General features: G+C 47.0%; 1 protein-coding gene across 3 annotated transcripts; it reads right to left on the bottom strand.

The window, feature by feature from the left end:
- Positions 1–34,048: 34,048 nt before the first annotated feature.
- Positions 34,049–138,742, bottom strand: LOC115468951 (ras-related and estrogen-regulated growth inhibitor-like). Of its 3 annotated transcripts, none has more exons than XM_030201135.1 (5): positions 138,412–138,742; positions 97,786–97,842; positions 42,304–42,377; positions 35,116–35,620; positions 34,049–34,967 (listed from the first exon to the last, which is right to left on the bottom strand). In XM_030201135.1, the coding sequence occupies exons 1-4, from the start codon at positions 138,518–138,520 to the stop codon at positions 35,138–35,140; spliced, it is 723 nt and encodes a 240-aa protein (XP_030056995.1). In that variant the 5' UTR covers positions 138,521–138,742; the 3' UTR covers positions 34,049–34,967; positions 35,116–35,137. The 3 variants fall into 3 exon arrangements, with proteins under 3 accessions (XP_030056995.1, XP_030056996.1, XP_030056994.1); XM_030201136.1 differs by adding an exon at positions 125,092–125,294 and having other exon boundaries at positions 34,050–35,620; positions 138,412–138,497; XM_030201134.1 differs by having other exon boundaries at positions 34,050–35,620.
- Positions 138,743–141,119: the final 2,377 nt, after the last annotated feature.

Raw genomic sequence — 141,119 nt, 5'->3', positions numbered from 1 at the left:
CTGGCAGGCACAGCTGAAACAGAAGCGAAAGCGAAGGTGGTCTGAAGCGCCGTGCCATGCCTGCTCCACTTCACTGTTGCCGGCAGACCAGGAGGTAAAAAGTTTTAAATAACAGCTGGCACTTAGCACTTACGAAGGGGAAGGGCTGCCGCACACGTTCTGCTTGCACTCGGAGGCCACAGAGAGAGAGGGAGGGAGGTGCGGGGTGGTGGAACTCAGAGGAGAGGGGTGTGTGGAACTCGGACGGCAGTTGAAGGAGGGAGGGAGGTAGGGGGCATGGAACTCGGGGCGGTGGAACTCGCAGGAGAGGGGGGCCGTAGAACTCGGATGGGAGTGGAAGGAGGGAGGGAGGGAGGTAGAGGGTCATGGAACTTGGGGGCCCAATTCTGTACTCACCTCCGGTGGCTGGTGCTGGCTTCCCTCCCCTCTCACTTCCCATTGGTCCGCCCTGTGACATCATCCCCAGGGCGGACCAATGGGAACTGTCTTACGAACCCAGGCATCCAGATGGAGGTGCAAATTATTATATAGGATTGTTATGTATTTCTGGGTTGTTTCAGTTTTATGTTGTGAACCACATTGAACTAGTCTTGGCACACGTGGAATAGAAGAATATTATTATTATTATTACTATTATATGTTACAGAATAGGGTTCAGGGCAGGTCCGTGGGTAACTCCTAATTACAGCTAATTAAGTGCTTGTTAATGCCAATAATTTCATAGCATACAACTCCAAAACGGGTGTGGGCATGGGCGGGTCAGGTGCCATGTTATATAATACACGCATTTGCACACTTAACTGCCATTAGTTGCCGGTTATGGTCACATCCAAAGTTAGGTTCAAAATGCATGCTAAGCTAGTATTGTATAAGAGACTCTCCATGCAGAGCACCCTTTAGAGAAAACTAGCTTAGCACGGATCATCCCAGTGCCTAACTTTGGGCGCCATTATTGAATCTAGCCCTAAGGGGCCCTTTTACTAAGTGGCAGTAAGCCCACTGCAGGCTTACTGCTTGCCAATCTGGAGCTACTTCCGGCCCAACATGGGCGCCAGCAGTAGTTCCACCCCCAGCGCACAGCATTTGTCACTAGCGAAAATATTCAAAAATATTTCCACAGGGGATTACCCAGTAGCGTAGCTAGGTGGGGCGCAGGGGGAGCCCAAACAGATTATTTTACAAAATGGCGCCTATGGATTTTTGAACCGGCGGGGCCGACGGATTTAAAAAAAATTGTGCTTTCTCCCACTCCATCGTACCCCTCCCCCCGACACCTCAAGAAGACTGAAGCCTACTTCGTTTTTAATATCTCCTGCAGCAACAGCCAAGTTACTATTTGATTGAGCCCCGGACGTCAGATCCTTCCTTCTGCTTGTGTCACTCACGAGTCCCACCCTCGCGCAGACAGGAAGTGACAGTCTGAGTTACAGCAAGACGCGTAGGGAAGGATCTGACGCCGGCTCTGGCAACGTGCTATCGCTGCAGTGCAGCAGCTGTTAAACAAAGCCGGTTTGACGGTCCAGAGGGGACACAGAAAGGAGCGCTGGACTTCGGAGGGGTGAGGGACGAGAGAGAGAAGGACTCTGTAGGGAGAAGTAAGTGGTAAAGGACTGAGGAGAGAGAGAGAGGAAGAAACAAAGTACTGCTGGATTTAGGTGGGGGTGGAGATAAAGAGGGGGGAAATGGAAAGTGGTGCTGGACTCGTGGAGGGGGGGTTGAAGGCAAGAAGGTTAGATAAAGCAGGAGACAGGGGAGGCTATGTAGACCTTTGACCCAAAACAGCCAAAGATCATTAAAAATGAGGGACTGCCTATGCTGGTCCACCTGTAAAAAGTCTAAAGCTGTTCTAGTTGGATAGGCAGTGCCTTAAAAGGTGGAGGATAAAATATTTTATTTTTTTATAGCTTTTTCAATTTATTTGAAAGCTTCTCATATGTAGATATAAATATAATGAAATAACAATTGAATATCACTAAAACAGCTTAAAATTATTGTAGCTAGTAGAAACAATACTAATAAACATTGTATTTTGTGTTCATTTTTCTACACTGTTCTATATAATACAGATGTACAAATTTCAGTGAGGATATCCTGTTTCTTGATGGGTTCATGTTAACTGTTGCAATCTGCCTTGGGAAGCCTGGTGTTATAAATATGGAAAGCAGGAAGAGAGGAGGAAGATGGCGGGCTATAGGAGGAGGAGGGAAAGTGAGTACAAGAATGGGAGACATGCTGGACCCACAGATGCAGCTACTCAAACCCTGATGGCTTGCTCCTTCCCAGATTGTATACACAGTAAACCACACTTAGCAGGCTTTCACTTCTGGTGTGCAGTTTGCTGCCTATACCAACTGAAAGGCTCACGGCATTAGGAATTTGTGTAGCCATGTCTCCTGGCACAATAAGGAGTAAAGGGGGAGCGAGGCGGCAGGGAATTATTATTTATTATTATTTATTGCATTTGTATCCCACATTTTCCCACCTTTTTGCGGGCTCAGTGTGGCTTATTGCTGAACCATAGGGGTAGAGGGGATAGGGAAATGCTGGACCATAGGAGAGAGAGGGGTTGGGGGAACATTGAGATGCTGGGCTACAAGGATATAAGGGAGAGGGAGGGGAGATATTTTTTGCATGTTGGAACAATGTGGGGAAAGACAATGGCAGTTCTCAAGGAGAGATGAGTGAAAGGAGGATGGTAAGTACAGAATTGTATAATGGGGAGTGGGTGAAAGAGAAGGGAATATGAGGCCAGGGAAGGAGTTAGATGGGAGAGGTAGGGGTGAGAGGAGAAGATGGAAAGTTGATAGGTACTGGTAAGTGAAATATAGGTGGAGGACTGGAGTGAGAAGACAAAATCTGAGGGTGAGAGAAAATAAAGAAAGAGGAAATGTCAGAGACTGATATAGTGAGGGAAGAGAAGAGGAAAGTGGAGAAAGGACCCAAGGAAAGAGAGCAGAAGACAGGAAAACAAAAGAAGAAACTGGGACCAACATGCTTGAAAAAACAAAATACCCAGACAACAAAAGGTAGAAAAAAGTGATTTATTTTGAATTTATTTGTTGGAATATGTTATCTTTGGAAAATGTGCAACACTGATGTCTTTGTAATTTTTTTTTCAGTACAAGAACATTTGTGTTTTCATTTCTCCTATGTTGTGGAACATGCCTAGTTTGAATTCTTGGGGTTCCCAATTCAATTTTTATCTTTATATTTCTAAATTTGTGATCTCTTGTTCTGTATTTGGTGTGTGACCAAGGTGTGGTACTCTGTGGGCAAGTAGTTTCTGCATACAACTCTGTAGCAGTCCCACTTATTCTGTTTTACCAGTAGTAGATGTATTGGTGTTCTAGGGCCACGTAAAATATTTGTGGTGCTGCAAGTTAAGTAGGATTCTTGTTTAAATCAGTGCAACTGTTCTATAGCAGATTTGCTACATGTATGTCGAGTTAGGATTTTTTTAGGTTTTGTGTTATTTCACAATGTGCCTGATAGTGGAGAGATTTATTTCACTATTATTGAGATGATGTGAGAATCATATATATTTTTTTATTATTTTTTATGGTAACTTCCATGGAAAAATGTGCTAGTCATGATCTGCACCTGTTGTGGGGGAGATAAGGTTTTTGTGGACGCAAAGCATGTTTACATTTAATATATAAGAACTGATGTACTGTATCAGACCAAGGTCCATGAGGATTGTGTGTGCAGTGTGTAATGGATGCAAGCATAATCCATCATGTGTGTTCTGACTGAAAAAAAAGTTGAGAACCACTGGCCTAGGCACAACATGCGATCCAGCATTTCTCCCTCTTTCCCTGTCCTGCATAGTCCTATATCTGTCTTGGCCTTTCCTCCTTGGCGGACCTCCAGTGTTTCTGTGCCTGCCAGCAACATCGGCAAGTAAAGCAAACTGCCTCAGGCTAGCCACGCAAGCGTTCCCTCTGCTGTGTCCCACCTATGCTGACACAGGAAGTTGTGTCAGAGGAGGTGAGACACAGCAGAAGAAACACTTGCGGGTCCAGCCAGAGGCAATTTGCTTTACTTGCTGATGCTGCTGTTAGCCATAGAAACACTGGAGGACTAGTGAGAAGGAGGAAGAAGAAAGGATGATAAATACCAGACCCGGGAGAAAAGAAAAGTAAAAGATGCCAGACTAAGAGTAAGGGAAGGGAGGTTGAGAAATACCAGAATGCAGGGAAAGGAGGGACAGAGGCACAGAGGGGAGATGCTTTATAGGAAAGATAGGGACATAGAGGGAATGATGGTGGACATGGAGTGAGAGAAAATGTCAACTGGAGAGGAGATCTAGAAACAGCAGAAGTTGAATGGCACTCGGTGGGGGGAGGAGGTACAGAGTAGCAGATGGATGGCACTTGGGGAGGGGGAGAAGGGGAACAGAGCTGAAGATGAGGCGGGGGGGACAGAACAGAGAAGATGATGAATGGAACTAGGGGGTGGGAAGAAAGGGAACAGAGCAGAAGATGACTGGGACTTCTCAGTCGCATGAGGGTTGAGGAACAGAGCAGGGAATTATAGACAGAAAAGATGAAGTGAGAATTTTGAGGGGATAGTGAGTACTTGGCAATTGGTAGTTATGAATAGGTATATGTTAATGGGTTGGGAGAATAAGTGAGATTGTGAAATGAGAGATAAGAGAAGAGGGGCAAGAAAAAGGGATGATGTTTTGGAAAAGGTTGAGACAAAATATGAATGACCTGAAAGGCTAGAGAGGATGAAAGGCAATGAAAAGGGATGGGGATACTGGGGAGGGGTATGAGTCTCTGACATGGTTGAGTGAGGGTGGAAATGGGGATAAAAGATGGTGAAAGAGAGGCAATAGGACATGGGGAATAGGGTAAGAGATAGAAGAATAGTCTGGAGGCAAGGGAAGGAAGACAGAAGAATGGTCTGGAGGAAAGGGAAGGAAAGAGAGATAGTGGTGCTGGTCAGAGGATCGGAGGGAGTGGAGGGTAGATGAGGATTCATAGGGTGCGTACAGAGGATGGGGGTGGGCAATGGGAATGTTGGAAAGAGAATGAGAAGAAGATAGGAAAATCCAATAGGTAGATGAGAAGTGAAAAGGAGACTAGAGGGTGAGACGGAGTCCAATTAGAAAAATAAAATTCCCAGACAACAAAGGTAGAAGATACATTTAATATAATACTTTAAGGACTGAGATGTGCCTGCTTTGTAAAATGTACATTTTTTTCTATTTTTATTTTGCAAACTACAGGGGTCAATACATTTCTGTTTCTCTTTTACCAATATTGTCCTGCTTATAGTCTAGATTCCTTGAGGGGGGGGGGGGGGGGGTCTCCATTTCAGTTTTTTTTCTGCATGTTTCTTGTGGTCCCCTATTTTGTATCATGTGAGGGTCTGTCCATATTCTACATGTGCAGCTGAGTAGGGTTACCATATTGCTCCAGAAAAAGGAGGACACATTGATCCAGTCCTGGTTTTGCTTCCATTGAAAGCAATGGAAGTAAAACCCAGACTGGCTCAATATGTCCTCCTTTTTCTGGAGCAATATGGTAACTCTAAGCTGAGGTGAAGGATTCTGCTAGTGTGTGGTGTCTGTGTAAGAATCTGTAACAGTCCAGCGTGTTCCAGTTTCCTCAGTAGCAGGTGCTCTAGGGCCCAGTGTAATATTTATAGTACTAGCTTTTCATAGGTGGATTAGGACTACTATGGTGTATAGGTTTTAGTGTCTTTTTGCAGGGTTTTTATGTTATTAACTGTCTGGCCCTATTTCAAAGTAGGCTCTGGGGCAAGGGCTGCCTTTGGTGGCCCTTGTCACCAAAAATAAAAATGCTCAGGCCTAATGGGCTCCACATCCTGTAGAGTCACCACACAAACAAAAGTCCATCTGATTTAAGCAAAGTTTCTACCGGTGAAAGGAGTTTTCCTGAGGTGATGGTCACAATTTTATTAATTTTACTTGCAGTTAAGACAGGCTGCCTGCTCTGGTCGGTCCTGGGACCTTTGCTACCTCCCGCCTCCTGATGTAACTTCCAGTTTCCTTGTAGGTGGGATGCAGCAGATGCAGCGTGTATTAATCATTGCCGGCCACAGTCACTGCACCTGAGCAACAAGCATTGCCGCCTGTCAGACACTGACCAGCGCCTAATTTACAAAAGTCTGCTCCCCCTGACAGCAAAACCTGGCTACGCCTCTGGGATTATCTGGTGTTAATTGGGCAGTGCCGCACACTACCCGGTTACTTCCGGGTTAGCGGGGGAGCACTTACTGCCACCTCAATGGGTGGTGGTAAGTGCTCCTACCCCCCCCCCCCCCCCACACACACACATGGCCACACAGTAAGAGCATTCATACTGCATGGTCATGTCTTTTTTCAGCCTTTTTACCCGCTGCGGTAAAAAGGGCCCCTAAGTGACTTGCCCAAGATCACAAAAAGCAGCAGTGGGGTTTGAACCAGACTTTGCTGGTTGTCAGCCTGGTGCTCTAACTGCTAGGCTAGTCCTCCACTACACGTTTTTACAACAATAAAAATGGGAATTGGAAGCATTACACTTATTTTTATTTTATTTATTTTTGTTACATTTGTACCCTGCGCTTTCCCACTCATGGCAGGCTCAATGCGGTAGGCAATGGAGGGTTAAGTGACTTGCCCAGAGTCACAAGGAGCTGCCTGTGCCGGGAATTGAACTCAGTTCCTCAGGACCAAAGTCCACCACCCTAACCACTAGGCCACTCCTCCACACTTACTATACTAGAGGCTTGTATCCTGTCTGATCCCCTTAAGAAAGATGTAAGGCACCTAACAAAAAAAGACCCAAGCAAAACAATTGAACAAATAAAAAAAAGAACATAACATATATGTGTACAAAATCAGTCACCTAATTTCACCATGTAAGAGCAACAAATAGTATTTATATCACAAACGTTTATAGTCTGCCAACCCAAGAAACAATTTCTTCTCTCCGTAATTTACAATACCAATGTAACCAAAGTTTTTCCTTTGGGATTTGAGACAGATAAGGATTTAATATTTCTTTCTTTAATTTAAATACGTCTTTTACCAAAAATGGTAGCAGACTAAATAGTGGTAAAGGCTTAGTCTCTGCTCTTACAGAGAAATGAAAAGTTACACTCAGGAGGGAGCCAGCCCAGTGGCTTATCTGGAATGCTCTGTGTTGCCATGCACTTAATTCCCAAGCCAGCTTCTGCTTCTTATGTCGGGCTGGGGATGTTTCATGACACCCTCATCTCCTTGCACCGTGTGCAGTCACATAGCTCACATCGCCCTTGCTATGGTCCTGTAGGTAATTTGTAGTGGCTTAACATGTGAAAAATAAAATGAGGCATTGAAGAAATTCCTGCAAGCATGGAACATTCTGTTATTGCACTGAGGTTGTATCATCTGAATTGTACTCTGACTTGTACAGTTGTGTGGTGTTTATTGTTGTAATTTAATGTTTGGTATAAGTTAATTATGCATCTGTGGTTGTTACTTGCTCAGTACTGTGGATGGTGCAAGCTATACATTTTCAATAATAATAATAATAATAATTCTATAACCAAGAGGTTAGTGATATGACTGTAACCTGAAGACAACTGAGCACTTTTCTACTACCTGTTTTAGTGGAAGGGGATAGTCCTGAAATGTCAAAGTGATCTGCTGGACAGGACCAAAAACTTCCCTAGAGGTTATTGGTCACATTTCAGAGATAAGCACATTGGAAGGTACAGAAATGTACAATTTTAGATATAGCGGCAAATGGAAGTAAGAAATATGAATAACTGTAACTCCTTACAAAAGGACTATCCAGCAGCAATGTGCACAAGCCAAAGATTTTGGGTTTATTTTGTATTTTCCCTGAAGTTTGAGGCTTTTCTTTTTTGGTTTATTTCACACATTTGTTTTAATATGTTCTTTTAACACACTTTAGAACTTTTTAATACATGCAAATTAATTGTATAAGTGTTGAGCCCTTAACATGGGGTTAATGCACAGAAAGAGGCAACTACATGACTATGTTTCTATGTGTTAACTACTACTACTACTACTATTTAACATTTCTAGAGCGCTACAAAGTGTACGCAGCGCTGTACAAACACAGAAGAAAGACAGTCCCTGCTCAAAGAGCTTACAATCTAATAGACAAAAAGTAAAGCATTTAAATTTAAAATATTTAAGCAGTCAAGCACAAGAGAACAGTCACAGAAGGACTGAAGATGTTGAAGGTTGGTCAGTGTGATTAGGTGTAACTCTGGTTGGAGTAGTGGGAGAAGGTGATAGAAGAATAGAAATGGGTGAGGTAAAAGTAATGAGTGGGTTGATAGGGAGGTTATATAAGACATGTCACTCTAGGGGTGGGTGGGTAGAGTGGTAGCGGTTTAGTAAATCTAGCCCTAATTTTGAACAGTGGTGAGTGGATCACTTGCCCAAGACCAGTCAGGGGAAAAACAAGCATTTGAACACTGCCTTCTCTGGTTCTCAGCTCCCAATGGGATCAGCACTGCCAATAAAGTTCCCTCCACCTATCTGAATTGCATTTCAGTCCTTTTCCCTACTGTGGAAGAGGGCTGAATTGTTTCCTACTGTGAACCTGCTGCAAGAATGGATTTTACTGATTTTTGTTGTTGTTCTTATTTGGGATAACAACAAAAATCAGTGTTAAACTGCACATTACTAAATTTTTCAAAAAATTTCAGTCAGGGGGTGTGGCATGGGCAGAGAGCGGGTGTGGAATCATTAGTCAGCTGGTGTGTTACACTTACCACATGCTAACTGACTAACACACTATTAACACAGGAGCTCTTATTCCTGGATTCTATATGTGGTGCCTAGATTTGGGAGCCAAAATGTCGGCGTGCTCCCGAGATGCATGTGTAAATTAATCAGCTAACAACCACGGTATGCAGTTTGAGCTTATGGCTTGAGGAAGATGAAATTATTTACACACAGCATTTCAATTGTCAAGCTTTCACTGCATTTGCCTAGCTTTTGTTAACTTCACCTGTTGATGGTGATCGTTTCTAACACTGGACATTTTTTGGTATCAATTCAAATTGGCTTACTGATCTACCCTTAAGTAATTAGACTCCTGAGGCAGGCACCCACAGTGACGAAATGCAAGACTATGTTGAGTCTTTAGGGTGGTTTTTGTATTAGCATTTTATCAATAAATATCCCTCTGTCAGAACATCGGTGGTCATTCCCCTTTTTGTTTTGTTTTTTTACTTTGCTTTTGCAAGGGCTTCCTTCTGCTTTTTGCTTGTTTGAATAATTGGGTGCTAACAACCAATTATTGAAGTTAATTGGCACCCATTAAAATCTGCATGCACATTTGGCTGCTCGCTATTTTATAAGGCATGGCACCTAACTTCCATAGGACCAGAGTCTATATATCACACCTACAAAATCTGCGCCGAAACAAAATAAACCTAAATTTCCACAAGTCTAAAGAATACGCCAAGCGCCCATTCACATGACTAAATTTAGTCATGGACAGTTATGCCAAGTAAAATTTGGTTTAAATGCCAGTGCCTATATTAGGCACAGACCAGCTGTATTCTATAATGCGCATAGATTTTAGAAATGCCCGTGACCCGCCCATTCCATGCCCATGGCCATGCCTCCTTTTCAACTTTGTGACAGAGTTTACGTGCATCATGTTAAAGAATACGCCTAGACAGTTGTGTATAAATTCTAATTAATACCAATACTATTCTATAAGCCATTCTTAAAGTTAGGCATAGTTTATAAAATAGCTCTTACACCTGGGAATCATACCTAACTTTAGGCATGGCCATTTGTACCAACTGAAACATGGTGCAAATGTATGCACCTAAATTAGGCACGCATCGCTGTTATTCTATAACAATGCATGCTAATTTGAGGAATGCCCCCATTATGTCCTGCAACTAAATTTAAGCACTTAAATGCTAATTAAATGCTAATTAAATGCTAATTAAGTCTAATTAGTGTCACTAATTGCTAGTTAAAAGCCACTTATTGGTGCTAATTAGGTCATCATTCAATTAAATTGGGTGCACAAGTTGGGCATATGCTCAAATTTGCGCACACAATATTTTGGTGACTTTTATAGAATTAGGGGTTAAGCTGTTTACCCCTGGATTCTACATAGCATGCCTAGCATTTCACACTGAAATCTAAACATATTCCATAATAATGTGCACAACTGAACTGGCTTAACAAGCTAATCAGCATTGATAACAGCAATAACAAGCACTACTTGGTAATAATTAGAATTTATGCACACAACTCGCTAAGCATATTCAGTAACATACTGTGCCTAAATTCTAATGTGTGCAGTTCAAAACAGGCGTGGCTATGGGCAGAGAAGTGGGCATTCCAAAATTTAAGCACGGAAAATATGGCCTGCTGCACCTAAATCTACACGCAGGGAATTGTGCCACATTTTTGTTGGTGTAAATGGATGCGCCTACTTTCAGGAACTGTGATATCAACTAAATCTATTCTATAAACTGTGCCTAAATCTAGATGCTGGTTATAGAATACGCTTAGGCAGAAATGTTTACCGTGCGGATTTTTTAGGCACTTTATATAAAACTAGTAAAAAAGGCCCGTTTCTGACACAAATGAAACGGGCGCTAGCAAGGTTTTCCTCGGAGTGTGTATGTTTGAGAGAGAGTGTGTGTGACTGTGTGTGAGGGAGAGAGAGAATGTGTGAGCGTGTGTGTGTGACAGAGAGAGTGAGTGTGGGTGCGAGTGTGTGAGAGAGTGTGTGTGGGTGCTAGTGTGTGAGTGTGTGTGTGAGACAGAGTGTGAGAGTAAGCGAATGCTACATACCTGTAGAAGGTATTCTCCGAGGACAGCAGGCTGATTGTTCTCACTGATGGGTGACGTCCACGGCAGCCCCTCCAATCGGAAACTTCACTAGCAAAGTCCTTTGCTAGCCCTCGCGCGCCCGCGCGCACCGCGCATGCGCGGCCGTCTTCCCGCCCGAAACCGGCTCGAGCCGGCCAGTCGAGTATGTAGCAAGACAATACACTTCAAGGGAAGACACAACTCCAAAGGGGAGGCGGGCGGGTTTGTGAGAACAATCAGCCTGCTGTCCTCGGAGAATACCTTCTACAGGTATGTAGCATTCGCTTTCTCCGAGGACAAGCAGGCTGCTTGTTCTCACTGATGGGGTATCCCTAGCCCCCAGGCTCACTCAAAACAACAACATTGGTCAATTGGGCCTCGCAACGGCGAGGACATAACTGAGATTGACCTAAAAAATTTACCAACTAACTGAGAGTGTAGCCTGGAACAGAACAAACAGGGCCCTCGGGGGGTGGAGTTGGATCCTAAAGCCCAAACAGGTTCTGAAGAACTGACTGCCCGAACCGACTGTCACGTCGGGTATCCTGCTGCAGGCAGTAATGAGATGTGAATGTGTGGACAGATGACCACGTCGCAGCTTTGCAAATTTCCTCCATGGTGGCTGACTTCAAGTGGGCTACCGACGCTGCCATGGCTCTAACATTATGAGCCGTGACATGACCCTCAAGAGCCAGCCCAGCCTGGGCGTAAGTGAAGGAAATGCAATCTGCTAGCCAATTGGATATGGTGCGTTTCCCTACAGCCACTCCCCTCTTGTTGGGATCAAAAGAAACAAACAATTGGGCGGACTGTCTGTGGGGCTGTGTCCGCTCCAGATAGAAGGCCAATGCTCTCTTGCAGTCCAATGTGTGCAGCTGACGTTCAGCAGGGCAGGAATGAGGACGGGGAAAGAATGTTGGCAAGACAATTGACTGGTTCAGATGGAACTCCGACACAACCTTTGGCAGAAACTTAGGGTGAGTGCGGAGGACTACTCTGTTGTGATGAAATTTGGTGTAAGGGGCCTGGGCTACCAGGGCCTGAAGCTCACTGACTCTACGAGCCGAGGTAACTGCCACCAAGAAAATGACCTTCCAGGTCAAGTACTTCGGATGGCAGGAATTCAGTGGCTCGAAAGGAGGTTTCATCAGCTGGGTGAGAACGACATTGAGATCCCATGACACTGTAGGAGGCTTGACAGGGGGCTTTGACAAAAGCAAACCTCTCATGAAGCGAACAACTAAAGGCTGTCCTGAGATCGGCTTACCTTCCACTTGGTAATGGTATGCACTGATTGCACTAAGGTGAACCCTTACGGAGTTGGTCTTCAGACCAGACTCAGACAAGTGGAGAAGGTATTCAAGCAGGGTCTGTGTAGGACAAGAGCGAGGATCTAGGGCCTTGCTGTCACACCAGACGGCAAACCTCCTCCAATGAAAGAAGTAACTTCTCTTAGTGGAGTCTTTCCTGGAAGCAAGCAAGATGCGGGAGACACCCTCTGGCAGACCCAAAGAGGCAAAGTCTACGCCCTCAACATCCAGGCCGTGAGAGCCAGGGACTGGAGGTTGGGATGCAGAAGAGCCCCTTCGTCCTGCGAGATGAGGGTCGGAAAACACTCCAATCTCCACGGTTCTTCGGAGGATAACTCCAGAAGAAGAGGGAACCAGATCTGACGCGGCCAAAAGGGAGCAATCAGAATCATGGTGCCTCGGTCTTGCTTGAGTTTCAACAAAGTCTTCCCCACCAGAGGAATGGGAGGATAAGCATACAGCAGACCTTCCCCCCAATCCAGGAGGAAGGCATCCGACGCCAGTCTGCCGTGGGCCTGAAGCCTGGAACAGAACTGAGGGACCTTGTGGTTCACTTGAGATGCGAAGAGATCCACCAGGGGGGTGCCCCACGCCTGGAAGATCTGTCGCACCACACGGGAATTGAGCGACCACTCGTGAGGTTGCATAATCCTGCTCAACCTGTCGGCCAGACTGTTGTTTACGCCTGCCAGATATGTGGCTTGGAGCACCATGCCTTGACGGCGAGCCCAGAGCCACATGCTGACGGCTTCCTGACACAGGGGGCGAGATCCGGTGCCCCCCTGCTTGTTTACATAGTACATGGCAACCTGATTGTCTGTCTGAATTTGGATAATTTGGTGGGACAGCCGATCTCTGAAAGCCTTCAGAGCGTTCCAGATCGCTCGCAACTCCAGAAGATTGATCTGTAGATCGCTTTCTTGGAGGGACCACCTTCCTTGGGTGTGAAGCCCATCGACATGAGCTCCCCATCCCAGGAGAGACGCATCCGTGGTCAGCACTTTTTGAGGCTGAGGAATTTGGAAGGGACGTCCCAGAGTCAAATTGGAGCAAATCGTCCACCAATACAGGGATTCGAGAAAACTCGTGGACAGGTGGATCACGTCCTCTAGACCCCCGGCGGCCTGATACCACTGGGAGGCTAGGGTCCATTGAGCAGATCTCATGTGAAGGCGGGCCATGGGAGTCACATGAACTGTGGAAGCCATGTGGCCCAGCAATCTCAACATCTGCCGAGCTGTGATCTGCTGGGACGCTCGCACCCGCGAGACGAGGGACAACAAGTTGTTGGCCCTCGCCTCTGGGAGATAGGCGCGAGCCGTCCGAGAATCCAGCAGGGCTCCGATGAATTCGAGTTTCTGCACTGGGAGAAGATGGGACTTTGGGTAATTTATCACAAACCCCAGTAGCTCCAGGAGGCGAATAGTCATCTGCATGGACTGCAGGGCTCCTGCCTCGGATGTGTTCTTCACCAGCCAATCGTCGAGATATGGGAACACGTGCACCCCCAGCCTGCGAAGCGCCGCTGCTACCACAGCTAGGCACTTTGTGAACACCCTGGGCGCAGAGGCGAGCCCAAAGGGTAGCACACAGTACTGGAAGTGGCGTGCGCCCAGCTGAAATCGCAGATACTGTCTGTGAGCTGGCAGTATCGGGATGTGTGTGTAGGCATCCTTCAAGTCCAGAGAGCATAGCCAATCGTTTTGCTGAATCATGGGGAGAAGGGTGCCCAGGGAAAGCATCCTGAACTTTTCTTTTACGAGATATTTGTTCAGGGCCCTTAGGTCTAGGATGGGACGCATCCCCCCTGTTTTCTTTTCCACAAGGAAGTACCTGGAATAGAACCCCAGCCCTTCTTGCCCGGATGGCACGGGCTCGACCGCATTGGCGCTGAGAAGGGCGGAGAGTTCCTCTACAAGTACCTGCTTGTGCTGGAAGCTGTAGGACTGAGCTCCCGGTGGACAATTTGGAGGTTGTGAGGCCAAATTGAGGGTGTATCCTTGCCGGACTATTTGGAGAACCCACTGATCGGAGGTTATGAGAGGCCACCTTTGGTGAAAAGCTTTCAACCTCCCTCCGACAGGCAGGTCGCCCGGCACTGACACTTGGATGTCGGCTATGCTCTGCTGGAGCCAGTCAAAAGCTCGCCCCTTGCTTTTGCTGGGGAGCCGCGGGGCCTTGCTGATTCGCACGCTGCTGACGAGAGCGAGCGCGCTGGGGCTTAGCCTGGGCCGCAGGCTGTCGGGAAGGAGGATTGTACCTACGCTTGCCAGAAGTATAGGGAACAGTCTTCCTTCCCCCGAAAAATCGTCTACCTGTAGAGGTAGAAGCTGAAGGCTGCCGGCGGGCGAACTTGTCGAATGCGGTGTCCCGCTGGTGGAGAGACTCTACCACCTGCTCGACTTTTTCGCCAAAAATGTTATCCGCACGGCAAGGCGAGTCCGCAATCCGCTGCTGGATTCTATTCTCCAGGTCGGCGGCACGCAGCCATGAGAGCCTGCGCATCACCACACCTTGAGCAGCGGCCCTGGACGCAACATCAAAAGTGTCATAAACTCCTCTGGCCAGGAATTTTCTGCACGCCTTCAGCTGCCTGACCACCTCCTGAAAAGGCTTGGCTTGCTCAGGGGGAAGAGCATCAACCAAGCCCGCCAACTGCCGCACATTATTCCGCATGTGTATGCTCGTGTAGAGCTGGTAAGACTGGATCTTGGACACGAGCATAGAGGAATGGTAGGCCTTCCTCCCAAAGGAGTCTAAGGTTCTAGCGTCCTTGCCCGGGGGCGCCGAAGCATGTTCCCTAGAACTCTTAGCCTTCTTTAGGGCCAAATCCACAACTCCAGAGTCATGAGGCAACTGAGTGCGCATCAGCTCTGGGTCCCCATGGATCCGGTACTGGGACTCGATCTTCTTGGGAATGTGGGGATTAGTTAATGGCTTGGTCCAGTTCGCAAGCAATGTCTTCTTCAGGACATGGTGCAAGGGAACAGTGGACGCTTCCTTAGGTGGAGAAGGATAGTCCAGGAGCTCAAACATTTCAGCCCTGGGCTCGTCCTCCACAACCACCGGGAAGGGGATGGCCGTAGACATCTCCCGGACAAAGGAGGCAAAAGACAGACTCTCGGGAGGAGAAAGCTGTCTCTCAGGAGAGGGAGTGGGATCAGACGGAAGACCCTCAGACTCCTCGTCAGAGAAATATCTGGGATCTTCCTCTTCCTCCCACGAGGCCTCACCCTCGGTGTCAGACACAAGTTCACGGACCTGTGTCTGCAACCTCGCCCTGCTCGACTCCGTGGAACCCCGTCCACGATGGGGGCGTCGAGAGGTACACTCCCTCGCCCGCATCGGCGAAGCTCCCTCCGCCGACGTAGTCGGGGAGCCTTCCTGGGAGGTGGCCGCGGTCGGTACCGCACGCGGTACCGACGTCGGGGACCTCAACCTGGGCGATGGGCCAGCCGGCGCCACGCTCGACGGTACCGGTGGCGCAAGCACCGCCGGTACCGGAGGGGTAGGGCGCAACAGCTCTCCCAGAATCTCTGGGAGAACGGCCCGGAGGCTCTCGTTTAGAGCGGCTGCAGAGAAAGGCTGAGAGGTCGATGCAGGCGTCGACGTCAGTACCTGTTCCGGGCGTGGAGGCTGTTCCGGGCTGTCCAGAGCGGAGCGCATCGACACCTCCTGAACAGAGGGTGAGCGGTCCTCTCGGTGCCGATGCCTGCTGGGTGCCGAATCCCTCGGCGACCCAGAGCTCTCGGTGCCGACACGGGGAGGAGACCGGTGTCGATGCTTCTTCGATTTCTTCCGAAGCATGTCACCAGAGCTCCCCGGCACCGACGAGGAGGACGTCGAATCCATCCGTCGCTTCCTCGGGGCCGAGACTGAAGAAGGTCGATCTCGGGGGGGCTGTACCGCAGGAGCCCTCAGGGTAGGAGGAGACCCACCCGAGGGCTCACCGCCACCAGCGGGGGAATGGACAGCCCTCACCTGCACTCCACCCGATGCACCACCGTCCGACGACATCAGCAGACGAGGTCCTGGTACCACCGACGTCGATGCAGCTATCCGATGTCTCGGCGCCGATGCAGAGGCCCGATGCCTCAATGCACTCGATGCAGGGGCGGCCGAGGAAGATGGTCTGGACGCTGACGACGTCGATGCACTCGAAGATCCCGGTGCCGATGCCGACGAAGAGCCCGAGAACAACACGTTCCACTGGGCTAGTCTCGCTACCTGAGTCCGCCTTTGAAGCAGGGAACACAGACTGCAGTTCTGAGGGCGGTGCTCGGCCCCCAGACACTGAAGACACGACGAGTGTCGATCAGTGAGCGAGATAACCCGGGCGCACTGGGTGCACTTCTTGAAGCCGCTGGAAGGCTTCGATGTCATGGGCGGAAAAATCACGCCGGCGAAATCAAAAGCCGAAATGGCGAAATTTGAAGCACCAAATTTAGAGGGAGAAAAAATCTCGACCGAGGCCGAAAAGAGGCCTACCCCGACGACGAAAGAAAACTTACCGGGGCAAAAAAGCTGGAAGTACGGGGAGGATTTACACGAAACCCGGCGGGGGGTTTCCGGAGCACTTCCCGACTAGGACAAAGCTTTCCCGAAGGAAAAAAACACGTTCAAACAAATTGGACGCGCGAGGTCGACTTTCCGGGGCTCGACACGGCGAAAACACGACCGTACCGAGTGCGGACAAAAGAAGACTGGCCGGCTCGAGCCGGTTTCGGGCGGGAAGACGGCCGCGCATGCGCGGTGCGCGCGGGCGCGCGAGGGCTAGCAAAGGACTTTGCTAGTGAAGTTTCCGATTGGAGGGGCTGCCGTGGACGTCACCCATCAGTGAGAACAAGCAGCCTGCTTGTCCTCGGAGAATGTGTGCGATACACAGACTCTCTGTGAGACCGAGAGAGTGTATGAGATCGAGAGAGTGCTTGAGAGTGACTGTGTGACACATAGAGAGTGAATGTGATACAGTGTGAGACATAGAGTGTGTGAGAGACAGTGTGTGAGAGTGAGAAAGACACTGACTGTGAGAGTGTGTGTGACAGAGATACCTCCCACCTCCCTCTCTGGGCTCAGGACCCCCTCCCCCCTCCGTCTCCCCCTCCTCCTGCTCCCCTCTCAGGTCTCAGGCCCCCCTCCACTCTGGTCTCAGGACCACCCCTCTCCTCTGGTCTCAGGACCCCCTCCCAATGTCTCTCCTCTTTCTTTCTGCATCCTTCCATCCTGTGTCTCCTTTTTATTTCCGTACCCTTCCATCCAGCATCTTCCCACTTTCTCTCCCCATCCTTCCACCCATCTACCCTCTCTCCTGATCCTTCCATCTAATGTCTCTCTCCCCCTCCTTCTATCCAGTGTCTCTCTATCTCTCTACCCTTTTCTGTTCAGTGTCCCTTCTCTCTCCACATCCTTCCAGTCTCTCCCCTTTCTCTCTGCATCCATTCATCCATCTCCCCCTTTCTCTCCCCATCCTTCCATCTGTTTTCCCTCTTTCTCTCCCCATCCTTCCATCCGTCTACCCCTCTCTCCCACCCCATGTCTCTCTCTCTCTATCCCCTTCTTTCCCTCTAGGCCCGCCCACCACAGACCTGCCAAGTCTCCCGCGAAACACGCAGCGCCAGCTCCCATTTCCGGCCACTGCTGCTTCTCCTGTTGAGCAGCAGCGGCCACCACAAAAACAGCTGTTTTTAAAAAGCAAGCGCGGCACCGCAGGCAACCATCAGGCATTGGCTGTCGGCTCTGCAGCCGCTCCTCTCGCCTCTCATGTCACTGCCCCTGGAGGATGACCCTGGAGGAGCGCAGCGATGTGAGAGGCGAGAGGAGTGGCTGCAGAGCCGACAGCCAATACCTGATGGCTGCCTGTGGTGCCGCGCTTGCTTTTTAAAAACAGCTATTTTTGTTTTTGTAGCGGCCGCTGCTGCTCAACAAAAGAAGCAGCAGTGGCTGGAAATGGGAGCTGGCACCGCGTGTTTCGTGGGAGACTTGGCAGGTCTGTTTGGGTGGGCAGGCCTGGAGGGAAAGTGGCTGGGCCTGGGCGGTGACCTTGGGGTGGGGGTGGAGGGGGAGCAGTGGCTGCGGAGACCTAGTGGGGGGTGGAGGCGGGAGCGGTGGCGACCTCAGGGGGGTGGAGGGGTGGAGGGGTGAGTGGCGGCGGCGGCAATGACCTTGGGGGAGGGGTGTGGTGGCAGGGGTGGGGCCTCGTGCTGCTGTCGTGCGGTTGGTCAGTGCTGCGTGTAACGTCAGCCTGGCTTCAGAGCCTAGCAGACCAACTCAGCCACGAACACAGGCAGCAAAACAGAACATTAGAGGTGAGAATTATTATATAGGATCGGGCCTTAGCTGCAAGTTTTTCAGCACTGAATTTTGAGCACCATTTAGAGATTTCCCCTTAGTGCATCCGACATAGGAGGCAGTAAATACTTCTGCATGAATTTGGTGCAGGAGCATGTGTTAACTCAAATGTTAACTGCACACTGGCTCCCATGTCCTCATCATCATTTATAAAAAATTTTAGTTCTGGCATACAAGATACAATCAAAGGAACAGCTCTTTCATGGTTAATGATCCCATATACCTCTCAGAGATGTCTTCGTTCGTCATCCCAAAATATTGGGCTTGAACACACCCAAAAAGCTATTTTTTCACGTACAGGGACCGGAACACGGGAACAAACTAACACAATCGTTTTGCCATCAAACCTCCCTACAATAGTTCAAAACTGGCCTGAAGACCTTCTCATTCTCGGATGCATTCTCTTAACCTCCCTTTCAGAGGAATGACCGTCTGACTGCTCAACATTTCAGCACTCCCTGCCCTTTTCCTTCCCCCCTCTTGCTTTCCTTTCTGATTTTGTAGTTCCACACCCTTTTCCCTTTTTTATGTTTTGTAGTATTACTTGTCTATTTAGTAGTAAAGATGTACTTTTTAGAATGTAATTTTTAGAATGTAAACTGCCTAGACTCTTTTTATGATAGGCGGTATAGTAAATCTACTATAATAAAACTCACCCTCAACGTTCTGAAGACAACGTTCTGAAGTCACTCCCTGAAGGGTTCATGGATTCATGGTGGTGAAGCCATAACACTGACCATGTCTCTCTGCCCCGCCCTCGCATGACGGACCAATCAGAAAAAACACCCTCAACATTCTGAAACACAAAGGACCATCACAACACCGTTCCCAGGCAACACTAGGCAACGTAAGACGGACCAATCAGAGGAAACTACGTGACAATAAGGGAGGAGCATTCCCCAGCAGAATGGCTCATTATCTGTGCAGCACGGAGAGCACAGAACCACCGCTGGAACGAGAGAAGAATATTCCTGCTGTGGGTATGTGCAAAAATAGACCGGGGGGGGGGGGGGGGGGGGGGAGAAATTTTTAAATGCCTAATGCCAGTACTGAAGAGTGCCAGAGGGCCTCTAGCAAAGACTATATTTGGGATCGCTTGACATGGAGTCAGAGGAGCCGGAAAACAACTTGCCCGTCACCATCTAGGACGTGGGCGAACAGGACAAGCTGCGGCCCAGCTGGAAGGATTACCCGCGACCCAGCCAGCAGCAAACAGCGACCAAGGCCAGCACAGCACATCCCCCAACCCCCAAGCAAAAAACAAAACAAAAAAAGACATACATCAACAACCTGCACACACACCGCACCCTCACACACTCACACACAAAATAACTCTGACATATACACACACACACACAAAAAGCCACATGCTAGCGCCCGTTTCATTGGTTTCGGAAACGGGCCTTTTTTACTAGTATTTAATAAAACGTGAAACTTAATACATGGCCTGCAATAAAGAAATTGTGTGAATGTCTCTCCTTAATGCAATGTTAGTTTGGGACTTGCTGCACATTAAAAAATTAGTGTTAACAGTGCATTAAGCCCAAAGCTTCATGCATTTTAGTAAAAAAAAAAACCCAACTAAAATTCGTAAGGTGCACTAAAACTTTTAAGGTGCATAAGGCTGGTGGTTGGGAGGCGGGGATAGTGCTGGGCAGACTTATACGGTCTGTGCCAGAGCTGGTGGTGGATGGCGGGACTGGTGGTTGGGAGGCAGGGATAGTGCTGGGCAGACTTACACGTTCTGTGCCAGAGCCGGTGGTGGGAGGCGGGGCAGGTGGTTGGGGGGCGGGGATAGTGCTGGGCAGACTTATATGGTCTGTGCCCTGAAAAAGACAGGTACAAATCAAGGTAAGGTATACACAAAAAATGGCACATGTGAGTTTATCTTGTTGGGCAGACTGGATGGACCGTGCAGGTTTTTTTCTGCCTTCATCTACTATGTTACTATGTAATTCCAAGTTTCTTAACAGTGAGATAATGACTTCTAGAGTAAAAAAGAATGTAAGATGTCAGGAAGTCACAATGTGCAGTTCTCACAGCCCCATTATTCAAGGCAGCCTCCAGGAGGTTTAGACTGCAGCTTACAAAGGCACTGTCTATGAGCCTGACATCTTAAACATTTTTTCCCATTCTTTGTCAACAGCAAAAGTCTGGAAAATGCATGGCTGCATGACTTCAACCTTGTATGTTACATATTGGCATGCATATGTGTCAGCTACATACAAATGTGGTGTACAGATTTTCTTCAGGAAACACAATGGCCCATTTAATATTGTTTTGCTAAACACAGTCTGGACATATTTTTTTAAATGAAAAAATAGAGCTCTGAGAAAGAGCTACCTAAAACTCATGGGGTGTCGAAATTCAAAGTGATTTAACTGGCCAGAAAGGGCTCCTGGCTGGTTAAATCGCTTAGCAGGTCATTTTCAGTTGCACCTAACCGGTTAGTGCTGCTGACATTACTAAACACTGACATGCTAAACACTGGTGACTCCCATAGAAATATATGGGCTATTCTAACATTTAATGTGTGTGCCATTGTAAAAGGACCCCTTAACCAGTCAAAGTCACTGCATAAAATTATGTCAGTTCTATCTTTATGTGGTGTCCATAGCTGGGTAAGTGCTGTTAGGACATGCTAATCATTAGTGTGTGCTAAACGCTAGCAAAGCCCGTAGAAATATATGGGCAACTCTAATGTTTAGTTCTTGCTTATTTTTTTGCAAGCCCTAAAACCACTAGTGCACCTTTGTAAAAGGACCCCTTCACTGTCTAAGGTGTAGCTGGCTCCATAAGCCCAGAAATTCAATGCCCAGCCATCATTTAATTTCCAGTCATAACACCAGTGGAAGTCAGGAAAAGGCTGAGTGCTGTCAGCTGAATATCAACCCCTAGTAGGTTTAGCTTGGTGGAATGTTAGCTGTGGGGTAATGATAACATAGGCAGCCGAGACCCCTCGGGTATGCTGGTTTGAGATTACAACAATAACACAATAATAACATGACACATGGTATTTTCTTAAGATGGCACAGCTTTATTTAGAATACAAACATCATACCCTGGGTATACCCAAGCCAATCATATTTCCGTCTTAGTAGCCAACCCAGTCCGCCATCTTTAGCGAGACTGACCAATCGTTAACAGAGCTCCCCGCCGTCCAGCAAGGGCGCTCAACCGTAAGCGCAGCTATCCCAGCTGCCTATGCTTACGCCGACAATCGTAAACCGAGCTCCCCGCCGTACAGCAAGGGCGCTCAACCATAAGCGCAGCTATCCCAGCTTACACCATCAGGCTTGGGTACCCCGCCAAAGCTGCGAAAGAATATATACATGAACATATCCACATTAAATCGGGCGGGTGGGGCTGGGTGCATGCTGATGCCCAGACGCCAGAAGAGGACGTCCGGGCTCCGCTCTGGGGGTTTTAAGCCCCATGGTAGACCCTCCTTTTTCGGTGGGGTGCTACTGAGGGGCGGGAATGTGCCCTCCGTGCCTCGCCCGCAACCCGTTGGCATCGGCGCGCAGGCCCATTGGGGCACGGCGCCATGTTATTGTCGGCTCCGTGCACCCGATGGGGCACTGCGCCTTGTCTTTGCAGCATGAAAGATCTTTATTTACATCTTTATTGATTGTTAGTTTTGGTTATTATTTGTTCTCTGAATTCTCTTGATTTGGGCATGTTTACCTTCAGGTGATAATTGATTGATTTATTTCCCCCCCTTTTTTTAAATTCCATTATTTTAAATATCCTGTAAGCTTTTTTTTTTTTCAAACTTAAAAAGATTTCTAAAACAAACAAACCTCACAACACCAGTAGCACGACAATTTTTAAATTAGAATTTTATTTTAAATTGAAAATGCAAAAATAAAAAGCCAATTTCAAGTTCCATGGGGCTTCTTCACATTCATCACAGACTAATTGGTAGCACTGCTTTTTAAACGGAACCCATGAGACCTCATTTATAATCTTCTTTTTTCATACTTTCATTTAATTTCCAGCAAGATTTCACCAGGGGCAGCCCAAGGCAAAATGCTACCTGAGACAGGGTTGAGATGCTGCCCCCCCCCCCCCCCAGGCCAAGTTCTAGCATCTCCCCCCTTCCTTCCTTCCTTCCTTCCTCCACCCCATTCCTGAGTTTACCTTCTTTCTTCATATTTCAATAGCCGGCGGCGGTAGCGATTCCCGTATGCTGCCCTGCCACTGGCCTCTTCTGTACTGTGGCTGCCTCTGAGGAAATAGGACATTACATCAGCGATGTGGCTGCAGTAAAGAGAAAAGGCGGGTGCTGTTGGCAGGGCAGTGTATGGGAATTGCTCCTGCCACCCCCCCCCCCCCCCCCACACTTTTGGAACATAAATAAAGAAGACAAACTCAGGGAATGGAGTGGAGGAAGGAAGGGGGAGATGCTGCTCCTGGAAGACTGCCACCTGAGGCCCTGCCTCAAGTGGCCTAATGGTCAGACCACCCCTGGATCTCACTATTTTAATTTTCTTAAAGCTCCCATATACTACCTACTAGGTTGAATGAGTAATTTGGGGTATCAGTGTATCTCAGAACCTTATCTGAGCTTCCCATTCATACAGGTCAAGCATAGACCACCAAACTGTAGACTAGGGAAGTCATTTTGAAGGCTTGGTGGCCTATGATATGTATAAATAGCAGCATTTGCACATGTAAATGTCTAACACATGGAAACAGCTATTTGAGGCCCTTTTATTAAGCTGCAGTAAATGTGAATGTGCACTTAACGCAAGACAAATAGCCTAATGAAAGAGCCACTAAAGCATTTTGCATTGGTTTTGCCATCTGCACATGCTAAGTGCCCAGTATTTATTTAAAAAAAATGGGGGGGGGGGGGGGGGGAATGTGTCAGAGGTGGTGAATGGTTGTGGAAGCACAATTCAGCTAGCATGTAGACACCATCAATGCACTGGAGAAAAATGATTTGGACTGTTCTATGGCAATGTTTCATTTATTTTGTGACCACAATGTGCTTCTCTAAAGAGGGAGGTCCCAAGATTCAGACTATGGGAGTTATCCCAGCTAACGCCTGTGGTCAGCACTGCGCCCAGATATTCAATACCGGGCTGCTTCTGGTGACTGGTATTGAATATCCAGTTTATTTTGGGCTGGTTCAAACTTAACCAGCCAAGCCAAGATTAAGCTAGCCAAAGATAGGCCTGGTATCCACACGGCCATCTACGGCCACCAAACGTGCACTGAAAATTGGCAGATATTCGATTATATTGCACAATATAACTGGCTACCCACAGCTTTTTAGTGGGTCATGGCTAGTCATGTCCCACTGAAAATTAGTGGATAGCTGGTTATGGTGTGTTAGGCACAGATTGGGTGTATTCTATTGGTTAAGTACCAATTCTATTGGTTATGTATGAATTATCAGCGCTGACTGGCTTGTTAATTAAGTTGTGCGCAGCATACAACTTAAGGTGCCGTATACAGAATTTGGGGGTTACTCTGCAGTGTAGATGCGTAAACTAGTTAGCACAGGAATACCCACTCTCCATATCTGATATGTCCCCTCAAAAAATAATTACAAATAACCTCATGCTTAGCGTGCCCACATCCCAAAATTAACATGGAACGCTTTAGTATATCGCGCGTTAGGCTATTTTTGCTGCATTAACCCCTGGATTCTATATAGTGCGACTTGAGCTGCGCACATAAATCTGGTCGTATTCTGGATTTGTGTATACAATTTAATCAGCTAAACAAGTCAATCAGCGCTGATAATTGAACTTAAGCAATTATTGACACTGATTGGCATTAATTAGAATTTACACACAGAAATGTTTATGCATATTCTATAAAGTGATACGCGTAAATTCTAAGACATGGATCTGAAAAAGAGTATGTGACCATGGGTGGGTCGTGGGCATTCCTAGAATATACGCACACTGTTATGGAATATGCCCGTTCTACATGTAATTTAGGTGTCGGCATTTACACGAGGTTTTTCTTTCATAAATGGCTGCGGCTAAATACAATTGCAGTAAACAGATGTTCAGTGTATTCTATAAACTATGCCTAGATTTGGTATATTCTATAAACCAATCCAAATTTAGGCGTACTTTACAGAATACGCCTAGGCATATTATTTTTCAGTGCCGATTTTTTAGGCGTTATATCTAGAATCTAGCCCTGAGCGTGCATTAGCGCTTAATGCAGCTTAGTAAAAAGACCCCATAAATATCAACATTTCTCTCCTTTTTGTCTGAATGTCTGCATATGTCAAGATAAAATATGGTTTTGGATGCCAGAAATAAAATTAAACTAAGACATTTTGGCAAGTAAGTTTAAGATAAAAAGCATCATGACTAGAATTGATTGTCAATAAAGGATAAATTACCCAAGCAGGCATATCAAGATCACACATGACTAAAAATCAAAGAAAGACCAAATAAATCTGCAGCTTTAGTCTGAAGCTACTCAACGCTACCTGCGAGCACAGCTCAGTGACATGGATTGGAGAATGAGTTTAGGCAAGTCAAGTGGAAACAGGATCTGAGCCTGAGAACCTGTAGGATCTGCTCTATTAGATTGCAGCACATGCTGTAAGGTGCGTGGGCCAATTGGCACATACTGGGAGTGCCACGTCTAGACAAAAAATAGACGTCTTTGACATCTATGTAGCTAAAATGAAGGAATATAGTGGTAGACAGGGAGGGTTCTGTTTTCAGAAGTGGCATACTTCATCTCACCAATTCCATGTTCCCTGCCCAACAACAGACTCATTGAAAGCCTATGAGCCAGTATGGTAAAATTATGTATAATCATACCTGATAATTTTCTTTCCATTAATCATAGCTGATCAATCCATAGACTGGTGGGTTGTGTCCATCTACCAGCAGGTGGAGATAGAGAGCAAACTTTTGCCTCCCTATATGTGGTCATGTGCTGCCGGAAACTCCTCAGTATGTCGATATCAAAGCTCCATCCGCAGGACTCAGCACTTAGAGAATTACACCCACGAAGGGACACTCTGCCCAGCTCACCACCGCCGAAACGGGGGAGGGGAATTAACCCAGCTCATCCCCACACAAGTGGGGGAGGGGAATCCGTCCAGCTCATCCCCGCGGAGCGGGGGAGGGACACCACACCCGCCGATGCGGGGGGATCTGGCTTATCCTGCAACCGCAACCGCGGGAGGAGCTGACTGACCCTAACACCGCCGAAGCGGGAGGGGTACAAAGCTGCCCTACAGCCGCACGAAGCGGGAGGGAGTGCCGGCAGAATTTATGTCTCAATCCAGCCCCGTAAAACGGAGGGGAGAGGAATGCAGCAGCTCACTGTAACACAAACTCGTCTCAACTCTTGAAGAATCCAAGTGAAAGAAGAACTTGAACACGAAGTCCTCCTGAAGTAACTGAAGGCTAAACTTGAACCTAAAATTCAACCAGAATATAAACAGTACAGATATCTGGGAGGGGCTATGGATTGATCAGCTATGATTAATGGAAAGAAAATTATCAGGTATGATTATACATAATTTTACCTTCCATATCATCAAGCTGATCAATCCATAGACTGGTGGGATGTACCGAAGCAGTACTCACCCAGGGCGGGACATAGAAATCCCTGACCTCAACACTGAAGCTCCAAACCGGGCCTCCGCCCGTGCAGCCACAGTCAAACGGTAATGCTTGGAGAATGTATGAGCCGAAGCCCACGTTGCCGCCTTGCATATCTCTACCAAGGAGACGGATCCGGCCTCTGCCATCGAGGCCGTCTGAGCTCTCGTGGAGTGAGCCTTCAGCTGGATAGGCGGCACCTTCCCCGCGGCCACATAAGCCGCTGCAATGGCTTCCTTGACCCATCTTGCCACTGTAGGCTTAGCAGCCTGCAGACCCTTACGAGGACCTGCAAACAGGACAAACAGATGATCCGATTTCCGGAAATCATTGGTCACTTCCAAGTATCTGATGATGACTCGTCTCACATCCAGATATTCAAGAGCGGAGTACTCCTCTGGGTAGTCCTCCCTACGAAAGGAAGGGAGACAGAGCTGCTGATTCACATGAAAGCGAGAACAAATCTTGGGCAGGAAGGCAGGCACTGTGCGAATAGTCACTCCTGCCTCAGTGAACTGCAAAAAAGGCTCTCGACATGAGAGCGCCTGGAGCTCGGAAACTCTTCTGGCTGAAGTGATAGCCACCAAAAAGACTGCTTTCAACGTCAGGTCTTTCAGAGATGCCCTCGACAAGGGTTCCAAAGGCGGCTTCTGCAATGCTCTTAGCACCAGGTTGAGATTCCACGCAGGCACCACTGAGTGCAGAGGAGGGCGCAGGTGATTAACTCCCTTGAGAAAGCGCACCACATCTGGCTGCGAAGCCAGGGAAGCACCCTTCAGGCGGCCCCTGAAGCAAGCCAGAGCCGCTACCTGGACTTTAAGGGAACTGAGCGACAGGCCTTTCTCCAGACCTTCTTGCAGGAACGCCAACACTGAAGAAATTGGAGCAGTGAAGGGAGAAAGTGAGCCTGCTTCACACCATGCTGCAAAGATACGCCAAACCCTGGCGTAAGCAGTAGAAGTAGAGCGCTTCCTCGCTCTCAGCATAGTGGCGATGACCTTGTCTGAGAAGCCCTTCTTCCTCAGACGCTGCCGCTCAATAGCCAGGCCGCAAGACCAAAGGGAGAGGGATACTCCATCACCACGGGACCCTGATGTAACAGGCCCTGCTCCACTGACAGCCGCAGAGGATCGTCGACTGAGAGCCTGAACAAGTCCGCATACCAGGGACGTCTGGGCCAATCCGGACCCACCAGGATTACCCTGCCGGGATGCTTTGCCACCCGGTCTAGCACCCTGCCCAACATGGGCCAGGGCAGGAACACATAGAGGAGCTCTTGTGTCGGCCACTGTTGGAGAAGAGCATCTACTCCCAGGGATCGAGGGTCCCGTCCTCTGCTGAAAAAGCGCGGCACTTGGCCATTGGCCGATGACGCCATCAGATCTAGGCTCGGCTGGCCCCAGCGCTTCGTGATGTCCAAGAACGCCTGAGCAGATAGTTGCCACTCTCCGGGCTCCAAGGTATGGCGACTGGGAAAGTCCGCCTTGACATTCATGACTCCGGCAATGTGGGCCGCTGAAAGCTGCTCCAGGTTCGCTTCCGCCCACTGGCAAAGACTCATAGCCTCCTGGCTAGAGGGGCGCTCTTGGTACCTCCCTGGCGGTTGATATAGGCCACAGCCGTGGCATTGTCCGACAGGACCCGTACAGGCTTCAACACCAGTACCGGGATGAACTCCAATAACACCAACCGAATGGCTCTGAGTTCCAGGAGGTTGATAGACCACTTGCCTCTGCAGGAGACTAGAGCCCCTGCGCTGTCCTTCCCAAGCAGTGGGCTCCCCAGCCCATCAAAGAGGCGTCTGTCGTGACGACAATCCACTCCGGGGTCACCAGAGGCAATCCTGCAGACAACTTGACTGTCTGCGTCCACCAGCTCAGCGCCTTGCGCACTGCTGGGTCCACGGGAAGGCGCACAGCATAATCCTCCGACATCGGAGTCCAGCGCAGCAGCAGAGATAGCTGTAGTGGTCTCATATGAGCCCTGGCCCAGGGCACTACTTCCATCGTGGCCGTCATAGAGCCCAACAGCTGCACGTAGTCCCAAGCCCGAATAGGAGAGGCTACTAGGAACTAGTCCACCTGAGCCTGAAGCTTGACAATCCGATTGTCTGGCAGGAACACTCTGCCCACTTGGGTGTCGAATCGAACTCCCAGATACACCAGGGACTGAGTCGGGCGCAGCTGGCTCTTCTTCCAGTTGATGATCCATCCCAGGGAGCTCAAAAGAGCAACTACCCGGTCCATAGCTTTGCCGCACTCTGCAGAAGAGGGGGCTCGGATCAACCAGTCGTCCAGATAAGGATGGACTTGTACTCCTTCCTTTAGCAGGAAGGCCGCTATGACCCCCATTACTTTGGAAAAGGTCCGCGGAGCAGTAGCCAACCCGAAAGGGAGGGCTCTGAACTGGAAGTGTCGTCTCAGGACTGTAAAACGCAGAAAGCGTTGGAGAGGAGGCCAGATGGGAATATGCAGGTACGCTTCCTTGATGTCCAAGGAAGCCAAGAACTCTCCTGCCTTCACTGCCGCTATAACAGAGCGGAGAGTCTCCATGCGAAAGTGCCTCACTTTCCAGGCCCGATTGACCCCTTTGAGGTCGAGGATAGGCCGGACAGAATCTCCTTTCTTTGGAACCACAAAGTAAATGGAGTAACGTCCCTTGCCAATCTGATTTTTTGGCACCGGAACGACCGCACCCAGGCGGATCAGGTTGTCCAAGGTCTGCTGCACTGCCACAGCTTGACCGGAGACTTGCAGGGAGAGAGTACAAACCCGTCTCTTAAGGGTTGGCAGAACTCTAGCTTGTAGCCGTCTCTGATGACTTCCAGCACCCACGCGTCTGAAGTTATAGTGGTCCACTCGCCCAGAAACGAGGACAGCCATCCGCCAATCTGCACTGGGGCGTGGACCAAGGCCCCGTCATTGGGTACGAGACCCTGGGGGAGGACCGGAGGGAGCACCTCCGGGACGGCGGTCTCTGCGAAAGGAATGCTGCTTGGGGGAGAAATTCCTCTTGAAGGAAGAGGGGGCAGAGGAACCCGACTTGCCCGGGCGGGTACCGATGGGCTTCCTGCAACCGTCCTCTGGAGGTATCGGGACGAGTACTAACCCGAGCCCTGACCTCTGGTAATTTCTTGCCCTTAGACGTGCCGAGATCGGTCACGATTTTGTCCAGCTCGACCCCAAAGAGCAGCTTGCCTTTAAAAGGCAATCTAGCCAGGCGGGATTTAGAGGCGTGGTCAGCAGACCAATGTTTCAGCCAAAGCCACCGCCGCGCAGAGACTGTCTGAGCCATGCCTTTAGCTGAGGTTCTCCAGACATCATACAGCAAGTCTGCCAAATAGGCTAAGCCCGATTCCAGGGCCGGCCAATCAGCCCTCAAGGAATGATCCGAGGGGGAAGCCCGCTGCACCATAGTCCGGCACGCCCTGGCCACATAGGAGCCGCAAACTGAGGCCTGCAAACTTAAAGCAGCTGCCTCAAAGGACGACCTTAAGGTCGCCTCCAATCTTCTGTCTTGGGCGTCCTTTAGGGCCGTGCCACCTTCCACCGGCAACGCCGTTTTCTTAGTCACCGCAGTGATTAAAGAATCCACGGTAGGCCACAGATAGGCCTCACGTTCACTCACAGCCAAAGGATAGAGGCGGGACATAGCCCTAGCCACTTTAAGGCTCGTTTCCGGGACATCCCATTGAGCCGCAATTAAGGTGTGCATGGCATCATGCACGTGGAAGTTTCTAGGCGGGCGCTTCGTCCCCAGCATAATGGCAGAGCCAACAGGGGCTGAGGGAGAGACGTCCTCCGGAGAGGAAATCTTCAAAGTGTCCATGGCCTGTAACAACAGGTTGGGCAAATCCTCTGGGCTAAAAAGCCGCGCTGCAGAGGGGTCATCCGCTCCATCCGAGCGGGGATCTATCTCCTCCAAGGAATCCGCAAAGGATCGTTGGGAGACCTCAGACACGCTGCCCTCATCTACATCGGAGGAGACAAAAGTCCTCCAAGGCCTGGAAATCAACCCGAGGGCGTTTACCTCTGGGAACCTCAACCTCTTTATCCGAAGAGGGAGCAGGGGCAGCGTTTTGCATGAGGAAAGCCTGATGCAGCAGCAAAACAAACTCGGGGGAGAAACCCCCCAGACTGTGCACTTCCGCAGTCTGGGCAACAGCCCTAGACGCACTCTCAACCGGCGCTCGCAATAGCGGGGGAGAGACATGCTGCGCATCCAAATGGCGTCCGGCGCGAAACTCCGTGAAGGAGCCGCGCGGGAAGAACGGCGCTTAACTTTAGCCGCTTTTGTGCCGTCGCCCAAATTAAGGGCGTTCATGGCATTAATGTCTCCAACCTCAAGGGCGGCCCCGAAGAAGCCGTCCGAGCCGCGTGGCCGGCCAAGATGGCGGAGGCGAGGAGCGGGGGATGGGCGTTTATGGCGGGAAAAAACCGCCACGCCGGAGGAACGACCGGGACATTCATCGGTCACTAAACTATCACCCATCAAGGGCGAATCAGGTTGTAAAACCCCCGCATCCCCTCTAGAAGCGCTCCAGCGATCCGGGGAGCGACCCTTTGCGCCCTCGCCCTCCGACGCCATTGCCACGAGGAGAAGAATCGGGGAACCCCCTGCCCGCTATAAAAAGGTAAAATTACCTGCTTGCCGCTCCGAGCTGTAACGAACTGGTGTCCCAGTGAGTAGCTGCAATGAACGTTTAAAGAAACGTCGAATTAAACGCCTTTAAAGACGTTTAAAAAAATTTTTTTTTTTTTTTTTTTAAACGGAGCCAGCGGGAGAAAAGGAGGGACCTGGCACCACCAGGTTTGCACTTGCTCAAAAGAGCCCTCAACCCCAGGCCTCAACAAAACCTAAGGATTAGGCTTGGAGGCCTAGCCAGAGCTGCTGCTGTGTGTGACCACCACCTGCTGAGATAGAGAACATACTGGGGAGTTTCCGGCAGCACATGACCACATATAGGGAGGCAAAAGTTTGCTCTCTATCTCCACCTGCTGGTAGATGGACACAACCCACCAGTCTATGGATTGATCAGCTTGATGATATGGAAATACCCATTGCTATGTAAACGTATTGTCTAAAATCACCTATTATTAAATACTGCAAATCCATAGCAAATTAAATTCTATAGAAACTTCAATGTGGAATCTTTATACACAAGAAATTGATTCTTTCAACCATCTCACTTTTTAGAAGAATTTTTTTAAAAGATGATTTCCTTTCATAGGGCGTTTTTTAAAAAGTGTGCTGTATTTTTGCACTTAGAGCATTAACAGAAAAAAATTAAAACGGATTCTATATAAGGCGTGGTGAGTAGCGAACATTAAATTGTACACATGGCCAATTTACGCATGCTACTCAATTAAAGAACCATTTAGTGATAACTGGCTGATAACAACCAATCATCACTAATTGGCAATAATTGGAATTTTATGCTCACTTCTTTTTAGGCGTATTCTAAAAAGAGGCGTGTAAAATCCAAAGGGCGTAGCTGAAAAGGGGCACGGCATACATTTAGGTGTAGGCATTTACACCAGGTTTACAGTGGTGTAAAGGGTCATGTCTAGTGTACCCATGCTCTCCCAGCCTATGTGCTGTTCCAGGCTTGTCCAACCTTTGGCCCACAGACCAGAATCTGGTAATTCTTGTGGTGCTCACAGCAGGATTTCTGCTTCCTCAACATTATCTGGCTATTTGGCTCTCTGTAAGTTTGAGCCATGTGGTATGAGAAGTTTGGATCGTTCTTACAGTTTCAAGTCTCATGAAACTTCAAACCATGAGACCAACCCGAATCACGCAGTTCAAACTTGCAGAGAGCCGTGTTGCGGTGGGGAAGCAAGAATCCCGCAGCTTCTTCTGCAGCTGAAGCCAGGTGAGGGGAAAGCAACTGGGTGAAATCTTGGGGGAGGGGAGTACATGAGTGAGAGACTGGATGAAGTCTGGGGGGAGGGGGAACGCACCCTTTGTATTTTACCACTGTTTCACGAAACATGCGGCAAAATATGCTTTGGTTCTCTGAATATTCCACCTAGGCTTTGTCTGTTCCCGCCCTCTAACACAGCAAATTAGTGCATACTATCCACCATACCACAAGGTGGTGCACTTGTGCAGAAGCAGTTAACACACACTACTTTGAGCATTAAGGGCTAGATTCTATATATGGTGCCAGAAAAAATTCATGTGGAAAAAAATACGCCTAGGTGTATTCTCTAAAGTATGCCTAAATTTAGACATACTCTATAGAACAGGCCTAAATTTCCAAGTAGTTTATAGAATATGCTGCACACCCATCTGTGTGACTAAATTTAGTTATGGGCAGTTATATCAAGTAAAACTTGGTGTAAATCCCAATGCCTAAATTAGGTGTGGACCGGATGTATTCTATAACAAAATGCATAGATTTGAGACACGCCCACAGCCTGCCCATTCCACACCCCTGTTTCAACAATGCAACTTAGAATTTACGAGCATCGAATTACAGAATACATTAGACAGTTTGTGTAAATTCTAATTAATGCCAATTAGTGTCAATTTTTTAAGTGGCAATTACCAGTGCTGATTGGCTTGTTAACTAATTAAGTTGCATGCACAAATCCAGAATATGACCGGATTTGTGTGCACAATGCAAGTTGCGTTATATAGATTCCAGGGATAACTGAGGAAGTCTAGAAATGGCTCCTAAAGTTAGGCACTAATTCTGCATCCAAAGTTTGGCATGGAAACACAAACGGATGCAAGGTGCTGAAATGGGGCTTAAATGGCAGATCAGTGCAGAAATACTCTTACATGCCCAGTTATAGGATAGGGCCTAAGTGTATCCATGTGCAACTGCAAAGGGGACATTCTCATGGGAGGGACATGGGTGGATCAGGGGCATTGCAGAATTATAGAATACCATGGATGCGCGTCAGGATTTCAGCTGGTGCAAGTCCTTGCACCCAAAGTTGGGCACGGGAATTCCTGCTAGGCACTATTCAATAAAGGGCACCAGCCTGGAGTGCTTTTAGACAATACAGCTGAGCACTGATTTTCCCTGCACCAATTCTCAGCACCATTTACTGAGGGGCCTTATTGCTAAAAGGTTGCTGCGTGGCAACCCAGAACTACTAAGAAAGCACATGGGCAGACGGTCTGCAAACTCCAATATGGAAAACAAATAAAGCAGATCGTTGGAAAGACCAAAATATATTTTATTAATGAAAACCAATTAGAATACGTGAACAATAGCCCGACACAGGCCGTGTTTCGCCCAGCAGGGCTGCTTCAGGGGCTATAAAATAAAATAATATTTTAATATGATGTTATGTTATTTTTAACAATTATTTTTAATGTAATTTTATATATTATTTATTTTATAGCCCCTGAAGCAGCCCTGCTGGGTGAAACACGACCTGTGTCGGGCTATTGTTCACGTATTCTAATTGGTTTTCATTAATAAAATATATTTTGGTCTTTCTAACGATCTGCTTTGTTTGTTTTCCAACCCAGAACTACTGCCAGCCCAATGTGGCTGAAGGCGGTAGTTCCACCTCTAGCACATACCATTTCTGGCACTGCTGGATTTTTTAAAAATATACCGCAGGGAGTTACCGCCAGGGTAGTGCAGGAGCCCTTACCACCCCCTCAGTGGTTGGCAGTAAGTGCTCCCCCCCACATGGCCACGCAAGTAAGTGCAAGTTTACCACATGGCCATGTGTTTTTTCAGGCTTTTTACCTGCTGCGGTAAAAAGAGCCCTGGTGCAAGGCAGAAACAGCTGCCGCAGCTTAGTAAAAGGACCCCTGAATGTCTTGTATCAACTTTTTCCTTTCCTGAGGCCTTCTGTTCCCAAACTACTCCCACACACAGCACCTCTATCCTCACTTGTTTTTTTAGGAGGGGGGATGGGATTTGATGGACCGTCTTTATATACAGATACTTGTTTTGTACCTTTACTATTTATTTATTTATTACATTTGTACCTCGCGCTTTCCCACACATAGCAGGTTCAATGCAGCTTATATAGTAAATAGAATTGCAAAGTTCTTGTAAGGAGAAATATTACAGACTATGACAAGAGGTCCCATGGAGTTTATAACCCTGAGAATGAAACTTCACACTGTATACTCCTAAATTCTTCAAAGCTGGAAGACTAATGTCACAGCACATTGTATACAGGCAGAGAATGCCAGAAATTAGGTACCAAGATTATAACAATGCTGATACAATATGAATATGGAGGATTATCAATGCAGGGATCTTTCTTTACTGTACTCTGACCAAGACAGGACCTGCCAGGTATTTGTGAGCTGGATTGGCCAGTGTTGGAAACAAGATACTGGGCTTGATGGACTTTTGGCCTGATCCGATATAGTAATTCTTTTTAAACTTATGATTCTGATGGGTAGAGAAAAAAAGATGAAGGATGCAAATTCATATTTTATTTTCAAAATATAGAAGAATTTTAATGGGTAGAAAAAAGTTACTTTTCAATAAACTTTCATTCTCTTAGTACTAGCAAAACAAACAGCTTTAGACCCTAAAACCTACAGGAAAACAGGTTGGATCCATAGATTTCATTTCATTGTGAACTTTCATGTCATCATTTGGAGCTGTTGTGAAAATACAGCAATTATACCTATTATCATTCTACTAGCTAAAGATTTGCTTCGATTCCTGTACTCTGTCATACACAGTGATAAAGTGCTATACCACACTGTGTTTTATATTCAAATGTAAACCTGTGCCCAGTGTACCTCAACGAAAAAAGATACAATTCCGCTTTACGAATACAGAATGTGTATCGTGACCCATCACCTAACAAAGATCCAAATATAAGTATGTCAATAAATGGCTGAATAGGGCTTTCTAACTATTACCACAGTATATTTTCTGATTGATAGAGGCACTGTTGCTATGTTCATGACACAGATGACAGTCTCATTCTGGTATCACGACCCATCACCTAACAAAGATCAAAATATAAGTACATCAATCAATGGCTGAATAGGGCTTTCTAACTATTACCACAGTATATTTTCTGATTGATAGAGGCACTGTTGCTATGTTCATGATACAGATGACATTCTCATTCTGGTAAGTAGTCTTTGTACGAGTTAAAACTTAAACTTCTGCCACCCAAATTCAGTGCCGAGCTGGCATTAATCTTTGGAATCTTGTCTATGAGTTTGGAAACTGCTTTCCTTTTGAAGGTGCCTGGGCTAAAGTTTCCCTGCTTCACAAGCTCATTATAAAGTGCGTTGAAAACCATCACAGTCTCTTCATAGCTGTCTCTGGTGGAGACCTCATAACAAGGATACTTTAAGGCTTTAGACAGGTTCATTGCATCATCAGTAGACACCATTCTGTCAAACTCAAGGTCCTTCTTGTTGCCCACTATCACCACCGGTGGTTGGTCACTGGCACCTCGTTTTGTGTTAGAATGAGTATGATTGATAAGGAAACATAGCCTCATCACCTCATCGAAGCTGCATCTATCGGTCACGGAATACACCACTGCAAAACCATCACCCCATTTGATTTTTTCCTCAATTTGCAAAGAGTCTTCTTCCTGAAAACCAACCATGCTGAAATTAACAATGAGAAAGGGTAGGTTGAGATCCATTATAGTAGACAAGTTCAGAACTGGAGTTTTAGTATTGATGCTTTTTATTTATATCTATAATGAATACAGAAAAGACATTTGTGTATAGTGATGTAAAACAGGTCTCGTATATATGCTTTGATTATCCTGAAACCATAACCAATATTCCACACGCAGGCATTGTGATTAGAGCAAAGTAATGAAGACTGAATTTTACAAAACACTTAAGATTCTATAAATGGCACTCAAAAATGGTGCTGAAAAAAAATAGTTGCTAAGCGTGATTCAATAAAGGGTGCACACTGTTTAAAGAATCACATATATCACCAATTCCTACAGCCTAACTTTGGAAATCAGACTTACGTGCTCTGAAACCTGAATGCTCAAGTTGGGCACACTGACCCTTTATTCAGTAACAATGCAAGCAACTTTTCAGAATGCTCAAAACACGCCCATGCTCTTTTCATGGCCACACCTTTTGAGCTGTGTGCTATGGAATTTGGGTGCCTGGGGTTACAGAATAGCAACATAGTCAGATGCACAGACAAATCCCAACTGGTGCCAATTAACATGAACTGGTTGCTATCGTCCAATTATTGCTTATTAGCCGACTAAGAAGTGCACATATCTCAGCAGTGCACTCAAATCTGGTGTTAAGAGGCAATTCTATAAATGCCATCCAAATTATTCTACAAAATGTGCTTAAAGTTAGGCACAGTTTGTAGAACAGCGCTTATGTCCGGGAATTGAGCCTAACTTTAGACATGGCCATTTGCACCAACCTCTCTCAAATACCTACTATAAATCACTTCTATAGCGCTACCAGTCGTGCGCAGCGCTTTACAATTGAACATGAAGAAGACAGTCCCTGCTCAAAAGAGTACAATCTAAATACCCTTCCCTTTCAAGTAAAGTATGTGTCTGCCCTCCCCCTAACACTTATGTAACCTTCTCTTAGGTTTTACTTTTTTTTGTATGAATGGATATTTGTGTACTTTCTGTCAACAATCATAGTTCCTTTCCTACATTTCTGAAATTTGTTATTATTGTACACCACCTAGATCTACCCAATAGTTTAAGGCGGTATATCAAGTTTTCCTTAGTAAATAAATAAAACACGGTACAAATACCCCTGTATAAATTTATTCTCTAACTACACATGTAACTTAAGTATACACCCCTATATCCGCCCATGACACTCATTTCCACAAACCCCTTTTTTGAATCACGCCTAAATTTATGTGCATACATTTCAATTAAATTTAATTAGTGCTAATTGCTTATTAAAAGGCAATTATTGGTGCTAATTAGCTTATTCAATTAAATTGCATGCACAATTTGGGAACACAGCTAAATTTGCAAATGAAATTTTTAGCAACTTTTATCGAATTAGGGAGTATGTGGGTTGTACGCCAAGTTTGCAGAATACTGCTTAGTGCCCAACTGGTACTTACAAATGTGAATAACATTCAAAGACCCATTTGCTAGTAATTCTGTAATCTTAGCACACAAATGGTGCTTACATATAGGCTCTATGGGGCCTTTTACTAAGTGGTGGTAAGCCCAACGCGGGTTTACCACTCACCATTCTGGAACTACTGCTGGCTCAACGCGGGCAACGGCGGTAGTTCCACCCCCAGTGTGTGGCATTTCTGGTGCTAGTGAAAGTACTTGAAAAATATTTCCACCGGATTAGCGCAGGAGCCCTTACCACCATTTTCATGGGTGGCGGTAAGTGCTCCCCCCAGATGGCTATGCAATAAGAACAGTCTTTTTTTGGCCTTTTTACCTGCTGCAGTAAAAAGGGCCTCAGTACACAGCAAAAAACAGCCCTCGCCACTAGCACAGGGCCCTTTTTACCACAGCTTAGTAAAAGGGCCTCTTTGGTTACAGAATGATGGGGTTAGGGGTGAACACTATATAGTATATGCATAAGCGATTAGAATAATGGGATATAGGGACATATGTCTGCACATACATCCCTAAATGCCCAAAATCCTCCCAAGTGCTCTTCACATGCATATCTTACCGGAAAGCATATACATCAGTGGAATCTGGGTGAAGCATGGAAAAGATTCACACTTATAGTATTCTATATGTTACATGTATAAATTAGAATAGATTTATATTTTTATGTCTGAAATTTCTATTTATTGCTATGGTGCTACTATCTTGCTAATATAGGTGAACATTTAAGCAATATAAAGAGGGGAAATGTAGAAGCACCATTGGTACAACATTGGAAGGACATGAATCATACACTCAATGATCTTAAATTTTCTATTTTAATTAAGAACGATATGGGGGGAAGAGATGGTAAAATGAGTCAGAAATTGCTGATTACAGAGCAGCGAATTATTTTCTCCTGGAGAACTTTTTATCCATATGGGTTGAATAAAGATGCCGAGAGGGCAGAAGTAATTTGACAATGTCTGACAATGAGTGACATCAGGTTAACCAAACTAATGACAGGTGATTTATATTGTATTACTGAATAACTTGATAAGAGGTTCGCCTCTTATAGAACCATTTAAAAGCTTGGTAGGCTCCTGTTGCGCATGTGTGAATGTCTCTCATTGATCAGACGTAGACAAGGATGACTCTACCAGAAGGGTTTCCTGTCTAAGGGATTGTTTCAGTGAGAATAAAGATGAATATAGTATAATTGTAAGTAAATTTGAAGATGAGAAGCTAATAGATAAGCTCATGTATGTGAAAAGGTACAAATGGGATTATGATTGTGTTGTATTTACAGCTACCATTATTGAGAATACAAATAGTGGATGAAACGTGTTGGTATGTCGCTGAATCACAGCGATTTATAAACAGCTCCTGAGGACGCCAACAGTGAAACACAGCACTGTGTAGAGCTGCAAGAACAGTTTTGTATACAGATTGTTTAGAAAAAGATTGAGGATATTATTTACAGTTTGACCAAAAATCTCCATCGAATTTGGTTAATGAAGGATATACATGGATTGAAAGAACACTGTATAACAGGACTTGTAACTTCTTTTTACCACATGAACTCTTGAATTTGAGACAACTCTTGAATTTGAAGAGGATATGGACTATGTAGGCTATAAAGGACAAAAAACTTACTATTATCATTTATAATACTTAGTCGCCTACCATTAACCATTGTATTGTGGAAAATAATTTGTATATAAGGATATGTTTGGTAACATCTATATGAGCAAGATAGTAGCACCATAGCAATAAACAGAAATTTCAGATATAAAAATATAAATCTATTCTTATTTTTTGCTATTTAATTTTTGAAGAATAGTACTAAATAATTGTCCCTCCTTTTAGTTAATTTCTACATGTATAAATTAACAGATCTCCAACATTTAGAACTGAACACTTACAGCAGCTCTTAAATCTAGGCAAGTTAACACTCCATGTACTGGAGGTCTGGTTTTCATAACACAGCATCCATAATGAATATTCATGAACTTGATTTGCGTGCAGTGACATAATGCTATGGTCCTTCATAATGAAGGACCCAAAAAGCAGGTAGGCTAATGATCCACAAGATCCAGCCTGGAAAATAACACAGCAGATCGCAGAAAAAGAATTCCAGAAGTCCAATTTATTCACCACATAAAACAATAAATAAATAAATGTTGGGCTTTTAACTATTTATTGTTTTATGTAGTAAACAAGCCGTAAAGTCCGTTAAAACGGGCGACATATTTGTTGTGAAATATGCAATGAAATATGTGTCTGCATCTGTGTGTGAGAGAGAGAGAGAGAGAGAGAGAGAGAGAGAGAGAGAGAGAGAGAGTGTATATGTGTGTGTCCTCACAGCACTGCAGCCTACAGCTGGCACAAAAAAAAACCCCAAGGGGGGCCCTTTTAAAGTTGTGCTCTATCTGTGAAACACAGGGGCTGGAGGTCCATGGGACCACCAGGCCCTGACTACCCCTGCCCCAAGCAACGGGGGCTGGAGGTCTGGCGGACCTCCGGTCCCCCCCCCCCCCCCAGGTTCAGGGAGGGCTGGAGATCCGGTGGGTCTCCAGCCCCCCCAACCCCCCAGCAAATGATCCCTCATGGTCCAGTGGGCGCCGACCAAGCCCCCCCTACCTTGGTTGGAGGAAGGATGCAGCCTGCCTCCCTCCTCTTCCTTCGACGCCGCAAATGGCGGCGCCCAGCCCTGCCCAGTGCATCCTGGGATGCGCTGGGTGTGGCTACACACCATATAAGGGAGTTTCTCCCTTATATGGTGTGTAGCCCCGCCCATCCCAGGATGCACTGGGCAGGGCTACACACCATATAAGGGAGAAACTCCCTTATATGGTGTGTAGCCCCACCCAGCGCATCCGATGCACTGGGCAGGGCTGGGCGCCACCATTTGCAGCATCGAAGGAAGAGGAGGGAGGCAGGCTGCGTCCCTCCTCCAACCAAGGTAGGGGGGTGGGCGGCGGATGGCGTGACACCATCACACAGGGACCCTTGCCAATGCTGGGGGTTGAGTTGGGGGGACCGGCGGTCCAGCGGACCACCAGCCACCAGCCCCCTGTCGCGGGGGGGGGGGGGGGGGCTTGGTCGGCGTCCACTGGACCACCAGGAACCATTTGCTTGTGGGGGGGGGGGGGGGGGGGGTTGGAGATCCACCGGATCCCCAGCCCTCCCTGAACCTGGGGGGGGTCGGTTGGGATCGTCGGGGGGAGGGGGGACCGGAGGTCATCCGGACCTCCAGTCCCGTCGCTGGGGGGGGGGGGGGGGCGGCGGTTTGCGTCGTTGGGGGGAATGGGGGGGGCCTGCCAGCATGCAAATGCAGTTGAGGACATCCAAAATTTGGATGGTTCTGTGACGGGGCAGTTAAGGACGTCCAAAATTGGATGTTTCTATGAGAAACACGTCTTTCTCATAGAAACATCTACTTTTGGATGTCCTTAACTGCCCATTGCAGAAACGTCCAAAATTTGTGGAGGCAGCACCATTTTCTTCCTCTGATTCTTCCTGGCTTTCTGCAACGGGTGCGGCGGGTGGCTTCAATGCAGGGGCGGCTTTGAGTGCTGTATCTGATGTTTCTACCAGAGTTCCTCCCTATTGGTTGAGTTCAAGTGCTCCTGCAACTGGCCTGCCTCCCTCCCTCCCTCCTTAGAGCCTCCCTTTTGACTGCGACGCCGTTGTTCATGACAGCTGATTCCCACGCCCCCTCCTTCAATCGTTCCTCCCGCCCCCTCTGATTTCCGCACCCCCTCCTCCCTCCCTCCCCCTCCGATTCCCACGCCCCGTCCTTCCCTCCACCCTCCCTCCCCTTCCGAGTTCCATGTGTGTGAGAGACAGAATGTTTGCATTAGGTTCGGGCTGTTTTCTGTACTCTCCACCCCTCGCCCCGCCTCTGACTCCTCCTCCTTTCTGGTTCTGGTGGAGGCAGGGCTTGGACTTTTGCTCTCTCAACATTCGGGCTCTACTGTGCATTTGCGGGTGAGTCATTCCAAGCTCATTTATATAGATTGATAAGTTGGAATTCTGTAATTCTTTTCTGAGATCTTCTATGTTATTTTCCGCCCTCTGTGGTCACTTCATGTCTTTTGGATAGCCTGAAAACTAGAAATGATTGCAGTCTGAGTACTAGAGTTTTGAGACTCCCTGGAACTGCTTCCAGTTCTGATCTCTTGCAGGCCATTAGGTGAATACAGAAGAACATTATTTGGTACCATATCCTTGAACAATGGAGATTGCTATAAGGTAGTAAATATTAAGACACTGAGCTTGCCCAATATGTCTAAGTGTTTTGATCCATAATTTCACTTTCTAGTGTTAATGGTCCAGTTCTAAATTTCTTCTGTGTCATGCAAGGACTAAGCTGGACCTTGCAATGTTAAGCAAAAATGTTCTATGAGGGTAAGATGCAGGCTGTGAAAGTCAAGAGAAAGGTTATGAAGTTTACCAAATGGCAGTGTCAGAATTTGAACTATGAATCTTCTGGCTCCATGCATTTTAATCACTGAACAAAACTCTATATCCATATTTTAATATATTTTATTTTGTGCTAATTACTCCCCTTTTTAAAAAATTTATTTTGCATTACTCACTCATATACCTGACTGAGATAAGAAGGGAAAAGGCTCAAATTACAGCAATGATTCTTATCCTTTCCTGGGGCACATCTATCCAGTCGGGTTTTCAGGAATACCATAACATGAGCTAACTTTCCATACATTGGAGACCAAGTGCATGCAAATCTCTCTCATGCATATTCATTATGGTATTCCTGAAAACCCAACTGACAAGGAACACCTCTAAGATTTGTTCAAGAAGCACTACATTAGATCACACACCAAAACTTTACTTAGTCTCCAATATATGCAAATTTATGGTGTGTGATTTACTGCAGTGCTTCTCAATCATGTCCTAGAGACACAGCTAGCCAGTCAGGTTTTCAGGAATACCATGATGAATATGCTTTAGTTGACCTCCAGTAGATCTCATGCATATTCATCATGGTATTTCTGAAAACTCAACTGGCTAGCCATAACTCCAGGAGACGGTTGAGAAGCACTGTATTAGATCACACTCCATAATTTAAACTATTTCAAAATAAATTGCAGGAGCTCCTCCCCACCTGCAAGTTGCTACACATGCTGAATTTTGTACATGAATACCCAGAAACACATAAGACTCTAAACACATACCTGTCCAGCTGTATCTAGAATTTCAAAGTGGACAACCTCCCCGTCTATGACAGCACTATGCCTGTAAATCATTTCTGTAAGGAACAATGATTATTGTTACACTGTGGCCTTGGAACAAAGCAAGTATGGATCCTATTGAGCATTCCATACAATGCACACAGAAAGAAACAACAGATCTCCTTCCATGCTGTACATCAGAAAAGTTAAGCTCTGGAACTCGCTGCCAGAGGATGTGGTAACAGTGGTTAGAATATCTGGGTTTAAAAAACTTTTGGACAAGTTCTTGGAGGAAACATCCAAAGTCTGTTATTGAGATGGACATGGGAGAAGCTGCTGCTTGCCCTGGAATTGGTAACATGGAATGTTGCTACTAATTGGGTTTCTGCTGGGTACTTGTGACCTGGATTGGCCATTGTTGGAAGCAGGATACTGGACTAGATGGACCATTGGTCTGACCCAGTATGGTTATTCTTATGTTCTTATCTTTTATTTGCCAGTTTGATCCCTAATGATAGTACTATGAGACTACTGATAATGGTCAGAGGTTCCATTTTGAACCCATGGAATAGAGGGGGAAGTAAAGACTTGTACTGCAGAAAACAGCAACACCAAGAAAGAGTAACAGCATCAGAAGACAGTATTAAACAAAAACAATAAATAATAGAGCAGAATAAGCTAAGGTTAGAAAAAGTCATGATTTTTAAACACAAGTGAAGCTTGCTTTAAGAAAAATTAGTTGTCATTCAACATAATGAACAGCCAGAAACTGTTTATGTTTATTAAAAACTTTTTATACTGCCTGTACTGGCAATGCATAGCTAGGTGGTATACAGTCTAAAACCAACATTTAAAAAGTAAAAGAACTCCATATATTAAATAGGAAATTAGACTACATTAAAAAAAGAACATTCACGCTTATAAAACTCCATTCCCACTCCTCCAGTCAGAATAAGCTCATCCCAAAAGTAAAGTAGTCAGGGTAAAGAAAAGGGATCATTAATGAGGATAGATATTGTGGTTCAACTGAGTAGTAAACTTTGGGGCTCATTGTCAAGAGAGAAAAATGTCCAAAAAGTGGCATAAATCTGCATTTGGAAGTTTTTCCTCACAAAAACATCCAAATTGGTATTTTCGAAACCAATTTGTAGATGTGTTTTCTATGACATCCATCAGAAGTGCATTCATATCACAAGGAGGCATGTCCGGGACGTGGTAAGGGTGTGATCTGGGTATTCCTAACACTTGGAAATTTTTCTGCCATAATGGAACAAAACAAAAACATCCAGGGCTATAAGTTGGGACATTTTGGTCTAGATCTGTTTTATTAATGAATAAGCCACAAAAAAGTGCCCTAAATGACCAGATGACCACTGGAGGGAATCAAGGATGACCTCCCCTTACTCCCCCCCATTGGTCACTAACCCCCTCCCAACCCCACAAAAATATGATTTAAAACATTACTTACTAGCCTCTATGCCAGCCTCAGATGTCATACTCAGGTCTATTAGAGCAGCATGCAGGTCCCTGGAGTAGTTTAGTGGTGAGTGCAGTGCAGTGCACTGCAAACAGGTGGACTCAGGCCCATTCCTCCCCCTACCTATTACATTTATGGTGGAAACTGTGAGTCCTCCAAAACTTACCAGAAACCCATTGTATCTACATAAAGGCTATTGTAGTGGTGTACAGTTAAGGGTACTGCTTTTTTTTTTTTTTTTTGGGGGGGGGGGGGGGCTCAGCAGACGGATAAGGGAGCAATGATGTGTACCTGGGAGCATTTATTTGAACATAGTAAGTGACGGCAGACAAAGACCTGTATGGTCCATCCAGTCTGCCCAACAAGATAAACTCATTTTACATGACATGCGATACTTTATATGTATACCTGAGTTTGATTTGTCCTTGCCATTCTCAGGGCACAGACCATATAAGTCTGCCCAGAACTCTTCATGTACTAAAAGTTCTGAAGCTAACGTCAAAGCCCCTTAAAATTTACACTCAAGCCCATCCCTATCTATTCAGTCACGATCAGGGCGTAGACTGTAGAAGTCTGCTCAGTACCAGTTTTGCTTCCCAATTACCAGCGTCGCCACCCAATCTCCACTAAGATTCCGTAGATCCATTCCTTCTAAACTGAAGTCCACTGCAGTGCCCACTAGGGTGCTCCACTCACTGCTTTCCTGGGAGGTCTGTATGGACTTTTTTTTTTTTTTGAAAATGGACCAAAAGGATAAACGCACAGATAAACATCTAGTAAATAGTCATTTTTGGAAAAAAAGATGGACATTTTTCTATTTTGAAAATGGCTATATTCCCCACTTGAATTTTGGAAATTTTAACAAAACGTCCAAAGTTGGACTTAGACGTCATATCGAAAATGCCCCTTTTTGTGGGCTAAAATAAGAATCTTGAACCAAATATAAAAAGGGACAAATAAACTAGTGAAGGTGAATCAGTAATAGTGTTATATGATCAAATCTTTTGCTCTACAAAGTAGTCTGGCTACGGTGTTATGTAGTATTTGTATTTACTCAGTGACAAAAAAAGGAGAGAAAGATAACCATGGCTCTAAAAGGTCAAGTTAGATAAAATGTTGAAGAGTCCAGTATTGATGGAAGATATATATTACTATTCTTGGTAACACGAGGGAAAGACCTCAATACACCCGAATGCTGACTTCAGTTCTAGTGTCTTTCACTGGGGTTGTGGTGATCATCATTGGTCTTTAAACCTCGTAGTGTATTTTTTCAATTTTTTTACAAACTATTTATTATATTTTAATCCTTGATTTGAAACATATACTTGTTTCTTATATATTTGTTTCAGTTTTTTTTACTGCAAATAGCTTTCGTTTATTATTTATTTCAAAATCACTTCATATTAATCTTATTTCTAAAAGAAAAAAAGTCGATCACTTAGCTAACACCTGACGGTGTTAGCACAACATACAGGATGTAATGTGATCATTGAAATGAATTACAACATCCTTGGAAATCATTAAATATCAAAGCAGAGTCCCTGAGGAAGCCAAAGAAGTGAAACGGCTCTGGCCACCATCGGGTGTTAGCTAAGTGCTCGACTTTTTTTCTTTTAGAAATAAGATTAATATGAAGTGATTTTGAAATAAATAATAAATGAAAGCTATTTGCAGTAAAAAACGGAAACAAATATATAAGAAACAAGTATATGTTTCAAATCAAGGATTAAAATTTAATAAATAAAAACGGTTTGTAAAACATTGAAAAAATACACTACAAGGTTTAAAGACCACTGATGATCACCCCAACCCCAGTGAAAGACGCTAGAACTGAAGTCGGCGTTCGGGGGTATTGAGGTCTTTCCCTCGTGTTAGCAAGAATAGTAATATATATTTTGTATCAATACTGGACTCCTCAACATTTTATGTAGTACTAGTAAAAAAAGGCCCGTTTTCGCAAACAAATGAAACGGGCGCTAGCAAGGTTTTCCTCGGAGTGTGTATATTTGAGAGAGTGTGTGTGAGAGTGACTCTGTGAGAGAGAAAGTGAGTGTGCGAGTGTGTGTGTGTGTGGCAAAGAGAGAGTGAGACTGGGTGCGCATGTGTCTGTGAGAGAGTGTGTGTGTGAGAATGAGAGTGTGTGCCAGGGCCCCTCCCTCCCAGTTCCAGGGTCGCCCCCCCTCCCTCCCTCCGAGTTCCAGGGTCCCCTCCCTTGGCTAATAGAGAGAGTGTGTGTGTGTCACAGAGAGAGAGAGAGATTGTGTGTGATAGAGACAGAGAGAGAGTGTGTGTGTGTGAAAGAGAGAGGTTTGCGGGTGTCCTCTGTATGGGGCTGAGTGATGCTCAGACGTCTCTGCTTTGCTGCTAATATGCTGTGTGGAGGGGGGAGTTTGGCTGAGAGACAGAGAGAATGTGTGTGTGTGTGAGAGAGAGAGACAGAGAGTGTGTGTGTGAGAGACAGAGTGTGTGTGTGTGAGAGAGACAGCGTGTGTGTGTGAGAGAGAGACAGAGAGAGAGTGTGTGTGTGTGTAAGAGAAGTTTGCGATGCTTTGCTGCTAATATGCTGTTGGGGGGGGGGGGGTTGGTTGAGAGAGAGAGTGTGTGTGTGTCACAGAGAGAGAGAGAGAGAGAGAGAGTGTGTGTGTGTGTGTGAAAGAGAGAGGTTTGTGGGTGTGCTCTGTATGGTGCTGAGCGATGCTCCAACGCATCTGCTTTGCTGCTTATATGCTTTGGTGGGGGGGGGGGGGGGGGGGGGGGGTTGGCTGAGAGAGAGATTGTGTGTGTGTGTGTGAAAGAGAGTGGTTTGCGGGTGTCCTCTGTATGGGGCTGAGCAATGTTCTGTCGCCTCTGCTTTGCTGCTAATATGCTGGCTGTGTGTGTGTGTGTGTGTGTGTGTGTTTGGTTGAGAGAGAGAGAGTGTGTATGTGTGTGTGAATGAGAGAGGTTTGTGGGTTTCCTCTGTATGGGGCTGAGCGATGCTCCGATGTCTCAGCTTTGCTGCTAATATGCTGTGTGTGTGTGTGTGTGTGTGGGGGGGGGGGGGGGGGGGTTGGCTGAGAGAGAGTGTGTGTGTTTGTCACAGAGAGAGTGAGTTTGTGTGAGAGAGAGACAGAGTACATAAGTAATGCCATACTGGGAAAAGACCAAGGGTCCATCGAGCCCAGCATCCTGTCCACGACAGCGGCCAATCCAGGCCAAGGGCACCTGGCAAGCTTGGAGTGGAGGAGTGGCCTAGTGGTTAGGGTGGTGGACTTTGGTCCTGGGGAACTGAGTTCGATTCCCAGCACAGGCAGCTCCTTGTGACTATGGGCAAGTCACTTAACCCTCCATTGCCCGCCGCATTGAGCCTGCCGTGAGTGGGAAAGCGCGGGGTACAAATGTAACTAAAAAAAAACATACAAACATTCTATACATGTTATTCCTGGAATTGTGGATTTTTCCCAAGTCCATTTAGTAGCGGTTTATGGACGTCCTTTAGGAAACCGTCCAACCCCTTTTTAAACTCTGCTAAGCTAACCGCCTTCACCACTTTCTCCGGCAACGAATTCCAGAGTTTAATTATACGTTGTGTTAATATGGATTCTAGCTTGAGGCCTATCCACCGGAATGGTAATGGGCCGAGTTACATGGCTTTAACCAGCTGAGAAGCCCTGACTAGGCCTGAAAGCCCACCAATGGCCTCATAGATGAGAACCTGCAAAAGCAGGCCTGCATGATGAGTCTTAACAAAGTCTGGTACAACTGTCAAATTGAACATAGCACCTAAGATGTAGAAATAATGGACAAAAATGGATGAAGTTTGGTTTTTAAAATGAAGTTTGTGTTTCTATAAGATGGCACTCAGATCATAAGATGATATGAAAGATGATATGAAACTGATAGGTTAATATTAAGATATTTTTGTATCAAGAGAGAGAAACACAAGTTGTTGACAAAAACGGAAATGTCACAATCAAGTGCAATAGCTAAAACAGATATTTTTGTAACAAGAAAAACAAGTTGTTCACAATAACGGAAATTGCAAAATCTCTTGCAATAGCTAAAACGGAAAGGAGAGGTGGGTACAAATGGGCACCTGCCGGAAAGGAAAGTATGATTCAGAGGTTGTGCAATATTAAGAAAAAAAAGGGTCTTGCCATTGACTTGTATAGAGACCTGCGCCTATAAAAGAGATGAGATTTTGGCAGATCGTTGGATCATTCCCCAACTCTTCTCCAAGGGCAAAAACCTCCGTGCAGTTGAACCTAGAATATGTCTGATGATTGTACCAAATTGAAGACTTGATTTTGGTAAGAATAAACACTTTATTTCTGGAAACTATTTCTGTCTTTATTTCTAATTCATTCTTTACCTGTCATATGTTCTACAAGGTAATCCACACACAAGTTATAGTCAGTCCCTGAACTAATTTGGGTTGGCCTTTAATAGAATATATGTGGGAACACAAATGGCCAAAGATCCACTTAGATCCTAATAGACAGAAAGCTGTGGTCATGGGAATTAGATTTGAACTGAGCCTTCTGATGCCTCCCCAGCGGCGCTATCCATGGGAAGGGGTGTCACTGGAATTCAGGGAGGCGGTCTACAAGATCATAGAAGAACAGACCCTCTGTACACCTCCGTGTGGAAAGATCCCACGGGGGTCTAGAGAGGGACAATAAAACAGTTGGGTGAAGAAAAGTTTTCTCTGATTTTTTAAAAATTTACTACACTGTAGTTTAATTGCATGCCCCCTAGTCCTAGTATTTTTGGAAAGCGTGAACAGACGCTTCACATCCACCTGTTCCACTCATTATTTTACATACCTCTAGCATGTCTCCCCTCAGCCGTCTCTTCTCCAAGTTGAATAGCCCTAGCCTCCTTAATCTTTCTTCATAGGGAAGTCGTCCCATCCCCGCTATCATTTTAGTCGCCCTTCTCTGCACCTTTTCCAATTCTACTATATCTTTCTTGAGATGCGGCGACCAGAATTGAACACAATACTCAAGGTGCGGTCGCACCATGGAGCGATACAATGGCATTATAACATCCTCGCACCTGTTTTCCATACCTTTCCTAATAATACCCAACATTCTATTCGCTTTCCTAGCCGCAGCAGCACACTGAGCAGAAGGTTTCAGTGTATTATCGACGACGACACCCAGATCTCTTTCTTAGTCCGTAACTCCTAACGTGGAACCTTGCATGACGTAGCTATAATTCGGGTTCTTTTTTCCCACATGCATCACCTTGCACTTGCTCACATTAAACGTCATCTGCCATTTAGCCGCCCAGTCTCCCAGTCTCGTAAGGTCCTCTTGTAATTTTTCACAATCCTGTCGTGATTTAACAACTTTGAATAACTTTGTGTCATCAGCAAATTTAATTACCTCGCTAGTTACTCCCATCTCTAAATCATTTATAAATATATTAAAAAGCAGCAGTCCTAGCACAGACCCCTGAGGAACCCCACTAACTACCCTTCTCCATTGTGAATACTGCCCATTTAACCCCACTCTCTGTTTCCTATCCTTCAACCAGTTTTTAATCCACAATAGGACATTTCCTCCTATCCCATGACCCTCCAATTTCCTCTGTAGCCTTTCATGAGGTACCTTGTCAAACGCCTTTTGGAAATTCAGATACACAATATCAACCTGTTCCCCTTTGTCCACATGTTTGTTTACTCCTTCAAAGAACTGAAGTAAATTGGTCAGGCAAGATTTCCCCACACAAAAGCCGTGCTGACTCGGTCTCAGTAATCCATGTCCTCGGATGTGCTCTATAATTTTGTTTTTAATAATAGCCTCTACCATTTTCCCCGGCACTGACGTCAGACTCACCTGTCTATAATTTCCCGGATCTCCCGGAGAGTGTGTGTGTGTGTGTAAGAGAGAGGTTTGCGCTTCAACTTCGCAGCGCCCTCCCTGCATCTCCCAGCTCAACTCTGCGTACGTCATGCTAACGGGAGTCCACGCTCTTTCCCTATTCACCAATGCGACGTACGCAAGTCTGCCTGCCAGCCAGCTCGTGCGCTCCCCAGCGCTGTCGACCCCACGTGCTGATGGGTGGCTGGCGCTGCTCAGGACTGACTGACGAATCATGTTTGTTTGCTCAGCTCTGTATGTGGAGCGTCTGCGACTGAGAGGGGGGGTTGGGGTGGCTGCAACTGAGAGGGGGGGTTGCGGTGGCTGCGACCTCGTGGGAAGGTGGTCTCGTTTGGAGAGAGAGAGGGTTTGTTACAGGTCCCGCCCTCTGACATCATGACATTTTTACGCGAGGGCAGGGCCTGTTACGAACCCAGGCAGCCACAGAACTTTGGAGGAGTGGCTCCTCGAGAGCAACGTCTCTGCCCTCTCGTCGTTGCGCGCTTCCCGCCTCCCTGCTAGGAGTACATAAGTACATAAGTACATAAGTAGTGCCATACTGGGAAAGACCAAAGATCCATCTAGCCCAGCATCCTGTCACCGACAGTGGCCAATCCAGGTCAAGGGCACCTGGCACGCTCCCCAAACGTAAAAACATTCCAGACAAGTTATACCTAAAAATGCGGAATTTTTCCAAGTCCATTTAATAGCGGTCTATGGACTTGTTCTTTAGGAATCTATCTAACCCCTTTTTAAACTCCGTCAAGCTAACCGCCCGTACCACGTTCTCCGGCAACGAATTCCAGAGTCTAATTACACGTTGGGTGAAGAAAAATTTTCTCCGATTCGTTTTAAATTTACCACACTGTAGCTTCAACTCATGCCCTCTAGTCCTAGTATTTTTGGATAGCGTGAACAGTCGCTTCACATCCACCCGATCCATTCCACTCATTATTTTATACACTTCTATCATATCTCCCCTCAGCCGTCTCTTCTCCAAGCTGAAAAGCCCTAGCCTTCTCAGCCTCTCTTCATAGGAAAGTCGTCCCATCCCCACTATCATTTTCGTCGCCCTTCGCTGTACCTTTTCCAATTCTACTATATCTTTTTTGAGATACGGAGACCAGTACTGAACACAATACTCCAGGTGCGGTCGCACCATGGAGCGATACAACGGCATTATAACATCCTCACACCTGTTTTCCATACCCTTCCTAATAACACCCAACATTCTATTCGCTTTCCTAGCCGCAGCAGCACACTGAGCAGAAGGTTTCAGCGTATCATCGACGACGACACCCAGATCCCTTTCTTGATCCGTAACTCCTAACGCGGAACCTTGCAAGACGTAGCTATAATTCGGGTTCCTCTTACCCACATGCATCACTTTGCACTTGTCAACATTGAACTTCATCTGCCACTTGCACGCCCATTCTCCCAGTCTCGCAAGGTCCTCCTGTAATCGTTCACATTCCTCCTGCGACTTGACGACCCTGAATAATTTTGTGTCATCGGCGAATTTAATTACCTCACTAGTTATTCCCATCTCTAGGTCATTTATAAATAGTAGTAACATCTCCTGACGTCAGGCAAGCAGGGTTCTAGTGCGGGCCAGTGACGTTAGGAGAGGTTAGGATCCCAGTGAGACACATTCGAACATTCAATGAACAAATTATTATATTAGATTGGTAGCCATTTTAGTTGAGATTCGGGAAGTCCAGCATAGACTGAGTTACAATAATCAAGACAGGAAATCAAAAAAGAGTGACATGCAGTGTGAAGAGACGAAAAATCTAAGAAGCTATGTAAATTGGGAATAGGAAACATTACTACTTGATGTATCAGCCTTTATTAAACATTAAACCTGAGGTTTAGATATTGCATTGGTACATAGTTCAGTCAAATTCTGTACCTCTTCAAGGATTACTAGTTTTATCCTGCTCATCTAGTTGAATCAAACTTGACCTCTACAGGGTTACAGTGCCATGAACCTTCACTCAAATCTACTTAGGGCTTTTGTCCCACTGTTTTTAACAACCACTCACCCCTAACTAAACCTTTGGAGCAGCAGTCCTTGGCCAGTGGTCAAGTGACACAACTTTCTATGGGATCTGGTATGTGTGTACCCTACATTTGGTTACTGGGTATGGCCAAGACACTTCTCTTCCCAGTGATTATTAATACTAGCTCCAACCAGCCTGATAAATAAATCTCTACAGGACAGTATTGCCAGTAAGCCATCAGAGTGGAGGAGTGGCCTAGTGGTTAGAGCACCCATCTTGACATCCGGAGGTGGCTGGTTTAAATCTCATTGTTGCTCCTTGTGATCTTGGGCAAGTCACTTAACCCTCCATTGCCTCAGGTACAAGCTTAGATTGTAAGCTCTCCAAGGACAGAAAAATACCCAGTATAAAATACCCAGTGCAGCTGAAAGTAACTCACCTTGAGATACTACTAAAAAAGGTGTGAGCAAAATATTAAAAAAGATTATTTTATTATATTGTGCCTGGCATTTTCAGCATTCTTCTTTGGACCTCAAGCCCACTGTGAATCTGTCCCAACTGGGGTTGCACTAATTTAAAAAAACAACCTTCCCCCCTCTCCTTTACATGTACTCTATCCTTTCCAGCTTTTCAGCTGAGAGGTTGGGATCATTTATCCCTTCAGAGTCCAGTACAAACACAGATATCACCACTTGAGCCATAACTGGGACTCTCCTCTTGACTGGGACAGTCACTGTGGCTTCCGCAGCTTCCCCAGTCTGAAGATAAAGCATTGAAACAAACATAGAAAACGATGGCAGATAAAGACCATCCTTCTAATTCTATATATAGTGCTAAAAACTGTGCACATAAAATTGGGCACGCGCACAATTTGCATGCACAATTTAATTGCTTAAGCCAATTATTACTGATAATTGGGCACTAACAATTATCCTATATAATAATTTACACCTCCAATGTTCTACGTCTGGATGCCTGGGTTCGTAACATCCATAAGCACTCATTGCCCCACCCTTGCGTCAAAACGTAATGACATCAGAGGGCGGAACAGTGAGAGGGAAGAGAAGCCAGCCAGCCAGAGAACGTTCAGGTACAAATTGAGGGGAGGAGAGAATCGCGAAGGGAGGGAGGGAGGAAGGGGAGGGGAGGGCAGGGGAGACTGGATGGGATGGGAGGACAGTAGAGGAGAGAATCGCGGGACATGGATGGCAGGGCAGGGAAGAGGAGAATCGCTGGACATGGAGGAGAGGGAAGAATTGCTGGACATGGAGGCATAGGCACTGACTCCGTGGGTGCTGTGGGTGCTCCAGTACCGCCAATATTTGACCCGCCCAAAGTCCCAGAAGTTCCCAGCCAGCCCGACCTGTGCTGTCCGCCCTCTTCTCCCAGTCCTTTGCCTGCTCCTCTCCTTCCTGCGTGCTGCCAAGAATTGAAAAGTTCTTACTTTGGGGTCCGGCGGCAGCACTGAAAGGCGAACAGGCTCAGCGCTTCAGCCTGCCTTCCCTTCTCTCTCAGCTCTGCCTCTGGTCCCGCCCTCATTTCCTGTTTCCGCAAGGGCGGGACCAGAGGCAGAGCTGAGAGAGAAGGAAAGGCAGGCTGAAGTGCCGAGCCTACTCGCCTTTCACTGCTGCCGCCGGACCCCGAGGTAAGAACATTGCCCCATGTAAGCCGCATTGAGCCTGCCATGAGTGGGAAAGTGCGGGGTACAAATGTAACAAAAATAAAAATAAAATTTTTAAATTCTGGCCAGCACGCAGGAAGGCGAGGGGCAGGCGGAGGACGGGGAGAAGAGGGCTGCCACTCGGAGGAGAGGGAGAGAGAGGGAGAGAGGCGGGGGCCTGAAACTTGGAGGAGAGGGGGGGCCTGGAACTCGGAGAGGGAGGGAAGGGGCATGGAACTCGGAGCCCGTACGCCATACGCGTTAATGAGCGCCATGTCAAACTCAGAATGGCCGCAAGGCAGAAACTCGCACCACAACTGGCCGTTGACGTCCAGACTCCTGCGCTGCTCAAACTCCAACGTAACCAGCAGGGTGGCGGGAAGCGGGCAAGCGCGGAACTCGCACCACAACTCGCCTCCTAACGGTTCCCTTAAATACATAATTGCCATTACATGATAACCTTGCTAGCGCCCGTTTCATTTGTGTAAGAAACGGGCCTTTTTTACTAGTTAGTAATAATTGGCAATAATTGAAATTTACGTTTGCATCTTTATAGTAGCTATTCTATAAAGATGTGCATGTACATTTTTATGCATGGATCTGAAAATGGGGTGTGGCCATGGGAAGGTCAGGGGCATTCCTGTTGTGAATAAAAAGACCTCCTCTGTGTTGAATGCTCTGTTTTCCTTGGGTTTGTTGGTAATATCAACAGCTTGGGTTTTCTACCTTGGGGAAAGTGACAGGATTACTCCTTGAGGTATTAATTTGCCCCCGAAGCAGCCCCGCTGGGTGAAACACAGCCGTGTTGGGTGGGATTTTAACTTCATCTTCTATCATGTCTGCTTCTTCATTTTCCATTCATTTACGTGCAGTGTTACAGAATAAGACCGATCTGCACCTAATTTAGGCGCAAGGATTTATGCCAGGTTTCAGTTGGTGTAAATCCTCATGCCCAAAATTCAGCATGGATACTGGCGTCAACGCTATTCTATAAACTGTGCCCAACTTGGAGCACTATTTATGTTTAAATCTGTTTACTGGTAGCAACACAACTTGTACATTTCTCCAACATGGGAACAAGTCATAACCATGTCATAACATCAATGCAACTTGCGTCACCAAACATTTTTACTTTTCTCCCCATTTCTACCCTACTCCCAAGAACCTCCTTATCTGTCCCATGTCCCCCCCCCTTTTCCCTCCCCCCTTTCCAGAAGAACAGTCAAACATTTAGAAGTCTGCTTCTGACTCCAGGCGTCATTGTATTCCAAAAGGGGCTCCAACAGGCTTGGAATTCTTCACCTCTTTCTGAGTTCCAGTCCCGGATATCCAGTCTCTCGATCCACATCAGCACTATCAACTTTGCGCGCCATTGCTGGATACCCGGGCGCTGCTTGGTCGTCCACCCAGCCAACAGTGTTTGTAGCACTGTTAAAGTCACTTTATTTGCAAATGATTTATAACCTCTTGGTGCTGGTAACATTAAGCGAGGCCTACCAAACAATAATAATACATCATAATACCACACCGACCCCCACCAGGTGGAAACCTGTGACAGCACCTCCCTCCACAGCTTCCGAACCTGGTTACATCCCCAGAACATGTGTCCCAGTAGAACACCCTCTGTGCCACACTTTGGGCACTCCCACCAGGGGGAGACTCCCATGTGGAATGCTCTGCGGGGTGAAATGTACATGCGGAGTGCAAATTTTTACCACAGCTCCTAGTGTTCGGCAAACCTGGACCTCTTACGGATGCCCAGAATGAATGACTTGACGTGTTCCGCTTCAATAGGGGTTCCAAGATCTTTGGTCCAAGATTCTGCCAATTTTTTGTAATCCAACTCCGATGCGGAGTCCTTGATATGTCTATGGTGAAAAGTCAGTGGCACCTGTTGTTGTGCTTCAAAAGAGAACGCCGCCGATAATTTCTCTCTTACATCTTCAGTCAGGGCCGTCCAAGGAAGGCTCCGGATATAATGTGCTAGTTGACAATAGTGCCAGTAGTCTGTGCTGGGGATGCTGTACTCAGCTTGGAGGTCCTTGAAGGGTTTAACTTTCCCATCATCAGTCACTGCTTGTAATAAGTATTTGAAACCTTGTCTCCCCCAGCGATCAAATGTTGGGTACAGGTTGCCCGCCGGGAACCTTAGGTTGCCTACACAAGGGCAGGTATGGGGTCACTCTTGGTGAAAAGTTATGCAGCCGGCACACCCAGCGCCATGTGGCCCTTGCCGTAAGCACTATATTTGACTGTTGTAACTCCACAGGGGTCTCTCCACCCGGCAGGTGTAGCAGGCATTCCAGGTCCGTGGCTGGGGACATCTGTAATTCTAGGGCTGTGTTTGAAAAGTCCAAGGTTTGTCTGTGCCAGTCACTAATATGTCGCATTCCACAAGCAATGGTCACATGTCGCAAGCTGATTAGACCCACTCCCCCATATTCCACCGGGGTGCACATCATCGACAACGATAGGCGTGGTTTCTTCCCTTTCCATAGGAATGCATTTAAAAGTCTGTTCTGTTGTCTTTCATGGGCTTTAGAGAGGTACAGGGGCACTGTTTGGAAGATGTATAGCCATTTTGGGATGATAAACATGTTGTATAGTGCCACCCGCCATAGGAGGGATATCGGTAGTGCCTCCCATGCCTCTAGTTTTAGCTTGGTATCTGACATCAAAGCAGTCACATTCAGTTCATATAATTTCTTCAGGTCTGTCGGTATTTGTATCCCCAGGTATTTGAGGGAGCCCTCCGCCCACCGGAGGGGGAAGGGTCCATGCCAGAAGGTTTTCACCGATGACACCAGTGGCAGTGCCCAGGACTTGTCATAATTCAGTTTGAATCCAGAATAATGCCCATAAGTCTCCAAGCAAGTCAGCATGCTCTGGAGGGATCGCACCGGTTCTTGTACTACCAGGAGCAGGTCATCAGCATAAGCCAAAAGCTTGACCTGTTCGTGTCCCAGGATCACCCCTTTCACTTCCTCAATTAACATTATAGTACGAAGCAAGAGCTCTAGGGCTAAGGTGAAAAGGAGGGGCGATAGGAGGCAGCCCGCCCTCGTCCCTTTCATTATTGGGAACCGTGGGCCCTGCACTCCATTCACTAACAATGCTGCCTATGTGTCCTTATAGAGAGCCTGTACCACCTCTAAGCACCATCCGCTATAGCCCATGTATTCTAGTGTCTGAAAAAGATATGGCCAGGCGACCCTGTCAAAGGCCTTCTCTGTGTCGAGGCTCACCACCAGGGCAGGGTCTCCTCCCGCCTGGCAGCGAGCCATCGCCAGCAGTAGTCGCCTGACATTAAAGGAGGACTGTCTCCCTCTCACAAAACCCACTTGTTCAGAAGTTACTGTCCTAGTAAGGGACATGGCCATCCTCTCTGCCAGTATCTCAGCTAGTAGTTTTACCTCTACGTTTATGAGAGAGATAGGCCAGTATGATGTCACCTGCTCTCTGGGCTTCCCGGGTTTCGGGATCAGGGTTATTAGTGCTGTGTTCTCATGCAGGGGGAATGAACCAGTCTCAACCACTTCCTCAAAGTAAGCTAGTAGTGCGCCCATCACCTCTGCTGGTAGGTTTTTGTAGTACTCCCCGGAGTACCCGTCAGGCCCCGGGGCTCAGTGTGCTTTTAGAGATTTGATCGCCATTTGCAGTTCGGTAAGTTGTAAGGGTGCGTTCAAGGCCTCCAGTTCTGACTCTGTCAGTTTAGGAAGCTTCGCCTGGTCTAGGTAGTGCTGTATCTCAGTCGGTGTGCCCTGTCTCCCCGCGTCAGCTCTATATAGGGAGGCAAAATAGTCTGTGAAAAGGCCAACTATCACTTTGTGGTCATTAACTATCTGTCCATTAGAGTCTTTGAGCGCGTCTATGATTCTAGAGCCTCCCCACCCTTTAATCAGCTCAGAGGCGTAGCCAAGGATGGGCCTGGGTGGGCCCAGGCCCACCCACTTTGGGCTCAGGCCAATCACAGAGACATGGCTCAACAGTTCCCACGAATGGGATGAAAGCATACCAGGCTATAATCTATTTAGGAAGGATAGAGAGGGTCGTAAAGGTGGAGGAGTAGCTCTGTATGTGAGGAATGATATCATGGCGACTGAAATGACAGGGACCTGGGGAAAAGAAGAAGCGATATGGATCACCTTAAAAAGAGAGGATAGAACTTCTGTCCACGTGGGTGTTGTCTACAGACCCCCCACACAATTAGAGGAACTAGATAAAGATCTGATTGCAGATATTCAAAAATTAGGAAAGAAAAAAGAGGTTCTGTTGATGGGAGATTTCAATCTGCCGGATGTAGATTGGAAGGTTCCGTCTGCCAAATCGGAAAGAAGTAGAGAGATCGTAGATGCTTTCCAAAGTGCTCTGCTCAGACAGATGGTGACGGAACCCACGAGGGAGGGAACGCTGGATCTGGTGCTCACAAATGGGGATAGTGTGTCAAATGTGCGAGTGTGTGCACATCTGGGAAACAGTGACCATCAAACGGTTTGGTTTGATATAACAGCTGAAGTGGAGGGCGGCCGGCCACTCTAAACTCAAAGTCCTGGATTTCAAGCATGCTGACTTTAGTAAAATGGGGGAATACCTGAGGAAGGAGATGATGGGCTGGGAGGACGAACAGGAAGTGGAAGGGCAGTGGTCCAGGCTGAAAGAAGCAATAAATAGGGCCACAGACCTTTATGTAAGGAGAGTAAATAAAAGCAAGAGGAAAAGGAAACCAATATGGTTCTCCAAGCAAGTGGCTGAGAAAATAAAGGCTAAAGAGTTGGCGTTCCAGAAATATGGAAAATCTCAAGAAGAGGAACACGGGGAGGAATATCGGATGAAACTGAAAGAAGCCAAGAGAGAGGTACGTCTGGCAAAGGCGCAAGCGGAAGAACAAATGGCTAGAACTGTAAGGAGGGGCGACAAAAATTTCTTCAGGTATATTAGTGAAAGAAGAAGGACTAAAAAGGGAATTGTGAGACTAAAAGATACAGCGAACCGCTATGTAGATAATGATGAAGAAAAAGCCAATTTACTAAATAGATACTTTTGTTCGGTTTTCACTGAAGAAAATCCTGGAGAAGGACCGCGAGGGACTGGCAAAAGTACACCTGAGAATGGAATGGATATAGCACCGTTCACGGAAGACAGTGTGTATCAACAACTTGGAAAGCTAAAGGTGGACAAAGCCATGGGACCGGACGGGATCCACCCCAGAATATTGAGGGAGCTCAGAGAGGTCCTGGCGGGTCCTCTTAAAGATTTGTTTAATAAATCCTTGGAGACTGGAGAGGTTCCGAGGGACTGGAGAACGGCAGAGGTGGTACCTCTTCACAAAAGTGGTGATAGGGAAGAAGCTGGAAACTACAGGCCGGTAAGCCTCACTTCGGTTATTGGAAAAGTAATGGAAGCGATGCAAGATCCGAGACAACATGGTTTTACCAGAGGGAAATCGTGCCAAACGAATCTCATTGAATTCTTTGATTGGGTAACTGGAGAATTGAATCATCGAAGTGCTATAGACGTAATCTACTTAGATTTTAGCAAAGCTTTTGACACGGTTCCTCACAGGAGGCTCTTAAATAACTAGATGGGCTGAAGATAGGTCCCGAAGTGGTGAACTGGATTAGGAACTGGTTGACGGACAGACGACAGAGGGTGGTGGTAAATGGAGTTCGCTCGGAGGAGGGAAAGGTGAGTAGCGGAGTGCCTCAGGGATCGGTGCTGGGGCTGATTCTGTTCAATATATTTGTGAGTGACATTGCCGAAGGGTTAGAAGGTAAAGTTTGCCTATTTGCGGATGATACTAAGATTTGCAACAGAGTGGACGCCCGGGAGGGAGTGGAAAGCATGAAAAGGGATCTGAGGAAGCTAGAAGAATGGTGTGAGGTTTGGCAATTAAAATTCAATGCGAAGAAATGCAAAGTGATGCATTTAGGAAGTAGAAACCCACGAGAGACGTATGGGTTAGGCGGGGAGAGTCTGATAGGTACTGAGGGGGAGAGGGATCTTGGGGTGATAGTATCCGAGGATCTGAAGGCGACGAAACAGTGTGACAAGGCGGTGGCTGTAGCGAGAAGGTTGCTAGGCTGTATAGAGAGAGGTGTGATCAGCAGAAGAAAGGAAGTGTTGATGCTCCTGTACAAGTCGTTGGTGAGGCCCCACCTGGAGTATTGTGTTCAGTTTTGGAGGCCGTACCTTGCGAAGGATGTTAAAAAAATGGAAGCGGTGCAAAGAAAAGCTACGAGAATGGTATGGGATTTGCGTTCCAAGACGTATGACCAAAGACTTGCTGACCTGAACATGTATACCCTGGAGGAAAGGAGGAACAGGGGTGATATGATACAGACGTTCAAATACTTGAAAGGTATTAATCCGCAAAAAAATCTTTTCCGGAGATGGGAAGGCGGTAGAACGAGAGGACATGAAATGAGATTGAAGGGGGGCAGACTCAAAAAAGATGTCAGGAAGTATTTTTTCACGGAGAGGGTGGTGGATGCTTGGAGAACTCTTTTATTAAAAGAAACGCAAAACAATACTTCAACAAAAGTATGTACAAGCAATAAAAACCCCCACATATCTCCTAGACCCTACACACCTATACAAAGCCAACTAAACCCCCCCCTTAAAAACCCCCATTTAGCCACCTCCTGAACTCCCCTAATTATGTCCCAACTAACCTGTTCAGCCGACCTGTAGTCCTGGTGCAGGGACACCCCACACCGAGCCATCCAAAGGTAAAACCTGAGTATTACCGAAATGATAAACTCCGTCACCGGATCCAAACCCCCACTTCGCTGCTGCCGCCCATAGACCCAATCAGCATATGAGTACGACTGGAAGCTAGAAATGTGCAAAAGCGATGCCACTCTATCCCCCACGGTCCTTGAAAAGGGGCAATCCCGCAAAAAATGGTCCATTGTTTCTTCCGTACCCACACATTCCCCCCTTGGACAATCCCGATCCTGCATAGTCCTATAGTTGAGATTTCCTCTCACATACAATTTCCCATGAAAGGACAGCCAAGCAATGTCCCTGTACTTAGGCGGAATCCGCCTCGATGTAACCAATAGCAAGCCCTGCCGCAGCACCGACCCAGGTACATCTCGGAGTGTCAGGGGTGCTGAAAAGGCCTGGGCCCGCACCCTTTCCACCCATACCTCCCTGCTCCCTGCCTTAATTTCCTCCACTGTGATCCCCCAGACTCTTACCAACCGAACCAACATCCAATAGTACCCTACCTGCATGGGTGCCCCCTTCTTTAAAGCCGCCACCCTTCCCCCCATCCGCCATGGCATCCAAAATCTTTCCCACCATAACAAGACACTTTGTGCCCACCCTGGCGGGTCCCTACCCACTGCCCGTCCCAAATTAAACTGGAGGAACAGGGAACTGAAAAATAACACTGGGTTCACCATTCCCACCCCGCCATCCTTCCGGGGTAAGTATGTAATGTTCCGTTTAACCGGGTTCAGCCGATTCCCCCACAGTAGTTGGAAAAACACACTATACAGGGTCGTATAACAGTGTGCTGGCACCAAACAAATATAACTGAGAAACAGGAACATGGGCACCAGGTGCCTCTTAATCAGCTGAACCCGGTCAGACATTGTCATCCTCCAGCCTTTCCATCTGTCAACCTTGACTGTAGCTGCCTGGATGCACCGCTGCCAGTTAAAAGATGCATAATCTCCTTGATCAAAATAAACCCCTAACACTCTCATTCTGGCAATTGCGGCCGGAAACCCCCCTCCCAAAGCAAATGCCAGCCCTGGTGGACCCACCCATAAACTCTGACTTTTCTGGAAATTAATCAGTGACCCCGAGGCCCGTGAGTAACTGGAAATCAACTCCTGCAACTTCTCCCCCTCCCTTGGATCCGCCACCCACACTGTGATGTCATCTGCGTAAGCTACCACCCTCAAATGACACCCTGTACTCACCTCCACCCCCCGAAATCCCTCCCTCCCTGCTCTAAACGCCTAACAAAGGGATCTATTGCGAAGGTGTATAACAGAGGACTTAGGGGACACCCTTGCCGAACCCCTGCTGTGACCCCAAAACTTTTCCCTTTCCAACCATTTACCAGAGGAAAACAACTGGCCCCGGTGTAAAGTAACTGTAACTGTGCCACCCAATCCCTTGGAAACCCATAATGCTCTAACAACCTCCAAAGAAAAAACCACTGTACCCTATCAAAAGCTTTATCTTGGTCTAAAGCCACCACCAACCTCCCATTCCCCTCCCCCCGGCTGTGCTCTAGACCCTCCCTAACCCATGCAGCCGCCTCCAAGACCCCCCTCCCCTTAACCCCACACTGCTGTGAGACTGCCACCACTTCCTGGACCACTGACTTCATCCTTTTTAAGAGCATATGTGCAAAAATTTTCCTGTCCCCATTCAACAAGGCGATAGGACGCCAGTTCAACAGGGACCCAGGATCTTTCCCTTTACTAAGCAAAACTAATGCTGCCTCTGTCAGAGATTGGGGCAGAATCCCCTGCTGTCGTGCGGCTTCCCAGACCTGCAACAGAATTGGAGCCAGATGGACCTTAAAAGTTTCGTAATATTCAGCCGTCAGGCCATCTGGCCCTGGAGCCGTTCTTTTCCGTAAGGCCCCGATGGCCTCCTCCACTTCCCCCAGTGTCCAGGGACGCGACAGGGCCTGGAGATGGGGCCCTCCCTTTCCCACCCCTGGTGTCCCGTCGATATAGTGTCCCATCACCTCCTTATCCAAGTGTCCTCCCGAAAAAAAACGTGCAAAATGTTCTCCTACTACCTTCAAAATCCCCTCCTTCGAAACCTGCACTACCCCCCTTGCGTCCCTTAAACCTCCCACTACCCTACGCTCCCTCCGCTCCTTACAGCAGACAAACGGATCAGGACTAATCAATTTCCCGAAATCACGTTCATAAAGCAAGGAGGCATATCTATCGTATTGGACCTTCTCTAACTGCGCTTGCAGTTCCAGGATATCCTCCCGCCTACCCCCTGTGGAGAGTAAATAATCCCTGCGTTTCTTAAGTGCCGTTCCTAACCTCGTCCTTTCCCGTCCTTCCCTTCTTGCCTGTTGGGTAAAAAATCTCCTCGTGCGCTTTTTGACTACCTCCCACCATTCTCCAATAGAGGGAAAAATACCCTGGATGGAGAGCTGATCCTCCAAGAAGGCCAGATACTCCTCCTGCATTCTCGTATCTGCTACCCATTTAAGGTTGAGCCGCCATAAACCCCTTCCTGGCCTATGCCCTGCCCAACCTCCTACCTCAATTAACACCAGCTTATGGTCCGAGAAGTCTACGTCCACTAATCTGGGGCCCTGCCCGCATGCCCCTTCCCGAACCAAAAATCTATCTATCCTACTCTTACACTGACCCCGTGAAAATGTGAAACCCTGTACCTCAAGGGAATGCTCTATGTGCACATCAACCAGCCCTGCCCCTTTCATTATCCCTGCCAAACGTACCCCATCATACCTCACCTGCGCTGTCCTCCCCCCACTATCCTGCCTCCTTAAAATAGTATTAAAATCCCCCCCCCCCAAACCACCTGACGTGCTGTATAGAGATAAGGTTTAACTTTCCCAAACAACGAGGAACGTTCCTTCTTACTTTGAGGCCCGTAAATATTAATAATCCGCAACGCCACCCCGTGCCACAACACATCTAACACCAAACACCTCCCAATACCTAACTCTATCACTTTTTGAATATCTACATTATGTGTTTTAAATAGGATCCCTACCCCCCCATACCTTTCTCCTGCCAAACCCCAAACCGAAGGTCCCCATCTCCAGGCCCGTTGTGCCCGCCTAATCGCTTCTAGCGTTTGTAGCCATGTTTCCTGAAGCAGAATACAGTCTGCCTGTATCTTAGAGAGGCCATCAAAGGCCAAACATTGCGCCCTCTGGGAAGCCACACTCGCCACATTCAATGTGGCAAACAAAAAAACAATTCCTGCCATTACCATCATTGAGTAGAAGGTATCCTCTGCTGACCTCCTTCCTGCATATCTGCCCTCTGCAGCACCCCATTACCAACGCCCTGCACCCCTTCTGCAGAATCCCTTCCTTCCTCCGCCCAATCCCGAACACCAAGTTTAAAACCCTTATCCTTCCCTTCCCCCTCCCCCCCTCCTTTCTTCCTCCCCTTCTTCTTCTTAGAGTCATCCAGACCACCATCTCCCCTCTCACAAAAGAAGGCCCCCACCCCCCCTCCCCTACTTGCTCCCTAACTCTGAGCTGCTCCCCTGCCCCCCCACCCCCCTTACCTCATTCCCATCACCCCTTTTACCCTGTTCCTGTCTAGATCTGATCCTATCAGACCGCCTCTTAATCCCTTCTCCTTCTCCTGTCCCCTTCTTCTCCACTCCCTCTACTTCCAACCCCCCCCTCCTCCTTCGTTCCCAACCCCTACCATCCGGACCTTCCCCCCCTTCTTCTTACACCTACCACCCTCTCCCTGTTCCACCTCAAATTTCCTCTTCCCTTCATCCCCCCCCCAGGACTCCCTCTCCCTCCCCTCCCTTCCTCGGATCTCCTCCTCCCTACCTTCCTCTTCCAGAATCTGAAAACGGTTCTCCACCCTACACTCCTGTGATCCAAATCCCGAGCCACCCAACTCCTCCCTACCCTTCCCCTCAGCCCCCCTTTGTTTCTTACGAACTTGAACCCAACCCCCTTCTCCCTCCCCCCGTTCCCTCACCTGTTCCTCCCCCCGTACCCCTGAAACCTCTTCCTCCCTCCTCCCCTTCTGCAGCTTCCCTACTCCCTGTACCTCCGGGCCCTGACCCTGAAACCGCCCTCCCCCCACCCCCCCCCTCCTGGACCAAACTCCCCCATCCCCCACCCTCTTCCCCCTCATTATGAAAAGCCCTCGGGCAATTCCGAAAGGCATGCCCCAGATCCCCACAAAGATTGCACCGGATAGAGGAACATTCTTCCGAAAGGTGATCCTTAGACCCACACTTTGCACACTGCTGTACCGGGCAGGACATGCTAAAGTGGCGGAAAGACCCACATCTAAAACATTGTCTTGGCTGTCCTTTATAGAAGCACAGGATCCTATCTCTCCCGATAAAAGCTGCCGAGGGAATATGCTGGACCACCTGACCCACCTGTTTAAGCCTAACTAAAGCCCCCCACCCCCCTGCCCATACTCTACTTGGATCCGGGAGCTTGGTTAGTGGAGTTCTCAATTCAGCATACCGCTGAACCCAGAAGGCCAGGTCCGCCGCTGAGATGGATTCATTCCGGACTAAAAGGGTCACCTGCACCAGATCAGGTCTGCTTATCGGAATCACCCTATAATTTCTCCATTCCCCCCTCCCTCGAACTTCTTTGTACTTTTCCCAAAACACCTCCATCCCCCTTTGAGTCAAAAAACTAACATCATATTCCGGAATGTTAGCCGGGTGGATGCAAGCATATAAATCTTCTGGAATAAACCCTAGCCCTAGTACCAACTGCAAAACCTTATCCCGGGATGGCATACCCCCCTCCCCCACCCATTTGAGCTGAACGACATTTCGGCGTTTGGGGATCTGCCCCTGCCCCCTCCCTCCTCCTCCAAACCCGTCTCCCCCCCTACCCGCAAAACCTAACCTCCCCTGCTCTCCTTCCCCCCTCACCACAGCCGCAAAAGATACCGACATCTTCCCCTCCCCACCCCCGCTCTTCCCTGACCTGGAACCGTCCCGACCATCCAAACCCATGCCCTTCTTCAACTGCCCCTTCTGAGCTGTCCCCATGCCCCCACCCCCTCTACCTTCTGCAGCCTGCCCTGGCACCACCCCCCTCCCTTCCTCCCCCCTCCTCTGATCACAGACTGCCACCTCCATAGCTTCAAAAGAACACCCATTCTGTCCCTCTTCTCTTACCAATCCCCCACCCTGCTCATCCACCCCATCCAAAGCAGCCTTCCCCCCCAAGTCCAAACTGAAACCATTTACTAGACTGTCACTGTTCTCCAGATTTTGTCCACAGGGGAGATCCCTGCTTATCTGTTCAGAAGAAACCTTGCACTGCTGCTCCCTCTGAATATCCTGCTGCTCAGGCTCCTCTGCTCCCAGCTGGCTGTCTGTTGCATTCTGCTCAGAAGGGTCCCGCGGGAGACCAGTCACTGTGTTATGAGAGGAATTTCCCCTTGCTTCCTCCTGATTGGCAGAAACCTCCTGTCTTTCCAGCTCTGGAAGGCAGGATTCGCCAGAGACTGCTTGCCCAGCTGCAGCTACTCCTTGTAATTTAGCAACAGTTCCTGCACTCAGGGAGCCTGTAGAGTGCACCTGTGTTTGCAAGCAGAGCTCTTCTGCTGGCAACAGTTCTTCCACAAATGCACCTTCAACCAGAGTAAAACTGTCCTTTTTACCTTCTCCTGTCCTGCCTTCTTCAGGAAACCTTCTTTCTGCAAGACTAGGAACACTTGTCTGGAGCTCTTGTATGAAAAAGTCTCTATCTCTGGTTTCCATAGCCTGCAAATGTGTAGGAGCCTTTTGAAGCTCTTTCTCTGTCCTTGTAGGCTCCAGAGATACTATGGACTCCCTGCTGCCTCCTCCCCTCTCATTACCAGAAGCAGCCATCACAGTAAGTGCACCAGAATCTGTTTGACTTGCTAAGCCCTTCATAAATTGCAGTGTATGTCCAGTGTTTGTAGCTGGCAAGTCCTCACTCACACACTGTTGTTGTTGAAAAAGTTCTGCTGTATATACTGGGGAAACCTGACTCTGAGATTTTGCTGTGCCTTGTGCCATTCTCTCCTGGTTTATGTAAAGTTCCCTTAAGGGATTATCAGTATTCTTCTTTAATGAAACCAAAGTCTTTTCTTTGTGTTGAAGCCGCTTTAACAAACGAGCTTCTTCTTTCTTGTAAATGTCCTGTTTATCTCCCGGGGCCAGCCTAGTCATGGCTTTTGCCATCTTTAGCCGTTTCCCCTGCTCCTCTATGTCTTTCTCCAGGGCTTTAATCATTCGCACCCTTTGTACCACTTCTTCAGCCAAGTGCCCCGGTCCTTCACTCACCGACCGTACACCATCCTCCCTGTCTTCATCCTCCTCCTCCTCCGACCAATCACTATCATAGTCCTGTACGCCCGGACCCGGCTGAAGCTCCTGGTGTACCACCATCGGCTCCTCTCCTTCCACCGTCTGGAGGCCCGAGGCCCTCCCTATCCACTTCCCCCCTCCATGTTCTTCAGGCTCCCTTTCCGGAAACCGCTGGGTCATGGAGGAGGTACCTGTTACCTCTTCATCTCGGAGACGCTGAGCCCTGCGGTCCACAGGGCTCCTTTCTCTGCTCCCCGAGGCTGGACTGAGCTGCACACAACCCTTCCGGGCCTTCTGGTCCGTAGGGCCCAGAGGCCCCATGTCCTGGGCCTTTCCTGGGAAACTCTTCCCCGGGCCTCTCTGCCCACCTGGGGAAGGAGCCAGCCCAGCACCCTTCCTGCTCTCTAGAGACCGAGCCTTCAAGCACACGTCCTTCTCTCACCAAGTCTAGGCTGGAATGCCCTCCTGCGGGAGGTGGTGGAGATGAAAACGGTAACGGAATTCAAACATGCGTGGGATATGCATAAAGGAATCCTGTGCAGCAGGAATGGATCCTCAGAAGCTTAGCTGAAATTGGGTGGCGGAGCAGGTGGGGGGAAGAGGGGTTGGTGGTTGGGAGGCTAGGATAGGGGAGGGCAGACTTATACGGTCTGTACCAGAGCCGGTGATGGGAGACGGGACTGGTGGTTGGGAGGCGGGAAATACTGCTGGGCAGACTTATACGGTCTGTGCCCTGAAAAAGACAGGTACAAATTCAAGATATGAGTTTATCTTGGGCAGACTAAATGGACCATGCAGGTCTTTTTCTGCCGTCATCTACTATGTTACTATGTTATGTTACCCAGTAGCAGCACACCTATGGTGTGGCTGGCAGGGATTCCCAAGCCCTACCAGCTGAAAACTCCCAACAACTGTCCCTCCTGCATACCTTGTAAATAGCAGATGGCATGCAGGTGAGACAAGGAGAGATCAAATCACCTATGGGACAGGGAGGGGTTCTTCTGCCCACCCATCTTGGGTCCAGGCCCACTCAAAGTTGGGTGTCTGGCTATGCCCCTGAATCAGCCTCGCCATTAGTTTCCCTGACCTATTCCCAAACCTCTTTAGTCTGTACTTTTGGTAATTCATAGAATGTGTGGTTTTCTCATGTATGAGGGTGTTAAGGGCCACTTGGGTCACCTTCAGGACCTCCAGTATTTGTGCATTGGGATCTTGAGTGTGTTTCACTTTAGCTGTTTGTACCTGCCCTTCCAACTGTAATATACTTTTCGCTAAATGTTTTTTCCTCCTGCATACATAAGCGATAATCTCACCCCTCAGCACTGCTTTCGAAGTTGCCCAGAATAATTTAGGTTGGTCCTCGTGCTGTATGTTTTGTTCTTTGTACTCAGCCCACTTAGTGTGTATATATTGGCAAAAGTGTGGGTCCCCAGTTAAGTATGTCGGGTAACGCCAGCCCGGACCGCCCCCCTCCATTCCCGGGGCCAGGTCCATGTCTACCCACATCGGGGCGTGGTCGGAAATTTCCTCAGGGCCTATGTGGACTGTATTTATCCGGGAGAACAGGGCCTGGTCCATCAGTATGTAATCTAGGCGAGCTTGGGTGCCATGCGCCCTTGATTGATGAGTATAGTCCCTTTCCCCGGGGTGAAGGGCCCTCTAGTATCCACCAGGCCTAGTGTGGTGGCAAACATCTGCCACGTGTTGGATCTGTACCCTCAATAGTACGGTGACATGGACGTGGCGCAATCTAGGGTGGGGTCTGAGATCAAATTGAAGTCTCCCACTACCATTTCACCTCCCTGGAGGGCCATACATCTGGTCATCAGCTGCTGATAAAATTTCTTATCTGGTATGTTAGGACCGTATAAGGCTAGTAAATGAAACTCCGTCCCTTGTGACCACACTTTGAGCAGAATGTAATTCCCTTGTTCCCCTCTTACTATTGGTGTCAATTTGCAGGGCACCCCTCTCCTCACGAGAACTGCCACGCCTCCCCTCCGCCCCTGGGCCGCTACCGCGTGTACCTCCTCCACCCATTGTTTTTTCAATTTTTTGTGTTCTTGGTCTGACAGTCTCGTTTCTTGCAGGCAGGCGATAACTATTTTATGCCTTTTGAGGGCAGCTAGTATTTTTGTTCTTTTTATGGGGGACGTTATACCTCCCACATTCCATGTAGCTAGTCTGATTGGCATGGTTGAGTTGTATGAGGTTGTTTTGTGCGGGTCCTAGTCCTATGTGGTGTGTCTATCCCCCTTAGGGTCCACCTGCCCCTTGGCCGCTGTTGGTATCCTCCTCCCCATGTTAGTCGTCGTCTCTGTCTAGAAGCTTCTCCGCCGTATAGTACTAATAGCCCATTCTTCCAGCCCCTCCCTCCCTCCCCCGCCCTCTGTTGAGACCCCTTGGGACCTTCCAGCGCTAGCTGAGATATCACCTGTGACGCTAAGGGACCCCCACTCCCACCTGCCCCCCCACCCCCCCCCAAGTGTACCACCTCCCCTCACCTTGTTAGTTGTTTATTCCGTCTGACAGAACTTCAATAGTTACTTGGGTGCTTTTTCAGTCTCCCGCCAGAAGTCCTTGGGCATTCAAAAATGTTCTTGCAGATTGAACTTTATCAAAGTGCTGCCACTTATCTTGATAGAAAATCCGTAGGTGGGCTGGATATGTTAACATAAATTTGATTTTTGTTTTAATCAGGGCTGTGCACAGGGGGTGAAATTGCCTCCTCTTTTCTTGTATGGACTGGGAAACGTCCTGGAAAATTAGGACACGTTTAGAATCATATGTCAGGATGTCTCTCTTTAGTTTAAATCCCTGTAGGATCTCCTGCTTATGCTTATAGTTCAGAACTTTTGCAATTACCACTCGGGGCCAGTTATTGTCTTCTGTTTTCCGGCCTACCCGATGGGCTCTTTCCACCACCAGCAGGCCCCTCGAGTCTGTCAGGGCCAATTCCTGGCCCAGCCACCGCTCTAGCCATTCTGCCATGTTAGTCTCCGGTATACTCTCGGGCAGGCCGACCAATCTGATATTATTTTGCCGCGAGCGGTTCTCAAGATCTTCAAGTTTGTCAGTCATTTCTTTCAGCTGTCTCTCTAGACTGGTAATCTCCGGCCCATGTGTTCGCACATCGTCTTCCAGCACCATTACTCGGGTTTCCACGTCTCCCATGCGCGTTTGTAATCCTATCGAGGCCGGCGGCATAGCTATCTAGCTTTTCGGAAAGCGTGTCCCACCGCGGGGCCAGCGCTTTCGTAATCGCTGCTGTAATTTGTGCTAGTTGTGTTTCGGTGAACTCCGCTACTGGCTCACACTCGCTGTCCGCCATCTTGGCTTCGTTCCCGATTTTATTTTTCTCTTTTCTCACCGTTTTGTGTGCCATCGGACCGGGAGAGCGGCGCAGGTATCTGTCCATATACTTCTCAAGTACTTGTGTTCGAAGGAGGGGAGCGTTTCAATTATTTTTACTCCGGTTTTGGGGCATTTAGGAGCTGGGGTCCCAGAGCTGCAGCGCTAAGCGTCCTTCCAGCTCACAGCATCGCGAGATCTCGGAGAACTATTTATAAAATAACAGTTAGCACTCATTTTTTTTTAGCGCTGATCCAGCCCCATATGGCTTGTCCAATGTGCCCATCCATACCAACTACTAATCTCTACAATCTTTTCACTCCCTTTGAGATCCTCTGTGTGCTATTCCCTTGCTTTTCTGAATTCAGATACAGTCCTCATCTCCACCACCTTTGCTGGGAGGCCATTCCACATATGAATAGCACTTTCCATACAGGAATACTTCTTTATATTAGTCCTCTAGCCTACCTTCATCCTATGTACATAAGTACATAAGTATTGCCATACTGGGAAAGACCAAAGGTCCATCGAGCTCAGCTGTTACGCTCTGCTACACTTCTCCAGGATGGGTCAGTTTCTGTTTCCTAACCCGGCAGCCGTCATCCAGCTTGGAGCAAGAGCGGCAGCCATCTTGGCTAGCTCAGGAGGGGGCAGCCATCTTGTCTAAACGAGAACAGGAAGGAACTCCATATCTGGTCGTGGCAGGATCTCCTATGGGGGCTGCCATGTTGGATGCACCTGAGTTTGGTTTGCTCTGATTGCTTCTCTATTTAAAGCACTGCCTCTAAGGCCTTCTTTGCTTCGGCCTCAATTGTTCTGAGGAGTTGCTATCGGAGTGCTGTTTGCCGGCTATCTCCTGTTCCTGATTTCCTGTGTACCGGACCTTTGTTAGTTCTTGGATTTCACTTGTTTGCTGCATGCCTTGACCCTGGACTGATTTTTGACTATTCTTGCCTATTCGGAGTTCTGGTGCTGGACTGTGTCTGTATTCCTGCCATCCTGGTCAGCGGCTGTGCAACCCCGCCGGTTCCAGAAGTCCTGGTGGCCACCTGCAGCTGAGAGCTCAACTTTCGGTGAATGGTGGTCGCTTCCCAGGTGAAGCTAGGGGTTGTCTGGCTGCCTGACCGAGTACGGCATCTCTCCATCTTCGCCGTGCTCAGTCGGGGCACAAGGGCTCACACATCTCCAGTCATAACACCAGCATCCTGTTTCCAACAGTGGCCAATCCAGGTCACAAATACCTAGCAAGATCCCAAAAATGTACAAAACATTTTATACTGCTTATCCCAGAAACAGTGGATTTTCCCCAAGTCCATTTAATAACAGTCTATGGACTTTTCCTTTAGGAAGCCGTCCAAACCTTTTTAAAATTCCGCTAAGCTAGCTGCCACTTTCTGCCAGTAAACATACTGTACATATGGGAAATGGGTTGGTTTATATAATTACCACTGTAGCAGGCAATTTTCAACAAGCTGTTCAGTGGCAAAACAACCAGCTTCTCAGTCTCATTGCTTTAGGCAATGGATTTTTTTTTCACTGGAAATCAAAGCACAGATTGCAAAAGTCTCACCGCTATTCCAGAGAGCCTTGTGCAATAACCCAAATATGCATTTCTCAGGCCTTTGGCACAAAGCAATTAAGATCATGCTTTCTTGGCAGCAGACCAGTAACCAGTTCAACAAACACAGGCAACTCCACTGTTTTCATCTGCTATGATCCACCGTTTGTGTGATGAGGTTTGGAATAGCAAAATCCTGTTCCATTTGGTTCACTGAGGAATCGTCATTTATATCTTGCTTCCGCTTTTACTTTTTACTGCAAGCATCAGTTGTAACTGAGTAAAAGTAGTAAAAATTGGTGAAATTATTACTTCGGTAAAAGTAACACATTTTTCCTATACTTCTTTACAAGTAAAAGTAACCAAGCTTTTACTTAAGTACAGTAATTAGGAGTCCATATACAGCCAGAAATAGGACAAGAGTGTACATCATAGTGCTGTTATCTCCTTAGTGGAAGCACACCTCAGATATGCAAATGATAAATAACACTGCCTCTATCATTATGGGCTTTGATATGCCCTTCTAAGTTCAGCCCTGCCTAGGGAGAAACCCCCCACAGATGATACAATATACTAGCCAATCAGAAATGGGGTACTCCATCTTTGCAGTCTCAGGCCTACAAATCTCAAGGTAACCCACTCTTTTCAGGAATTTGTTCAGTGTCCTTAGGTTCAAGATGGGAACAGAATTCTCAGGGACAAGGCAATAGCTGGTGTAAAATTCCTGCCCCATCTTCTGTGGTGAGACACATTTGACCACTTTAGCCTGCAGAAGGGAGGAATTGTGTAACCTGAGCAGGTTGTGGTGCTCAGTGACCTTTTAAGATGGATGAACTAGCGGCATTTGTAATTGATTCTGTAGCCTCTCTTTATGAGTCAGAGGACTCAGATATGTGAGTCTATGATTGGCTAACACTTTACAAAACTTAATCCTCCTTACAGTGGGGACTTTACAGGAATAGAGACTAGGGGGTTTATATTAAACCCACAGCATATAGCATTTTATGTTCAATCATTTTTATTGACAACATTGCTCAACGAATACAGTACATAATATATATTCAACACAATTTGAGAAATAGCAATGCTGCTTTAAACAACAAATACATCTGTCTGAACTGCACCCCTCCAGCCTTACACTCCCTCCCCGAGCCCACCCTACCTCCTACATTTGAAACACCCTCCTCCCCCCTCACATGAGATGCTCAAATATTTAAAATGTAACTTCTCCCTCTCGAGGGCAAAGTCAGCCATAAAGGCTCCCATTGTGCACGAAATTTCTCTCCTAGGGTAGTGTCCATGACACGGATGCCGCATCTGTTTAGTTTCATTTGCTGAAGCAGTTGTGCTCTCCATAGTGTCAGAGAGGGGCTCAGTTCCGACAGGCAACCACGCAGAATGGTTGAGATTCCAAATAATATGGCCAACTGTACAAACCGTTTAAACCCCCCAGTTGGAGTCCCCGTGCAGCTGTATTTAAAAAAAGAGCAGTAAAGGCTCTAACACCAAAGAGTACCCCCAAAGTTTGTCTATGTAGTGGATGATATCTCTCCAGAACTGCAAGACCAAAGGACACAACCAGAACATGTGCCCCAGACAGGCAGACCCACTCCCACCTTTTGGGCATGTACCACTGCAAGACTCGATAATTCGAGCCGCCCTTTTCGGTGGCACATGCGTTCTTAAAAGGAATCTATATAACTTCTTACACTGTGGAACTGACAAACCCATCTTATACAAGTTCCCTATAAATGTTTTGCATGTGTCAGGTGAAATCGTACACCCCAGATCTTTTGACCAGCTGTGGACCAAGCGCACATAATTCAACTCAACAGTGGTGTCCTTCAGTTGTTGATGGTGGAACTTCAAGGGGACAGACTGTTGAACCCCCAGGGAATACATCTCCGTCAGCACATCCACTACATCTTCTGTCAGGTCTGTCCATGTTAAAGTCGATACATAGTGCTTTAGTTGGAGATATGTGAACTGTTGACCCTCCGAAATTCCGAATTCCTCACAAAGCTTTTTAAATGGTTTTAGTTGCCCTTCCTCACTGATCACCTGCGCTAGGTACACTACTCCCCGAATAGCCCAGCAGCCAAAGACACTGCTCCCCTGTCCCGGAAAGAAAGTCTGGATTATTACTAATAGAGAGCAGGGGGGTAGTTTTCAGTGTGAAATGGTGTCTCGTGTCTCCTGCATATCCACCTCCAGGTGGCTCTGAGCGATTGTAAAAGGGGATGTTTCCCAAATGCACTGGTGGGTAGTCTATTGCCTGCGTGGAGGAGGTAGCTAAAATGCATCTCTCGAAAGAGGGACACCTCCGCCGATGTAATGGAGAATTCTGAAGTACCTCGGTACCAATCATTGATATGCCTCATTGCGCAGGCAATTGAAAAATACCTCATACTCAACATTCGCATCCCACCATATTCTTTCGGGTAACAACTGTTTCCAAGGGCAACCTGGGCCGTTTGCCTTGCCATAGATATGCCTGAATAAGTCTATTCATTTTCCGTTCCTCCCTACCTTTCAAAAACAAGGGGAGCTGCTGGAATAGATAAAGCCACCGGGGGGGGGGGGGGGGGGGGGGGGGCGGGGCACCAACATATTGAAAAGAGCAATACGTCCCCACAATGAGTGGCAGCACACTCCACAGTGGCAGCTTACGTCTCATCATCTCTAAAAGAGGACTAACATTGATGCTATATAAGGAATCCAAATCTTTGGGAATGAATATCCCTAAATATTTCAGAGCATTGTCTGCCCACCGTAGCTGGAATTCCCCTCTCCATGAGTGTTGTATTGATTCATCAACTGCCAACGCACAGGACTTTTGCAGATTTAAAGAGAACCCAGACAGGGCGCCATAGTGCCCCACCGTTTCTAGCACACATTGAAGCGAGGCCTGAGGTTCTGTTAAGACCAACATAATGTCGTCTACATACGCCAGGGCCTTCACCTCTTCCGTGCCAATGTGTACCCCCCCAAATCTTTTCCAACCCATTTAACGTCCTGAGCAGGGGTTCTAGCGAGAGGTCAAACAACAGCGGAGATAACGGACACCCTTGTCTCGTTCCTCTCTGAATTGGGAACCATTCAGACCTCCCACCATTAGCTACAATGTGTGCCCCAATGCCCGTATATAACACCTTAATGATCTTACGGAACCCATTAGGAAATTCTAACCACTCTAAGGCCTGAAACAGATATTGCCAGTCCACCTGATCAAAGGTGTTTGCGGCGTCCAGGCTAACTAACATAAGAGGGTCATTGTTACTTCTACACTGCGCCATGGCAAGGAGAATTCTGCGCACATGTAAGACTGAATGTTGTTTGGAGATAAAACCCACCTGCACCTTACTTATCAAGTTTGGAATATGATCTACCAGTCTGTTAGCCAAAATCTTGGCAAGTAATTTGATATCTACGTTGATGAGGGATATGGGTCGATATGAGTCTGGTTCAGTCAATGTCTTGCCCTGTTTAGGCAATAACGTAATCAAAGCGGTATTTTCATACTGTGGAAACTCACCCTCATCTAGAACTGCTTGATAATATTCTAGTAATGGTCGAACCAAGGGAATTTACAATGTTTTATAAAACTCCCCAGAGAACCCGTCAATACCCGGGGCCGAGCTGGATTTTAACCCTCGGATGGCTTTCTGGAGCTCTCTAGGCTGTATGGGCGACTCTAGTAGCTCTTGCGCTTCCCCAGACAGTTTGGGCATCTCAGATCTGGCCAAGAAGTTGTCTACATCCTCGCTAGCTGGGGGCCCATTAGCTGTATACAGTTTTTTAAAGTGGTTCCGAAGAACTTGCAATAACTCGTCCGTACGGCTTACTATATGTCCCTGTGGGTCTCTCAATGCCGGGATCGTACGATTTCCTGTCCATGATTTGACCACCCTAGCTAGTAGACCCCCCTGCCTGTCCCCATATTTCATCAGTCTGTACTTTTGATATATAAGATGTCGTTTCGTTTGTTCATGAATTAGAGAATTAATGGTAGCCTGCAATGACAGGTAATTATCTCTGTTGGTTTGAGATGGAGAATTTAAAAATGTGCGCTTGGCCCTATTTAGTTGACCAGACGAATTGAGAATGCTTGCTGCTACTTTCTTACGCCTCGATGCGACATAAGAGATCACCTCTCCCCTCATTACTGCCTTTGCAGTACACCAGAACAATTTGGGGTCTGTTTTGTGCTGCTGATTATGTATTGAAAACTCTTCCCACTTGTGCTGTGGGAACCTAGTGAAATCTACATCTCTAACTAGGTGGCTAGGAAATCTCCAACTCCGCACCGCCGGCAGTCCTGACTGCACTTCTAGTTGAATCCAGAGCGGGGAGTGATCAGAGACCACCTCTTGCTCTACACAGGCCTCCGTGACACATTGAAATAAGGAGGTGGACACAAAAATATAGTCCGTCTGGCCCACGACCCATGGGTACGAGATCTATGAGAGTAGTCTCTCTCATCAGGATGTAGGGATCTCCAGGAGTCCACCACTCCCAAGGATGTTGCAAACGAGGATAGAATCCCTTGGGAATTCCCCCCCACGCTTCCCATACTCCTACGCCCCATGCAATCCATCTCCGAGTCCATCAGGGAATTCATGTCACCTGCTATTATAATCTGCTTGTGTTGATAGGGGAGCAAGGTCTTCAGGAGTTGTGGAAAAAAATCCGGAGAATGGGGAGTAGGAGCATAGACTGAAAGCAAATAAACCTCCCGCCCCTGTAGATTCATTTTAGCCATCAAAAATCGCCCCCTTTCATCTTGTAATATCTTTTCTGCAGAATAAACAAGGTTTTTTCGAAATAGGATCGCTACGCCCCCTCTTCGTGCTCCAGATGAGGCATAGTCTACCTGCCCCACCCACATCCTTTGGAGTTTCCTATGCTCTGCATCAGGCAGTCTAGTCTCCTGGAGACAAGCCACATCTACCTGAAGTCTATTTAAATGTGTCAGGATTTTTTTACGTTTCATCGGGGAGGAAATTCTCCCCACATTCCAGGATATTATCTTATATTGTGGAAAACCCATTTGCTCTGCAGGTCAATCTCGGATCTCAGTATTCTACTGTCACTGAGTCCGGGGGCCCAGCCCCTCCCCCCCGACTCATACATCTCGTATCATGCACCCTCCACTACTAGGCCACAGACTCTGATCATAGCAAAAGCACTGCAATAGTAGAACTTTGAAAAACAAAAATACACAGCTCACGTGCCCTCTCCCTATCACCTCTTCCTCCCAGCATCCTTCCATTAACCCTCCCTCCCTCCATATACTCCCACATCTACCCTCGAGCTCCCATCCTCCCCCCCAGTCCTCCCTAACCCTACCCCCCAAACTACCCCACTCCCCCCCCCCCCAAAATAAACAGGTATTTGCGACTTTCCCATGTCTTTGTCGCAAGGGATCACTTACATGCTACAGTCCCCGCTCTATTCCTACAAAGAAACACATTGAAACTACACAACTTTACACCAAATCAGCCCATATGGTATTCTCCCAATATCTCTTAACCTGAAAGTCCAGCGTTGATATTTCTAGAGAAAAGTCCATCTTGTAATGCTGGATGTTGTTCACACTCGGGGTACACCTGTTGTATTGCCCAGTTCTTTATTGATACAGCATGTTATGTTCCATATATATATTACCATGTAGGTATGCACCTGAACGCAATACCATTTGTAATTCTGTTACCCGGAAATGGCATACGCCATTAAGGCAAATGTAAGCCACATTGAGCCTGCAAATTAGTGGGAAAATGTGGGATACAAATGCTACAAATAATAATAAAGTCCATAGCTGCTTTCTCAGAGTCAAAAGAGTTCCATTTTCCATCTCTCTGTATCTTCAGTATTGCTGGATACGTCAACATGAAACGAATCTTTTTCTCCACCAAGGCAGTACATATTGGATGGAAATGTCTCCTCTTCTCTTGCACTCCTGCTGAGTAGTCGGGAAGAATCAGGATCGGGCTGTCGTCATACTTTAACATGCCTCTCTTCGTCTTGTATCCCTGCATGATCTCCTCCTTATAAATACAGTTATGGATCTTTATGATCACAACGCGTGGCTTCAGCTTCTCTGCCTGCATCCTCCCGAGCCGCTGCGCCCGCTCTATGCATAATGTCCCACTGCTGTCGGAAAGCGCAAATTCTTTCTGTAGCCATTTTTCCAACAGGGGCCCAAGATTTTTTTCAGGAACCGATTTCGGGAGGCCAATGATCCGGACGTTTGAGCGGCGTGCTCTATTTTCTAAATCCTCGATTTTTTTCGTTTTGAGCTTTGAGTTTCGCCTCCAGCTCTTTAAAGTTTGTTGCGCTAGTGTTCCATGTGTCTTCCATGTCTGACACGCGCTGTTCCAAGACGAAAGTACGATTAGATATCTCCGCTATGCTTGCATGTAGCTTCCCCAGTTGGGTCGCCAGTGATTAAAATCTGGGCTCCAGAGCGGCTCCAACTGCGGTAGATATCTGAATGAGTTGTCTTTCGGTGAAGTCAGTGGGAGCTTCTGGCCCAACTTCCGCCATCTTGGGTTCCGCGGCCAGTGGCATAGGTTTTCCTTTATCGACCTTAGCGTTCCTTTTTTATGTTCCGCTCGGCATTGGAACTAAAAATTGTTCCATGCACGCTACAGGATTCAGTCTTGAGTCGAAATATCACCAGCCAGAGGTTTTCAGCTGAGTTTGGAGCGAAAAAACGGAGCGGGGACCCCGGAGCTCAGCTACAGCACTGCTTCTGCCCTCAGTGTATCACGTGACCTCTCCCGCATATAGCATTTTAAAAAAATTCTGGTGAATGTGGATTTTCTATATCTGGATATGGCTTGGAACTCAATAAACAGGCATTCAGTGGCAGAATCTGGCAGCTATCTGGATACCGCCAATATTCAGCACTGGTACCCGGACAGCTATTTGAGCTTGTCTTGTCTCTTTTGATGGTGAGCCCTTAGGTCCCCTAAGGCCCCGAAAGACCTCAGAGGACAGCCGTTTAACCCTGAACCTTCACCCGCGGCGGCCGCCGTTCACCAAGGGTTGAGCCCTCAGCTGCAGGTGGCCAGCAGGACTGCTGGAACCGCGGGGTTGACGGTTGGCCCGGCCGGCAGTCAGCAAACACAGTCTATGAGAACGGCTAGCAAGGCAGCTAGCAATCCGTGGGTAGAATCGCTATAGTCTCTGGAAATGGCTAGCAAGGCGGCTAGCAATCCGTGGCTAACAGTAGCACAGTCTCTGGATAGAGGCTAGCAAGGGCGGCTAGCAATCCGTGACTCCCGGTAGCACAGTCTCCGGGTAGTGGCTAGCAAGGGCGGCTAGCCATCCGTGGTTAACAGTAGCGCAGTCTCTGGATAGCGGCTAGTCATCCGTGGGTAACAGTAGCACAGTCTCTGGATAGCGGCTAGCAAGGGCGGCTAGTCATCCGTGGGTAACAGTAACACAGTCTCTGGATAGTGGCTAACAAGGGCGGCTAGTCATCCGTGGGTAACAGTAGCACAGTCTCTGGATAGTGGCTAGCAAGGGCGGCTAGCCATCCGTAACACGAAACCACTGGACCTGCTTCGGGAACAGAACCAGAAGCAACAAGGTCCTCTGGTCCCTGAGTTTAAATATCGCGCCGTCCCGCCCTCTGGGAAGGAAACCCACCAATCCGGCCCCGGGGAGTCGGCAGAGCTCCCGGATTGGCCTGCCCGAACTCCAGGCGGAGTCATCGCCCGGGTTCGCCAATCCGGGGCGAGGTGGGAGGAGCTCCCGACTCCTTCAGCCTCGGGATTACAAGAGGCGTCGGCTCCGGCGCCGCCATCTTGGCCGGCGCGAACCTCCTTTCCCCGAGGCCGGCGTTCGCCCCAGCGGGTCGCCGGTCTCGGCCCGTGGCAGCGCCGGCTCCTCCAGAGGCCCTCTCCCGCCGTCCCGCTGGCTCCCGCTCCCCACAGCGGGAGCGCAGGTATGGACGCGCGACGTGACAGTTAGTTGGGTCAGCACAATAGCTGTCCTGCGCCAGGCCATTCCCAGATCATTTACGTTCCACAACTCAATCCCCTCGACTACCCCAGCACTAACTGGATAATGCTGAGGCAGTCAGACTTACCCAGATAGTGCCAGTGAACATCCAGTGATGACCTGGTGAATGGGACTTATCTGGGTAAGAACCTAGAATTTTTTCTTTTCTTGATCCTGTCAAAAATATGTCTTCCATAACTCCCTGAAAGTCATCAAAAGCTTGGACACCAATTTGACCTTGCCTACATCTGATAGGCAAAGTTCACCTCTGGATATGGCTTCTGCAGATAATGTGGAACTTCCTGCACCTCTTGGCTCTCAGAGCAAATAAAAAATACATTGAGGATTTGAAGCCTCCAGTTGTTGCTTCAGCAGAAGGAATGAGATTTCTCTCAACTTGCTGGACAAAGGAATAGAAGATATTAAGGACTTCTTTGGTGAAGCCTGGCCATAAGAGACTGCTGCTATTATAGTTAGTCAAACTGTAAATACCTGCTTCAAAGATGTGGATTTTAACTTGCTGACAAAGAGACTATCCTTCTGGGCCCAAACCATATGGGTGGCATCTACATGCAGTATCACAACCGGTATTCTTGTGGTTTTACCTAGACATTTGTAGCAAACCTTGGGTGGGTGGGTTGGTTGGTTATGAGGCATCTTCTGCTTGCATTTGGTAAAACTTGAAGATACTGACTTTCTTCACATCACAAGAAAAATCAATGAAGAAATGTTCTGTTTGGTAGGAGATGTGAAAATAGGGAAAAATTGACTAGGTAACCTACCCACACAGCTGCACTTACACCGAAGACAAAAACTGCAGAAAAAATGAAAGACAGATAGATATAAAAAGCTAATACAAAAACTAAAGGGGTCAGAGGGAAAATCAGAAGAATTTTTTTTTTGTTACATTTGTACCCCGCGCTTTCCCACTCATGGCAGGCTCAATGCGGCAGGCAATGGAGGGTTAAGTGACTTGCCCAGAGTCACAAGGAGCTGCCTGTGCCGGGAATCGAACTCAGTTCCTCAGTTCCCCAGGACCAAAGTCCACCACCCTAACCACTAGGCCACTCCTCCACTATTAACATCTTCTTAAGCTAAGCAGGGCTGAAGTAAAACGAGTTCAAACTGAATGATCTTGGTGGCCAAAACAAACTGAGGGGAGCCCCAAGGACATTGTAGCATGAGAAATACTGCCAACGAGCAATAAGAGGTCTTTGCTTTTACAGAAATCTCTGTTAGATAGTGTGTTTGGTATTCAGTTTAGTTAGTAACCCCACTTGTCTCAAGCAAACAGGTTCACAGTCACACAACAACCATTTCTTCAGGCCACCATGCCAGCATTCCCTAAGGCCAGGAAAACCCTATTCATACTAACATAGTAAATGACGGCAGAAAAAGACCTGCATGGTCCATCCAGTCTGCCCTACAAGATAAACTCATATGTGCTACTTTTTGTGTATACCTTACCTTGATTTGTACCTGTCCTTTTCAGGGCACAGACTGTGTAAGTCTGCCCAGCACTATCCCCGCGTCCCGCCACCGGCTCTGGCACAGACCGTATAAGTCTGTCCAGCACTATCCCCACCTCCCGCCACCGGCTCTGCCACCCAATCTCGGCTAAGCTCCTTAGGATCCATATTCAATAAAATCTGTAAGTCATCAGCAAACTTATTAAGGTTTCTATTAATGCTTTCTAATATTTTAGGAATACTTTGACTTACCTTTGAAGAACCATTAAAAGCGTTAAAAAACCAAATTACAAGAAAAAAATAAAAGATATTGGAGAATTAAACAAGGAAGAAATGTTTTATCTTGTATTAAACTGATGGACAGCTTCCAGATGCTCCATGTTTTGTTTTTATGTTCAACCACCAAAGTCAAACTTCTTTCCACCGAAGCAGGTAATTGAGCACTAAAATGGGCTCTATCAGGAACACTGTTAATGGACAGGCCAAAAGGTGTTGCACTGTCTGCTTCTGACCACAGTTGCAGGTTTCAGGACTAGTAGAGAATCCCCATTTTGCCACGTCAGGTCCTGACCCACCATCTTGGGTCCAGAAGCAATTTGGGTCTTTCAAGTGGTCTATTCTCCTTTGCACTTGCAGGAAACTGTTCAGTCCCTGATACCCACACTGATAATAGTGAAAAGATCTCAATGTCATTCCTTGTGACATTTCCTCCTAAAAATACCTTACCCCTAACATGTGGAAAAGGGAAACAATACCAGTATTTAGGAAAAATGTTCCTATAATTTAAAAATAAAATTTGGATGGAATGGTGAGGTGGGAAGTTGTAAGGCTCTGGACCCCTTTAGATAATCTGCTTGAATTGCTGGCATCAGATCCCCCTTTGCTGGCCAACGGGTCTGAGAGATAACCCTGACCCTAACTTTGCTCTTCTGCTACCTGGATTAAATCCTTTATGGTATCTAAACTTCAAACAAAGGATCGGAAGAACGGCTGCATAAAATGGCTGATAAGAACACACCTCTGTCTGTCACATAGTTGAGTGGGCGGCAGAAATCACCACAGAGGTGCGAGCAGCCATGGAGAATACAGTTGCCAAACAACCACAACTTATAATTGACAAATTGGATATTATGGAGCACTGGTTTACCAATCTTCAGGCGGTACAACATGTTGGTGAGATGAAAGATGTAGTGCAAGACTTGGGAATAGGATAAACTGCTGGTGGCTGAGAAGCTGTGGATCCTGGAGGAAAAACTGGATGAATTCGAGAACAGGTCCAGGAGAAATAATCTTTGGCTGAAGGGCTTTCCAGAGTCCCTGGCAGACCAGGGCCTGCGTTAAGTTTTGAAGAAATAGCTAATGGACTTGTTACAACTCCTGTTGATAACAGTCCCCCTGAGGATTGAGAGGGCACACCAGCTTGATATTTAAATTACTAAAACTACACTCACAAATTGGATATTTTACAGGCCATCATGGGAGGTAAAATGTTGGAGTTTGAAGGTATAACAATATTATGTTTTCAAGATTACTCGGCTGCAAAGTCATTCAAAGTTGTTAAATCACAAGAGGATTGTGAAAAATTATAAGAGGACCTTACGAGACTGGGAGACTGGGCATCCAAATGGCAGATGATGTTTAACGCAAGCAAGTGCAAAGTGATGCATGTGGGAAAGAGGAACCCGAACTATAGCTATGTAATGCAAGGTTCCACATTAGAAGTCACCGACCAGGAAAGGGATCTAGGTGTCATCGTTGATGATACGTTGAAACCCTCTGCTCAGTGTGCGGCGGCAGGTAAGAAAGCAAATAGAATTTTAAGGTATTATTAGGAAAAGAATGGAAAACAAAAATGAGGACGTTATAATGCCCCTGTATCGCTCCATAATGCGAACGCACCTCGAATATTGTATGCAGTTCTGGTCACCATATCTCAAAAACATATAGTGGAATTAGAGGAAAGGTATAGAGAAGGGCGACGAAAATGATATAGGGGATGGGACGACTTCTCTATGAGGAAAGGCTAAAGCAGCTAGGGCTCTTCAGCTTGGAGAAAAGACAGCTGAGGGGAGATATGATAGAGGTCTATAAAATAATGAGTGGAGTGGAATGGGTAGACATGAATCACTAGTTTACTCTTCCCAAAAATACTAGAACTAGGGGGTACGCAATGAAGCTACAAAGAAGTACATGTTAAACGTATTGGAGAAAATATTTCTTCACTCAATGTGTAATTAAACTCTGGAATTCATTGCCAGAGAATGTAGTAAAGGCAGTTAGCTTAGTGGGTTTAAAAAAGGTTTGGATAGCTTCCTAAAAAAAGTCCATAAGCCATTATTAAGATATACGTGGGGAAAATAAACTGCTTATTTCTAGGATTAGCAGCGTAAAATGTACTGTAATGTTTTGTGATCTTGCCAGGTATTGTAACCTGGATTGGCCACTGTTAGAAATAGAATGCTGGGCTTGATGGACCTTTGGTCTGTCCCAGTATGGCAACACTTATATTCTTACTATGACATACCCAGCAACACCGCGCAAAAGTTTTGACCCAGCCTCAGATGCTGCCAAGTTTGTGGAATAACAGGAGGCTCCAAACAAATCTGGGATGAAGCACTAATGCCATCGGAGTGGATGTGCAAGTTATCAGCTGGGATTGCCAGCCATTATTGTACTCTGGGTTTGCCTGTCCTAGCAGGCCCTGTTTTACCTTGCCCTACCAGTGAGCTTTTTAGGCAAGGTCCATATGGAAGTTGGCTGGTATCCCCTATTCTGTTTCTTTGGTGGATAACAGGATTTCTGGAGTTCAACTGCCAACAGGATGACTTTTTTGTTTGCCATTAGACCTCCTGGATTACTAGGTTTGCCATGCTTGATTCATCTATCTTTGAGACATCCATTCCCTGTTCGTTTTAATTATTGTTTCTAGGTGTAAAGCATAGCTCCCAGAGAATCACTACTTGTACATTACTCCTTTTATCTGCCAGAATTGGGATAGGCTAGGGGGTTTTTTTTTGTTTGTTTTTTGCTGTGTTATGCATATATGCTTTTGAACTCCTGTTTTCAACTGCTCGTATTGACTATTTGGGGTGATGCCTGAGTACTAAGAATAATTCCAATACAGCATGTCGGTTTGGGCATTGTTCTATATCTTGATTGGGAAAAGACCTTGGTTTATTTAGCATAGTTTGTTTGCTGTGCTATGTTTTGTTTTTGTTTTGAGTTGCTGAGGGTATTTTCTAGATATATGTTACACTGAGTTGGGATCTGAGTTGGTATGCATATGGAAATGGGATCAGGACCTTTGGGATGCTAACACCTTATAGGTGGTTAAAGTAGATCTAGGGGAGGGGGCTGGTGGGTGGTGTAGTGGTGGATTGTTTTGGAGGGGACAATTGCAGATTCAGAGGGGTTTGGGTTATAGCTATGAACGGTTACTTGACTGGCTACATGTGCATGATTCTTTACAGTGATATGACTACGGTAGAGGTTTTTGGGAGTTTCTATTGGTTGATGTTTTTGTTTGTCTGGTTTATACTGGGGGGGTGGTGAGGTGGTGGCTGGGATGCCCATCTGGTTTCCAGTGTTGGATTCTTTTGTGCTTTTTCTTTTTACCCATTATCATCTAAGGATTTTAATATATTCACTTGGAATGGGGGGGCATCCATTTGCCTATAAAGTTTCAGAAGATTCTTCGTGCTCTACATAAACGTAGAGCGTCCATAGCTTTTCTGTAGGAAACCCTTCTGGATGCACAGATCATGGAAAGTTGTGTAAATGGTGGATGGGTGATTATTTTCATGCACCTGCCATCCAGAAAAAATGTCTTTAGACTGGATGAAATGTTTTTTTTTTATGCATCAATCACTTATGCATCAATCACTTATAAGATCTTTTACATACTCCTGTTGAGAACCTTACATAATTATTGTCACGTTTTCAAAACAGGAACTAGGTTTGTGAGCCCTTGGGCCACTGCCGAGGAGCGGCAGCGGCAGGCAAAACCACCCTACACCAGAGACAGGGCAGAACTCTGACACACAGTTAGGCTGCACCTGCACATGGCCACCTTTCACCAGGAGTTGAGCCCCTGGCTGCAGGTGGCCGGCAGGACTTATAGGACTGGGCAGGAACAGGATCCCAGCAAGGCTGAACAGACACTGGGGGTCAGAGGGGAAAGGAAAAAATACAGGGCAGCAAGGCAGGGAAAGGATAAACTAAAGGACAGGACTGAAAGCTGCAAGCAGCCACTACAACAGGGAACAAAACACCGAAAAACAAGACACAGAACTAAAAGCTGAGGCAGCCACTAGGACACAAACAGACAAAGACTAAACACAAAACTAAAACCCAGAGACAAGACTAGCAAACAAACAAGCCTAATCTAACTACCCACAGACTAACTAAAACAGACAAGAATCAGGCAAGAAACCAGACTGAGCAGAAGTGCAAACAGCACCCCAACAAACCTCAGGGCCTTAGGCGATGCAAAGGCAGAGAATTTCCAACTGACTAATAAGCCCCGCAGCAGCTGAGGCTCAGATGCAGCAATCACCAGGCAACTATGGGTGCTGTGTAGGTTCAATCCAAGCAAGCAAGTCTGGCAGCCCGAAAGATCCGGACCAGACTGAAATCTGGAACGGGTGACAATAACCAGACAGTCCATTGCAGCCACCAGGTCTGGCCACCAGGTGGCGAGAGGAAGGAGAGCCCGAAACATGGGCACAACCGTGACATATGATGAGTTTCCGATTATTATGGGAGATTTTAATGAGGCTCATGATCCCTTTTTAGATAGGCCTCATGTGACCCAGACCCCACCGTTCTGCCCAGGGGGGCATCTCACAGGTTTGTGAGACTCTGGACATGGTGGATATGTGGCAAATATTACACCCTACTGACTGTGACTATATTCACCTATCGAAAGGCGTACTCCACCCTGTCCAGAACAGATTATATCACCAGGAATCTTCTTACAGATGTGGAAAATGGTAGAGGCTATTATCAAAAACAAAATTACAGAGCACATCCAAGGACATGGATTACTGAGACCAAGTCAGCACGGCTTTTGTGTGGGGAAATCTTGCCTGACCAATTTACTTCAATTCTTTGAAGGAGTAAACAAACATGTGGACAAAGGGGAGCCAGTTGATATTGTGTATCTAGATTTTCAAAAGGCGTTTGACAAGGTACTTCATGAAAGGCTACAGAGGAAATTGGAGGGTCATGGGATAGGAGGAAATGTTCTATTTTGGATTAAAAACTGGTTGAAGGCTAGGAAACAGAGAGTGGGGTTAAATGGGCAGTATTTTTTTTTGTTACATTTGTACCCTGCGCTTTCCCACTCATGGCAGGCTCAATGCGGCTTACATGGGGCAATGGAGGGTTAAGTGACTTGCCCAGAGTCACAAGGAGTTGCCTGTGCCTGAAGTGGGAATTGAACTCAGTTCCTCAGTTCCCCAGGACCAAAGTCCACCACCCTAACCACTAGGCCACTCCTCCTCACAATGGAGAAGGGAAAATTAGGTTCTTACCTTGGTAATTTTCTTTCCTTTAGTCACAGCAGATGAATCCATTACGAATGGGTTGTGTCCACCTAACAGCAGGGGGAGACAGAGAACACTGAAAACCATAGTGCCTCCTGGACGGCTAGCTCCATCTGCCTCTCAGTATTTGAAGCTTCCAAAGCAGTGTTAAACCGCAAAGTAGCATAACATGAACTTTCCTCACAGCAAACGAACGCCCCAGAACAGGAGCAATAACACAAAGGAGGGACAAACTCAACCTCCTGTAGTAGAACAGAAATCCTGAAGACTGTTTTCCAACTTCTCCCAATGAGGGAACATGTCTGTAGGAAAAACTGAACACAAAACAGAGTCAATCAGGGAGGGATCATGGATTCATCTGCTGTGACTAAAGGAAAGAAAATTACCAAGGTAAGAACCTAATTTTCCCTTCCTTGTCATCAGCAGCAGATGAATCCATTACGAATGGGATGTATCAAAGCAATCCATAGATAGGGCGGGAACAAGCCACACCACGTGCAAGCACTTGTGCTCCAAAAAGCACGTCCCTCCTGGCAGCCACATCCAGCCTGTAATGACGGGCAAAAGAGAGCTTAGAAGCCCAAGTAGCTGCACTACATATCTCTTGAAGAGAGAGTGCTCCCGTCTCAGCCCAAGAGGAGGAAATTGCTCTTGTGGAATGTGCCTTAAAGGCGTCAGGCGGAAGCCGGCCAGATAGCAGATATGCAGAAAAAATGGCTTCCTTAAGCCAACGGGCTATAGTGGCTTTAGATGCTGGAGACCCTCTGCGAGAACCTGACAACAATACAAAAAGGTGATCAGAGGTCCTGAAATCATTTGACATCCGCTGATACTGCAACAGAGCCCTGCGCACATCCAGAAGGTGCAACTACCCAAAAGATTCCAGAAACTCCTCCCTAGTAAAGGAGGGCAGATAAATAGGCTGGTTTAGGTGAAACGCTGAAACCACCTTAGGCAGGAAGGAAGGCACAGTACGTACCGTAACTCCGGACTCTGAGAATTGCAGAAATGGGTCTTGACAGGACAGCGCCTGGAGCTGAGACGCCCGTCTCCACGATGTAATGGCCACCAAAAAGACTGTCTTTAGAGTCACATCCTTCTCCGAAGCTCGCCTCAGCGGCTCGAAGGGCGAACACTGAAGAGCCTTTAATACTAGCCCCAAGTTCCAAGCCGGACAAGGTGCCCGCACGGGAGGACGGAGCCGAAGCACCCCTCTAAGAAACCGTGCAATGTCTAGTTGCGCAGCTAAGGAGAGGCCAGCGACCTTCCCTTGAAAGCATGCCAATGCTGCCACTTGCACCCGCAGGGAATTATTGGCCAAGCCTTTTTGTACACCATCCTGCAAAAAGTCAAGAATCGGCGAGACAGAAGCCCTCATGGGTGTGATCGCCTTTGGAACACATCAGGCCTCAAACTGGCGCCAAATCCAGGCATACGCACCGGAAGTGGACCGCTTGCGGGCCTGCAAGAGCGTGGAGATGACCTTGTTAGAATAGCCCTTGTCTCTCAATTGCGCCCTCTCAATAACCATGCCGTAAGACCAAAGCGGCAGGGATCCTCCTTGGTTACCGGGCCCTGCGTCAACAGGTTCGGTACCAGAGGCAGAGGAGCCTACACCAGCATCCACCGGAGGTCTGCATACCAGGGCCGCCTGGGCCAATCCGGGGCAATGAGAATCACCACTCCCTGGTGCAGCCAAATTCGCAGCAGTACTCGCCCTATCAAGGGCCAAGGCGAGAACACATATAGGAGGCCCAGAGGCCAGGGTTGAGCCAAGGCATCCAACCCCGCCGAGCGAGGATCTCTCCGTCTGCTGTAAAAGCATGGGACTTTGGCATTTGTGCTTGACACCATCAGATCCGCTATGCGCGTTCCCCATTTGGCACAGAGTTGAAGGAACACTTTGTCTGCCAACTCCCACTCCGCTGGGTCGATGTGGTGTCTGCTTAGATAATCGGCTTGCACATTGCTCTGACCTGCAATATGAGCTGCTGAAAGGAACTGTAGATGCAGTTCGGCCCAGTGGCAAATCTGAGGGGCCTGCGTGGCCAGTGCTCTGCACTGTGTTCCGCCTTGACGATTTATGTAGGCCACTGCTGTCATATTGTCCGACAGCACTCTGACAGCCAATCCCTCCAAGGTCGATTGAAAGGCCAGCAACGCCTGGAAAATTGCTTTTAACTCCAAGTGATTGATGGACCACTTCGATTCTTCAAGTGTCCACAGACCCTGGGCATGCCTTTCCTGGCAATGAGCTCCCCAGCCCTTCAGCCTGGCATCGGTAACCACCAGGCACCAGTCGGGGAATGCTAACAGCATTCCTCACCGCAGCCTGCTGTCTGAGAGCCACCACTCCATGCTGAGTCGGGTCTGCACTGATAATCCTGGGAAATGGGAGACCAACGTTGTAGCAGGGAACACTGCAGCGGTCTTATGTGCGCTCTCGCCCAAGGCACCACTTCTAGGATGGCCGTCATCGACCCCAAGAGCTGGACAATGTCCCAAGCTCACGGGCGAGGCATCCTCAGGAGCAGACGGACCTGGGTCTGAAGCTTGCACCTCCTTTGCTCGGGTAAAAAAACCCAACCCTGTGGCTGTGTCGAACCAAACCCCCAAATACTCTAGAGATTGAGAGGGGGGTCAGGTGACTTTTGGGTATATTGATGACCCAGCCCAGAGACTGCAGTATTGAGACCACTCTGGCTCTTACATGACGACTCTCTTCTGCAGAATCCGCTCTGATGAGCCAGTCGTCGAGGTACGGGTGAACCCGGATACCCTCTCACCTGAGAAAAGCAGCTACTACCACCATTACCCTGGAAAAGGTTCGGGGAGCTGTGGCGAGGCCAAAAGGCAAGGCCCAAAACTGAAAGTGTTTTCCCCAACACCGCAAACCGGAGAAACCGTTGGTGCGGGGGCCAAATAGAGATGTGCAAGTAAGCTTCTTTCAGGTCCAGGACTGAGAAACTCTCCTGGTTGAACCGCCACAATGACGGAGTGCAGGGTTTCCATGTGGAAATGACATACTTTGAGTGACTTGTTGACTTTCTTCAAGTCGAGAATGGGCCGAAAAGACCCGCCTTTTCGCAGCACCACAAAATAAATGGAGTAACGGCCGCAGTCGCGTTCGGCAGGAGGCACGGGGATCACCGCTCCCAGGTGCAACAAGCCTTGCAAGGTCTCCTCTACCGCCGTCCATTTGATGACAGTGCCGCATCAGGACTCCAAAAACACGTCTCTCACCAGGGCAGTAAATTCCAATCTGTAGCCATCTCTGATCAGGTCCAAAACCCACTGATCTGAGGTAATCTTGACCCACTCCTTGAGAAAGAGGGAAAGACGTCCTCCAACTGCAGGAATCGAGGAGTGGGCCGGCGCACCATCATTGAGAGGGTCGCCCATGAACTCCAGGCCTTGAACTGGCCGCTGCAGAGCGTTCGTTCGAGCAAAAGGAGTTCCTCTGCTGAAAACGGGCACGCGAAGTAAACCCAGCAGAATGCCCCGGGCCGTACCTTCTATCTTCACGGAAGCGAGGTCTGGAAGAGGAGGGAACCGCCTGACCCTTGGAAGAAGGCCACTGCCTATCCTCGGGTAAGCGCTGGGGTTTAGCATCCCCCAAGGCCCTTGACAATTTTCTCCAACTCCTCACCAAACAGGAGAAGGCCCTGGAAGGGCAACTTCACCAATCTTTGCTTAGAGGCCATGTCAGCAGCCCAATGCTGCAGCCATAGAAGGCAGCGAGCGGCCACCGCCACAGACATCTGTTTAGCCGAGGCTCTGACCAGATCATAAAGGGCTTCAGCCAAAAATGACAAGGCCGACTCCATCCGCAGTGCCACCTCCACAAGGGGCTCCGCTCCATCCCCGGGCTGTTCCACTGCCTGCTGCAACCAAGCGAGGCAGGCTCGAGCAGCATAACAACTGCACACAGACGCCCGTAAGGCTAGGCCTGAAATCTCAAAGGACCGTTTCATTGCCGATTCCAGTCGTCGGTCCTGCATGTCCTTCAGGGCGACCCCTCCCTCTACTGGGAGGGTAGTCTTCTTCGTCACAGCCGTGACTAGGGCATCTACTTTAGGCACTGCCAAGCGTGCCAAGTGCTCCTCACTAAGAGGGTATAAGTGCCCCACTGTCCTGGTAACTTTCAAAGGCCACTCGGGGTCAGCCCATTGAGCCGAAATAAGCTCTTTGATGGAGTCATGCAAAGGAAAAGCGTGAGCAGGCTTCTTAGTACTTGTCATCCTCGGATTATCAGAGGAGGCCTTGCCAAGCGCAGGACCTTCAATAGAGAGGGCCTGCAAGGCGTCAGAAATAAGCGCTGGCAGCTCCTCGCGGTGGAAAATCCTAAACGCGGTGGGATCATCTGGATCCAGTGGCAATCCGGCACCTTCCTCTGGCTCCTCAGACTACGAAGGCCTGCCAGATCCTTCAGAATCCCCACAGCCCGACCACGAGGTGGGGGTGGAAAGGGAGGTGCGCCACTCTCTGAAGGGGAATTTACCCTTCTACGCTTGTCCTGCGGACAACTGTCTGGGGAAAAAACGCCTGATGGCAATCCCGGGCCAGCCTCCACCGGAGGGGAACCAGGTAGCAACGCAGAGTCAGACACCTGCGGCACAGTCCTCTTTAGCATGAACGTTTTTTGTAAAAGCAACACAAACTCAGGGGAGAAAGGCTCACTCTGGTCTCCCGGTTCCAATCCGGGGCAAGCAGCTCCTCTGGTAGCCTCCATTCGAGACTCCCCTCCGGCCTCAGACCCCTCCGCTCCTGTGGGGGTCGGACCATGCGGCGCATCCAAGATGGCGCCCGCTGCCAGCTCCACCGAGCAGGAAGAGACATCGCTCACCGTGCTTGTGCCGGCCCTGACGTCTGAAGAGCACGATTTACAGAGCCCCGCTGATCTGTGCTTGCCACAACGTGAACAGCGCTTAACAACCTCTGCAGCCATCGCAGAAAACGGCAGAAAATTTCAAAATGGCGGATTCGTGCCAAAAACGCCCCGATCGCGGGCCCTCCCCGGAGGAGCTAAAAGACGTTCTTACCTCAACAGACCGAGTCCCAGAGCTCCGGTCACACTGCACAGTCAGAAGATAGCCTCTGAATCGCATCGCTAACAAGCGCGTCGCGTTTTTTTTTTAAACACTGTGAGGAAAGTTAGAGGCAACAGCTACAGAGGCACTCCAGAGGGCCAGAAGAGTGGGAAAGGCAGGGAAAGGAAGAACCAATGTGCCTGCATCCACATAGAAGACAGTGGGAAAGGCAGAGACAGGGCAAACCTATATGCCTGCATCCACATAGGGGGAAGGGAAAGGGCTAACTTATGTGCCTTTAAAGTGAAGACGCAATAGCTACAACACCCCTGCTACAACCGGCAAAAGCACAGGAGCCACCCCAGGCAGATTCTTGAAGGAGCTGAATAAGCTGTGTCCAACCCTACTGGGGGATAGAGAATACTGAGAGGCAGATGGATCTAGCCGTCCAGGAGGCACTATGGCTTTCAGTGTTCTCTATCTCCCCCTGCTGGTAGGTGGACACAACCCATTCGTAATGGATTCATCTGCTGCTGATGACAAGGAAGGGTAGTTAGTGGGGTTCCTCAGGGGTCTGTGCTAGGACCGCTGCTTTTTAATATATTTATAAGTGATTTAGAGATGGGAGTAACTAGCGAGGTAATTACATTTGCTGATGACATAAAGTTATTCAAAGTTGTTAACTCGCGACAGGATTGTGAAAAATTAGAGAAGAACCTTACGAGACTGGGAGACCGGGTGGCTAAATGGCAGATGACGTTTAATGTGAGCAAGGTGATGCATGTGGGAAATAAGAACCCAAATTATAGCTACGTCATGCAAGGTTCCACGTTAGCAGTTATGGACCAAGAAAGGTGTCGTCGTCGATAATACACTGAAACCTTCTGCTCAGTGTGCTGCTGCGGCTAGGAAAGTGAATAGAATGTTGGGTATTATTAGGAAAGGTATGGAAAACAGGTGTGAAAATGTTATAATGCCGCTGTATCGCTCCATGGTGCGAACGCACCTTGAGTATTGTGTTCAATTCTGGTTGCCGCATCGCAAGAAAGGATATAGTAGAATTGGAAAAGGTGCAGAGAAGGGCGACTAAAATGATAGTGGGGATGGGACGACTTCCCTATGAAGAAAGACTAAGGAGGCTAGGGCTTTTCAGCTTGGAGAAGAGACGGCTGTGGGGAGACATGATAGAGGTATATAAAATAATGAGTGGAGTGGAACAGGTGGATGTTCACGCTTTCCAAAAATACTAGGACTGGGGGCATGCGATGAAACTACAGTGTAGTAAATTTAAAACAAATCGGAGAAAATGTTTCTTCACCCAACGTGTAATTAAACTCTGGAATTCGTTGTCGGAGAACATGGTGAAGACGGTTAGCTTGGCAGAGTTTAAAATGGGGTTAGACGGTTTCCTAAAGGACAAGTCCATAAACCACTAGTAAATAAGTACATAAGTAATGCCATACTGGGAAAAGACCAAGGGTCCATCGAGCCCAGCATCCTGTCCACGACAGCGGCCAATCCAGGCCAAGGGCACCTGGCAAGCTTCCCAAACGTACAAACATTCTATACATGTTATTCCTGGAATTTTGGAGTTTTCCAAGTCCATTTAGTAGCGGTTTATGGACTTGTCCTTTAGGAAACCGTCCAACCCCTTTTTAAACTCTGCTAAGCTAACCGCCTTCACCACTTTCTCCGGCAACGAATTCCAGAGTTTAATTACACGCTGGGTGAAGAAAAATTTTCTCCGATTTGTTTTAAATTTACTACACTGTAGTTTCATCGCATGCCCCCTAGTCCTAGTATTTTTGGAAAGCGTGAACAGACGCTTCACATCCACCTGTTCCACTCCACTCATTATTTTATATACCTCTATCATGTCTCCCCTCAGCCGTCTCTTCTCCAAGCTGTATAGCCCTAGCCTCCTTAGTCTTTCTTCATAGGGAAGTCGTCCCATCCCCACTATCATTTTAGTCGCCCTTCTCTGCAGTTTTGATCTTCTGTGTTTCTTCTGCTGTTCTGGAGTGTCTTAATGCTTGGATTCAGCCAGAGGAGGTAGAATAGGCCATTCACCAGTGTCCTCTGACTAAAGCTCCAAGCACAGGTTGGTTCAGAGGTGAGTTTTCTATATTAATTTTCAAGGTACCTTAATGCCCATTTTCACCTCGGCTTTCAGTGTCATTGATCAGGGGTCCTTATCTGATTCATCCAGACTGGCTCAAATCATTGTTTTGTTAAAGCCTAGCAGGGATTCAGAGAGACCTGAGACTTACAATCCAATTTCCTTATTCAATTTTGAAGCAAAATTATTTGCCAAACTACCAGCTAATAGATTGGCATAGGTACTACCCTCTTTGGTTCAGGACTCACAGATGGGCTTTGTTCGGGAGAGGGTGGTTGCCAAAAATATTAGGAAAATTATAGCTGCATTGGAGATGGCCTGGGATGGGGAGGACCCCCTCACTGCTTATCAGTTTTGAGGTAGAAAAAGAATTTGATCGGGTGGTGTGGGGATTTCTTCATGGAGTGCTTGCAGCTTATAGGATTCGTGGCCTTTTTGCGCAGACTATTTTGGCCCTTTATCGTCAACCCCAGGCTAGAGCTTGGGATAATGGAGCTTTATCGGACATTTTCAATGTCCAGAGGGCTACCAGACAAGGCCCATCACCTTTGCTTTTTGTTCTCATCCTTGACCTGCTAATTCAGAACATTTAAGAATAATTTGGCGATTTGGGGCATCCAGGTGGGGGATAGTAGTTTCACGATCACGGCCTTTGCCAATGATCTTTTGGTCGATCTTCAAGAGCCCTGGAAGTCCTCACCACCATGGTTAGAGAACTTTTGCAAATACAGGACTTTGTGAGTTTTCATCTCAATCTTGAAAAATTTGAAGGTTTGGCAGGAACAGAGGAGTTGAGGTGGAGTTGGGACACGTCCTTCCCGCTTCACTGGGCCCAGAGCTCTTTTCATTACTTGGGTGTTCGTGTGTTCATGCATCCTACTCAATTATATTGATTAAATATTGATAAACTTTTCTTGGATACTAAAACACAGTTGAATTGTTGGGTTCATTTGCCTCTCTCCTTAATGTGGAAAATACATTTATATCATATGATTATATTCCCCCATTGGTTATACATCTTACAAACACTTCCACTTTGTTTGGTTGGGTAGGAAGCCCAAAATGCAGTGGTATTGTCTGATTGGTAAATGGAGTGGGGGGGGGGGGGGGGGATCTGGGTATTCCAGATCTGAAGCTTTATAATCAACCTTGTTTACTTTGTGAATTGCAGGATTGGGTATTGGAATCTTCTTCTTATACAGATCTTGCTTTTGAACTGGATTATTTCAAACCTTGGCATCCTCTAGCTCTTTTACATACTCAACTTTCTGGACTGCCTCCCCAGGTTAGATGAAGTTTGTTATTTCGACCTTTGCGGTATTTATGGAGAGAGTTGCTTCCCGCTTGGGGTCAGATTCCAACTAGCTGTGCTGCTACTAGTGGGAAATTTAGAAAATATGGTCTTCTGGCAGTGGAGGAAGGAGGGTATAAACCAGTTAGAACATTTCATGTATGCTGATGGCTCTTTGTTCTCATAAGCAGAACTACTCCTGCAGCACTCTCTTACCCCGGTAGATCAGTTTGTTTACGCTCAATTAGTCCATTATATAAAAGCTTATCACCTACTCATTTGACATTCCTCTTCAGCACTAAGAGGCAGATGCACTAAAGCTAAATGAGCCTTTAATGACCCTCCAACGAGGAAAATTTGATCCGTTGTATGCATCAAAGGGCTTTTACCGAGGAAGCCAGCAGCTAACAAAAACGGAATGGAGATGAGCAATTAGTGTGAAAACCCCATTGAAACGACATGCACTAACCTTTTCCGATTGCCTTTACGCAGGAAAAAGGCAGGAAATCTAACGAGAGGTCTGGACCTCTCGTTAGGACAGCTCTGTGCCAGGAAAAATCATTAAGTGAAAAAATAAACAAACTTTGAGCCAATCCCAGCGCATTAGCAGAGCTAAAAGCGCTGTGATTGGTCCAAAGGACGTCAGAAAACACATCAAATAAAAAAAATAAAAAAAGGATCGGGAGAGGACAAGGGCGCTCATCAGGAGCGTCCTGTATGGACGGCCTTGCCCCCCCCCCCGCCGCTCCCCCCCCCGAAAAAGCAAAATGCTAGCTGCCCCGGTCCCCCTCCCTTCCTGTTCCTATGTTCTGCAGAGCTAACTCCGCCTCCCGTCATTCTTCTGCCCCGTGACCCGCCCCCGCTGCCCCCCCTGAGGTCGACTACGCCGCTCCCCCCCTCCACCGAGACCCCCCTCCCTATTAACGACCCGAGCAGCGCCTCTTACCTCTTTCTGAAGCGCTGCACGGGCAGGAAGATCTATTGTGTTGGTTGTAGAGTCTCCATGACGTCTCTTCTTCCCTGGCCTAGGCCCCGCCTCCTTCTGACGTAAGTAACCTACGTCAGAAGGAGGCGGGGCCTGGGCCAGGGAAGAAGAGACGTCATGGAGACTCTACAACCAACACAATAGATCTTCCTGCCCGTGCAGCGCTTCAGAAAGAGGTGAGAGGCGCTGCTCGGGTCGTTAATAGGGAGGGGGGTCTCGGTGGAGGGGGGGAGCGGCGTAGTCGACCTCAGGGGGGGCAGCGGGGGCGGGGCAGAAGAATGACGGGAGGCGGAGTTAGCTCTGCAGAACACAGGAACAGGAAGGGAGGGGGACCGGGGCAGCTAGCATTTTGCTTTTTCGGGGGGGGGGGGGGAGCGGCGGAAAGTGGGGAGCAGCGGGGGGGGGGGGGGGGGGGGGCAAGGCCGTCCATACAGGACGCTCCTGATGAGCGCCCTTGCCCCCTCCCGATCCTTTGTTTTTGGATTTTGCTGACCGGGTAGCCACGTGTATGTGTTGTGGCTTTTTTTTTTGTTTGTTTTTACGTTTGCAGCATGCGCAGAGCAGCCAGCAAAACGCTTGGCTGCTCTGCGCATGATTTAGGGGCCGATTACCGATGTGTATTGTGATTCTTTGATACATTGTACGTTTGAATACCGATCTGAGTATGTGTGACTTTTTTTTTTGGTGCATTCTTCGTTTTTTAAAAATCGTTAGGGACTTTAACGATTTTGATTTTTTTACGTTTGGTTGCTGCATCTGCCTCTAAGTTGCAGGACTTTCTTGAAGGTGATGCAGTGGGCCAAGTCTCTATATCTTGTTTTCATCAGTTGTTGACCAAACAAAGGCCCACTCTTGTCTATACTTCTTTGCAAGATGCCTGGGCTAGGGATCTAGGTCGGTCTTTGGAGTTTTCACTAGGTAGCACCATGTTTACATCAATTTCGTCCCTGATTCATCAGGCTGAGCTGCAGGAATGCCAATACAGGTGATTTATCGGGCTTATTTCTCCCAGAGTAGAGCCTTTTGAGCTGTGTGTGCTGATTCCCCACTTTGTTTAAAATGCAAAGATCAGGAAAATACACTTACTGATGACTTATGGAATTGTCCACAAATCAAAGCTTTTTAGGTAGCTCTTCTCACATATTTATAATGCCTATTGGGGTATCCTATTCCCTTATCCTTGGAAAGTATTTTATTTGCTCGATTATCTCTTTTGGGTATACAGGGTAAAGGGATATGCTCTTTTTGGAAAAGGCTTTTATTTTGGGTCAGGAATTCAGAAATGTATTTTAAATCATTGTCTGCAGGATTCCCCTTCTACATTTTGGTACTAGTGTAATAAATTGCACGCCTTGATGCTTTGGGAGTCTTATGGAGTTCGTATCACCCTAAATGCCACAAAAGTTTTTTTTTGCTTACCTGAGTCCATTATTTGGTGTCAAATTCACCAATACTACATAGCCAAGTTTTAAAGTTGGTTTTGTGACAGTACCGGGTTGCTTTCATAGCTATAATGAGAGGTATGGCGGGGGGGGGGGGGGGGGGGGGGGGGAGAGGATTATAGGGTTGTTTGGGTTTGAGGTCAGAGTCCAGACTTCAATTTAGAGTTCGTTCTTTTTCAATTTTTATCTGTAATCCTTGGGTGTGGGGAGGGAAAGGAGCACTTTGTTTGTGTGGGTTCCTGTATATCTTTTGCTGTTATTACACTTCTGGTGTTTGTATTGTTCATATATTAATAAAAAGATACTTTAATAAGTGGAGGAGTAACCTAGGGGGTTGTTTACTAAAGCTTAGCTCAAGTTATCTGCAGCAGGGCCCATAGTAATAAAATGGGCCCTGCTGCAGATAACTCGAGATAAGCCTTAGTAAACAGGGGGGTTAGTGGTTAGAGCACCAGTCTTGACATACAGAGGTGCCCAGTTCAAATCCTACCGCTGCTCCTTGTGATCTTGGGCAAGTCACTTAACCCTTCATTGCATCAGGTACAAAATTAGATTGTGAGCCCTCCAGGGACAGAAATGTTCAGTGTACCTTACTATAATTCACCTTGAGCTACTACTGAAAAAGGTGTGAGCAAAAAATTAAAATAAATACGTAATAAAAATAAAACTTACCAAGAGTTGGATCATACTCTCCAATAAACCTTTTCGTGATAAATCGCACAGTCATCGCTGTATAAAAAGACAAAAGAAATAATTATTTTTTTTTTACATGAAGTCATTTCAGAATCAGAAATTGTCAGTTGTAATTAAACTCATCATTCTGTTAAATGAACTTAGGGTCACTTTTATTAAGCTGCGGTAAAAATTGGCCTTACACGGGTTTTCCCATGTGCTAAGGATACTTTTACTGCAGTTCTAAAAATTGCTTTTTTGTATTAATGGCCATACACTAATGTTGCCATTAGCAAAAAATTTACCACCACTCATTTTGTAGGCAGTAAGGGCTCATGCGCCAATTAGCATGCAGTAATGTAGCTGTACTAACTGATTAGTACAGGAATGCCCACCATCTGTTCAATGATATGCCTCCTCAAAATTATAATAAAAATACTTTTAGTGCACGATTAGCATGCACATTTACAACTTAGCACCTAATGCAGCTTAGTGAAAGGGCCCCTTACTTAAATTAAAATAATTTAAATTGTTTAAATCAGTTTATATGTTGGTAGCCAGTGTACTGTTTTAATAGGCTACCTAACTTGTGCAGCAGGCATGTGCATAAAATTACACCATTGAAGATACCAGCACTCTTTTATACCCACTCTTAGGCACATGCATATTCCCACTACCCAAACTCCACCCCTAGAACATCTACTTCTGGTCAAGGTTATGCACATACAAGGTTTAAGTGCATAAATGTAGGCACCTGTCATCTCAGGCAATTTTATGATAGGTGATTTCAGTGTATAAAAACACTTTAAATTTATATGTGAAATGCCTTTTCAAAATATCCTCTAAATCACATTTAGTGCATATTTATGGTGATGCTGAAAAATATTTCTTCTTTCCCTCCCCTGTGAACTCTAGTCATCCAGCAAATCGCTCTCACATGTGCCTTTCTCCTCAGCTGCTAATGGCCAGAACTTTTTTTCCCCACCTTGCTGTGCCTTCCTGTAAGTTACACTCCCTTTCAGGCCATATTCAAAGCCCTCCTGTTTCTCATGTGCACCTGGACAGTACAAAATGTTTTCCTTTTGTATACTTTCTTTTGTTAACAGGATTTTTCATTTTCTTTTGTTGTTTTGTTTTAGTGACAAATCATCACTAGAATACCCTACTGCATGTTAGTGTGCATTGTAGATGACACAGGAATAACCCCAAATATTAAACATAAAGCTTTCAGATTGGCATTTTTTTCACCTAGGAGATTTAGAAATTAATTGGCTTATAGAGTAAAAGCATATAGCTAGATGTAAGCTAAGCCAGTAAAATATTTGGTCTGTAATTAACCCTGAAAGCAGGATGACTGCCGAAATGCTGTATGTACGTGAGCGTCGGGAGATTATGTGAAATTCAGTGCTGGATTCTTTATACAAGATAAGTGACATTTTTGTCTTTTGATTTTTTTTGGTCTACTGGCTGTAGTTTTTGTACATCATAGGTTTTATAGACACTTTTTGCAATAAATATAATTGATACAATGTTTTAATTAGGTAGTGGAGTGACAAATGATTTGAAAATTGTGATAAAAGTCTCGGACTAAGTAGCTATGTGCTACAAGAGGTCCTGAGACTACGTTCATTCTGTTCTGATGTCACTTCCTCTTGAAGATTTTTTTTAAAGTGATTGTAGAATAGATATTCTATTCTATTGGAGTCTTATATACTGCCGTTTTCCATAAAGGATTCATAGCAGTTTACAAAGTGACATCTCAAGGAATGATAATAGGAAGAAATCAGTTACATGGGTGGTCTGCAGTGGTGTGCTGGAGCTGGCTCGCACCGGCTCGCAAGAGCCGGTTGTTAAATTTTTTACTGACTTGCGAGCCGGTTGTTCCTGAGAGCGAGCCGGCTCTCCTTCCTTCCTTCCTCCTACAGGGTCCGGTGGTCCCTCACCTGTCACCTCCGTTGTCAAGTGAATTCTTTGAGGTAGGCAGTCTTGGCCGCCCGCTGCCGGCGCTGACCCTCCTCCGCTGCTGGATCACTCTTTAAAAATGGCTGCCGAGACTTCTGCTGAAGTCTTAGAGGCAGCCATTGTAAGTCTCGGTGGCAATTTTGAATAGCGATCTGGCAGTGGGGGAGAGTCAGCACCGGCAGTGGGCAAGCAAGACTGCCTGCCCCAAAGAATTTGCTGAACCTCGTTAGCTGGAGGGAGTGGCAGGGGAGAGAAGGGAGTCGCTGGACATGGGTGGCTGGAGGGGGGGGGCAGGGGAGAGAAGGGAGTCGCTGGACATGGGGTGGCTGGAGGGGGGCAGTGGAGAGAGGACAGTCGCTGGGTATGGGTGACTGGAGGGGGGCAGTGGAGAGAGGACAATTGCTGGGTATGGGTGGCTGGAGGGGGGCAGGGGAGAGAAGACAATCGCTGGCATGGGTGGCTGGAGAGGGGGCAGGAGAGAGAGGGCAATCGCTGGGTATGGGTGACTGGGGGGCAGGGGAGAGAAGACAATCGCTGGCATGGGTGGCTGGAGAGGGGGCAGGGGAGAGAAGACAATCGCTGGCATGGGTGGCTGGAGAGGGGCAGGGGAGAGAGGGCAATCGCTGGGTATGGGTGGCTGGAGGGGGGCAGGAGAGAGAGGGCAATCGCTGGGTATGGGTGGCTGGAGAGGGGCAGGGGAGAGAGGACAGTCGCTGGGTATGGGTGGCTGGAGGGGGGGGCAGGGGAGAGAAGACAATCGCTGGCATGGGTGGCTGGAGAGGGGCAGGGGAGAGAGGGCAATCGCTGGGTATGGGTGGCTGGAGGGGGGCAGGGGAGAGAGGGCAATCGCTGGGTATGGGTGGCTGGAGGGGGGCAGGGGAGAGAGGACAGTCGCTGGGTATGGGTGGCTGGAGGGGGGGCAGGGGAGAGAGGACAGTTGCTGGGTATGGGTGGCTGGAGGGGGGGCAGGGGAGAGAAGACAATCGCTGGCATGGGTGGCTGGAGAGGGGGCAGGGGAGAGAGGGCAATCGCTGGGTGTGGGTGGCTGGAGGGGGGCAGGGGAGCAAAGAGAATCGCTGGGTATGGGTGGCTGGAGGGGAGGGGATGGCAGGGGGAGAGGAGGGTTGCTGGAGGAGAGGGATGGGACAGAAGAAATGCTGGACATGGATGGATGGAAGAGTGAGGAAGGAGATGAGATGAAAGAAAAGGAAGACAGGATTAAAACTGCACATAGATGAAGAAAATAGGCAGAAGGTGGATTCACTGGACAGTTAAGTTTGTGGAGGACCCAGCTTTTACTTACGTATGTAGAGCACGAAATGAAGAAGAAAGGCAGAAAGTAAAGAAATAAATGGAAAGGAAGCCCCGGAAATGGAGTTAAGAGGACAGATAGCAGCAGAATCGGATACTGGGCCAGCATGATCAGAAAAACAAAGTCACCAGACAACAAAGGTAGAAAAAAATCATTTTATTTTCATTATAGTGTTTGGAATATGTCCACTTTGAGAATCAGGTGCTCAATATTAAAAGTTTATATTTATTTACTTATTTATGGCATTTTATCTCACATTAAACATGAATTAGATTGGAACCTGGGATCATTTAATTTTTTTTCCTGGAGTAATGCATTGCCCCCCCCCCCCCCCAGGCTCTCTCCTCGGCTTTAGCCAGCTCTGCAATTTGGGGGGGGGGGGGGGGGGCGCAGAGGTGGACTGTGGAGAGAGCCTGTTGTTAAACATTTACCAGCACACCACTGGTGGTCTGAAACTGTTGACATAATACCTAACTATTTGTCAAACATAAGTCTTCAAGATCTTCCTGTGCGTTAGATCTGGTGGTAACATATTCCACAGTCTCATCCCTGCAAAGGAAAGGCATATATCCCATTTGATATTCTCATTTGTCATTATTGTGTTCTTTCTGAGAGGTTTTCCTCTTTTAAATGATATCAAACATATAAATGGCAAGTGACCGACTCACCTGCAAATGTGCAGTAGAGACTTCCCTCTCTGTCCCGCCCTCGCGTCAAGACGTGATGACGTCAGAGGGCGGAACAGAGAGCGAAACGGAGTCGGAATCACTGTTGGACGCTGCCGCCTGGAAACGAACACTGTGCGCACCAACCTCCACCCTCCCCCGCTCTCCTCCGTATCGGGCCCCCTGCACTGACCGGACAGCGCCTCTCACCTCCTGTGTGGAAGCGCTGCAGGCAGCAGCAGAGCAATCTGCTGCTGCCTGCAGCGCTTTCACACGGAGGTGAGAGGCACTGTCAGGTCAGTGCAGGGGGCCCGGCACGGAGGGGGGAGGGAGTGGCAGTAAGGAGGGTAGCGGGAAATCTCGCCCATTTTAACGGGCTTAACGGCTAGTAAAATATAAAGAGGGCATTACATAAGAACTTAATAGTAGCTATACTGGGTCAAACCAATGATTCATCTAGCCCAGTATCCTATTTTCAAACAATGGCCAAGCCAGGTCACAAGTACCTGGCAGAAACTCAATTAGTAGCAACATTCCATGCTACCAATCCCAGGGCAAGTAGTTGCTTCCCCATGTCTGTCTCAATAGCAGACTATGGACTTTTCCTCCAGGAATTTGTCCAAACCTTTTTTGTATGTACATGAGTGTCGAGAGATTAAGTGAAATTCAACTCTGAAAACATCCAAAAATCAAGTGGCAAGCATAGTAATTATGCAGTCAGAAAACATCTATCTTTTTGTTTCGAAAATGGTCATTTCCTAGACATTTTGTGGTTAGTGCGTTTTTCTTTAGTGACCATTTTCGAAAAGAAAAAAAAAAAGCATCCAAGGGAAAAATGCACAAAAACAAGTCACTGGGACGTATGGAGGGCCAGCACTCTTAGTAGACTGACCACAGAGACTTCCCAGCAGAGCAGTGGGAAACCCTAGGGGGCACTGCAGCGGATGTCACATAAAAAGTGCTAGGTACACATCTCACCATTATCCCCTTATATTGTATAGTGAGCCCTCCAGAACCCACCAAAAACCTACTCTACCCACATATAGGTGACAACTGCAGACATAAGGGCTATTGTACTAGTGTACAGTTGGATACAGTAGGTTTTTGGTTGGTTTTGGATATCACATAGTAACATAGTAGATGATGGCAGAAAAAGACCTGCACGGTCCACCACAAGAATAATAGAGTGGGATATGGGCCGGGGTCCCCTTCTGTACAGTACAGTGCACTGCACCGATCACTAGACTACTCCAGAGAAGCTGTCATACAGGCTGGTATGTACTGTTTCTTTCACATTTTTTTTTTTGGGGGGGGGGGGGGGGGGAGGGTTCAGTGACCAGTGGGGGAATAAGGGGGGGGGGGGGGTAATGCCACAATCCCTCATTTAGGGCACCTTTTTGTGACTTAGTCATGATTGAAAAGAGGTCTAGACCAATAGGTCTAACTTTTAGCCCTGGACATTTTTGCTCTTTTCCATTATGGCAGAAAGATGCCCAAGTTCTGGGAATGCCTAATCCTGCCCCCAAACCACTCCCAACATGCCCCTTGTGATCTCGATGCACTTCAGATGAATTGCATAGAAAAAGTCTTAAAATGGGTTTTGAAAAAAGTGATGTGGACGTTTTGGCATTAAAAAAAAAATCCATCTGCTGCTTTGTGATGCTTTTTGAACGTTTTTCTGTTTTGAAAATGAGCCCCAAACTATAACATGCAAAATGAATACAGTGCACAATGCTACTCAGTTGGGGGGGGGGGGGGGGGGGGGGTCACACAGCTCCTCAGTATTTAATGGGGCTAATGGAGCTCTTCTTGTAGGTACTTAGCTGTATCCCATAATTTCTTCTTCTTTTGTTTCCTTCCCTTATTTTCCTTTAGGAAACTATCCCACATCTCCTTCCTTTCTTCCCATTACAATTTTCACCTTTTTTTTTTTCATCAGTTTTCTTCCTCTTATTTTTAAGGTATCCTCTCCTAGCAAACCTCTCCCTTCATATCCATTTTCCTCATTTCTTCCTCTTCCTTGCCCTGTCCATTTAGGGGTTGATTTATAATAGTACACACATGTAAAAGGAGCACACAATTTACCCATGTCGGCGTCAGCGAATATTCAAAGTGAAAAATTGCAAGTATTTGTTGTTAAAAGTTTTTCCAGGGAATTGTATACCTGTTTTCTTGGCAGGTACAAATTTCCTGGCTGAATCTGCAATGGCTAAATTTTCAAAAATGATTACTCAAAGGGTTTCAGACACTCATTTTCATGTTGTGGCATACAAATGTAGGAATGGGAGAACAGGGGCAAGCAGGGTCTCACTACTGGTCACAGAGGGAGTTCAGCATATTCCTTTAAAATTATAAGCATCAGTGAGTTTTCACACTGAGCTCTCTTTCATTCTGTAAATAGCTACTCTACAAGTACATGGGAACAAGCACATTCAGCAAGGCCAAAGGGAACCAAATGTTTTCTCAGACTGAGCCCTCTAAGGGCCTCAGGATATGGACCTCTACTAAGGATCTGCAAAGTCAGCATTAAATTACTGAACAGTCCTGTTGCAAAATTGTTTCTCTCATTCTTTATTAAACAGTTAAGTGAACAAAGTCATAATGAAATCATTCAACCAGCTATAATTTTGGTATTGAAGTTAGGACAATCTTAATGCTATGGATGTGGAGAACTTGTACCAAGGCAGTAACATGTGATGTGACCAAAAAAAGCAAAAATAATGTTAGGAATTATTATGAAAGGAATGGAAAATAAAAACAGAAATCATCATAATACTTTATCTCTCCACAGTGTGACTGCACCTTCAGTATTGTCTGCATTTCTGGTTGCCATATCTCAAGATATAGTGAAATTTGAAAAATGGTACTGAGAAGGGTGACCTAAATGGTTAAGGGGATGGAGCTACTCCCCTATGATGAAAGGCTAAAGAGGTTAGGGCTCTTCAGCTTAGTGAAGAGACTGCTGAAGGGTGATATGACAGACAATAAAATCCTAGCACGGAACAGGCAAACACAAGTCAATTATTTCAAAAATTACAAAGACATGGGGACCTGCCATGAAGTTACAAAATAATACATTTAAAACAAATATTAGAAAATAGTTTTCACTCAATGTATAGCCAGAAGATTGTGGTAGAAGAAGTTAGCATAGCTGGGTATTAAAAAATGTTTGGACACGTTCCTGGAGGAAAAGCCCATAAACTGTTATTTAGACCTGGGAAAAGCTACTTTGTGCTAGAGGGTAAGCAGCATGGGATCCTGGTCCTTTCTAGGATCCTGCCACTATTGGAAACAGGATACTGGGCTTGATGGACCTTTGATCTGACCCAGTATCGCTATTCTTATGCTCTTAAGTACAGCATGCAAACATGCATTTGGCAGGGATTCAACAGACCAAAGACAGGCTGGGATTTGAAATCCCATTGGATTTGGCTCCCTATAGGAAACATCCTGGTATTCTAAATGAATCAAGTGTCTTTGCCCTTGCTGAGTTCTGTGCTGCTTGAGAAAGCAACATAAAAGGAGTTGTGTAGACTAAAATCATAGTGGGATAGACAGGCAGGGGAGGGAGAAGAGCACGGAAATACTCAACATTCAATTGCGTTTTAAGCATTTCTTTACAGGAGCACGAAAATGTACTCAACATTCAATTGCGTTTTAAGCATTTGTTAAAAACAAATCTACAAAATCTGTCTTTTGATGCACTTCAGAAGGAAATACAAGAATGGTAAACTGCACATAAGCCAAAAATGTCCTGTACATTCTTCAATCTGGGCTTCTGCAAGGAGATAAGCAGGACAAACAAATTTAAGATAAGCACACATCAAGCTCCTATAGATAGATGTATTCTCTTTTCCCATCTGCTTCTCTACCTCTTACCTAGGGAGCAAAGGAGACTTCAGGCAAGAAAATAAAGCCTCATTTGTAAAGATGCATTACAAAACAATATTAGCGCCCAAACAATAAGTTTCATTTACTATAGTGAGAAACTTCATAAAAGCAAAAGTTTATGGCCAGTAATTTGAATATTTTTTTTGCAGTTATCTTGAAATTTATAAAACCCATTTAACAGCACAGGAATTCGATATGCACATGAAGGATGAAACAGTGAACACAAACCCTACAGTAAAAGGCCCAAGCATTCTACTTAAATACATATGGATATCCAGAGATAATCCTACAAAGTTGCAAAATTACAACCTTTTGAATACAAAACGTCCAGAGATCTAAAATCCAAACCTGCCTAGAAACCTGAAATGGACTAGAGGTAAAAAGAAACTAGCTTGGAATGCAGAAAGTGCTAACGTGCACTTAGAGGTCCTTTTACTAAGCTGCGGTAAAAAGGGCCCTGTGGTAGCAGCGGGGGCCATTTTTGCCACAGGCCAGGGTCCTTTTTACCACAGCGGGTAAAAAGCCCCTAAAAAAAGACATGGCCATGCGATAAGACTATTCTTACTGTATGGCTATGCGGGGGATGCACTTACCATCATCCATTGAGGTGGCGGTATGGGCTCCTGCAGTAACCTGTGCTGCCCAATTACCACTGGGTTAGCGCCACACTAGAAATTATGAAATTGGCACATGCTTGAGGCAGAACTACCGCTGGTGGCCACGATGGGCCGGCGGTAGTTCCAGGTTGCCATGCAGTAACTCTTTAAGGGCATCTTAATGCAGCAAAAATAGCCTAATGCAGGCATGTGTGTGCGCTAAGTGTGCGGTAATTATTTGTAATTTTTTTGAGGGGACATGTCAGGGGTAGAGAGTGGGCATTCCTGTGCCAACCTATTAATGAATCTACATTACCATGAACTGACTGTTTAGCACACGGTTAACACGGGAGTCCTCACCGCCTCCTAAATAGGCGGCGGTAAGTAGTCCTGTGGTAATTTTTTTAAATGGCTGCGCACTAATGCTAACATTAGCACTGACATGAGTCATAACCTCACAAACTGACTCCCCTTGACCTGGGAGACAGTCAACCTGGGAAGAGAAAGATTTGGACTGGATAGCAAGGAGAATCTGGGTAACACCAGGGTACTATAGTGCCTCGTGCACCATGCAACTCTGCTTTCCATCTGATAGAGGCAGCAGAGGCAAAATTCCCCTCATAGTAGATGACGGCAGAAAAAGACCTGCACGGTCCATCCAGTCTGCCCAAGAAATGTGCCACTTTTTTGTGTATACCTTACCTTGATTTGTACCTGTCTTTTTCAGGGCACAGACCGTACAAGTCTGCCCAGCACTATCCCCCCCTCTCACCATCGGCTCTGGCACAGACCGTATAAAGTCTGCCCAGCATTATCCCCGCCTCCCAACCACCAGCCCCACCTCCCACTTACCTCAACACTCTGATCAAGTGCCTCAGGAGACTGACTTCTTTAAAGAACTCCTGAATATTAACACTTCACTTATATTCAGAATTGTTTTCCTCCAATATCTGTTTGCTTAATTGCTTAACTCTACTATGTCATCTATGTTCTCTATGTAACACCAATTTGATACCTTTCACTCTGTAATGGCGACTGCCATAACGAAACATTGTAAGCCACATTGAGCCTGCAAATAGGTGGGAAAATGTGGGATACAAATACAACAAATAATAATAATAATAACCAGAGATTACCAGAAAACAGGGCGTTTCTCCCCTGAGCTGACAGATGAGTCCTTTGGACCGAATCGCTCCCGATATCACAGTCTGTGGCTAAACTATCACCAAAGCTAAATCATTTACAGCAGCTTACATTCAACAAGGAGCTGAGGATGAATGAGACACTGAGGCCCAGATGCATCAACCAAACGTAAAAAAATGTAAAACGTAAAAGTCCTTAACGAATTTTAAAAAACAAAGAATGCACCAAAAAAACAAGTCTTCAATGTTCGGTACGGTATTGTAAAGTACAATGCATTAAAGATTAAATTGGTGTAATCCCCATCGGTAATGGGCCCCTAAAGCATGCGCAGAACAGCCAAGCGTTATGCTGGCTGCTCTGCGCATGCCACAAACATCAAAACAAAACAAAACAAAAAAAAACAACACAAACATGTAGCTCCCCGCTTTCCCCTGCATAAAATCTAAACAAACATCAAAAAAGGATTGGGAGGGGGCAAAGGCGCTCATCAGGAGCGTCCTGTATGGTCGGCCTTGCCCCCCCCCCCCCCCCGCGGTCTCCGCTGCTCCCCGCTTCTCCCTATATTAAATAAAAACTCAAAATAAAAATCAAAACTTTTGCAGCGCCGGGCCCCCCTCCCTTCCTGTCTCTCTTTCTCCCACCACTGCTCCGCCTCCCGCCATCCTCCGCCCCGTGCCCCGCCCCCCTGAGGTCATCACCGCCGCTACCTCCTCCACCGGGCCCCCCCCTCCGCCTTACCGGGCCTGCGTAGCGCCTCTCACCTCTGTGTGAAGGCGCTGCACGGGCAAGAACAACAGCTGATCGACGCGAGTCTTCAGGACGTCTCTCCTTCCCTGACCTGGGCATGCCCCCGTATTTTGAGTTTTTATTTAATAAAGGGAGAAGCAAGGAGCAGCGGCGACCTCAGGCGGGGGGCAAGGCCGTCCATACAGGACGCTCCTGATGAGCGCCTTTGCCCCCTTCCGATCCTTTTTTGATGATTGTTTTGATTTTCAATTTTATGCAGGGGAAAGCGTGTTTGTGTTGTTTATCTCACTTTTGTTTTTAAACATGCCAGCTTGGATTTTTATGCTGCAGGGGGAAGCGGGAGATGACAGCTCAGGTCTTAAAGACAGGTCTGACCTCACGTTAAATTTAACACGGTAAATGATTCGTTGCAATCGTCGGTATGGTTACTGCATCCCGAATTGTCCACATTTTAATGGTAGTTACTCGTTTGCATTCCATTTTCGTTAGCTGCTAGCGTCGTCGGAAAATGGCCTTTTAATACATGCTATGGTTGAAAATTTCTTCGTTAAAGGGTCGTTAAGGTATAGTGCATCTGGGCCTCAGTAGATTAATCACTCTTTTTGCATGGATTACTAATTACTTCTCTGCTTTTTGAGATGTTAATTTAAAGCGCCCTACAGCAGGAGTGTGGCTGCCCCTCAGCAATGCTTGTCTCAGAACAGTGCAGGATCTTTAGGACTCTCCCTCGCTTCAGACCCTATCTCAGATTGTTTCACAGGCTGGAGAGACTTTAACCAAGCTCAGGATTGCTTTTATTGTATTTTAATTGCCTTTACTAATTTCCTTTCCCTCTGCAAAAGCTGAATATGGATGCCTGTAAAGGTTCGGGAAGACATGTAAATGTTTGGGAGGATCTTTAAAATTTGCTATATAGGTATGAATGAGTATATATTTTACGGTTCCTAAACAACAACTCTATACTGACATATGTATGCGGCTCTAGTGAGAGTATGTGGGTATCTGTATTTCCTAAAGGTGTGAGTACATCTTTAGTTCTCATAATTGTACCCTATGGCCTAGATAATAATTGCCAGCTGACATGTCCATGAGGACACCGCACCTATAGGAGAATAACAATAAGGTAACTAAATAGGATCCACATTAGTACATCTGACAGGCAGCTCCCCTTGCTTAAATGCATCTTATTAATTAATTAATTAGGATTTATTTACCGCCTTTTTGTAGGCATTTACTCAGAATGGCAAACCTAAAAACATGGGCTTCATATTACATGATAACAATATGGATAACTGGGATACTAGCAGCATCACCTAATGAATGGATTAAAATCCCCATATGCATCCCTGACAAATGAAGACCCCACCATCAACTGGAAGAACAAAACAGAGACAAAACCAACAACAAAAAGACAAACCAGAATACACAATAAGATCACAATCTAAAAACAGACAGATCACACAGACAACTACAAATTATCAAACACAACAAAATCAGTTACGATACATACACCAAGATACCCATAGGATATATAAATGCATGATTGGCAGTCAACAAGACAGCCCTACTGAGAGACTGGATTGAAACAGAAAAACTATGTTTACTACTCATAACAGAAACAAGGCTACACCTAGATGACGACCCAATATTGCTGGACCTATGCCCAACAGAATAAAAAAAATGCATATAAACAGAAACAAAAAGAAAGGAGGGGGAGTTGCAATAATATACAAATCCACTTTCACCACTGAGCCTGTTGCTAAACATGTATCCTTAGCAATTAAAATCCAGGCAGGCAAAATTACTGACATAACACTCGCAGGTCAACTATGCATCATATTGTTTTATCAACTCCCAGGTAGTTGGACAAACACCTAAGATGATTTCATGAACTTTGTATCAAACACTTGTACAAACCAACAAAATATCCTACTAAATGGCAATACCAATCTGCACCTAGACAAACAGAAAGACACTAACACCAAAACTCTGTTGAACTTCCTAAACCACTGGAACTTCACAACAGTATAAAGCACCTCAACCCACACAAAAGGCCACCTATTGGACTTGCTAGCCCATAAGCTACCAGCAAACAACAATCACACAATACAGAACCTCAAATGGGAAGAGGGACCATGGTCAGACCACAGCAAGCTCACTTTTACACTGCAATGGAAAGTGAACGGAAAGAACAGAAAACCAAGACCACCACACACACTTGGACAACCACATCTTCTGGATAACAGTGATGACAGAACATTGAAACTTAGAACCAAATGACATCCATTTCATGAGGAACTGGGATGAAGCATGCAAAAACACTGGACAAAATAGCATCACTTAAAACAAAAACAAGAAAAAAACACCCAAGACCCTGGTTCAATGATAAGCTACTGCATATGAAAACTCTAAGCAGGAGACTAGAAAGAAAATGGGCCAGAAACAAAACAGAAATAAACAAAGACATATGGAGAAAAACTATAAGAATGTACAAACACAATATAAAGAAAGTCAAAGCAGAATACTACAATACATATATAAATCCCCAACAGACTAATAAGAAAAAAATATTTGAACTCATGAACAACCTACTGAAAACACAGGACATACCGGCATCAACAGAACCACCACCAACTGCAGTGGATTTAGTGCAACACTTCGAACAAAAAATAGCAAAAACAAGATCTAACCTCGCAATACTGCAAACATCCATCACTGACTTCCTACAAGATTGCGAAACCAACACCACCCATGCAGTGGCAGATAGAATCTGGTCCACATTCGAACCATCCAAAATGAGCACGGTAAGGGCACTACTGACAAAATATGCACATGTGAAATATCTGCTAGACAAATACCCCAACCAGCTCAGTGTGCTGCTGCGGCTAAGAAAGCAAATAGAATGTTAGGTATTATTAGGAAAGGAAGAGAAACCAAAAATGAGGATTTTATAATGCCTTTGTATCGCTCCATGGTGCAACCGCACCTCGAATATTGTGTTCAACTCGTCACCGCATCTCAAAAAAGATAAAGTGGAATTAGAAAAGGTGCAGAGAAGGGCAACGAAAATGATAAAGGGGACAGGATGACTTCCCTATGAGGAAAGGCTAAAGCAGCTTGGGCGCTTCAGCTTGGAGAAAAGGCAGCTGAGGGGAGATATGATAGAGGTCTATAAAATAATGAGTGGAGTTGAACGGGTAGATGTGAAGTGTCTGTTTACGCTTTCCAAAAATACTAGGACTAGGGGGCATGCGATGAAGCTACAATGTAGTAAATTTAAAACGAATTGGAGAAAATTTTTCTTCACTCAATGTGTAACTGGGCTCTGGAATTCGTTGCCAGAGAATGTGGTAGGGGCGGTTAGCTTAGCGGAGTATAAAAAAGGTTTGGACGACTTCCTAAAGGAAAAGTCCATAGACCATTATTAAATGGACTTGGGAAAATCCACTATTTCTGTGATAAACAGTATAAAATGTTTTGTACTTTTGGGGGATCTTGCCAGGTATTTGTGACCTGGATTGGCCACTGTTGGAAACAGGATGCTGGGCTTGATGGACCTTTGGTCTTTCCCATTATGGAAATACTTATGTACATGATGAAAAACCCACCAGATTGGTTCATCGAACGTATCACCAAACATATCACATACATGTTAGCAGAAGGACAATTCCCAAAAGATAAAGGCAAAACCATTCTCACTCCAATCCCCAAGAACACAACCAACAAGATCAGTGATCTCACAAATTACAGACCAGTGGCCTCAATGCCACTAATGACCAAAACAATGGAGGAATTGGTAACACAACAACTAATGGAATACCTAACAAAATTCTTAATCCTACATAAATCCCAATCAGGTTTCAGACCACAACACAGCACTGAAACAGTCCTAACCGCTCTGATAACAAAATTCAGAAGCTTAATAAGTCAAGGCCAGAATATACTACTAATGTAATTTGACATGTCAAGTGCGTTTGATCTAGAAGATCACACAAAACTGTAATAATATGGGAGTCAGCGGTACAGTGGCCACATGATTCAACAGCTTCCTACAAACCAGATCCTACATTGTAAAGATATCCAACCAGCTATCAAGCTCCGAGTGTGGGGTACCACAGGGTTCTCCAATATCACCAATACTGTTTGATATATTACTGGCTCCACTGGGAAAAAAACTGGAGATTTTGGGTTTCAACCCATTCATCTATGCAGATGATGTCACAATTTACATACCGTTGAACAACAATATCACAGAAATAATGGACAAAGTCAAAACAGGTCTGGACCTTATGAAAAACTGGGCAGAAACTTTCAAACAAATTAAATAGAGACAAAACCAAATTCCTGGTACTGTCAAGCCCACATAACCCCACAGCCCACTAAAACTTCACAATCACATAAGCACCGCCACGCTAGGAAAAGACCCAAGCTCCATCAAGCCCAGCACTCCGTCTCCAACAGCGGCCAATCCAGGCCCCAAGAACCTGGCAAAAACCCAAAATTTAATAACGATCAATGGACTTTTCCTTCAGGAATCTATCCAGACCCCCTTTAAACTCAGCAAGGCCAGCTGCCATCACTACCTTCTCCGGCAATGAATTCCAGAGTCTAACTACGCGCTGAGTAAAGAAAAACTTTCTCCGATTCGTTTTAAACCTACCACATTCTAATTTCATCTTGTGTTCCCTGGTTCTATTATTGTTAGAAAGTGTAAACAAACACTTCACATCTGTCCACTCTACCCCACTCATTATCTTGTAAACCTCTATCATATCACCCTCAGCCGCCTTTTCTCCAGGATAAAGAGTCCTAGCTGTCTTAACCTCTCCTCATAGGGTAGTCGTCCCATCCCTTTTATCATTTTGTCACCCTTCTCTGCACCTTCTTCAATTCATTTATATCTTTTTTGAGATGAGGTGACCAGAACTGAACAACCACCAAACATACCAAATTGAAACACACTTAAAAATACTGGGAATCATTCTTGAAACACCTAACACTAGACAGTCAAATATCAGCAGTAACAACAAAATGCTTCAGAACATATGAAAACTGAGAAGGATCCGAGACTATTTTCCTAGATAATCATTTCGGATAATAGTACAATCAATGATACTTTCACAACTGTCTACTGCAATACAGTACACATTGTTTGCAAGGAAAGTGCACTGAAATCGATGCAAACCGTCCAAAACACGGTGGCAAGGAAAAATTAATTCTTACCTGATAATTTTCTTCCATTAGTCCCAACAGATCAATCCAGAGACTTGTGGGTTGTGTCCCTCTACCAGCAGATGAAGACAGAGAGAACCTCCGAGGTTTGCTATATGTGGACCTGTGCAGCCAAGTAAACCTCAGTATGAATGATACCAAAGCAGTGGAATTGAAACAATAGAAAACTCTCCTGACATTGTCAGACCAAATGCCCAACATACTTCCACCACTTCCAAATGTATTTGTTTTTATCATTTAATCAAACGAAGGAACATAAACGAAACCCAAAAAAACTAACCGAAACAAAACCGCAGACAGTAAATCCAGGGGGAGCCTCTGGATAGATCTGTTGGGACTAATGGAAAGAAAATTATCAGGTAAGAATTAAATTTTCCTTCCATAGCGTCTCACAGATCAATCCAGAGACTTGTGGGATGTACCCAAGCAGTTCTGAAGTAGGGTGGGACACCCCCAACCCGGCAGAAATCACCGACGAGCCAAACACCGCATCCTGCCGAGCTGCCACATCCACCCGATAATGACGAGTGAATAAATGGACCGAAGCCCATGTAGCGGCTCTGCAGACATCTTCCAGAGAAACCAAACGGGATTCTGCTTAGGAGGAACCCTGAGCTCGCGTAGAATGAGCACGAATTTGCGCGGGGGCTTGCTTGCCCAATGCCACGTAGGCTGAAGTGATGGCCTCCCGCACCCAACGGGCTATGGTGGCCTTGGAAGCCATATGACCCTTCTTACTGCCTCCAAAAAAGGACAAAGAGATGGTCAGAAAGACGAAATTCATTCGTCACCTCCAAATACTTGAGAAGAGCCCGTCTCACGTCGAGGCAGCAAAGAGCCCGAAATTACTCGGGGTAATCTTCCCGGCAAAAAGTCGGCAAATGCAGAGACTGCCCCAAATGGAAACAAGAAACCACCTTGGGCAAAAACAAAGGAACTGTCCTAATCGATACCCCCGCCTCCGTTATCGAAGCCGCTGACAATCCCGAACTGGCACACCACGAATCAAAGGTACGCCACACCCTAGCATAAGCTATCGAGGTGGATCTTTTCCGAGCCTAAAGCATCGTAGCGATAACCGTGTCCGGATACCCTTTCCTTCTCAACTTCGACCAAAGGGGGAGGGACCCTCCATCATGACTGGTCCCTGCAGCAAGAGACCGTCCTGCACCTGGAACCGGAGAGGACGATCGAACAGGAGCCTGACCATATCTGCGTACCAGGGATGTCTGGGCCAATCCGGTGCCACCAGGATCACTCAACCGGGATGACTGGCAATGCGAGTCAGTAAACTGCCCACCATAGGCCAAGGGGGAAAGGCATAGAGCAGGCCCCTGGGCCAAGGTTGTAGAAGAGCATTGATGCCTTCCAAGCCCAGCTCTCTTCCCCTAAAGAAATGGGGAACCTTCGCATTGAATGCAGTGGCCATTAAGTCCATCACCGGCATCCTCCAATGGGCCAGAGGGGAAAGTGTCCACTCCCCCGGCTCCAACTGGTGACAACTGAGAAAGTCAGTTTGCACATTCTGTGACCCCGCTATATGAGCCGCTGTCAAGAGAGAGAGATGAGTCGCTGCCCAACGGCAGATCAGGGCTGCCTCGCCCGCTAGTGGTGCACTCCTGGTGCCCCCCTGACGGTTCACGTAGGCGACCGCCGTCGCATTGGCCGAGAGAACTCGAACTGGGCAACTGTGGAGAAGAGAAAAACTCCCAGAGGGCCAGACAAATCACCCGCAACTCCAAGCGGTTGATGGACCAAGACGCCTCCATCAAGGTCCAAATGCCCTGGGCCGTCTGTTGGAGGCAATGAGCCCCCCAACCAGACAGCGACGCATCTGTGGCGATCTTCCATTCCGGGGTTTGCAGAGGAATGCCCGATACCAGATTCTTTTGAATGAACCACCACTGCATGATTGCGTGCAGACGGGTCGAACATGGCACCCGAGCCTCGTAATCCTCTGAGAGAGGAGACTAACGACTCAGAAGGTGTCACTGCAGGGGGCGCATGTGAGTGCTATCTCACTTCACGACGTCCAAAGTGGAGGCCATGGAACTCAGAACTTGTACATAGTCCCAAGCTTGCGGGTTCGGAGTTTGGAACAGAGCTCGCAAGTGACCCTGCAATCACTGTGCTCGAGCTGAAGGAAGAGGAACTATCCCTGTTCGGGTATCGAAGCACACTCCCAAGTATTCCAGCGTCTGGGAGGGCGTAAGGCTGCACTTTGGGAAGTTGATCACACAACCAAGCGATTGAAGCAACCCGACCACTCTGTCGGTTACATAAGTAATGTCACACTGGGAAAAGACCAAGGGTCCATCGAGCCCAGCATCCTGCCCACGACAGCGGCCAATCCAGGCCAAGGGCATCTGGCAAGCTTCCCAAACGAAAGAAGACGCCTGCACAAGCCAGTCGTCTAGATAAGGATGGACTTGAATCCCTTCCCTTCTGAGATAGGCCTCCACTACGACAAGGACCTTGGAAAAAGTCCAAGGTGCTGTGGCTACGCTGAAGGGCATCGCTTTGAATTGAAAATGACAACTGAGCACTGCAAAGCGAAGAAAATGCCTGTGGGGAGGCCAAATTGGAATGTGTAAATAGGCCTCTTTGAGATCAAGAAACGTCAAAAACTCTCCTGGCTGTACTTCTGCGATCACCGAGCGGAGGGTTTCCATGCGGAAATGCAGAACCCGTAAGGACCTGTTGACACACTTGAGATCTAGGACAGGTCGCCAAGAACCACCCTTTTTTGCTACCACAAAATAAATGGAGTATCAACCACACTCTCTTTCTGCTGGGGGTACAGGCTGGACGGCTCCCAGTCGTTGTAAGTTGAGGAGGGTTAAATGGGCAGTATTCACAATGGAGAAGGGTAGTTAGTGGGGTTCCTCAGGGGTCTGTGCTAGGACCGCTGCTTTTTAATATATTTATAAATGATTTAGAGATGGTAGTAACTAGCGAGGTAATTAAATTTGCTGATGACACAAAGTTATTCAAAGTCATTAACTCACACCTGAGGGGAACCCCTGTCATGCTGAACACCCACTGTGGGCTGATGGTGGCATGAGTCACACTCCCCTGACGCTGCTCTCCGGCCCCCACACCGGGAGCAGCGCTTAGCCTCCTCAGAAGGCACTGACATGCTCCACAAACGCCTGCCCCTCAAACAGACTCGGAAGCCCATCTAGCTCCTCCATATGATTAAACAAAAACAAAGTCTCTTAAAGAGACGCTTACCTTTTTTTTTTTTTTTTTTTTTTACTCAGGAGAGAAAGGCAACACCCAATCAGGCCCACAGCCCTGGGCGACGGAGGAAAGGTAGGGGGAGACCGGGAGGGACCTGGCACCACCAGGTGTACACCAGAAGCTACAAACAGCCACTCAACCCCTGACTGTGCTAAACTAGGCCCAAAGGACACCAGTAGCCAGATCAAACCAGAGCTGCATAGAGATGTCCCTCCACCTGCTAGATAGACAGAAACAGGTCCACATATAGCAAACCTCGGAGGTTCTCTCTATCTCCACCTGCTGGTAGAGGGATACGACCCACAAGTATCTGGATTGATCTGTGGGACGCTATGGAAGGCTAATTTTCAAGAAGCCGAAATATGAAAGAGCTACCCCACTACTCAAAACACTACACTGGCTGCCAATCTAGGCATGATTTATCTTCAAAGCGAGCACCATCATTTACAAAATATTATTTGGTTTGTCTCCAGAATACATGTTAGTCTTGGTAGAACTATCCCCAAGAAATGCAAGCCCAAAAACCAGAAGCTACCTACTTCTTCACCTACCCAACTGCAGAAACATAATTTATAAATCTATCTACATGGCCAGATTTAACTACCTGGGCTCCAAATGGTGAAACTCAATACCAAAGATCACAAGAAGCATCACGAACTATCTCCAATTTAGAAAGGAACTGCTCTTCAAAAAAAAGTCTACAACAAATAACTTAGCTATTGATGTCCATCCCAATTACTAATCATAAACTATCCTTATAAGTCCCAGGGCTTTTTTTGAGGGGGTACTTGGGGTACTGAGTACTGGCACCTTTTCCATCGACTGCTAAAATTAACCCATGAGCCCCATGTTTTCATGAAGGAACTCAGACTATACACACCAATTCTGCCTTGTCATGGATTCTGTGACTGGTTGCAGAGGGCCTGGCTATTGTGGGATGAGTCCCTCAGTTATCACCCCACCCCTGAAAGGTGGCCTAGCATTTGAGTATCGGCACCTTTTTTGCTAGAAAAAACGCACTGATAACTCCCAACCAAAATGTAAACTGCAACTGTAAGCCATCATTATATGTCTCAACCAAATTGTAAAATGTAAAACAATACTGTAACTGTTAACCAGAATGTACTTTGTAAGCCACTTTGAACCAAAACTTGTTTGATGATGGAAGATGGCCGCCAGGTAGGAAGCTCCGTGACGAGCTCCGGGGGTTCCTAGGAATAGGTTCGATCCCGGTTCGATCGGAGGGAAGGAGGAAGGAGCAGCCATTGGTGGAGCCATCGGAGGGGATCTACGACGGTATCGTTGGTCTCCGGCGCGGGTGGACGGCCCGGATCGACTGTGGCTGCCTGTCGCCTGCCTGCCCCCACTGTCGTCCGGCTGCTCGGGGCTCCCGCGGCCTCTCTGCCTCGGCCCGTGCACTCTGGAGTGCTCGGGCTCCCTGCGCGGAGGGGTCGGGTGGGCTGTAGCTTGCTGCACCCCGTGGTCCTGTGCTCTGCCGCCGCACCCCCCGGCCGGAACGGCTTGGGCGCGAATTGCAGTTGCGGACCACGGGACCGAGACGCCTGCAGTGGCTTCGGGACGCGACCGGGCCGACAGGGAGGGACGGGAACTGAAGGAGGCAGAGTCCACCAGCCCCGGCCCGTTCCAGCCCGCCGATCCAGCTTCCTGTGCATCGGGCCGACTGGGGCAGGGGCAGAGACCGTGGGGAGGCAGAATCCATCGGCCCCACCCTGTCCTAGTCTGCAGACCCAGCTTTTCCCTGCCTGCTCCGATCCATCTGCTCCATCTGCCTGCTCCAGCTCGCTCCACACTGCAGACCCAGCTTTTCCCTGCCTGCTCTGATCCATCTACCTGTTCCAGCCCATCTGCCGGATCCGGTCCATCTGTTCAGCATGTTCCAGGACACCTGACCCAGTTTCTCCCTGCTGTTCCATCCAGTCCGCATGATCCAGCTTCTTCCTGCTTGGTCCAGTCCGCCTGTTCCAGCCTCTCCCTGCTTGTTACAGCCATCTGCTCCAGCTTGGTCCAGCCCGCCTGATCCAGCTCGTCCAGCTTGTTCCACTCCATCTGATCCAGCTTCTCCCTGCTCGTTCCAGTCCATCTGCTCCAGCCCGCCTAATTCAGCTTGCTCCAGTCCGCCGGATCCAGTTTCTCCCTGCTGGATTTGCTCCAGCCTGTTCCAGCCCGCCTGATACAGCTCGTTCAGCTTGTTCCAGTCTGTCTGATTCTGCTTCTCCCTGCTCGATCCATTCTATCTGCACCAGCTTGTTCCAGTCCGCCTGATCCAGCTTCTCCCTGCCTCCTCCAGCTGTTCCAGCCTGTTTGATCCAACTTGTCCCAGCCTGCCTGATCCAGCTTCTCCCTGCTCGTTCCTGTCCATCTGCACCCGCTTGTTCAAGCCCGCCTGATCCAGCTTCTCCCTGCGTGTTCCAGCCATCTGCTCCTGCTTGTTCCAGCCCACCTGAGCAGCTTCTCCCTGCTTGCTCCAGTCCTTCTGCTCCAGCTGCTCCAACCCGCTTGATCCAGCTTGTTCCAGTCAGCCTGATCCAGCTTCCCCTTGCTCGTTCCAGTCCATCTGCACCAGCTTGCTCCAGCCCGCCTGTTCCAGCTTCCAGTACATCTGCACCAGCTTGCTCCAGCCTGCCTGATCCAGCTTCTCCCTGCTTGTTCCAGCCCGCCTGTTCAGCTTCTCTCTGCTTGCTCCAGCCGGCTAACCAATCAACCTGCCTACTAGCCAACCACCTGTTCCTGCCCGCCTGCCTGCTAACCAATCATTCAGCCTGCCTGCTGGCCAATCATTCAGCCTGCCTGCTTGTCTGTCCATCAACAACCTGCCACTTCCCGGCCCTTCACCCTCCTGACTGGCTACTCACCTTGAAACCTGCCTGCCTCCAAGTCCATCGTCAGCCCATCACTCTCCTGCACAGCTGCTCACCTCAACCTGCCTGTCTCCCAACCCAGCTACCTGCCCCCATAAACACCTCACTGCCCCCATAAACACCTCACTCACTACTTATGGCCCCCATTCACATTCTATTCCTCGCCCTATCCCTCCCTAATCTTTTCCCCCTCCCTCCGCTGTATACCACACGAACTCACTACCCATCCTCCCCCGTCCTGCTCACTACTGCAATGCCCCACCTACCCCTATCCCCCACCTCCTCACCATCCCTACTGTCCTCCTCCTCCAACACCTCCTTCCTGCCTTGAACCCTTCCCCATTCCTCCTAAGCGCATCCCGCCTTTGGCGCCTTCGTCACCCTACCTCCCCCACCCTTCTCCGCTCTCTCTTGCTCCTTCTCCTGCTATCCGCGGGAGACATCAATCCCAACCCAGGTCCACCACACATGTCCTCAACCTCGTCTCATCTATGCAAACGTTCCCGTGATATCTCCAATCTCATCTCCATTCCCCTCCTCCCCCCTTCCTCTTCTCGTGTGCCCTGTGGAATGCCCACTCAATCTGCAACAAACTTACCTTCACCCATGATCTCTTCATCTCCCATTCCCTTCAACTGCTCGCCCTAACCGAAACCTGGCTCACCCCCGACGACTCTGCCTCAGTCGCAGCCCTCTGCCACGGAGGCTACCTTTTCTCCCATTCGCCCCGCCCAGTTAGCCGCGGTGGTGGCGTTGGCCTACTACTCTCGCCCTCCTGCAGTTTTCAACCCCTCCTCCTACCACAGTCTCACTGCTTCTCATCCTTTGAAGTCCATTCTATCCGTCTATTCTACCCGCTGCCACTCCGAGTTGCAGTCATTTACCGCCCCCCTGATAAGTCCCTCCCTTCCTTCCTTACTGACTTCGATGCCTGGCTCCCCGTTTTTATTGAGCCCTCATCCCCATCCCTCATTCTTGGTGACTTCAACATACACACTGATAACCCTTCCGACTCATACGCTTCTCAATTCCTCACTCTAACCTCCTCATTCAACCTCCAACTGAGCTCCACCACCCCTACTCACAAATCTGGTCACTGTCTTGATCTCGTCCTCTCTTCTACCTGCTCGCCCTCCAATTTCTGCGTCTCTGCTCTTCCCATTTCTGACCATCACCTGATCACATTCACACTTCATCATCCTCCCCCTCAGTCCCGCCCAACACTAACCACTACCTCCAGGAATCTCCAGGCTGTTGACCCCCCCCCCCCCCCCCACCTTATCCTCCTGTATCTCCAATCTCCTCCCATCCGTCATGTCCTCCGAGTCTGTCGACAAGGCTGTCTCCACTTACAATGCCACTCTCTCCTCTGCCCTAGACACCCTTGCACCGTCCGTTTCCCGTCCCACAAGGCACACTAATCCCCAGCCCTGGCTTAACCCTTGCACCCGTTACCTTCGCTCCTGCACCCGATCGGCTGAACGCCTATGGAGGAAATCTCGCACCCATACTGACTTCATTCACTACAAATTCATGCTATCCTCCTTCCAGTCTTCCCTATTCCTCGCCAAATAGGACTATTACACCCAATTGACTAATTCCCCCAGCTCTAACCCTCGTCGTCTCTTCGCCACCCTCAACTCCCTCCTCAAAGTGCCCTCCGCTCCCACCCCCCTCACTCTCTCCTCAATCACTGGCTATTTCCGCGACAAGGTTCAGAAGATCAACCTCGAATTCACCACTAAACCTTCTCCTCCTCTTCATCCTATCACCCACTCCCTCAACCAACCAACCCAGGCCTCCTTCTCCTCTTTTCCTGATATCACCGAAGAGGAAACCGCCCATCTTCTCTCCTCCTCGAAATGCACCACCTGTTTCTCAGACCCCATCCCCACCAACTTACTTAACACCATCTCTCCTACTATCACCCCCCCCATCTGTCATATCCTCAACCTCTCTCCACTGCAACTGTCCCTGACACCTTCAAGCATGCTGTAGTCACACCTCTCCTCAAAAAACCTTCACTTGACCCTACCTGTCCCTCCAACTACCGCCCCATTTCCCTCCTACCCTTCCTCTCCAAAATACTTGAACGCGCCGTTCTCAGCCGTTGCCTTGATTTTCTCGCCTCCCATGCCATCCTCGATCCGCTTCAATCTGGCTTTCGCCCATTACACTCGACAGAAACGACATTATCCAAAGTCTGTAATGACCTGTTCCTCGCCAAATCCAAAGGTCATTACTCCATCCTCATTCTCCTCGACCTATCCGCCGCTTTTGACACTGTCAATCACAACTTACTTCTCGACACACTGTCCTCTTTTGGGTTCCAGGGCTCTGTCCTCTCCTGGTTCTCCTCTTATCTCTCCCATCGTACCTTCAGAGTACACTCTCACGGTTCTTCCTCCACCCCTATCCCGCTCTCTGTTGGAGTCCCTCAGGGTTCTGTCCTTGGATCCCTTCTTTTCTCAATCTACACCTCTTCCCTGGGCTCCCTGATCTCGTCTCATGGCTTCCACTATCATCTTTATGCTGATGACACCCAGCTTTATCTCTCCACACCAGACATCACTGCGGAAACCCAGGCCAAAGTATCGGCCTGCTTATTCGACATTGCTGCCTAGATGTCCAACCGCCACCTGAAACTGAACATGGCCAAGACCGAACTTCTTGTCTTCCCACCCAAACCCACTTCTCCTCTACCTCCACTCTCTATCTCAGTTGATAACACCCTCATCGTCCCCGTCTCATCTGCCCGCAACCTCGGTGTCATCTTCGACTCCTCCCTCTCCTTCTCTGCGCATATCCAGCAGATAGCCAAGACCTGTCGCTTCTTCCTCTACAACATTAGCAAAATCCGCCCTTTCCTCTCTGAGCACACCACCAGAACTCTCATCCACTCTCTTATTACCTCTCGCCTTGACTACTGCAACCTACTCCTCACTGGTCTCCCACTTAGCCATCTATCCCCCCTTCAGTCCGTTCAGAACTCTGCTGCACGTCTTATCTTCCGCCTGAACCGATACACTCATATCACCCCTCTCCTCAAGTCACTTCACTGGCTTCCGATCAGGTACCGCATTCAGTTGAAGCTTCTCCTACTAACCTACAAATGTACTCGATCTGCAGCCCCTCCTTACCTCTCAACCCTCATCTCCCCTTACGTTCCTACCTGTAACCTCCGCTCTCAAGACAAATCCCTCCTTTCAGTACCCTTCTCCACCACCGCCAACTCCAGGCTCCGCCCTTTCTGCCTCGCCTCACCCCATGCGTGGAACAAACTCCCCGAGCCCATACGCCAGGCCCCCTCCCTGCCCATCTTCAAATCACTGCTTAAAGCCCACCTCTTCAATGTCGCCTTCGGCACCTAACCACTACACCTCTACGCAGGAAATCTAGACTGCCCCAACTTGACATTTCGTTCTTTAGATTGTAAGCTCCTTTGAGCAGGGACCGTCCTTCTTTGTTTAATTTGTACAGTGCTGCGTAACCCTAGTAGCGCTCTAGAAATGTTAAGTAGTGTTAAGTAGTGTTAGTGGGATACAAGAATGCATAAATAAATACATGTCCCTATGGTAGCCTTGCCATTTCGCCAGTCAGGTTTTCAGGATATCCACAAGGAATATTCATGAACTGATTTGCAAAATACTGCCTTCTTGGCATGCAAATCTATCTCATGAATATTCATTGTGGATATCCTGAAAACCTGACTGGCTGTGGTTCCCTCAGGACAGGTTTGGGAATTACTGATTAGTCTAACAAAGTTAGAAGTGGCCAGGCCCAAAATAGTAATGTTCTGAATGCAATACTCTTATCTTTTAAAGCTCAGATTCAAGAGGGCTGAGGTTGGCCTCAGCATTTGTTTACTTCATAAAACCATCACATGATCAGGCAAAATTCAGGTGTCTGATGTCCAAGCTGAGTATGGCACAACAGATCCCACACAAGAGGGGGAGGAGGGTCAAAAATTGTGAACAAGCTAGAAACACTTTGAGACAATGACTCATAAAAAACAAAAGCAAAGTCAGGAGGGCAAGAGAGTGATTTGTGACCTTAAATTAATGGCACTACAACCCTAAGGAGCAATATACTCTGTTCTGTTTGAAGCAGCACCACTTCTGCTGTGCTACAAGATTTCATGGATTATATTTCCCTTTGGATACTAACCCATATTACCAGCTCTCTCATGTGTACCACTAAGCACTACAGTGTCAAGTTTTGCACATTAGTGATAACTGTCATCAAATTTTGGCTCTTGAAACATTCTGCCTCCAGGGTGCTAGAACATGCCAGGAGGACATCAAGCCACATTGCCTCTGAAAGTGAAAAGCTGCTGATGGGCAGGCATCAGCAGCTTTTCGCTTTCAGAGGCAATACAAAGTAATAAAACATGTATTAAAAGGAAAACATGTTTATTTATTTATTTAGATTTTGCTCACACCTTTTTCAGTAGTAGCTCAAGGTACATTCAGGTACTCTGGATATTTCTCTGTCCCAGGAAGGCTCACAATCTAAGCTTGTACCTGAGGCAATGGAGGGTTAAGTGACTCGCCCAAGATCACGAAGAGCAGCAGTGGGATTTGAAATGGCAGCAAACATAGCAAAAACAGAGGAACAAGTTCCACAACTTTTCAAACACAGCAATCAAAACAATATACAGATTAATTAAAAAAAAAAAAAAACCTTATAAATATTTATTTTGTACATTTCTACTTGCTCCTAGCAGGTGTCAAAAAGATAAAATATACTTTAAAGGGCTTTAGATAAGTTCCTGGAGGAAAGGTCAATAAAATATTATTAGCCAGTTGGACCTCAGAAAGCCACTGCTTATTCCTGGGTGAAAGTAACAAGGAAAGCATTGATTCTTTAGGATCCTGCTGGCTATTTGTAATCTGGATTAGTCACTGCTGCAAAAATGATGCTGGGCTTGATGGACCTTTGGTCTGAGCCAGCATGGCAAATTCTTATACCCTCAAAGTGGGGTCATTTTACAAAAGGGCTTAAACCCTTAATGTGTGGTTAAGCACATGCCAACAGACTACCACAGAACAGTTAAAGTGTTTTGCGGTATTTTGCTTGTTGGCGTGCATTAACCTGCACATTATCTATTTTTTTTAGAAATATTTTATGGAAAGGGCATAGCATGGACAGAACCATGTTATCCGGCTAGCGTGTTATGATTAGCGTGTGCTTACTGGATAACACAGAGTTAACTTGGCAGCACTTAGCACCCTCTAAATAGGAGGTTGTAAATGTTCTCACATTAATTCTTTGCATTTACTGTCCACTAATTGAAACATTAGCGCACAACCTGTACTAACACAACAAAGCCCTACAAAATGCCATGCTCCTTCTGGCTTAGAATGCAGGAAGGTTCTGCATTAAGCCCAGATTTACCACACCTTGGTAAAAATACTCAAAGAATGGGTAACAAATGATTCCTTACACACTGTCCTGGGCTTTAAGGTCTCTGGATTCCTACAGATTAATTCTGTATGACCTAAGCAGTCCAAATTCAAATCTACATAAAATACTGCTTTTTTTATATTTTGGTCCCCTGTTTATGGAACGATCTACCTCTGTGCATTCATAGTGAGGAGTCCTTTACAAGATTTAAATCCTCCTTAAAGACTCACCTGTTTACAGTGGTTTATGGGTCTTGACTGGGGGTTGGATGTCTGACTGGCTGCATAGTTAGATTTTCTTTTTCTCTCTGTCTTCCCCTCTCCCTCTTCTATATATATTTCTGTTTTAATTTGGTTGGTTGTTCTGCTGTGTGGAGTTCATTTAAAATGGTGTTCTTTTCCATGTAATGTTTTAGACTGTACACCGTTTTGATCTGCTAGCCATAAAATGCGATTTTAGAAATACATAATAAACAAACACGTCAAATAATTGATCTTAAAACTTAAATTTACCACTTTTACTCTAAAAAACTAAGTGAAATAACTGGAAAAAAATTAAGAATTTCACATGAGCAGTAAACAACAGAGCACTTACATCCAGTCACTTATTAAAGAAGTGTTTGTGATTACTCATGGAGAATGATACATAAAGATATGGCTCAGAGTGTACCACACAACAGTGAAAGAACCTTTCATACTTCATATTTGGAAAAAGAACTTGTGTGCCATTTTACCAATAGACACCATTTATATTTTGGCTCCATCGTTCTTCTGTTGAGTGCCAACACTATATTTGAAACAGTGGTATAATCTAGTGAACATTATATCAAAATGTATTATCATAAACCCACTTGTGAACTTTGTTGGTTTATTATGGCATCACAGACTGAATGTGGAGGAAAGGCATCATGAACCAAAATATCATCAATGTCGTATGGGCAGTTTGGGGGGGGGGGGGGGGAGGGGGAAAGATACTGAAAAGTATTTCCCAGTTATATGACAGTCTGCTAAAATCTTACAGATTGCCCTAAGTAGCCAAGTGTGAAAATGATTGATTGGGTGTCAGATTCCTGTTCACAGAGAGATTTTTCCCACTTGCAACTACAAGCATTCAGAGAAAACAACACAAAGAAGCTATAGTTTTCCTTGGTGCATAGTAAAAAAAAAAAAAGGACAGAAAATTAATTTAAAAGAATGGAATGTATTTCTTACTAAAGCAGTTTCCACAGCTAAACTTCGAACAGATAGAGGAACACAAGAGCAAACTCTGGAATCAAATTCATTTGTTAACTATAAATGACCCACAAAGATTTTGTATACAATTAGCAACATGGGGAGGGAAGGGGCGGGGCAGAGTATGAGGAAAGTAGAAATGACATTTTAGGTTCCAACTATAAGATTCTTGGTTAAAAAAAAAAAAGACTGAACTTATCTGTTGTTGGCAGAATGACTTTAATATGTAAACTGAGTCTATGTGAAAACCTAAACTCTTCACATTCAGTTACTGCACAGTGAAAACTAACTAGAAGCTCAAGATGTGTTCAGGGTTAATAAAATGAAGATACATACCTGTAGCAGGTATTCTCCGAGGACAGCAGGCTGATTGTTCTCACTGATGGGTGACGTCCACGGCAGCCCCGATGATCGGAAAATCTTTCTAGCAACAAAAGTTTGCTAGAGCCTTCGAGTGCGCGCTATGCACGCACCGCACATGCACAACCATCCGTTTCCCGCCCGTCGCGCGAGAGTCCCGTAAGTTTGATAACAAAGCAAAGAAGGAAAAACAACTCCAAAGGGGAGGCGGGCGGGTATGTGAGAACAATCAGCCTGCTGTCCTCGGAGAATACCTGCTACAGGTATGTATCTTCATTTTCTCCGAGGACAAGCAGGCTGCTTGCTCTCACTGATGGGGTATCCCTAGCCCCCAGGCTCACTCAAGACAACAAAGAAAGGTCAACTGGGCAGCAATCAGAATCATGGTTCCATGGTCTTGCTTGAGTTTCAGCAGTCTTCCCCACCAGAGGTATGGGAGGATATGCATACAGAAGGCCTGTCCCCCAATGCAGGAGAAAGGCACCTGACGCTAGTCTGTTGTGGGCCTGAAGCCTGGAACAGAACTGAGGGACCTTGTGATTGATCTGAATGGCAAAAAGATCCACCGAGGGGGTGCCCCACTCTCGGAAGATCTTGCGTAGGAAGCCTGAGTTGAGCGACCACTCGTGAGGTTGCATTATCCTGCTCAACCTGTCGGCCAGACTGTTGTTTAAGCCTGCCAGATACGTGGCTTGGAGAAGCATGCCATGACGGCGAGCCCAAAGCCACATCTGGATGGCTTCCCGACCTAGGGGGCGAGATCCAGTGCCTCCCTTCTTGTTGACGTAGTACATGGCAACCTGATTGTCTGTCTGAATTTGAATAATTTGATTGGACAGCCGATCTCTGAAAGCCTTTAGAGCGTTCCAGATCGCTCGCAACTCCAGGAGATTGATCTAAAGACCTGATTCCTGGAGGGACCAAGCTCCCTGAGTGTGAAGCCCATCTACATGTGCTCCCCACCCCAGGAGAGATGCATCCGTTGTCAGCACTTTTTGTGGCTGAGGAATTTGGAAGGGACGTCCTAAAGTCAAATTGGATCAAATTGTCCACTACTGAAGGGAATGGCGAAAGTCGATGGGTAGCTGGATTGCATCCTCTAGATCCCCTGTGGCCTGAAACCACTGGAAAGCTAGGGTCCATTGAGCTGATCGCATGTGAAGACGGGCAATGGGAGTCACATGGACTGTGGAGGCCATATGGCCTAGAAGTCTCAACATCTGCCGAGCTGTGATCTGCCGAGATGCTCTGGCCAAGTAAGCAAGAACAACAAACAGTACTCCTGTTCTATAAATTACAAAATCTTTATTAGTGAAAACAAACCAGTGCATTAAAAGCATTACCAAATAGTATCCCTGCAACTCACTCACACTGCCATCCACACCAGACTTATACCCTGATCACATATGTAAATCCCACACAGAACATTGAACAAAAACCCTAAATTGCAGTTTCTTCAGCCTCTGTGTATCACCAGAGCACAATCTCAAAAAAGATCAGTCAGTGAGCCCTAAAAAAACACAAGGGCACACAAAACCCAGTTCTTAATGATCACAGCAGATATTGAACGTTTTTGTTCAATGTTCTGTGTGGGATTTACATATGTGATCAGGGTATAAGTCTGGTGTGGATGGCAGTGTGAGTGAGTTGCAGAGATACTATTTGGTAATACTTTTAATGCACTGGTTTGTTTTCACTAATAAAGATTTTGTAGAGGTCACGTGATGCTAGGCGACGGGGAGGACGCCGCTCGTTAGAGCTCTGGGTCCCCTCGGATAACAACTTCCCCTAGCGCCGTCTAAAACCACTGAAAACCCCACAAAAAGTAAGGGAAGAGACCGGAACACTCACGCAGTAAGCAGCTGCAACGCCAATCTGCAATACGGTCGGAATGGCCGCAAAAACAACTCGGAAAGAGGGAGCCCAGAGCCGCGTGGGAGAGGGCAAGATGGCGGAGGCTAGCGTGACTGGCGAGTCCGTGAGTTCTGCTTGGGCGGCAGAGATAGCAGCAGAGGTCTCAGCCCTGCTAGAAGTATCTGTAGACCGAAAGCTTCAGAAAATATCCGATCAGATTGGGCAGATGGACGAAAAGTTGGAAAGTCTGCGCACCGATTTGACGGGATTTCAGCAGAGGATGTCAGATGTAGAGGACCACTGTCAGCAATACGAAACCCAGCAAAAAGATTTGAAAGACCGGCTGGAAAAATTAGAAGCAAAAGTCGAGGATCTGGAAAACAGATCGCGACGGAATAATCTCAGGCTGATCGGTTTGCCAGAGTCGATACGAGAAGTGGAGTTAGCAGGGTTCCTAGAATCATGGCTGCCCAAAGTGTTGAATATACCGAAGCTGGAGAAGGCGCTGAAGATAGAGCGGGCACACAGATTGGGGAGAGCAGGACAGAACACGGAGAGACCAAGAGTGGTAATTTGTAAAATACTCAATTATGCACACAAGCAAGAAATATTGAGGGAATGGAGATTAAAAGGCAAGATATTATATGAAGCCCGTAGCGTGCTCTGTTTTCAGGACTTTTCGGCCACAGTGGCAGCCCAGCGTCAACAATTTGCTGAAGTCTGCAAACGCCTCTTTGAAAAGAAAGCTCGATTTGCTTTGATGTTTCCAGCAAAACTAAGAATAAAGCATGAGGGCAAATCGCATGTTTTTAGCTCACATGTAGAAGCTTTAAAGTTTGTCAATCAAATGCTGGAGTGCGGGGGAGAAGAGAGTGAGCAAGTACAATCAAGGGGTCAGAGGAGCCCATAAGGAGAGCAGTTTGCCAAGAAAGGCTGAAATAACAGAAGAAGACGGCAGCGGGCGATAAAGTGGAATACCCAGAGTCAAAGGGAACTTGGACAAACATCAGATGCTAGTTGCTAAAAACTCTGAGTCACACAGGGATATTTGAGATATATATGCTGAGAAACTTAGGGTCATAAGTTGGGTAAAGTATAAAGAGGAGTTGAAAGTTTGAATTTGTTTATCATGTTGGTTATATCAGTTTATAAGCAAATGAGATATAAAAATATTTTAGTAGCGGGGAATAGCAGCATAACCTGGAAGATGGTGCTGGGGGGACGAGGGGGGACAGGGACGTGACCTGTTCTCTTGCGAGAACGGCAGTCTGGTCCTTTGGGAGTAGCATGAAGGAAGGGGAACAGGGAAGGGGAGGAGGGGAGGGAGGGGGGAAGTAGGGGTTTTTTGTTTTTTTTCTCTCCTTTTATTTATTCTTTCTGTTCTGGTAACACTGAGAGGGTGGAGGCAGGAAGCAGGTGGATGTGGCGTAGGGGAGGCACCCAGGGGCTGGGGGGTGTGTCCTCACTTATAAGATATGTGGAAGGGAAACATGCCGATAAGAATGTGGCCTGGGAACGATTAAGCTAATTTCTTGGAACGTGGGGGGATTTCATCACCCATTAAACGCACCAAAGTCCTGCAGGCCATGCAGCGGCATAAAGCGGATGTGGTCTTTCTCCAAGAAACACACTTAACAGCAGAGGAACATAGTAAATTTCAGAAAGGTTGGGTGGGGGAGGTGGTGGGGTCCCCGGCGAAGGGGAAAAAAGGGGGTGTGTTAATGTTGTTTAGAAAAGGGCTGCAGTTACAAATAAAGTCGGTTAAAAGAAGTGAGGAGGGTAGGTATGTGCTGGCTGAGGTGGAATGTGGAAGTACCAAGTACATTTTTTGCAATGTATACGCACCGAACGTCTTTAACCATAAATTTTACAAAACTTTAATAGAACTGCTGAGCCCCTTCCAGGAGGGCAATATTGTACTTGGAGGAGATTTTAACTTGGTATATAACCCCCAGATGGATAAATGTAGTTCCACAACTGCTCCATTAAGCAATTGTAAAAGAGGCCTGCCCTTTCTCTGCTCGACTCTGGATTTAATTGATATATGGAGAGTACTCCATCCGACACACAGAGATTACACGCATGTATCTAGGGCACATTTGACACAATCCCGTATTGATTACTTCTTGGTTTCTAGTGGCCTGTTTGCAAACATACCAACAGCAGAAATAGGGCCATGTGAAATATCAGACCACTCAATTATATATATACAGCTGCAGGTGTCTAGAAATGGGGGTGGAAGGGGTAGTTGGAAATTTCCTTTTGAATTATACCGGGATCCGCATTTTAAGGAATATATAAGGGTAAATGGAAGGAATTTGAGGAGCATAATAGGGGCCACCAACAGCAAACAAGTTTATATTGGGAAACAGCAAATGTGGTAATGCGGGGGGAGATAATTGCCTATAGGGCTCGAGCTAGGAAAATGAGGGACAAAGAAATTAGAGCTAGGAGGGTGCGATTTGGTGAGATCAGAACGGAAGAACAGAAAAGAGCACTATTGGCATCTCAAAGGGAGCTGAATGAATTATTACACCAGAGGGCTAGGAAGTCACAAATTTATTACCAACATCAACTCTTTCAGTATGGGAATAAGGCGGGTACTTTGATGAGTAGGTTAGTGAAGGGGCAGAAGGGGCCTTCTAGGATCCTGCAAATCAAAGATGGAGGAGGGCAGATAATCCGGGAGACTGGAGGGATCATAGGAAGATTTCGGGACTATTATAAGGCATTATATGAGGAGCCGTCAGATATAATTCCGGATAGCGAGGTATACTTGACCAACCAAGAGTTACCTAGGATTTCAGAGAAGCAATCGGTAATACTGAATAGCCCTATAGAGGAGGGGGAGCTGATGCTGGCATTACAGCAAAGCAAAATCCATAAAGCGCCGGGACCAGACGGGTTTAGTATGGCTTTTTATAAGCTGTTGCAGGAGCAAGTGACAAGTCCTTTGATCAACCTCTTCAATGATATGATAACATCAGGAACCTTGTCAGATCGGCTAAATGAGGCGAAAGTAATAGTATTATTAAAACCCGGTAGGGATGAGAGGGAAGTGGGGTCCTACAGGCCAATATCTCTGTTGAATTGTGATATAAAAATTTATGCGAAGATATTGGCCAATAGGTTAGCTAGGGTGCTCCCTGATTTAGTAGCCTCCCCTCAGGTAGGATTTGTAAAAGGCAGGTCAGTGGCGAGTAATAAGAGCTCTACTGGCTTCCCTGGAGACAGTGGAGGCACAGAAAAGGCCTTCTGTGCTGGTCAGCTTTGACGCAGAGAAGGCCTTTGATCGAGTAGTTTGGAACTTTATGTTTGAGGTATTGAAGAAAGTGGGGATAGAGGGGGCATTTAGGAATGCGGTGTGAGCATTGTATTCTAATCCACAGGCATATATGTGGATAAATGGGGAGAAGTCAGACTTATTCCCAATCAGGAGAGGTACAAGACAGGGATGTCCTCTGTCTCCTCTGCTCTTTGTCCTGGTCCTAGATCCCCTGATCAGAGAGATTAGTGCCCATCCTGAAGTGACAGGGGTAAAGTGGGATCCGCTATCATTTAAAGTCTCTGCTTTCGCAGATGACATTTTAGTGCACCTTACTCAGCCCAAACGTTCCTTAGAAGCTTTATTAGAACTCTTCCAGGAGTATGGAGATTTCTCAGGATTTAAGATCAATTACTCAAAATCCTTGGCATTGACGACTAATGACAGTGTGAGACGGCTATGGGGAGGCACATTTCCTTTGAAATGGGCTGTGGAGTCTCTTCGATACCTAGGAGTGTGGATCACCATGCACACTACGGCCCTATATCAGACCAACATCACCAGGCTGGTAGACACAATGAAGGGGCAACTGGGGAGGTGGAAAGCTTTACCAATTACTTTACATGGGAGGATACACCTATTCAGAATGGTAGAATTCCCAAGGTGGCTCTATACTTTTCAGGTGCTGCCCTTGAAGTTAAAGAATAAGGACATAAATTGGATTTATAAGTATGTGAGGAAGTTTGTCTGGAGGGATTCCAAACCTAAGTTTCCTTTGAAAATATTAATGGGCTTGTGGAGGGAGGGGAGGATGGGTCTTCCGGACCTCCATCGCTACAACCAAGCTTGCTTGTTGAGACACTTGGGAGACTGGCTATTGGACAGGCAGGACTTCACGCCTAGGAGACTGGAACAGGAATACTTTAAGCCCAATCATCTATATTATCTGCTGCAATGCCCAGGGACTGCTCTTCCTGGTCCGGTGGGCAACAGCGTGTTGCTGAGGCCCATTAGAGAGACTTGGAAAGATTTAAATAAGAGCTGGGGGCTAGAGGCGGAGATGTCAGATCTTTTACCATTACAGGGCAATCCTCAATTTAAACCGGGCTCAGAAAATAAAGTGTTTCTTAGATGGGCAGAACTAGGTATCATAAGGTTAGAGCATGTCCTTGATTCCCGGGGACAGTTATTAGGCTTGGGTGCCTTGGGAGTAGGTATAGATTATAGCCATACATTTGCATATGGACAGCTAGCTCACTATGTTCGCTCCTTGGACCCAGTACGGTTGGGAGGTAGACATGGGCGTAGAGTTAGAGAATTCTATGGTTCCATGCCTGGGGAGAGGCTATCAGTCTCAGGGCTGCAGAAAGCCTTGTGGGAGCTGGGAGAAGGAAAGGAGATGGGGAAAATTCAGCTGAAGTGGGCTCAAGATTTGAAACAGCCTAATTTGCAAATTAACTTCCGGAGGCTGGTGTCACGAATACCCTCCATGTCAGGGAATGCTAGTTTGAGAGAATGCCAGTATAGAATCTTACACAGAGCATACATGGCCAAATCTCAGGTGTTTCACATGGGAGGAGTCCCGGACCCGTTGTGTTCTAAGTGTCGGCAGGGGGAGGGCACGTTGTTTCATTATCTATGGGACTGTTACAAGATACAAACTTTTTGGAGGCAAATAGCTCAATACTTGGAAAAGGTGTTGAAACATAAAATTCAGTTTTCCCCTTTGGGGGTATTGCTCGATCAATATGAAATGTTAGCAGTTCCGCAAAAAGGGGCTCGGCAGTTCATCCGCAAGGCCAGCTTAATGGGGAAGAAACTTATCCTGAATAGTTGGATGGCAGCGGAGCCGCCAGATTATTGGAATTGGAGAAACCGCCTATACGATCTGCTTCTGCAGGAGAGGAGGGTGGTGGGATCCTCCCCAAAGAGAAGGAAGGCTTTCTTGGGAATTTGGGAAATGTACATACAATCGTTATCATCCAGAACCCGCAGTTTTTTGCTGAATAGACTATGATGATTTTTTTTTTTTTAATTTTATTTATTATTATTTCAATATTCTCTCCCTTGGGATTTTTAGATAGTGGAATGTGGATGTCATTGATAGGATGGTGGATATGAGGAGATCACAAGAAGGAAGTACAGCGTCCACAGAGGAGGAGTCATATGTGGAGCGAGAGGAAGGGGGAGAGGGGGGAGGTGAGGAGGGAACTCCCTTGGTAGTAGGCAAAATAATGGGAGGGGGGAAGGGGGGGAGAGGAATCATACATCATTGGTAACAAAGTCTGAATTTGGGAGTTATACTATGTGGGGAGTTAAGCTACATGGGAGGAGCCGTTAAAAACTTATTATTGCATAACAATGGAGGGGAAGAGGTGTAAGGTAAAAGTTTGATGACAACCGTTTGTTTGCAAAGGAGAACATATTAAGATTGGAGCAGAGTTCCTTATACCAGTAGATATCTGGATATGTAGTATTCCCAATAAAATAACTGACGAGATGGAATAGAGGGGTGGGGCGGGGAGAAAATATGAAAAGATGGTTGACAGATTGTATCATTCAGTTTTAAAGATGTACATGTTTAGCTGAATATGCAAATGGATAATGTTGGACATGTGGTGTTTTACGTTTTGTCACCAATAAAAATGTTGAACTATATAAAGATTTTGTAATTTATAGAACAGGAGTACTGTTTGTTGTTAATGTTTTAGGTACCTCCTATTATATACACATCCCCTATTAGGATCAAGTAAACAAGAGCCAGAAGGTTGTCCGCCATCGCCTCTGGAAGATAGGCATGAGCGGTCTGTGAATCCAGCAGAGCTCCTATGAATTCTAGTTATCCCCTCGGCAAGGAACATCCGCTAGCCGCTGCTGGACTCTATTGTCTAGGTCAGAGGCATGCAGCCATGAGAGTCTGCGCATCACTATACCTTGAGCAGTGGATCTGGATGCAACATCAAAAGAGTCGTAAGCACCCCTGGACAGGAATTTACGACACGCCTTCAGCTGCCTGACCACCTCCTGAAAAGGCCTGGCGTGCTCCGAAGGGAGCTGATTGACCAAGTCCGCCAGTTGCTTTACATTGTTCCGCAAGTGGATGATTGTGTAGAGCTGGTAGGACTGAATTTTGGACACGAGCATAGAGAACTGATAGGCCTTCCTCCCAAAAGAGTCCAGAGTTCTAGATTCTCGTCCCAGGGGCGCAGAGGGAAATCCCTAGAACTCTTGGTTTTCTTGAGAGCAGAATCCACAACCATAGAGTCGTGAGGTAACTGCAACTTCATCAACTCAGGTTCTCCATGGATTCAGTACTGGGACTCAACCTTCTTGGGGATGGCGGGATTAGAGAGTGGTTTCATCCAGTTCTTCAGCAATGTCTGCTTAAGGACATTTTGCAGAGGAACAGTGGATGACTCCTTAGGACACCTCGGCCCTGGGCTCATCCTCAGATACCACGGGGAAGGGAATAGCCACAGACATTTCCCACACAAAGGAGGAGAAAGGAAGACTCTCCGGAGGAGAAAGCTTTCTTTCAGGCGAAGGAGTGGGATCAGAAGGAAGACCACAAGACTCCTCAGAAGAGAAATACCTCAGATCCTTCTCTTCTCCCCACGAAGCATCCTCCTCGGTGTCGGACAAGGGTTCGCGAACTGCAATCCGAAATCGGGCCTGTCTCGACTCCGAGGAACCACGTCCTCAATGACGACGTCGAGAAGTCGACTCCCGCACCGGCGGCGATGAAGCTTCCTCCAGCGATGTCAACGGGGAGTTGACCTGGGTGGCAGCCGAGGCTGATGCTGCAAGCGGTATCGGCGTCGGAGACCGCACCAAAGGCACAGAGCCAGCTGCCGCTTCCATCAACGGTACCGAGGGCGCAAGCACCCCCCGGTACCAGAACAGACTGACGCAGCAGCCCTTCCAGGAGACCTGGAAGAATGGCTTGGAGGTGCACGACCAGAGTGTCTGCCGGGAAAGGCTGTGGGGCCGGCGTAGGAGCCAGAGGCAGAACCTGTGCAGAGCAGGGAGGCGGTACCGGACTGTCCGAAGACTGACGCACCGACACCTCTTGATGGAGGGTGAGCGGTCCTCCTGGCATCGACGCTTCTTAGGTGCCGAACTCCTCAACGCCCCGGAGCTCCCGGTATTGTGTGTAGAAGGAGACCAAAGCCGATGCTTCTTAGCCTTCGCTCGATGCAAGGCATCGATACTCCTTGGTACTGATGAGGACGATGTGGAATCCACACGCCTCCTTGGGGTCAGGTCCGACAGTGGTCGGTTCCGATGGGCCTGCACAGCAGAAGCCTTCGAGACAGGTGGAGACCCACTCGATGGCTCACTGCTCCCAGCGTGCGGTGGTCTCCAGACAGGTATTACCTGCTTTCCCGATGTCGATGCCATCTCCAGTGTCGATGTCGACGCAGCCGACCTCGATGCCGAAGTGCCAGGCAAAGCTCCAAACAGACGCTCCCGCCGAGCCTTTCTCAACACCTGTGTCCGCTTTTTAAGGCTAAGACACAACTTACACGCGTCTGGGCGATGGTCGGGCCCAAGGCACTGGATACACCACGAATGGGGATCGGTACTTGAGATTGCCCAGCTGCACCGACCACACTTCTTGAAGCCGCTGGGAATCTTCGATGTCATGGATGGAAAAATAGCGGCGGCAGCGGCTAAGTCAAAATTCAAGATGGTGCCAAGAAAAAAGGTAACAAAAAGGAGAAACGCGAACGTGCAGCCCAGAAGGGGTCACGATGGCAGCAAAAGAAAACTTAAGAGGGCCCAACTCTTCTTTTTTTTTTTTTTTTAACAGAAGAAACGAATAAAACAAGAAAAAGCGCAAAAACTCACTACCAAAAACGAAGGCTCTTTCTCAGGGCACAGAGACAGCGAAAACAACTGCTCCCTACCGTGGAAAGAGAAAAAACTGACGGGACTCTCGCGCGACAGCCAGGAAATGTATGGCCACGCATGCTCGAATGTTCTAGCAAACTTTTGTTGCTAGGAAGATTTTCCGATCATCGAGGCTGCCGTGGACATCACCCATCAGTGAGAACAATCAGCCTGCTTGTCCTCGGAGAACACTGGATATTCCAAATATCACACATTAATACAAAATGCTAAATGCTAAATAGAAGAGCATTTTGTTATACTTCTTGTTCCATTTACCTGAACAGCTAACAACAAAACCCACACTGATTTGCAGTGCCAATGTGAATGCTACACTTCTTGACAGCAGCTTTCCCATAACTTGGGTTCAGCGCAATGTACAAAAGGAGCAATATCTAAATTATACAAATACTTAAACAGCACAGCAAAAATAAGAATTATTTAAACCCAACAAAAAAAAGTAAGTTTTCAGCATTTTCCTCCTATGTTATTGTTAGGTCACTTTCTCCAGCAAACAATATTTTCCTTGCCCAGTGTTAAGAGCCTTCAGCCCTGCAACAACCTTCCACATACCAAGTTTCAGTATTCTTATTATCTAAACTATTAATTTGGAATTCCAGGATAGGAATAAGTGCTGATGATTCCACAACTGCACAACACTGACCCCTCTCCCATCAAGAAACAGGCCTACCTTCTCTCAGAGATTTCTGTTAAAAAAAGAAAAGAAAGGATAAGGCGGTCACTGGGCAAAACAGTGGACATGATTTACTTTCTGCACCCTCTTCCCTTCCAGGCTTTCCTGCTCATATATTGATGGAAAAGAGGGATGTTCCTTCCTCTTTATTTCCCTCTCCCCTACCAGAGTGCCAACCTTCTTGCCCCCCCCCCCCCCCCCATCCTGTGCAACCTATGTTCTGCTACACAGTTCAAGCCTTTACATGATTTAATTTTGTGTGTATATAGATATATAAGTACATTCACATTATTTGTATCTTCATTTTCTCCCCTGGCTTGACATTTCAAAATCATGGCGTGGGGTACATAATTGGCACCTTCTTGGGTATCCCCTTAACAAGTGGTATCCCCCACGTCCTGGTGACCTCTCTGTAGCTCAGAATGTCCAGTTAGTCAACTGAAAGTGGTTAAGCCTCATCCTATGGAACAGGTTTCCTTCCGATTTGTTCCTGAATAACAGTTGGGTATTCTCAGTTGCACAGTTGATTAAATCACACACACACAGCTTGTAGCCCTCAGTCATTACCAGTTTTGTACCTATGTAGTTCTGAAACTCTGTGGTCTTGGGGCAGCAATACCCTCATTTTTTTTTAAATATTTTGCTGCCAACGTTTTTTGATAGCTCAGAGTAACAACGTAACGACTTCGCACTCACTCGCATTCCCTAACAACACCCTAGTTTACTTTCTATAAAGACATAATATGTAGGGTTATCTAAGAGCTCAGAGATCCCCCCTCCCTTCAAAAAAGCAAACAAAAATCAGACTGAGCTCCAGAGATTAGGAGCTGCCTGTCCATTCTCTATAGGCTCGGAAAGTCATCCTTTATTCACACCTACTAATATCTGCGACATAGTATTTTACATTCAAGTGGAGCAGCTGTGCACCTAAAAAGAACAGCAAAAATACCAGTACAGATTTCTCAGACGTTCGCCTTCCTTATATTGGAAACCCTGCGTCAATCCTGTCCAGTCATTAAAAGTTAGTTTTATCAAGGTACTTTTTAGCGCCTCAAAAAAGGTCTTTGAAGAAGCGATCAACTTCTAAGCTCGTCTTTTCTTTCTAGGAAAAGAATGAATTCCACTTATACCGAATTCACTTTCACTTCCCCTGCACGGTTTAAATATGTTTTTCCTTTTGAAATAACCTTCAGACTGCTGGGACACTATCTGCGGAGGGAGAAATCCCAGACCCCCGGCCCGGCCCGCCCCTTACCTGTTTTACCGACAGCACTCTGCCCCAATACCACGAGCCGTGCGGTCCGGCCCGGGGCTAGACTCACGGAGCGCCGCAGGGGACGAGGCAACGGGAAGGGGGAGCTCATTCTTCAACGACCGGCCGAGAAAAAGGCAAGAGCCTTGTGTCCTGTGTGCCACCTACGGGAACTGGAGCCTCTCCATGCTCCAGCAAGATCTGTGCTTTCAGCAATTTTGTCTCCTCGCTCGCACTCAAGGATCAGCCCCTAAGCTGAGACAGACGGGCACGATCACTGGCACAATACGAGGTGCTATCCACCCTCCCTGACCCGATCCAGCGCGCTTCCTTCCTTGCCTCAGAAGCTCAGAGTAACCCACCCACAAACGCTCCTCCATGCCCCAAACTGCCGACCAATCACTGTTCCAGGCTCCTCCTCCTCCTAAATGCCCAGTGTACCCAGTCAGCATGCCTCCCTACCCTAACAAACTTCCATCTACCTGCTGCTCCTTCCTTTCTGCCCGCAGCCCACAGCAACCTCCCTCCCCAGGCCTAAGCACCAGTGCTTCTTTATACCCAAAACAACCATCCAGCTACTCACACATCACCTTTTCTTCTCTTCTTGAAGAAGGGTTACCTTCCAAAGCTAATTAAAAAAAATGTATTACTAGTCCAATAAAAAACGGTATCATCTTATGCTCGTCTCTGTTTTCTTTCATTTCTATTTATTACCTTTAAAAGTGGGCTTCTTATCTTTCCCCCTAAACCAACCTCTCCTATTCCCCCATTCTCTATTTCTGTGGATAACACTCTCATTCTCCCTGTCTGTAACCTTGGGGTCATCTTCAACTCCTCTCTCTCCTTCTCTGCAGTCTGAACATATTCAGCAGACTGCTAAAACCTGTCGTTTCTTTCTCTACATCAGCAAAATTCACCCTTTCCTTTCTGAGCACACTACCAGAAAGAACCCTTAGCCACACTCTTATCACCTCTGCTTAGACTATTGCAACTTGCTTCTCACAGGTCTCCCACTTAGCCATCTCTCTCCTCTTCAAAATTCTGCCGCACGACTTATATTCCGCCAGTGTCGCTATGCTCATATTAGCCCTCTCCTCAAGTCACTTCACTGGCTTCCTATCCGTTTCCACATACAGTTCAAACTCCTCTTATTGACCTATAAGTGCTTTCATTCTGCAGCTCCTCAGTACCTCTCCACTCTCATCTCTCCCTACACTCCTCCCCCAGGAACTCCGTTCACTGGGTAGATCTCTCTTATCTGAACCCTTCTCCTCCACCACTAACTCCAGACTCTGTTCCTTTTATCTTGCTGCACCATATGCCTAGAATAAACTTCCTGAGCCGGTCCGTCAAGCTCCATCTCTGGCCATCTTCAAATCCAGGCTAAAAGCCCACTTTTTTGATGCTGCTTTTTAACTCCTAACCCTTACTCACTTGTTCAGTAACCTTATTTTATTATCCCCACCTTAGTAATTCCCTTATCTCTTATTTGTCCTGTTTGTCTGTCCTAATTAGACTGTAAGCTCTGTCGAGCAGGGACTGTCTCTTCATGTTCAAGTGTACAGTGCTGTGTACATCTAGTAGCGCTACAGAAATGATAAGTAGTAGAAGACTAACATGGCTACCACACCACCTTCTCTTCCTGAAACAACATTCCAACCATCTATTTAGCACCCCTGCCTTCCAGGTACCCATCAACCATATTTTTTGCTCTCCAGAGCGCCCTTCCAACAACTGCCCTCAGTTCCAGCTACTGAAGTTGCCAATGAAGCCCTTTCCAGCCCATCCTAAACTGAATTGTCATATACAGAACACAGACCTACAAAGTCTACCCAGCACCAGCCTTAGTTCAAGCGTCACTCACACATCCACACACCTGCAAGCATTTAAAGTTGCTTTTTTTTTTTTTAATATCATCCATTTTCTAAAAAGAGATCCTCTGTGTTCATCCCACATCTTTTTGAATTCCATCACTGTTTTTGTCTCTACCACCGCCCTCGGGAGGGCATTCCAGACATCAATCACCCTCTCAGTGTAAAAGAATTTCTTGACATTACTCTTAAGCAGGGGCGTAACCAGACCTTGAGGTGGGAAGGACCAGAGCCCAAGGTGGTGGTGGTGGGGCACATTTTGGTCAGCCCTCCTCCACTGCCACCTCCCCCCTCTGCCGCTGTAACACCTTGGCTGGCGGGGGTCCCCAACCCCATCAGCTGAAGCACCACCACCGCAAATACCTTGGCTAGCGGGAAGCCCTAACTCCTACCAGCTGAAGACTTCGTCCAACAATGGTCTCCGGCGCCATCGCATTGCCTGCCCTGCTCTCTCTTCCCCTCACATCTGGCATGCTCCTTTTCGTGAAACTAAGAAAGCTTAATTTCACTAAAAGCGTGCACTGAGTGACCCTTTGGCAATGTTACTCAAAAATATATTGAACAGAATTGGCCCCAGCACTGAGAGTAATACTCTCCATTCTCCCTTAAAGCAGTCTTCCACTAATTCACCATTGGCACATCCCCTCTTCCCAGAGAATTCTTCCTATCATCCAACCAACCACTTCTCCCCCATCCCTCCCTGAAGAATTTCTCTAAACATATCCTTACACCTCATGTCCAGAATACCTCCTACCCAGGGGGGATGGAAGAGAATCAAGGTCAGGCACTCTGATGGAAGCACTCAAAGCACAGTTCAAATACATTAAAAAAATTTTTTTC

This window comes from Microcaecilia unicolor, chromosome 4 (assembly GCF_901765095.1).
Source record: "Microcaecilia unicolor chromosome 4, aMicUni1.1, whole genome shotgun sequence".
Classification (NCBI taxonomy): domain Eukaryota; kingdom Metazoa; phylum Chordata; class Amphibia; order Gymnophiona; family Siphonopidae; genus Microcaecilia; species Microcaecilia unicolor.
The sequence above is the reverse complement of the archived record's forward strand: the minus strand, read 5'-3'. Positions and strand labels throughout refer to the sequence as shown.

What these genes read in the sequence shown, in the direction of transcription:
- LOC115468951 (XM_030201135.1), bottom strand. Translation starts at nt 138,520, where the DNA reads ATGAGCTCCCCCTTCCCGTTGCCTCGTCCCCTGCGGCGCTCCGTGAGT. An exon ending in AGAGTATGATCCAACTCTTG is followed by an intron (nt 42,378 to 97,785) that starts GTAAGTTTTATT and finishes TGTTCCTTACAG; the next exon opens with AAATGATTTACAGGCATAGT. An exon ending in TTCTAGATACAGCTGGACAG is followed by an intron (nt 35,621 to 42,303) that starts GTATGTGTTTAG and finishes GTTGGTTTTCAG; the next exon opens with GAAGAAGACTCTTTGCAAAT.